Below are 142114 nucleotides of genomic sequence, written 5' to 3'. Positions count from 1 at the left end.
CTGTCCAGTGTGCCAGCCACGCACTTCGGGTTTTCTCTGAGTCACTCACAATTTAAGAGACTAGTTAAGAGAACGCACAAAAATGCCTTTTGTGTATTATTAGCTGTTTTCTTCGTAGTCTGAGAAGAGAAAGGTGGAATTGCCATGGCTCCGGAGCGCTCGGCTGGGCCCAGGAGTGGGGGAGGGTGGGTGGGAGACCCTTGTCCTCTCCCAAAGAGGGGGCATCCCCTTGATTTACAATTTAGTCCTCACTGACCTGCCAGTCATGCCTTATGGGTGACTGGGCCGTTTAGAGCTCTAAACTTCTCTGTCTGCTTGACCCATGCAATTCCCTCTGCCCGCAACTGTACCTCCATTTCTAGTTCTTTTTGCATTTCCGGCTTGTTCCCACTAGGTACTTCCTTGCTATGCTCATTGGGACATGTATCCAGTGTTTCATGTTTTAATTATTTATTATAACTTTTATCTTTGTGGAGTCTCTGTGTTACTCTATTAATTTCTTTTACTAAAAAGATTATTACATTGTTATAGCGCCTTTTTTTCTAGTGACTGTGTGCTTGAAAACCCATAGATTATTCTAACCTTTTTCTCTGGCTATGTCTTTTGGTTTTCTCTGTGTTTCTTATCCACAAGAGATGACTAGGTTTTCCCCTGGCTGGTTAGCTCAGTGGATTGAGTGCAGGCCTGTGAACCAGAGGGTCGTTGGTTCGGTTCCAGGTCAGGGCACATGCCTGGCTTGCAGGCCAGGTCCCCAGTTGGGGGCATGTGAGAAGCAACCACACATTGATGTTTCTCTCCCTTTCTTTCTCCTTCCTTTCCCCTCTCTCTAGAAATGAAATCTTAAAAAAAAAAGATGATTAGGTTTTGATTTTTAAAATAGATGTCCCTTTTTATAGGGAAGTATTATAATTGTTAGGGAATGTTACAATTACATTATAATGATTATATTTGTATAAACTCCATGTGGTTGCTCCTCTGCTTTCTATATTGAGACAGTGCCTTTTTTCATTTTCAGTTTCTATTATGAATTTTCTCTTCTTCTTGTCCCTTTAAAGTAGAGGTAATATAATGGGAATGTCCAATTTAGAACATGCATTTCTGCATTGTTTCTGTGAATAGCTCTCCAAACTTTGGGAAAATTATACTCAAATACCTTCCTGTCCCCTGCGCCCAGTCTTCATTGTTAACATGGCATTTTGCATCTCTTATGCACTGTTCTTTGCTCTCAACGTTAAGCATAGTTCTCATGGTGTAATACCTGGCCTGCGGTCAGACCATGGAGCGGGTGCTGAGGCCTTTCTCGTTTCTCAGGTGGCACCTGCTTTTGATGACTAGTTCCTTGCAAGTCTCTCTGTCACTCATGCTTTGTCCTCAGATGCTATACCTTGAAATGTTCACCTTTCACCTGCCAAGGTTCTGCCTCATCAGCTGAGCTAGTTAGTTTCAATCTTCTTTAAATTTTGTGTAAACCTTCCTCCTGCCCCTGCCTCAGACACACACCAAGACTTTTCTTCTTTTGTGGGAAAGTCAAAAGCTATTTTTTCTTCCTTTTCTTCAACATTTTAATACAAATTTTAATATAAATTAATACAATTTTTAATACAATTTTAAATTTTAAATTGTTTTCATATGTTAATTAATCAATTAAAATGCACACACATACACACACAAGGGAGAGAGAAAGATAAAAGGTTTAAAATTCACCCACAATTTTATTGTTAAAATGCAACCTGTGTTTGATGCATGGGAACTTTTTTCTAGGCTTTTTTTTCCTGAGCATGGGCTTTATTAATCATAGTTGAAATCATTCTCTGAATGTATAATTCTGTAATATTGTGGAATTTTTACTTGACATTGTGTCAACACAACAGAAAAATTTTTCATTGAACAGATTTACCAAAGTGAAAATAAACTCTCGTTGGCATGTAGATGTGTATGTGTGTATTTTTTGCTATCAGAAAAAATGTTAAAGTGAACATACTTCTGTACACCATTTTTCCTTCTTTTGCATAATTTACTTAAGGTAAATTTTCAGAATCACTGCAGGAAAGACTCATATGATTTCTGTGGCTGGTAGTGTTAGTGATCAGGACCCCAGGTGTATTCACAGGTGTGCTCACTCAGCACACAGGTGACAGTCTCGTGACACCCACACGGCCCTGTGCCTGTTTACCTGCTGTGGGTCTTGATATCATGCGTTTTTATACTCTTCTTCGAGAAAGAACATCACTTATCTAACATTTATAGCATTTTTTTCTTCCAGCATATTATTTGAGGTTACATTGTTTCAACATAAATATTTCTTTTTTTAAAAAAGATTTTATTTATTTATCTTTAGAGGGGAAGGAGAGAGGGAGAGAAACATCAATGTATGGTTGCCTTTGTGCGTCCCCTGCTGGGAACTGGCCTGCAGGGAACTGGCCTGCAACCCAGGCCTGTGCCCTGACTGGGAATCGAACTTTGATCCTCTGGTTCGCAGGCCTGTGCTCAATCCACTGAGCCACACCAGCCAGGGCAACAAAAATATTTCTAATGTCAGGCAGTCACACTTGTGTCTGTGTTCTGAGCCTTGGCTTTTTCATCACTCTGAGCTGACAAAGTTTTTCCCTTTACTCACTTTCGCTCATTGTTACATTTCCTACGGCTTGGATACTTCGTTCATTCACGAGCGTGGAGTTTCTTTTGCTGGACAGGCACAGCGAGGATCTAAGTTGGTTTTTACTGATAGTCGCAACCTCATTTGTATTATTTATTTTCATTTCGGTTCATCGTCTTGGTACACATTTGGAGCTTCTGGATGTCGGCAAGTGTCTTTCTTGGCTATTTCAACAAGAAGGCCTGTTTTTAATAAACCGTTGAATACAAAGTCGGCCAATGGCACAAACAGGCCACTCTTCATCATGTACAGGAAGCATCCTTCTGGTCCTTTGTGTAAACGATGTTTGTGGGATGTCCACCTGCCAACAGGAGCAGAGGGCTTCCAGCTTCTGCCCCAGTAGTGGGATGTGCAGTGTGAACAGACCCTCACACTGAAAAGGCAGCGCCCTTGGGAAGTGTGACTGGGTCCTCTGAGCGACAGCTTTCCCCTTTTGTGCTGCGTCTGTCAAACTTTGCTATTTGGGTAAGTTAGTTTCATAACACGAATTCACTCAAATTATCTCGTGTTCTGAAATTAGTTCTAGAGTCTGGGGATTATCTGTTTCTTGAAATTTCAGGCTGACTCATTCTTTGATAACAACCTCAGTGTTTTCATTGCTGTCCATCTGATCAACACTTCTGCCGACTTTCGTGTCGACCGTGGTAGTTTCACCCCCAAACCATCAGCTGCAGGAAGGTTTCTAAATGAATTAACACACAAGTGATAAGGTGGTTTCTTCCCGTTTTTTCTCTTCTCTCCATCTAACTTTAATACTTTCTTTCTTATTTCTAGTTATGGTCCTTCAAGTCTTTATTCTTGATCATAGTTGTTAGAGATACAGGCTTTGTTTAATTTACTCCCCGGCCCTGGGAACCAGCTCTTAAATTTATTAACTCTGGTATCTCCCTCTTCCTTAATTCATTTATTTCTGCTCTAATCTTTATAACTTTTTTCTCTAAGACTTTTTTGGGTTTTGTTCTAAAATGGTCAACTTGAGTGCTTACTTCATTTATTTGGTTTCCTTTTGTAAAAAAAGATTAAGCTTTTGCAGGGGTGGTGTGGCTTCTGTGATGGGTAAGAAGTGCTACTGAAAGACCAAGCACTATTTGCTGTATGAGTGAGTTTGCTTTGCTGGCCTGCGAGACAAGAAGCACTCACTTGTTCTTGGTGAGGCGTGAGGATGTGTAGGCAGCCAGCGCAGTTGGTCCCATTCACACTGCCGTGTTCTGTCTCACTTAGAGAGACAGTTTTAATTACCTGGTTTTACACAGGAAAGAAGGAAATATTAAGGCTCTAAGTCTGTAACAGTCAGTGACTCGTGATCATTAGAATATTTCCCACAAAAAGAAAAGAAAGCTGCTGGCACTGGGTTTCTCTCCGAATAATTTTGTCTGCATCCTGTGAAATTGTTTTGTTAAACAACCAACCCAGAAAGTTCTTGTCATTTCTGATTATGCGCCACATATTTTGTTTTGTGCTTCTGACTTGACCTATTTGTAAGTAGCCCATTCTATTGTTTTATTTCCTAAGTGTCTGTGTATTGTGGTCAGAGAATATAGCCAACATAATGTCTCCTTTTTTATTTTTTTAAATGGGAGGTTTTATACCTGCTAGACAGATAATTATTTCGATAACTGTTTATTCAATATTTGAGAAAAAGTGAATTCCCTGTTGCTTTAAAACCCAATCCAGCCCTGGCTGGTGTGGCTCAGTGGATTGAGTGCCAGCCTGTGAACCAAAAGGTGGCCAGTCCGATTCCCCAGTCAGGGCACATAGCTGGGTTGTGGGCTTGCTCCCCAGTTGGGGGTGTTTGAGAGGCAACCAATCAAGGTATCTCTCACACATCGATGTTTCTCTCTTTCTCTCTTCCTTCCCTCTCTCTAAAAATAAATAAAGAAAATCTTTTTTTAAAATTTAATTATTTTTCAAGTACAGTTTTCTATTTCTCCCATCCCAGCCCACCCCACCCCGTGCTCCCCACCTCCCTCCCATTTCCACCCCCTTAGTGGTTGTCCCTGTGTCCTTTATACTTGTTCCTCTAACTCTCTTCCCTATTTCCCCCAAATTCCCTCCCCGCTCCCCTCTGGTCACTGTCCCCCTGTTCTCTATTTCAGTTCTCTATTTTGCTTGCTTGTTTGTTTTTTTGTTTAGCTTCCTGTTAAAGGTGACATCATATGGTATTTGTCTTTCAACACCTGGCCTATTTCACTCAGCATAATGCTTTCCATTTCCATCCATGTTGTTGCAAAGGGTAGGAGCTCCTTCTTTCTTTCTGCAGCATAGAATTCCATTGTGTATATGTACCACAATTTTTTGATCCATTCATTTACTGATGGGCACCTAGGTTGCTTCCAGCTCTTGGCTATTGTAAATTGTGCTGGTATAATCCAAAATAGGTTCTTTGGGATTGGTGTTTAAAAAAACCCAAATCCAAGAGCTATGAATTAAATTGTATTCATTATACAGGGCCTGGCACAAATAACAGCCCCTTTTTATTACATAAAACTCTTTTATTACAAAATCATAAGCATGTGATTTGGTAACATGACAATGTCACACTCAAGCCCACCATTTGACATCTTAGGTGAAATGTTCAAGTTGCTGTCCATCCTGTGTGAGACATTCACATACCCCACCAACCACATTCAATGGCATCACTTCTGCCGGACTCTGTGTTACTTTTATAATTCTATATCCTAATTTGTATTTTGCCTACTTTGTGTGTTCAGACTGATACTATATTAAAGTCTGCCAGCACATTGTATCATTGCCAATGCCTCTGAATTCTATTTTACTTGAGGTACTTTTATACAATGTCACTCACTGCATACAATTGCTATGTTTGTTTTCAGTTTTTCTTTTAACATAAAACCACCTTCTTAATCCTGGTGTGTGGCTTTATTCTTTTTTTTTAATTTTTAGAAAGGATTTTACTTATTTTTAGAGAGAGGGGAAGGGAGGGAGAAAGAGAGGGAGAGAAATATCGATTGGTTGACTTCCAGCCAAGATGGAGGCATAGGTGGAAATACTGTACCTCCTTGCACAACCAGGCTTAAGGACAACAAAGATTTAGAAACAAAAACACAACCAAAACAGACAGAAAATTGAACTGGACCAAAGTCTGACAACAAGGAACCATTCATCCAGACCAGTAAGAGGGGTGGAGTCGGCGGCTGGAGGAGAGGGGTCCTGGCAGGAAGAGGTGGTGGTTAGGGGACCCCAGCCGGCACGGGGACAAAAACCCAGCAAGGCTCGAAAGGCGTGGCCGGCTGACCACGGATACACATTCACACACAGATAAACTAGGCAGGTTTAAAAACAGTCAGTGAGACAGACCATGCAACCCAGGGACCCAGTGACGGGAAATAAAGCCTAAAATCACCCATTAGAAAAACTTTCCGGGGTTGAGGTGCCAAGAGAGGCTCCCAGCCTCACAGGAGAGTTCATTGGAGACATCCACAGGGTCCTAGAACATACACAGTCCCACCTACCCAGGAACCAGAAGGCCCTAATTTGCTTGTGGGAAGCAGCAGCAGGGACCAAAATCCAAAAGACAGAGGAACAAGCGCCATTTCTCCCTCTGATCCTGCCCCCACATACAGCGTACCAACCCAGCAAATGGGTTGCCCTGCCTTGGTGAACACCTAGGCTCCACCCCTCATGCTCAACAGGCACAAACAGACCAAAACATAATGGTTCAAGCAGAAGAACAGCTCAAAGCCCCAGAGCCGATAACTCTAAGTGACCAAGAAATAGCCAACCTATCAGATGTACAGTTCAAAACACTGGTGATCAGGATGGTCACAGAATTGGTCGAATTTAGTCGCAAATTAGATGAAAAAATGAAGGCTACACTAAGTGAAATGAAGCAAAATGCACAGGGAACCAATAGTGATGAAAACCAAACTGGGACTAAAATCAATGGAGTGGATGAGAAGGAAGAAAGAAACAACCAAACAGAAAAGAATGAAGAAACAAGAATTCAAAAAAAATGAGAAGAGGCTTAGGAACTTCCAGGACATCTTTAAACATTCCAACATCCGAATCATAGGGATACGAGAAGGGGAAGAGGAAGAGCAACAAGTGGAAAACTTATTTGAACAAATAATAAAGGAGAACTCCCCCAATCTGGCAAAGGAAATAGACTCCCAGGAAGTTCAGGAAGCTCAGAGAGTCCCAAAGAAGGTGGACCCAAAGAGGAACACGTCAAGGCACATCATAATCATATTAGCCAAGATTAAAATGAAGGAGAGAATTCTAGAAGCAGCAAGAGATAAGGGGACAGTCACCTACAAAGGAGTTCCCAACAGACTGTCAGCTGATTTCTCAAAACAGACCTTACAGGCAAGAAGGGGCTGGAAAGAAATATTCCAAGTCATGAAATGCAAAGACCTACATCCAAGATTGCTCTATCCAGTAAAGCTTTCATTTAGAATGGAAGGGCAGATAAAGTGCTTCTCAGATAAGGTCACGTTGAAGGAGTTCATCATCACCAAGCCCCTATTATATGAAATGTTAAAGGGACTTACTTATCTAAGAAAAAGAAGATAAAAATATGAACAATGAAAGGACAGCAAACTCACAGTTATTAACAACCACACCTAAAACAAAAGCAACTAAGTGGACAGCTAGATCAGGAGTGGAGCCATAGAAATGGAGATCATATGGAGGGTTAGCAACAGGGGAGTGGGAGGAGGAGAAGGGGGGAGAAGGTACAGAGAATAAGTAGCATAGACGGTAGGTAGAAAATAGACACAGGGGAGGGCAAGAATAGTAGGGGAAATATAGAATCTAAAGAACTTGTGACACATGGACATGAAGTAAAGCAAGGCAATGTGGGGGGAATGAAGGGGAGAAATGGGACAACTCTAGTGGCAAAATCAATAAAATAAAAGAAAAAAAAGAAACATTGATTGGTTGCCTCTCCCACGCAAACCAAACCTACAACCCAGGCATGTTCTCTGACCAGGAATTGAGCCAGCGACCTTTTCTTTTGCAAGATGACATCAAATCCACTGAGCCACACTGGTCAGGGCATAGCTTTATTCTTAAATTCTCCATTGCTGGGTACAAACATGACCACTCTGATTTTCTGTTTGTTTCTGTATGTTGGCTGTATCATCGAGGGGCTCCTGCTGTCTGTCACAGGTGGGCGCAGGTAACCAGGTTCTTGGTGATTGGGACAAAGAATTGAACCGAACACACACCCAGAGTTTATAGCAGAGAACATGGGAGCAGGCCAACTCCAAGCAGAGACTGACCTCATGGGCTGCAGGAATTCTATTGTTATAGAGCAGATCCTTCCTGGCTAGTTTTGGCAGGCTTTTATTGCACATGTGGTCTCCCATGATTTTCCCTGACTGGCCACTGGAGAAGGGGTTGCACAATGTTACTGAATGGACCCCCCCTTCTCCTGGGGTCCCCCATACTAGATTTGCTTTGCCTGCTGCCAGAGAATTATAGCTCCTGATGTCAGAGATAGATAAAAAGAAAAGGAATTATTTTTTTAAAAGTTACACATAATGACTTAATGTCTTCATTAAAACCCCAAAGTCTCTTAAAACATCCACATCCACACACAATCCTTCCTTCCCTTCTTTTCCTGGTCTGGGGTACCATATCCCAGGAAAAGAAATAGAAGTCTGTGGCTCAGGCAGCCCCCAGTTCTTCCCAGTAATCCGTGCTGGGCTGGCAGGCCTCCCATGGTTCCCAGCACCATCAGCTGTGTCACGGGGATCTCCAGCTGATGGTGCTGGGATCTTAATTCAAAACCACATTGCACCTTCTCATGGCCCACCAGCAAGGGTTCTTTCACCCCTTTTCTTACCACAGTTTCTCTCCTGCATTCTTCCAAACTGCTCAGAGAGAGCTCTGCATCTTGCTTTCCGGCTTCCTAAGCTGCGTGGCAAAGGGAGACCCAAAGCCAAGTGGTTCCTCTTGTCCTGGCTGCTGCACCTGGGTTTAAATACCAGCACCAATCTTCCTCTGCAGCTTCATTTCCAACTCCTCCCATAATTGGCTACACCTGCCAGCATTCCGTATTTTTCTAGCTTTTCTGGGATGCCATAGTAAATCTGGGCAGGTGTGGCTCCATGGCTTGGGGCAAATCACCTCCAAGCTCTCATGCAGGCTCTGTAACCAGGGGGAGTTGCCTCCCACTTGCATCCTGGATGGAAGTCACTCCTATCTCTCTGTCTCAAAGCATGGCTACAGCTGTTTAACATATCTATGAAACCAGTTAAAGGTTATAGATACATTAAATGACAGTTCTAGAGGTTATTTGCAAAACTGTTGCTATTCAAAACAACTCTCAGTGGCCTTGCTCCATGTGTCCCATGCCCTAGTTCAGAATTGTGGGGGTCCCATATTTTTAATATTCCCTGGACACCCTGAGCTCTGGACCCCATTACAAATCCTTCTTTGTGGGGACCCCTGGCTGCACCCCCTTACACTGCTGTGAATATTTCTGTCACTAAGTGTGCTCTTCACAAGTAACAAAGGATTGAATGCTAGTTCATAACTGAGCTGCAAACATTAGTTAATAAAGGAAAGTTTGAATTTTTCTTATTTTTTGTTGCAATTTCTGTGCTTGGTTTCTGTTTCCATTCTATTTACTCCTTTGCTGGGTGGACCGATTTGTTTGTTGGTGTCACTTTATCTGCTCAGTGATTTTGAAGGTAGTTATCCTGTTTTCAATGGTCAGTAGTTAATTCAAGGTTGGAAAAAATCTTGAACTTTTTTTTAATTATCATAGATAAAAAACCAGAATGATAAATTTTAATTTTTTTATGGGATATTGGCCTCGCCCATGTCCCCTTAGTCTGCACCATTTCTGCCCCCTTTAACCCAAGGACATTCTTTTTCTTTGTTAACCTCTCTGAGGCATGACGTCTTACCTTTTCCAAAGGACACAGATGATTTCTTTCCCTGTTTTTTTTCTTCTAATTTTAATTTCAAACTATATTCATTATAACTAAAGCCTCTCTCCATGGCTTCCTGCTGTTAATGCTCCAGCATCAAGCCTTTCCACTTTGATGCTTTCATTCTTCATTGTCATTGCTTCTTGGGGGTCTACATTGTGTTGCCTCTTGGAGGAAATGCTTTCGTGGAAGCCACATGTACCTAAGGGTGGCTTTCTGCAAACTTCACACCTGACCAACAACCCGATCAGGTGTGAAATTCTGTGTTTAAATGCTCCTCCCTCTGACGTCTTCTGATGTTCATGATTGTTTTTCAGAGAGGTTCCCGAGGAGCTGGGTTTGTTATTCACGGATGTGTGTAAGGATCTCTGTTAATGACATTTAAAGATGTAAATGACACCCCAGGGAGTGGCTGGCTGTCTTTCCACTATTTTGCATGAAACATACTTCCTCTTATTCAAGTTCTTGTCTTCTCTGTGGTTGAATTCAGCCCCACCTCTCAGGCACTGAGCTGCTGCTGACTGACCAAGGTCATCTTGGTCAGTTCAGACCTGATTTGCTTGACCCATGACCTTTCCCCATTCAATCCTATTTCCTTACTGGTGTGAGGCTGGGACCAGGGTCCAGTCAAATCCTTCTATGAGGCCAAAGGACCCACCAACCTGCTGCAGAAAGATAATGCACCGCAGATGGTCCTGCTGGAGGCAGTTGCTGGGCACGGCACCCCTGTGGCCAGTGCCACACTAACCAGATTCCGACATCAACGGAAGCATTGGGATGGCCTCTACGGTGGCTGCCAGGCAGCTGCTCCAAGCCCAGCTCTGCCCCGCAGCACCACAGCGAAGCAGATGCTGAGGCCTTGCTCTTCCTGGGCTGCTTCAAGCCAGTGCCTGAGCCTGGTGGAGGTGCCTGTCCTGGGTGAGTTTTGCTGAACCTGGGACCCCTCCAATGGGCACCCCGTGCTTAGGGGCTCCCTGTAGTTGACCTGATGTTCTCAATCCCCAGTGTGAGGGTGTTGGGGAGTGGGAATTTGGGGAGGTGATTAAGTCAAGGGAGAGCCCTCATGGATGAGATTAGTGCCCTTCTACAAGAGTGCAGAGAACCCACTCACCCTTCCTGCCATGTGAGGACACAGTGAGAAGTGGGTAGTCTGCACCCTGGAAGAGGGCCCTCACCTGACCATGATGGCAGCTTGGTCTTGAACTTGCAGCCTCCAGGGCTGTGAGAAAGAAGTTTCTGTTGTTTATAAGCCTTCCATTGTGTGGTATTCCATCACAGCCACCCAAACTAAGATCGCTATCCACTTCGACAGAAAACTTCACAATGACATCCCAAAATTGGCCACACTTTTAAGGATGACCTGGCCAGGGCTTGCCTAGAACCCTTGTCTTTGGCCCAATCAGAAGCTCTGGCTTGCCAGCATTCAGCACCCCTATGCAGCGTGCCCCCCACACGGCCTTGGTCCTCTGGTCCCTGGGACCAGTTCTAGTTTCCTCACCTGTCTAGAGGCCTTTCTTTGCCCTGTGGAGACCTCAAGCCCTTACTTCATTCCCTCTGGGAAGGTCCTTCCTTCCATACTTCTCTCCGTTTTCTGCTTGGTTTTATCCTTGGGGTAGCAAGATTTACAACATCTCCACACCCTGTATCTTCCCAATTTCAAGTTGAAGGAAGAGCCCCATCCTCCTTCCTAGAAACCCATGCAACAACTTCACTGCTTTTCATTGCCTCTGGGTGAGTCAGATGTCCACCCTGGAACCAAAGAACCAGTCCGTCAGGCAGGGTCGACTCTGCTGAACCTTCAGGAGTGTGGGTAGAAGACAGCAGCGAGAAAGAGGGCTCCGGGCAGCCCTGCCTTGGTTTCCATGTCTTCAACTACGTTTAATTCTCTCTTTGCTTACGCCAGTTTGGGTCAGGGTTTATGTCATTGTTCCTACTTTCAACAGAAGGAGCTCTGCTAGAAAAAAGGACAGATGTTCATTCATAGTTTCATTTTCATAAAAGAGGTGCACACATGTATGCATGTGTGTGTGAGAGGGAAAAAGGTCTGGAAGGACATTCATGAAAGAGGAACAGTGGTTATATCTCAGCAGCAGAATTACAGGCAAGTTTGCTTTGCTCTCATTGTTATTTGATGAGCATGAATTGCTATGTGATACAAGGGAAATGTTTACTATTCTTGACAAAGTCGATGGAACCCATCCCTTGTAGAGAGTGAGAGGAACTTCATCTAACCCATTGTTGATGTTGCAGGGAAGAACATGAACTGGTCCAACGAAAGTGGAAACTGCTCCTCTGCTTCCATGGACGACCTGATGCAAACCGTGCAGGTGGTGGTCCACATCCCCACCTTTCTCCTGGGCCTAGTCCTCAACCTGCTGGCCATCCGGGGCTTCCATGCCTTCCTGAGGAAGAGGTTGCTGGAATATGTCGCCACTTGCATCTACATGATCAACCTGGCAGCCTTTGACCTGCTGATGGTGCTCTCCCTCCTGTTCAAGATTGTCCTGGTCTACGTGCAGGCTCCCTTTCCGTCCCTGTGTAGCTTGGTGGAGTGCCTCCACTTCATCAGCATGTACGGCAGCATCTTAACAATCTGCTTCATCAGCCTGGATAGATACTTGGCCATCCAGTACCCATTCCTGGCCAGCCACTGCCGGTCCCCCAGGAAGATCTTTGGGATCTGCTGTGCCATCTGGGTCCTGGTGTGGGCCGGGAGTATCCCCTTCTACAGCTTCAGTCAGGGAGAAGAAAGGTATAAGTGCTTCAACAATATGTCCATTAAGGTCTGGAGTGCCAACATTGTCTTTCCTGTCGAGGTGTTTGGCTTCCTTCTTCCCATGGGCATCATGGGCTTCTGCTCCTTCAAGAACATTCGCATTCTGGTCAGCCAGCAGGACACCACCCTGGACCTGGACCGGAAGGGGAGGGCCTGCATCTGGACTATCGCGTGCAATCTGGCTGTTTTCGTGCTCTCCTTTCTTCCAGTACACATAGGTTTCTTCTTGCAGTTCCTGGTAAGAAATGAGTTTATTGTGGAGTGTGGAGCTCAGCAGAACATCACCTTGTTTTTGAAATTGTCCATGTGTCTCTCCAATGTCAACTGCTGCCTGGATGTTTTCTGCTATTACTTTGCCATCAAAGAATTCCACATAGGCATCAGGGCCCAGCAGAACACCAGAGACCAGCTGGGGCTGGACTTCTTGCAGACCAGGACTACTGTGGCTGGGGAGAGAAAGCTCTCCGCAGAGAAAGGAAACTGCAGCCCTGGATCCTAGTGGCAGACATCCTGTTCCAGGACCTTGTCGGGGTGGGAAGATGCGTGGTGCGTGCCTAGTGTGCTCTCCATTTAGATGCTCAGTGAACGCTGTGTCTGCTCATTATGCCCCCAGAGCCCTCCCCGCACACCCAGACGGCTCAACATAAATCACCCAGTGTTTGGAGATTTCTGATGAATCTGAGAACCAGGTGAATTCTTGACCTCTAAGTCCATAAAGAGTGAGGCAGAAAAACGAGAAAGAAAATGGGACCATCTGAACAAGGCTACCTCTCCCCTATCTTCTGCTAGGCTGGAAGTTTCCAGAAAGGAAGAGAGAGAGGAGTTGGAAGAGAGAATTGAGGTTGGCCGTGGTGGCAGGTGCCCTGGGCTAAGACACAGTGCTGGGTGAAAGGGCAAAGCCAGCTCCATTTGCTGTTGTGGCACTATTTGCTTAGCAGCCTGAGACCTTGTTAAACAGGACGGCCAGTTCACTCTTCTGAGCTTGTCCCCAGGACTGGAGATGACTGGAAATGACTGGAGAGCAAGGACAGCATGACTGACCGCTCCCTGCAGCCATGGGCAGAGGATGACATTGGAACAAATGGCAGCCTCCTGTTACGACCCACAGCCCAGGGGCCACACAGCAGCAGCGCCCCTCCCGACCCTTTGTAATCTAATTATAATCCAGTAATAGCTCAGAGCCCCCCTCCTCAATGGCCCTCTCCCCTCTTGGAGAGTGAAAAAAAGCTCTTCTCCGCGCTTTCTTCTCCTCGTGAATTATTTCCCAGCCTGTGCCACCACCTGCCTGACAGTAGGGATGTAGCGAGCTCCTTTTGAGTTTGTGGGTCCTGGGGTGAGCATACTTGTATTTTCCAGTCCCTTCTAGGGCTCTGTTGGCCAATGACCTTGCAGAGATGACAGCAAGTGGTGGTGGTGGTGGGGTGATCATAGTGGAGCAAATACACACAAAGAACCCCAAGTTTCTTACAGGCTTTTAAAAGGCCGGGGAAACCCAGGAGAATGTTGCAGAAGAGAGAGGGGAGCTGGTGTGGCAAAGCCGCAGATACTTTGTGGAAGCAGTGGTGACAGAGTGGGTAGCTGTTGGTGACACCCGAGAGCCAGGAGGGTATAGAATACACCTGGGGAAGGACGGACACAGGCCAAGGGCAGCTCCTGCCCCACTGCTATGGGGTTGTCCACTGCCCAGAGTTTTAGCACTGGCCTGGGGGGGGAGAGGCAGGGTGACAAGCCTGGGGGAAAGGACCTCCCTGAACCTGACCAGCTTGCTCTCTTGAACGGGTTCATTACACTTAGTTTCCTTGAGAATGATGAGAAAGAATCAGGCTCGATTTGGTTCAGCCAGAGGAGGATAAGGAGCACATGTTCGTCTTGCCCACCTGCGTCCTGGCTGGGGACCTGGCCACAGTGGCACTGTCCGGGGCGCTGTCCTCTCCAGTGTCCAGGGAGGGGGAGACAACGAGTCAGCCAGGAATGGAGGGCCCAGCTTGCTGGCACGAGGCTCTTGGCAGTTTCTAGCTGGAAACTGGAAACCACTGAATCGTGGCCTGGCTGGGACCCTGTGGTGATCAGAAAGAGCAGCAGTGACAGCTGAGAGCCTTCGATGACCCAGTGGCTCCAGAGAGAAAAAACGATGACAAGGATTCATTAAACAAAACAGCCCGGTAGTTTTGCAAGATGGAGTGAGCAGGAGGAGAAGTGACAGAGAGAGACAAAGGGAAGGCCTTCTGGGAGAAGAGCAACAACCTCCTAACTGAGGGATAAGAGCTTCCACTGCCAAGCGCTGGACGGGAGGGAGGGGTGGCCGTGTGGGGGGAAGAGGCAGTTTGGAGAAAACTCTGACGGGAGGAAGAGGTGAGGCCCGCAACTGCCCAAGCCTCCATGATGTGGAGTTCTGTGCGGAGGTGGGGCGAGCAGGAAGGACAGAGGGCCCAGCCGCTCCCCACCGGACACTCCCCAGCTTGACGGAGAGCGCTGGAAGGGCAGGAGTCCTGCTGCCCCCCTGCAGCTGACTCACTGGTGAGGGGCCGCTCTGTGGGGCAGGAGGGAAGGGTGAGGAAGAAAGTATCAGTGCCCGGGTGTCGATGGGTGGGCAGGACTGATCCTGCCGAGGACCTCCTGCCCCTTAAACCAGACCTCCAGGGGCCAGCAGCCAGAGCCAGGGGCTCTACAGAGCTAGAAGTGAGTCTTGCACAGCTTCCCCAAGCCCTGGGCACTGCTGTCCCTCCTGGAGGCCGCACTGTCCGTGGCCGTCCTGGACAGAGACACACCTGTGCCACCCTGAGGAAGCCAGGCTGTGGTACCCGGCAGGACATGTGGGGCCAGGCTGGGCTCAGAGCCCAGGGGCGGGTGGGACTGGGGACCACCCCACCTCCGATTTCTCCTTTTGCATTGGGAACTGGGAGCTTACCAACGGGTGCCTTCCATGCTGCAGTTTGTACCCACCAGTGTGCTCGGGGCCAGACAGTCCTCCTAAGAGAAAGGGACGCCGGGCCCTGCACACCCTTCACCCCCAGTGTTGTTTGTACACATGAAATCTTGGACTGTGGGGGCAGCGTGGCCCTGCCCAAGCCAGGTGACGGGGAGGGGAGACTTGTCTCAAGAGGTGTGTGACTATGCAGAGAGAGAGAGAGAGAGCTGTGTAACCGGAAGGTCTAGGCCCTGGGAGGGGTGTAGCCGCCTTGAGTCGATACGACATGTTGGACTAGCGGGTGGTGCCTGGGGACCCCTTGACCGATCCCAATACACGGAGGGGAGGAGAAGGGCCCTTCGGTCTCCTCATGGGGACTCACCTTGGCCTGAGAGTCACAGAGGACTCATCAGGGTCCAGCCCTGTGTCAGCACTTGGACCCCTTGGGCAAAAGGAGGGGCAGAGGGTCAGGGTCAGGCTACAGATGCATCTGAAGGCCCTATCCTGCTGCAAGTGGTAGCCAGTGACTTGGAAAGCCTTGAACTTAGTTTTGGAAAAGGCTAAAGTTCCTGCTCCTAAAGCTAGTGGAACTTGGAGATGTTTGGCCATAAATGTGACCTTATTTGTACTCCTAGAAAACCTGAGCCATACTTCTTACTTGTATATGTGTGAAATTAGCACAATTAATTGGAAAAATTACTTGATTCATCTGATTTGCCAAATGAATAGATTCCCGTGGTGCCGTGTGACCTTGTCTTGGGCTGTACTTACTGGCTCCTGAGTGTCCTTGCCAGGTGTCCCAGCAGTCAGCGTTGGAGGGACAAGATCGAAGGGGCCACCTGGACACCAAGCATGCAAGCACAGAGAGTCACCTTCAGGCCTGGCCCGGGGGCAGAGTCGCTGGCCCCAAGTGGCCAGGAGCCAGAGCCTGCAGGGTCTAACAGCGACTCCCCAGGTCCTCTTGGGTCCTTGGTTCTCTGGGGTGGCGACGGCACCACACAGACCCCACAAGCCCTGCTGGGCTCCCTCCAGCACCAGACCCACCCCTGTCTCCTGCCGCCTCAGCCCATCAGCTCCAGGAGACAAAGCCGCTCTCCAAGGCCCGGGCTCCTCTGCTTACGCCGTGCAGCCCAGCCCAGCAGACCTGCTGGCACGGCCCTCTGGAAGCCCCCACTGCTCTGCTGCCCACGGAACCGGGCCACCTGTCCCCAGTCAGATCTGGATCTGCCTTCACGGCTCCTCACACACAAACCCTGCTAACCCTTCTAGACCTCCTGGAAAATGTATCTGCTGGACACTGGCCCCCCCGCCCTCCCTCCTGAGCTCCCCACACTCCTGAGCACCGCCAGTCACAGCGTGGGTGCCCAGGACCAGCTGCGCACGTCCTCATTCCCTCACAGTTGCTGTGGACTGAGCCGCTTCCCCCTCCCTCACGCATACGTGGAAGCCCTGATCCCCAATGTGGTGGGGACCTTGGGAGATACTTAGGTTTGCACAAGGTCCTAAGGGCGGAATCCTCACAATACTCCCCGTGTAAAAAGAAACACCAATTTAATTTAAAAAATAAAATAAAAAAAGCCCTGGCTGGTGTAGCTCAGTGGATTGAGCGCGGGCCTGCGAACCAGAGTGTTGTGGTTCGGTTCCCAGTCGGGGCACATGCCTGGGTTGCAGGCCAGTTCCCAACAGAGGATGCACAAGAGGCAACCATACATTGAGATTTCTCCCCCTCTCTCCTTTCCTTCCCCTCTGAAGATAAATAAATAAAGTCTTTAAAAAAGGGGGGGGGGTACTTAAGTTTAAAAAATAAAATAAAATAAAATAAAATAAAATAAAATAAAATAAAATAAAATAAAATAAAATAAAATAAAATAAAATAAAATAAAATAAAATAATATAAAAGCTCTGGCTGGGTGGCTCAGTTGGTTGGACCATTGTCCTCTACACCAAGAGGTTCTGGGTTCAATTTCTGGTCAGGGCACATACCGAGGTTGCAGGTTCGGTCCTCAGTCAGGGTGCATACAGGAGGCAATCAATCAACGTTTCTCTCTCACATTGATGTCTCTCTCTCTCTCTCTCTCCCTCTGAAAAATCAATAAATGGTCCTGGTCAGTGTGGCTCTGTTGGTTGGAGCATCGTCCCATAAACGGAAAGACAGCCGGTTTGATTCCTGGTCAGGGCACACGCCTGGGCTGCAGGTTCGGTCCCGGTCGGGGTGCGTGCGAAGGCAGCCTCTCCCACACACGTGTTTCTCCTTCTCTCTCCCTGCCTTCCCCCTTCTCTGAGATCAATGAGCATGTCCTCGGGTGCGGGTAAAGAAGAAAGGAAAATCAATGAACATAGTCTCTGGTGACGATTAAAAAAAGAGCAAGAGAAACCAGAGCACTTCCTTCCTCTCTGTCTCTACAGCTGCACTCAGGGGACAAAAGCCATGCAAGGACACGGGAACAAGGCGGCTGCCTGTGACCTGAGGAGACCGCCCCGAGCAGCTATCAGCGCTGCTGGCTCCTTGACCCTGGCCTTCCAGCCTCCAGGACCATGAGAAATACATTTGTGTTGTTAAAGCGCCCCCCGCCCCCCATCTGCAGCCCACTGTTTGGCAGCCCAGGAAGGCTCCTGCAGCAGTCAGAGACCCCTTCCAGCTGGGCCCCGAGCCCTGAGGGACAAGAACGGACCCTCCCTTGGGCTACTGCCCCCAGGGAGCATCTGGTGTGGCGATCGCTCATCTACAAGCTGCGTCTGCCAACCGTGTCCCTCCTGAGTCCCTCTCTGGGAACCCTACGAAGCTGGGCGTCACTATATTAATGCCGCACTAGTGTGACGGGGCACTGATGGCATTTCGATAGTTAAGACGCAGTCTGGTGGCGAGTTGCCACAAATAAACGGTAATTGCACCGAGGAGGGAAGTAGCTGAGACTTGGTGATCGACTGCAGAGACTAGAGGAGGAAAGGATTTTGTGAACAGGTCCTGGACGGAGGACAGAAACTGGGAAGAGCCACGGTGCAGGCGTGAGGCCAGCCTGGCGTGCAGAACAGTAACCAGGGGTGAACAGAAGTGTTCCCCCCATATGAACCGTGTGGATGTGTTGGAGAAGCCCACACCGCACGCCCCTCAGTCCCTCCTAGGGGTGGGCTGTGGACAGCAACCTTCCAGGGCCTTGGAGAGGCAGCTGAGGCCACTCTGAGTGCCCCACTGATGAGGGGACTCAAAGGCCCACAGGTGACGCTTTTGGGGGTGGCAGCCACCTCTCGCTTTTTTCCACCCAGAGCTGGCTCCGCCAGGGAGCCAGGGACACAGAGCTCTGAATGGGCATTTGAGGAGGTGTGTATGGCAGGCGAAGGTGGACTTTAGGACCTTCAAGTGGAAAACAGATGTCCCTCCTCCCCCACTCAGGCCTAAGCATCCCATCCCCCACCAGGAGCCTGTGAGGTTTGTCCCCTCACAAAGCCACTGTAGGAGGGGCCACATAGCATTTGAATTGCTGGCCGGCCAGCCGAGACCTAAACTTGGCTCTCAGCTATTCTAAGTTTTTCAGAGCTAGAATTCGAAGCACTGTCACTTCAAAGCCTGACATTAATTAGTTCTGCTTGGTGGAGGGCCGCTGAGTTCACACTGAGGTCTCTGGCAGCTTTTGTTCTGGGGCTGTTGCTGGAGCAGATGTAACCAAGACGCTGTCGGCGAGCAGGGCTGCTGAGACGGGCGCCCACAGTCACGAACCGGCGCCCGAGTGGGCGGCAAAGTGCGCTCCCTGTGGCCCTGTTTCCTAATGTAGCCCCACTGAGGGTTGGGGCTCCAACGCATGAATCTGGGGACACAATTCAGCCTGTGGCGTGTGGTTTTACTCTGTGACCCGGACTTAAAGAAGCCTTGAGCTTCTTTTGTTTCTCCAAATTGAATGCAAACCACTCTGAGCTCATCAGCTGCACTGTAGGACCCTCCAGCTCCTTCGTCTGGGGCCCCTCCCCCTCCCAGGACCCCAGACAAGGCCTAGGGGCCATGCCCCACCCCACCATGGCCGCACTCTTTGCAGAGGCCTCTGAGCCTCACTTGCACTGGGCACTGAGCAGGCCTGAGGCTCCCGTCAGCCGCCCTGCGGGGCTCTTCTTTGAACCTGGCTTGGGAAGCTGGCACTTGAACCTCTTCGAATCTGGCCACACTCCCCTATGCTCCCCGCCCCGCAACAATCCTGTAGGGATTTCTCCACATGCAGCCCAGACTCTGCAGCCCAGCTTCCTTTCCAGGCCCACTCTTCTTACCAGCAGTCGCCATGCCTGGCTGATCCTGATGGACAGTGCCCCCTGCTGTCCGTGCATGGAACCACTTTCTGCTTCAATTCTATTGAACTGACCTGGTATTTCCTGAGCACGTGTGCCCACTCATGTGGAACAGGAAGGACAAAATGGGGGGCTCCCAGCCCCTCTGAAAACCCAGTGAACTTTCAGGGAGCAGAGAACAGGGTGCTTCCTGGACCCTTACCAGCGGCAGGGCTTGTGCCTGGTGTGTGGTGTGATGTGTAAAAGGATGAATGAGGAGCCACTGTGGTGGGTGGGTCCCCCAGAGGCTCCACAGAAGCGCCCCCACCCCCACAAGCTGCACCTGTGAGCATGCAGCTGTGAGTACACAAGGCATCCTGACATCTTGGTGGGCGTGGCCGGGACTGCGGGTTTTCTGTGGTGCCCATGGGCTCTCCCGCCACCCGCACCTCCTCCCAACCCCATATTCTCCCCTCGAGAAGGCCTGGCTTTCACCCTGGCTGGGGCCACAGGGTGCCCTGCAAGCTGGGTTTCCTGGCCGACTCTGAGATGGAGCTCAGCATGTGGGAGGTTTATTGAGGAGCACCCTGGGGACCGACACCTGAGGAGGGAGCAGACAGAAGCAGGGAGGGCAGGTGGGGAATTGGAACTAAAATGCAGGCCCCACGACAGCCCCTGCTAACCCTGGGAGACCTCTGCAGCTAGGAGCCATCCTGAGTGGGAATGGGACCCCCGGCCAGTAGGCCCTAAGCAGCCCGATAAGGAGCATGACCTTGGATAGGCAGCTGCCTGGGCTCGGGGCCTGGGAGCAGCTGGACAGTAAGTCCTCCTGGAGGGGCCCTGGGCTGTGAGGGTCCACGTAGGGGTGAGCAGGTCGCTTGGCTGGATCTACCCTGGGGCTAGCTTGGCCCTGAGAGGTGGGGCGGCTGCCTGGGGCTGGTGAAAGCTCAGGCACTGAGTCAAAATGTCAAGGCTGCAGGTGGTGGAAAGCCACAGAGGACAGAGCAATACCCCTCGTTTGGGGAAGGAATTCGAAGTGAGCAACTGAACAGAGATGGTCCTGGGAGCAGAGGCAGCTGGAGGCGCTGGTGCCCCATGTGGGGTTTTTGCAGAAGCTAGACCCAGCATCTCGAAGTGCCTTTGAGACTCTCCAAGGGCACGGAATGTGTTCAGGGTGGAGCCCTATTTTGAGTGGGTAGGTTGATGGGGGTGGGGCGGGCTGGGGGGTGGCTTCCTCAGTGCCTAGCTGACGCTGCAGCCCCTCATAGCTGGATTCTCAGAGGATCAGCCAAGGAAGCCGCGGTACCCGTGATGTGAATGAGTGATATCCGATTCCAAGGACCGAGTGTGGGAACATCCCACCTTACCCAGGGCTCCTTCCCTCAGGTGAGGGGCCTGTTATGGATCGAAAGTTTGTGTTCCCCCATATTCGTGGTTTGAAATCCTAAACCCAAGGAGGTGGTGTTAGGAGGTGGGGCCTTTGGGAGGTGAGTGGGTCACGAGGGTGGAGCCCTATGAAGGGGATTAGTGCCCTCAGAAGAGGGAGCCCAGAGAGCCCCCTCGCGCCTTCCACCTGCTGGACGCAGCGAGGAGTCTGCAGCGTAGAGCAGGAAGAGGTGTTCTACGCTGAGCCTGACCACATTGCCACCCCGATCTCGGAGTTCTAGCCTCCAGAACGGTGAGAAATAGCTGTCTGTGGTTTAAGACAGGACCCAATTTAGTAATTAGATGTTCGCAAGATTGAGAAGATGTTATTTACCAAAATTCCCCTTCAGAAAGGGAAGCACTTCGGAAAGTCCTTGGAGGCAAAAGCGGGAGGGAGAAACTGGTCCCAGAGAAAAAGGGGCGGGGCTCCCGCATCCAAAAGGGGGGCTGGAGGAAAGCGCTCAGAGACATCCGGGAGCTGGAAGGAAATGGAGAGAGGGCAGAGGGCACGGTTGCCTTGGAGACTCTCCAGCAGACGATGGAAAACCATGCCTGTTGTGAGCAGAGTCAGAGGGGAGGCCCGGGGCCTGAGGCTGCACCAGCAAAGAAAGCCGAGGGAAGACATCAGCCCTGGAAGCGTGGTTGTCACGGGGAGGGCTCTGTTCCCCACTAAGACCATGACGTTGGGGTTCTGGTCAGGCTTATCCAAGCCTACAAGAGGCAGGGGGCCAGGGTGGCCCCAGGGAACTGACAGTCACTTGGTGCCTGTGGGCCACCCCCACCCCCTACTCTGCAGTGGGCTGAATGCGGGATTGTCTGAGACTGCCTCCCTGCCCCGGCCTGAGCCGGCCCTGGGAGCCCCCCCTCCCAGGGTGAGCTGCCCTCAAGTCAGGCTTCCCAGGGCCTCAGAGGCAGCTGCCTGAGGATGGTGCAAGCTGGGGCATTGGGTCGAAAGGGCAAGGCTGACTCCTGGCTCCAGCCCTGGCCCCGTACCCCATGCAGTGGACCGTGCCTCAGCTCTCCCGGGACCAGAGGCTCTATCTGCGACGCAGCAGCAGGGAGAACATCCCTGGCGTGTGGCCAGGGCTCCGTGAGGGTTAGTGCTTGGAATTGGGGTGAGCTTCCTTCAAAGAGGTTTGTTTGTTTGTTTGTTTTAACAAAACAATCAGCCAGTTGGTCTTTTTTAGGCCATGGGTCTTAATCATTTTTGTTCGTGGATTCCTTCTGCAGCCTGGAGAGGCTTGTGGATTTTCCCCAGGTAGCAGTTTTAAATACTTAAATAAAATGCATAGGGTTACAGAGGACGCCTAATATGTTAAGAATACAATGATCAAAATTTTGAAACTTGTGATATGAAAATACATGTGCCTCTTTAAAGAGTTAGGCCTTGGATAAGGTCTAGGGACACATTTACTAACCATCCCAGTTTTGCATTAGTGAGGAGCTGAGCCGACGTGGTGTTTTGGAATATCTGCGTGGTCTGCGGTGTGATACGAAAATGGCTGTGATTTCTGTTGGTGACAGAGTCCCGGGAACCATCCACACCACTGCAGCGTGACACCTACGCACACAGGGAAGAAATGCTAGTTTCAGTTAGCCATTAGTGAAAATAGTGCATAATGTTTTTTCCCCAACCAGTTCACGACCCCCCAAATTCCACTCCTGATCCCCGGGTTGGTAACTCCTGGTTTAGGTGGAGATGTAAGCAGACCCAGAACAAAGGTTCTTCCTCGACAGAAGGATCATATTATTTGGGTGTTTTCTTGGTTCGTGAACTACCATGTGGGCTACCAGGGTGCCAGGCTCTTCCTCTGGGCTGTGAGCTATGGGCCCTCTAAGACGCTGGCCAGCCCCCGCTGGACACAGCACTGCAGGGCCACACTCTCAGGGGCTCTCTGAAAGCAGGCACCCGGACCCCAACTCTGATCTCTGGGATGCAAAGTCAGGCTTTCCTGTCCAGGTGAGCTAGGGACGTCCAAGGGGCAGAAGCAGGGGAGTTCGGCGGACGTGCTGTCCTCATTTCAACAGGGGACGGCAGAGGCTGCTCGCTGGGCTGTGGCTGACGCCAGGAGCCCCCTCCCACCCAGCCACCCTGCTCCAGGGGCCATGTTTTGGGAAATAATGGCTGAGTGTGGGAAAGTGGATGAAAAAGAGCTGTTCAGCCTGAACCTAGACCACCAGTCGCATGCTAACCTCCGAGACAGCAGCTCCCTCTCCAGAGCAAACTGCAAGAGTGACACCTTGTGACAGCAAGGAGCAATGGTAGCAGTGGGTTGTGGGGACCCTGCTTCTCCTCCTGAATAAGGAGGCCACACTGGACTCTTCTTTCTTGTTTTTTTTTTTTAATAAAGGTTTTTGTTTTAATTTTTTAAAAGATTTTATTTATTTATTTATTTTTAGAGAGGAGGAAGGAGGGAGAAAGAGAAGGAGAGAAACATCAATGTGTGGTTGCCTCTTGAGTTGCCCCCACTGGGGACTTGGACTACAGCTCAGGCATGTGCCCTGACTGGGAATTGATCCTGTGACCCTTTGGTGCACACCCTGCCCTCAGTCAGAGCCACACCGGCCAGGGCTGGACTCTTCTAATGGGATGTGGAAGCCGAGCATTTCCACGGAGGCGACGTCTGAGCTAACGCCTAGTTCCTGACATGGCCCAGTGATCCCGGAGCCCAAGGCTAGAGAGTCTGGGAGCAAAATGCCATCAGCTCTCTGTCCTTGGCACACACTGGAAGAGAGACAACAGGACTCTCAGCCCCACTGCAAGGCTGCCCAGGCCCACGGACAGGCCCACACCAGGGCCGTGCCATGCGCTGGGCCCCACAGCCCCTGGGCCGAGTCTAGAGGCCTGGAAGGGCTAGTAGTTATGACAGAAGCTGTAGGGTCCACAAAGCCAGTGTTTCCGATTGGGTTCTTTGCAAAATAAGTTTCCTGACCTCTGCTCTGAGCTTTAGGCTCTTAAAGGCAGAGACTTGGTTTTGTTTATCCCTGGATCCCCAAAACTTAGCAGAGAACCCCACACATAGTAGGGGCTCCATACATTGTGTTAACTGCATAAGCAAGTGGCATCTGGGCTGAGTCACGCAGTCCGTGCCCCTTACTTCAGAAGGAGGCTTCGCCTGGAAAGCACCCTTCTTGCATTCCTGCCCGTTGGACAGGGTGACCCAGTGCCATCTTGCCCAGGACCCTGGGTTTCCTGGGACCCTGGACAATCTGTGCAAAAGCTGCGAAAGTCTTGGGCGAACCCAAACAATCTGCTCACATTGTATCGAGCAGCCTGGCCTCTTTCCATGCAGAAGCACCCACCTGCCCTGTGTGGGCCAGGTAAGTCCCCCACGGGTTGCCGGGCAGACCTGTGTGCACAGCAGAAGTGGGCACACAGAAACGGCTGCGTAACAGCCGCAGATCCACACAACCGTGTAAAAGAGCAAGGCGGTGCCCCTCGCAGCGCGGGGCCTGGAGAGGCTGTTGCCATGGGGATTCTGGATGCTTCAGAGCAAAGCCACCGAAATCTTGTTGAACAGAGATTGTGAAGAAAGCGAGGCTTCCTGGGGAGCGGGAGTCTAGCTGGGTCTGAACCAACGAGGAGGAATCCAGTGCCTGCTGAGAGAAAGACAGCAGTGACCTCACTGGTGTGTGACATCCCCAGTGTTCATTCGCCAGTTTCCAGGGAAAACAAAGATGGTCACTTGGCCGTTTCTGAGCCAGTTTTTGTGGCCCCGGGGGACTGAGGCACTGACCAGCCAGCCTGGCTCACGTGTCCATCTCAGGGGGGCAGTGGGGGGCACTGCCAACTGTGCCGCCAAGCGCGTCACCTGGAATGGATGAGGAGGTGCGGGAGAGAAATCGAGTTTGTGTGTCGAGCTTGATTCCTTGGGAAGCAGAGCGGGAAGCGAAGGCTCGGCTGCCACTCCTTTGTTAGGGAAAGGGGAGCCCGGGGAGCAGGAGGCAGGGAGAGGGGCGTGGCCTGCCGGGCAGGAGGGGAAGCCAGCTGACCACGGCTTGGTGGCAGATGTAACCGGCTGCTCGGTCTCACAGCATCATGCTCTGCGAAGCTGTATAAATAACTATTTATCGGCTGAGTCATTCGGAGGAAAAAGGGAGAAGAATTTGTCCACAGGCAAACATCCCCCATCCGTTCACTTATCGGGTGTTAACTGCCAGGACTTCCTGGTTGCCTCTGGGTAGGTGCGGTGTGTCTCACACCCTACGGTGCAGGGAAGCCCCAAAGGCAAGAAGTATGCAGCCTGAGGCCGGGGGCGGTGGGTTGTGCCTGCGTGAAGCCACCCGAGTCCATATAGAGGTGGTGGTCTCAGCGGAGGCTGGCACTGGTGGCCAATGGCCCTGAGATAAGTGAGAGGGTCCAAAGTGGCACCTGGAGGTGTCTGATACCCAGGCAACCTGAGAGTAAAGGGCGAGATAAAACTGGCCGGGCCACGGCCCTCCTCCAGGCCATCTGGTCGGTCTCCTGCCTCCTTCTGAAGCTGCAACCAGGGCTGACTGGTGTTGGCACAGAAGGATGACCGGGCTGGAGCAAAGTCTGGGTTCAGAGAAGGTCCGCTGTCTCCAGTGGGAACCAAGGAGTAATCCTCAAACCCCCGCCACCACCCCCAGAAAAGAAAAGGCAGAATGAGCTCCTCTCTGGAATCCAAAAAGGCCCTAAAAAGGGGCCTCAGCAAACATCTAATTAAACTCTAAGAAGTCGGAAACTCTCGGGACCCTTTTTTTCTTGCACATAGCACAGAAGTTCGGAAACAGAGGACTCGGGGGAATCGAAAGTTAAACCGCCAAGTCTGGAATTTTGCCTGAGGACCTGAGGGGTGGCAAGCAGGTGGCGGGCAGGGCATCCTGGAAGAGCCAGGGTCCATCCAACCCTGGCTCATGGCCAGAGAAGAGAGGGAGGATTTTGTGGCGAGTGTGCCCTGTGCTGGAGTCTGCTCACCTCACCCTGCCTTGGTCACACCCCCGCCCTCCTGGCAGGGCAGGGACTCCAAGGTCGTGGAGTCCAAAGAGCAGGAGTCCATCCCTTGGCCTCAGTCACCACCTACCTGTGCAGGAATGATCCAGGTTTCTTAGTCTGGTAGGAGCTTGGCCAAGGTCAAACAGGAAAGTGAAGACAGTGACACAGGGCATCACCAAACCACGAAACTCCTGGCCCTCATGACACAGGAAGGCATTTAATATGAATCTAACACATAGGTCCCCTGCCTCACTTGTCTGGTCCAGACACCATTCCCCACAGTGCCCCAGACTCTTCGTCACGACACTCAGCGCACTGTCCGGAAACTTCCTACCCACCCTAGCCCGCTGGGCTGCGCTCTGGGATGGGGGCCTGTTTCCTGTTCACGGACCCACACCACGCTGCAGGCACTCAGCCATGCTCCAAAAACCTGGGTTTTGTATCTTGGTCTAGAAAGTGGGTCTGTGAGTTCCTGGAGGATGGGGCCAGTGTCCTACCCATCTCTGTCCCCCTTCTCTGGACAGGGCCCAGCCATCGAATGAGTGACATCTCTGCACTCACTTCCTTTTTGGTTCCACCCCAGCCTGCCGCTGGGCAAGCCAAATCCTGTGCAAAGGGCCTTCTCTTAACAGCTTGGAAAACTGACATGGGCTCTGGCAGAGACTGGAGGGGGAGGGGGTGCGGGGCTTCCTCCTGGCCTCCCCAGGACAAGAGGTGGGTGGGCGGTGCTTTCCCGCTGGACGGAGCAGGGCTGCCCAGCCACACTGGAGGGAGATACCTCTTCTGAGCCCGGGCATCTGAGTCCCTGGGCTAGGAGCCAACCTTGCAGTGGGGCCACCAAAGCCCCGGGATTTGGTGCTCATCACTGAAATACTGTCCTTTCCCCCCAGTGTTTGTCCCAGTTCTGAAAAATGAGAGTTGTGTGACCAGCAACAGCACAAAGTCTGAGTCGGAGAAGATCCAACTGGAAACTCTCCTGGTCTTGGGGGCACAGTCCCTTCTCAGAAAAGTCTGGCCTGGGGAGCCTTGGCGACAGCAGTCTCCGCGGTAACGGTGGGCCAGAATGGGCACTCAGGTCCTGCTCGGGTCTCTGCGGCCAGCTGGGCGGCTCTGCTGTGAGGGGGACCCCCAGGGGAGTACCAACTGGGTGGGCACTGGGGCTCCATGTGCACCGTGGACCTGGGGGCGGGTGCACCTGGGGCGGTCAGGGGCTGGGAAGTCTCCCCGATGCCTGCGAGAAGAGGGTGCTCCCGAAGCAGGCTGCACCTAGCCCCGTACCCCATATTGCAAAACACCCAGTCACCACAGCCCAGGCCTGCACCCGGTGAACTGGGCATTTCCAAACATTTTAGTCTTTTGCCTCTTTTGAAATGAGAAGGAAGGTCTTTTGCTTCCCAGATTGGGTTAGAGCTGCCCCAGTTCCCAATGACACGGCGCTCCATCAGAGTGCTACGGACCGCATCCAACCACCTGAACACAGAGAGGAAACCCAGGACCGATCCGCTGCACACCTGCTTCCTGCAAAAATCCTACAGCCAGGGTCCCCGCAGAATGGGCCCCCAGACCTGCAGCAGCACCCGGGCAGAGGGTGGGGGCAGGGGCGGTCTTCTCTTCAGAGCCTGAACTCACCCCTTCTTTCTCTTCTCCCCTGTCACCCTTCCCCTACACTGCTGATAGCTTTACAGGAATAACCAGCTCCCAGTTTGGGGCCCAGTGGGGAGGGGCTTCTGGGGGGGGGCAGTGAGCAACGTCAGCATTGTTCTGCAGGGTCGGGGGCTGTGCTCCACATGGTGGCCTCAAAGTTGCTCTGCTGGTGCCTGGAAAAGGCCCCCCTGGGGCCAAGTCCAGATTCTGGGCATTTGGCTGCATCTCCGGGGGGGGGGTCTCAATGAGCAGAGCAGAGACAGGGGGCAAGACCAGAGGGGGGGTGGTTTCAGAGGCAGCCGCTGAGAGGACAAAGGGTGGGAGAAGTATCCACCACTGCCTGGCCACCCAGCCTCCTCGGAACTAACACTGATAGTGAACTCTTCGGAGCCGCGAGCTGAGTTTACGCATTCTTCCAACTACCACGAGCTCAGCCGAGAGCTTCTGGAGTCCCATCACCACCAGCGAGACAGATGCTAGCCCCACTTCACAGAAGGGGAAACTGAGACTTGGAGAGACTGCACACCTTGCTCCAATACACTGGGGGAGCTTGTATCCAATGGCTCCAAACAATTTCACCCTTCCCTGTACACATGACACTTATCCCCTCAAAAGGTGGCACTTATGTCCCCTCCTCTTGAGTCTGGGTTGAGTGCAGAACTGCTTTGACCGATAGAATAGAGAAGAAATGATGGGTTGGGACCTCCAAGCCTGGGCATTGAGAAGGCGTGGCCGCTTGGGCTTCCTGCGTTTTGGGGCCCAGCCTCCATAGCGTGGGGAACCCGAAGGGGTGGAGGAGAGGCCACATGTTCCCACTGAGCCCAGTCCAGACTGTGAAACCTTGAGCAGACACGGCAGTTTTAAGCCACAGGCTTGACAGGGTTTATCGTGCAGCAATAGATGATCCAAACAATCACAGCCCAGAAGTGGTGGAAATGGGACTCAAAGCCAGGTCCCAACCCAGGCCTGGTAGTCTAAAGTCCCCTCTCTTTCCACCCCCACCCCCCGGGATGACAGCTGCCACTGATCCGCAGGGTAGGACCTGAAGTTCTGACTCTTCCCCCTGAGACGCGGCTGGGCCAACTCCCTTTCATGTCCCGGATGCAGGGTGAGCTGCCCTCGGTTCCAAGGAGCGCTGAGCAGCAGGACTGTCCTCCTCACACAAGTCCCTGAGCCCCCAGCCCAGCCCGGGGAGCAAAGAGCTGGCCTCAGGGCCAGACCCAATGGCCCAGGACACTGGAGGGCAGCCTGGGAGGACTGGGGGATACGTGGACCTCATGAGGTTTGTGGACCCATTGTTCTCCCCACAGCTCCCCCTGAAGTGTGAAGTCCAACACGCTGGGAGGAACAGAGGCTGGTTGAAGTGGGTGGGTCTGGACCTGAGGAAAGACCGGGAATGTGCCCCCTAGTCAGACACTCCAAAATAAAGGACTTGCAAAGAGTGACCCTTCAAACCCACCCTGCAACTCTTACCCACCCCCCACTTCAGGGTCACTAACCTCAGAGGACGTTTCCGGAATAGTCGGCGTCCCACGAACTGCGTCTCTGCCTTTGGCTTCATGAGAGGGGCACCCGCGGGACTGCAGGGAGCTTGGAATGTGTGCCCTGCTGCTGGGAGGGGCTCCCTGAGGGCCTGGTGGCAGACAAGCTCCTGAGTGAGCGGGGAGCACCGTGGCTGGGGCTGGCTGCTTGGCGCACAGAGCAAGGGGAGGTGGCCGTGCCAGGCGCGCCCACGCCCGCGTGGCCTGCATCAGAGCAGGTGGGGTGGTCTCAAAAGCACTTCGGTCCAGCCCCAGGAGACTGGAGCCGGCAGACTGTTCCCCTGTGCTGAGGTGCAGTGAGCGGTGAGGATGGGGGAGGTGGGGACCAAACACCCCAATGAACTCCTGCCCCAGGGAGGGGAACGGTGCCAGACACCACCAGTGGCCCCTCCTGCCCCTCCCGGAGGGCAGGATCCCCCACCCGTGGTGCCGGAGGAGCCTGGGGAGGCCGAGCCCGGAGCAGGGGCTCCTTTGCCAGCCACAGGCTTCCCGTGAGGGGCGGGGTTTGGAGGGTGGAGGGCGGCCACGTCAGCGTCAAGTGGACCTCGGGGTCCCTGCTGCTTTTCATAACTAGACACTGTCATTCCTGAAACTGGGCTTTGTGCCTACAAGTGACCCCAGGAATGTTTGTGATCTTGGATGGACCCCTCCCCCGCCCAAAGCAAGACATCTACCTTCGATTTTATTCAAGGTTAGGTGAGAACCTACCCCACTGAGCAGGTTTGACAAGGAAGTGGGAAGAGAAAATGAAGTTGTTTTCTGATCACAAGGTTCTCCAGCTCAAGTAACTAGAGTCACAGGACGCACTCTGGCTAAGCGAGGTGGAAAGGAATTCCTTGGTAGGACACGGGGTAGCTCGGAGACGCGCCGCTGGGCTGGGGGGCAGCGCCAGCAGTCGGCCCGGCAAGGGAGCCCCAGGCCCGTGGAGGCCACGGAACCACTGAGACGACACCCCACCTCCTTCTGTCCCCAGGACACGGGGGACTCGGTCTTTGCTGTCCCCCATTCCGTGTATTCTAAAAATTATAATCGGAGGCAGCCGCCGTCTCCCATCTGTTGGTGGGGAAGACCCCCCAGCACAGCTGCAGGGTCCAGCCGCTGCACCCTGGGGAGGGAAGGAAAACGGACATTTCCTAAAAGGGTGGACCCTTCACCGGTTGACCTTAAAACTGCAGTCTACCTGAGAATGGCCAAGATTACGTTTTCTGCTACCAGGCTGACTGGGGATTTGGAAACTAGGTTGTTATACCAAACAGATCATTGCAGGGAAAAAAAAGACACCTTTTGCAGGTGTCTAGGAAATTCATACTTACCCCAGAGATAATGGAAGACGAGAACAAAGTGAATCAGTAAAATCACCTGGCAAATGCTCGAAAAGCGTGCCTCCCTCCCTGGGGGCGTGTTGGACAAAGCTCCTGGTCAAAGTCATCACCCTCCCTCCCCTCCCCCCACCCTCCCCTCCCCCCAGGGCACTGCTAGCTGCTCCCCCTTCTCGTCGTCCGGTTAGGTGCACGGGCCCGTGCTCCAGTGGGGCTGCAGGACCTGGGAGCTTCCCGAGCTGAGGCTTTTTGTCTCGCAGGTGGGAGGCTGGCACCCCAACCTCTGTCTGCTCTCACGTCTCCCGCTGTGCGCTCCAGCAGCTGCACCGCGTGAGACACACAGCGGGGACGAGGAGATGCCAGCCTGCAGGGTGTCAGGGTGCCACTGAGTGCGGCCCCCACCGTCTTGGGAAAGCACCGTGCATCCCTGCTGCCCCCAGCCCTGGACCCTAAGCATCCTTTCCAGCCCCCTAGCCCCTGCTCAGGGGTCTCAGACCCAGAGGGTCACAGGCTCTAACGTGCTGCCCCCACCCTCTGGCCTGCGGGGGGCGCTCTGCTCTTTCCCGCTGCTTCTGCCATTGCTCCACATCAGCCTCGGAAGCTCAGTAAATCCCCTCCCCTGAGCCCCATGCTGTTAGGCCACATGCAAACCACGTGCTCTGAGAGCTGGAAAAGACCTTGAGAAGGACTTAGCCCCCACGCGCTGGGGAGGGGCTGGTAGGAGCCCTGGCCCGGGGTTAGTCCACCCCCGCCACACAGCACATGGGAGGTCAGTGGCAGAATTCACGGCCCCCCGACCTCCAGGTGTGGGCCCTCTTCCCTCCGGGGACACTGAGTACAACGCTTCCCCTTAAGGGCCTGACCCCTGGGGATGACGGGCTCTTCCTCCTTCTCCAGCCAGAGCTGGGGGTGGGGCATGCCCAGCCCAGCAGGCATCCCTGGGGTGGACGGCAGGGGCCAGCCCCCCATTCCCTCCCTAAGCACTTATTGAAGCTCTGAGGTCCCTGATAAGTAAGACTCTAACACCCGTGGGTGGTAACTCCTTCAGGCAGAGGGCTGAGAACAGTTTCCATGGAGACCGCCCAGGCTCTGGTTTCCATAGCAACACTTGCAGGAGGTTACGGAGCTTCCAATTTATGTCAACTGAACATCAGCAACTGCTCTATCCTTCAGGCCAACCTGGGCCTAAGACAGGACTTCTTGTCTAGGATGGGGGACAGACCACGGGGGCCAGAGGGGACGACGGTGTCACTACCGTTAGCTGATGGTGAGGACATTTTCCCAGCCAGCAGGCCCTCCTTCATCCTGGCTGCAGGGTGTCTGTATCCAGAGATATGCACACACTTACACTGTGAGGAGCACGCATCTTCCTGACAGAAGAGGACACAGCCTCCCAGCGCCCTGCCCTTCAGGGATGACTGGGGACAGGGTCTGCAGTGTGCCTCCAGAAGCGGAATGCGCACACCCGCAGGCAGAGACCCCTTTAGACAAGTCAGAGGTGGGATGTGTGGTCTTGCTCTGCCAACTGTGTTACCCTAATTACAGATCTCGGAGAACTTGGCATCCCAGCACCAGTGACAGTGACCTCACTCCTTGTAATGGCAACAGAATATGGTGTGTGCAGTAAATAACCACCCAGTTGAGGGACTTTTGTTTTCAGTTTCTATCGCCATGATAAACGTCTCTGCCCGTGTATTTCTGTATACTTGTTTGAGTGTATCCGTAGGATACATTCCCAGCAGAGAAGTTGCTTGGTCCAACACATGGCATTTTAAAATTCGATTCATGTCAAACCGCCACACAGCCATCACTGGCACAGGCGGGCTCAAGCCTCCTTGAGGAAACCAAAGCAAACCACAGAACCAGCCTCCCCAGCTCATTTGATGAGGCCAGCAAAAGTAATACAAAACCTGAAAAAGAGTACAAGACAGGAAAGTCACAGACCAACCTTTCTAACAAACATATACCTAAAACTCCTAAAGAAAATGTTAGTAAGCAGAACCCAATAGCGTAGAGATGAGATATGCCTCATGGCCCAATGACTTACTTATTCACAACATCTACAAATTATGGGGTGGGGGGGGACATGTGATCAGAGCGATAAAGAATAAACAGTTGATAAAAGAATGAAACATCTATCTCTGATGAAAAATGAAAACTAGAAATAGAAGACATCGTCCTTAACCCCCAAAAGAGTATTTTTCCCATCTTTATAGCTAAAACTATACTCAGGGGCAATTATCTTTAAAACCAAGAATAAACCAAGATTTGCGCCCATCACCCCGGTACCGGAGCTCCTAGTCAGTGAGGTAAGAAAAAAAAGTTTTAGTTCTTTGAATGGGAGAAATAAAGTCTATTTATAATCAATACGATTGCTTAGGTAGAGAAACACTGAAAAGCCCTCAGATCACCTCTCGGAATAAGGAAGGCGGCTTGGCAAGAGCGCTGGAGCAGCACCCAAACGCGGATTACATTTACGCACACTCGCGACAAAGTCGTAAGTGTTCATTATAGTAATAAAAAGCACCAGAGACTTCAGCATCATCTAATGAAAGATCCGCAAAACCTCTATTAACAAAAGCATAAAACCGTATTGGGAGATGTTAATGATCCAAATACAATACGGCCGTGGATCAGGACACTGGATATCATAAGAGTTTCAGTTCTCTCCAAGTGAATCTGCAGACTGAATACAAGACCAGTAAAAATCTCCACAGAGCTCTGCAGAAAACTCGATAAATTGTTTCTGAAATGCACACGGAAACAATGGCCCAAGACCAGGGAGCTGCTGGGGAAAATCACGGTGCTTGGTTCACTGCCACTGCCAGATACTCAGACTGAGTCTAAGTGGGCTGCGGTTCAGAGGCTGGGCGACCCATTAGGATGGAATGGAAAACCCAGACACAGACCTGGTCCCTGGGGGAACGTGAGCGCCCCACTCAACGTGCGTGGAAGCAGACACAACGCAGCTCACTGGGGAAGGGAAAACGTAAACCCAAACCAAACAGACGGCTACCCCTACCTCACACCACACCTGGCATAGATTCTGGGAGATTTTAAAACCTAACACACGAAACTTTAAAAAGATTAGAAGGCAATATGCGATGATGTGTCTTTAATCTTAGAATAAGAAGGACTTCTGAAACAAGACGCAAAAGGCTCTGACCATAAAGGAAAAAAAAGGGTAAATTTGACTACAATGAAATCAATCATTTCTGCTCATCAGAGAAACCACAAGGAGAGAAGACAAGTCACAAACTTGGGTAAGATATTTGCCCCGCATCACTGACAAAACACATAAAGATCATACACAACATACACCTATAAAGAACTACAAGTCAGTAACAAGAAAACAAAGCATCCAACACACAAACAGGCCAAAGAGCACATACAGGCGTTTCACAGAAAAAGAAGTTTGAGGTAATAATCATAGGGAACTCGCCCCACTTTCCTCAGGAAAATGCAAATTAGACCCAAAACCAAACACCACTTTCCTCTCAATCTGCTGGCAAAGAAAAATCCCAAGCATTGTTAATATTCAACGTTGGCAAGGAGGTGCAGCGGGAACACCTAGGCAACGCAGGTGGAGGTGTGCACCGGCTCAGCTGCTTAGAGAGAACAGCCTAGTAGAATTTTCTATGTTGGACATTTGCATCCTGGGACCCGGCAGCTCCATTTCTGGGCGTGCGCAGCTGAGAAACCTCACACAGGTGCGCTGGAAGCCTCATAAAAGAAATGCTCACTGGGGCATTGTACCGGCTGAAATTAAAAAAAGAATCCCAGCATTCATTGTTAGGAGGCTAGATAATGAAGCTGTGTGTTCACGTGATGGACTAACTACACGGTAGTACAGATGAATTAAGTAATATCATAGGCAACAACACGAATTTTAGGAATATAAGATTAAGGGGGGAAGTTAGAGAAGAATGCATGAACTTCTGTTTCTATAACATTAAAACCCAAGCAAAACTACATTGGAGATCCGTGGACATGTGGGAGAATTATAAAGCAAAGCAGAAAAAGTCAGCATTGAATTAGCCTGGATTGGATAATATAAGGAGATTGGCTAATATATGGGGAATCGACATATCTTCGCTGGATCTAAGAATAGGTGATCTTTAATGACCGTCCTGGGTATAGATGTGGGGGGATGGGAGAGGCTAGGGTGATGTGGGAGTCTCTGAACTTGGGAGCCAAAACGTCTCACACCCCCGAGCACTGCATGCTTCTCCCCACATTTAAGTGAAACATCCCTTTCGCTTAAATCAGTGCTGTTTCTGTGACTTGCTCTGACCAAGGATGCAATGAAGTAACGTTCCAGAACTTTCATTTCAGGCCTTAAGAGGCCTGGCAGTTAGGGCTTCCCTCTCTCCGAGGTCGGCTGCCAAGCCCTTGGAAGTCCAGGCTGGGTTACTGATGGAGGCGGAGAGGGGAGGGACCGGCCTCAGCGCTCCAACCCAGCCATCTCCCCACTGAATGCAAAGCAGGAGGGAGCAGCTCGCCCGGGAGTGTCATGCCCACAACACTCACCCTGCAGAATCAGGAGAAATAATAAACTGCTGTTAGGCCATTAAGTTCTGGGGTGGTTTGTTACCTGGCAACAAAGGATGACATGCGTGCAAGGAATTCAGCGCTGCTGGCAGCCTTTTGCTTCCTGTTAGCAGGTGGGTTTCCAGACGCACATCTGCCATGGGGCTTCAACACTCACACACCAGTGACTCACATGTAGTACTGTGTACATTAAAGTACATATACCTTTCCTGCAAACATGCACTTCCCCCAATCTTTTGTATTTTCTATGTAACACGTTTTTGCAATGGTCCCTTTGTCATTTCTGTGAACTGCCTGCTTATATTTTTCCTCTCGATTGGGTTGTTCATTCTTCACAATTGTAAGAACTTTGCATATTACATTCTGTGTTTCAAAAACACCTCCCCCAGGTTGCAGCTTACACATTTTTGCCGTAGTGTTTTGCCATATATAAATTCTGTTCCTCGTAGTCCAAGTTACTGTTGGACGTCCTGCTTAGGAAGGTCTTTCCACCTCCAAGATTACCTTTTAAGTCCTCCCATGGCTTCATTTCACACTTACAACCTTTGATCCACCTCGAGTTTTGTTACAAGGACACAGGCCCCAGGTTAATGTTTAACGAACAGTTACCCAGTTGTTCCATTAAAAAGAATCCACACACTCTCCACTAAACTTCCTTGAAGTCAACTTGCAGGCTCCCCATCACGTCCCACTGACCTCTTCCTCCACTACGATGACCCCTTAACCATGACCTTTGTCCCGCCCGACACCTGAGCCAATGCCACTTTGTGACTGTAATGCATTTAGACTGATGTCTTTGCAAGACTGAGACCAAAGGTGTGGGCACCTGTCCTCACCCCAGGGGCAGGACCCAGGTCCCACCTCCAGCACGGAGTCGGCTGAGGCTCTGGGTGGCCCCCCTTCTTCCTTCTGCAGAACATGGACTTGCCTCGTATCAGACCTCAGTTCCGATCCACCAACACGGCTACTTAAAGCCCAGAAACTGGAGCTCGACACTGTCCTTGTGCTTAAGAATGAGCAGCAGTGATGTCATCTTCTGTGTATCACCCCTGGGGTGGTTTGTAGGTACCTAAAAGCCCCACAACCTTGGGCGTTGAGTAAGCTCCTGGAGCCCTTTCCTTCTCCCTCACCTGTAAACTGAGTCTGCCTGACTGCTGGGGGGACACCCCCAGTTCTCGGCTGAACCCGGGAGCAGGCGCGCCTCTGCCGAGGTCGGATGCCAAGGCCTGCTGGCTTCTGTCTGCTGCCCCACCCCGCACGGCTCAAAGAGTGCACAGGACGGGGCGCCCCCACCCTGCTTCCCACCCCCGCCTGCCACTGTTAAGTCAAAGCCAGAAGACAAAGATTTTTATTATTCTACAGATGCTTCTGAAAAGAGATCTAATTGAGAAAATATACAAAGCGTTTCAGAGTTTTGTCTCCAGAGCACCTGGGCCCACTGAAGGCATCAAAGCCTTCCTTCTCCTCCTCCTCCTCAGGGCTCAGAATGGGTAGCATATTGAATGATCAGTAAAAACATGCAAAAGTGAGGAGGAAAAGGAAAAAGGGTGCATTCCCCCAAAGCAGAGGAAGCTAAGAACAGAGAGGAGGCAGGGTGTGCAAGTACCAGGCGGCTCTCCTTCCCCCCACAGCATCCTCTAAAACAGCTCTCAGCTCGGAGGAAGCCAGGAGCCCCAGCCTGCTCAGCGGGACCTCCACCCCTCTCTGGGCAGTGCTGTGCTCAGCCCGACGGGGGACGGGGGGAATGGTCCTCCTGGGCGGGCCCTGTTCCACTGTGGCTGTGGGGCTCCACCTGTGCTCCTGGGGGGCCAGCGCTGGGGGCCCTGGCTCCTCCCTCTTTGGTTCCACTCAGAAAACGATTGTGCTTGACGAACTCATCCCCACCCCCACACTCCAGCTCCCTCTGGTGGGCTGAAGGCACTGTTGGGAGTCCTGGGAGACCCCCCAGGACAACCACCTTCCCTTGTGCTCTGGGTGGGTCCATCCCTAGGCACACCCCCCCACCCTCGGCCAGGCCTGGGAACGGGCATGCGGGAGGAAGTGTGCCATCCCGAGAAAAAGCCTACGGGACTTTCCCAGCTGTGCAGACGGTTCCCATCCCCACTCCACACCCCTCCCCACACCCTGTCCCCTAGCCCAGGACACCCATGTGCCTGGGCCCTGGAGGAGCCAACTTCAAGACAGCGGTCGCAGAAACCACCCTGGGGTGCCCTCCCTGTCCCCCAGGCCCGGATGTCAGCAGAGGTGAGGGCCTCGAGAGGTCTCGGCTCTGGTACAGGCAGGCGGGCAGGGCTGGACGGGACTGGGAGACATGTCACATCTATGGAACAGCATCCAAAGTACAAGCTACGAGGGGAAGGAGGCAGGGCAGAGAGTGGCGGGAAGAGGAAAGAGGAGAGGCTGGGTGGGACCCGGTGGGGGCGGAGCCTCACACGGCCCCGCAGATGAGCGTCTCCACCACGAAGGTGTTCTCGAAGTGGCGGATGGCGTTGCAGCTCTTGGCCCCACGCTTGTTGATCCCTGGAGGGGACAGAGAAATCCCAGTGAGGCCTGTGTCCTGGCCCAGAACTGGCTGAGCCACAAAAGCCAGCAGCCTCAGTGCCTGAGTGGAAACTCAGAGCTGGGGGCAGAAGGACGTCCAGGAAAACGAACCCAGATTCACCCAGAGGCAGCGAGCCCAGGAGCCGGAGCCGGAGGGCTGGGCTCGGCCTTCCTCCTGCTGGGGCTTCAGAACTGCTCACCCACCTCCCTGCACCCAGTTTCCTCACCTCGAAAAGGGGCAGCAATAACAATGATGATGATGGTAACTTACACTTTTTAAGGACATAAAGAGTATAAAATGGTGCCTGGCACGCAGTAAGTGCTCAGTGAACACTGGCTGTCATTGCCGCTAAGACCTGAGCTCTCTCAGATCTGAGTTCTCTGACCTCGGGTGCCCAGCTCTGGGCCAGGCACTGCTGGGGCGGCTGTGGTCTGGAGACCGGGGCGGGGGCCACTCACGCCTCCGGGTGGCCCGGCGCCGGAGCCGGTAGGTGTCCTTCCCGTTGCACAGGTGGTGGATGAAGGAGCCCAGGGCCTCCTTGTCGCTGACGTGCTCTGTGACCACCATCTCCTCCTGGATGATGTACGTCTGCGGCAGGTAGGTCCCTCTCTGCAAAGGGGGTGGCCACAGCACCGATCGGTGCCTGGGGCTCCCTACCCACGGTCTCCGAGAGCTCGCTGCCCACTGCCCTCGTCACCACCCTTCTGCTCACTTGAGCTGTGTCCCCCGACGCTGAGATGCACACATGCTCCCCTCCCTCCTGCGGAGGCCCTACAGCGTGGCCTCCTAATGTCCCCAGGCACATCCTGCTGTGCCAAGTAGAGACGCCCGCACTGCCCTGAATCCTGCATCCTGTGCGTGGGGGTCTGGCCTCTGACCCTTAGGGCAGGGCCCCCTCTCCCTGCACGGCCACAGGGGTGCAGGCTGGGGCGTGGAGAAGATGCGGCTGAGACCGCCGCTCACCTTCACGTTCATGAGGAGCTCCCAGAAGTTGCGAGGAGGCAGCACGATGGTGGTGTTGAGCTCAATGACGTAGCACTTGTCCAGGGAGATGTCGTGGTAGGCGGTCAGACCCTGGGAAGCAGGAAGGGTCACGTCAGGCTCTGAGGGTGAGCGCCTGGCCCAGGCGAGGCTGTGAGAGGCCTCTGGCTGGCAAAGGCAGGAGCCCCCACCACCCTGAACAGCCCCCCCTTTCTGCCCCCTGCTAGCCTGGGTTCCCAGGAGGTTCCACTTACTAGATGACAGACACCAACTGCTAAAGGCCTCGGGTGTCACAAGGGTCCTACTGGTGGGGTTACAGAGCCGAACATGGTAATGTCCTCACTGTGCACATCATCAAAGCCGTGAGGTCTCTCTCTGCGGCTCCCTCAGCGAGAAACGCCCAACCCAGGCCTCTCTGTGGTGCCTACACCCCCATAAAATGTTGACACGGGGGTGCTCCAATAGAAGGGGGCACGGGCCTGACTCAGGACAGCCAGCACCCGCAGTTGTCTGGTGGCAAGGAGAAATCCTGCGGGCAGTTCACGTTCAGTGACGGCCACGTACCCGCACAGGTAGGGCATAAGTTACTGATGTTTGCATGAAAAATAACACCGTAGTTAATGAGTAATAGTATAAGGACTGACTGTGCTTTGCGTTGTCATAACAGTAAAGTTACTTTTGCCCCACCCTGTATGACAAGAGCGATGTCTTTAAAACCTCGACCGAGCTAAACCCTGGCTGTGTTGTACACGCCATTGACAAAACTCTGTGTGTAGTCCGGGGTGTACAAGGGAGGGCACTCTCCCTTCGCACTGTTCCTTCTCCTGACTCAGGTGGGAGGTGGGCCCCGGGTCCCAGGGCCGCCCTCTCCCCGCCCCTGCCTGGCCCCCGGCCCCCGGTTGCCGGCCCGCCTCACCCGCTGGAAGTCATGGATGATGTCGGCAGGGTCGCCGCCGCCAAACTGGGGCACCGGCACGTTGATGCGCTCGTAGTTGTCTTCGAGGTAGATCTTCACGTCCTCCTCCAGCTCCATGCGAGTGTGCGCCTGGGAGGACAAGGAGTCCTCGTAGAAGACGCCGCAGTGGAAGAAGTTGTCTCGGGCCAGCTGAGCAAGGCGGGGGGAGAGAGACAGACGGGTCACACAGCGCCCTCCGCACAGTCACTGCCGCCTGCCCCACCTTGCTAGGCTCCTGGGGCCTGGGGGCGCAGGAAGGGTGGGGCTGGGAGACCCATTTCACAGGCGGAGAAAATGAGACGTGTGGGGAGTCGGGGAGGGTGAGCGGCACTGCCACTGCCCGGGGAGATGACCTCTGTGGGCCTCAGTCTCCCCATCTGTAAAACGAGGTGCTCCCTCAGGCTTCTTCTGACTTCCAAGTCCGTAAGTCTGTATTTGGGAAACGGGGGGGCAGCCACCTGAGAGGGAGCCTGAGGTGGTTGGGAGGGTCCTCAGCGGCAAACACAGGAGCTTGGACAGGACGAGCTGGGCCCTGGGGGTGGGTGGTGGCTTCCACCGCCACCACAGGGCACTCACCCCTCTCTCCTGCCCCTGCTGTGGGGCCCTGCAGGCCTTGGGGGAAAGGTGGGGGAGGAGCCGAGAGGCAGCCCCTCGTGATTCCAGCTGGTGTCCAACTTCACACAAGCCCCTCCCACTTTCCCCAGGCCTGGTGAGAAACCCTGACAAACCTATTTGAGGGGACAAACCTTGTGTCCCCTATCAGCGTGGCTCGTGTAATCACTCCATCAGTAAGGGAAGGGAGGCAGTTTGACTTGACTGAGGCCCAGAGAGTGGCCATGTGCACCAGCACACCCACTTTCAGGGGGCTCCTCCATCCGTGCCCACACTGCTGGCCTGAAATGGGCGGAACCCCCCTTTGTCTCTGCGCAAGTTCCCCGGATCACACGTGAATCCCACGGGCCCAGGGCCCAGACCCAGAGGCTGCTCGGAGGTGCCCCGGTCCCTGGGAGCTGTGGTGTGTGGGGCGCCCCGAGCTGAGAGTGGGGGCGGGGAACAGAGGGGACCAGAAGCCAGAGTGGGTCGAGGGAAGGGCTGTGGCCACAGGAGAGTAAAAAGCTGGAGCAAGTGGAGAGCAGGCCGTGGGGGAAGGGAGGGCAGGAAGGGCAAAGGAAAGGTCAGCAGGCTCCGAGGGGAAAGCCCCAGGGAGTAGAAACTCCTCAGTAGTTTCCACTGTGGGAAGACGGGGAGGACGACAAGGGAGAAGCCCAGTGAGGGACGGGGGAGGTCACTTGGGTCGTAGATGACTGGCAATTCTCAGCCTTTCGGCTCCTCCGAGATCCCCTGTTGCACTTACAGTTCTTCTTTTGAGCTACCTCTAATTTAACCACTTTCAGTTCTGAGAACATAGGGGCTCTGCCTCCCTCCCGCGTCTGGGCTGAGTGTGAGATCGCCGTGGCCACGAGCCGTTCTCTGGGCCCAGCTTGCTGCCCAGACTGGCTGTGTGAGCAGAGAGCTGGGGGTGTGGCCGCAGCCAGGCCCCCTCTCCCAGGAGGTGGGGGTGAGTCCGTCTGCAAACCCACCCTCCACCTGTCTCGTTTTATAACCCAACATCCAAACTCAAAATGGAATCCCTTAAGGCGTGGGCCACGGGCACCAGTTTCGGACTCTAATTGCAGAGCTCCGATTTCCGCTGGATCGTACGAGTTTCTGGTGGTCAAGGCCCACGGTGACACTGCGGGAAGGGGCTGTGGGCCACATAGGCCCAGCTTCCAATCTTCGCTCCCCCACGTGGACTGTGCTCCTAGGAGACTTTCCTGATGACCTCAGGTGTGTCTGCTGAAATGGGTGAGGACCCCCACCCAGGGTCTGTGCTCCTTAGGGATGTGCCTCGAGTCCTGAGCCCATGGAGGCCCCTGGGAGGAGGGGCACAGACCCAGGGCTTCCTGTGGCCCCTCTCCACAAACCCCAAGCCCCTGGCTCTGCCCCTGCTGCCCTCTCCTGCCAGCGCCCACGGCCCTCCACACCTCTCAGAGCCGCCCCCGCCCCCGGCCTCACCTGGGCGAGGAAGAAGTATCTGTAGATGTAGACGGAGGCGAACACCAGGCCCATGAGCAGCACAACCATGCCCATCGACAGGTAGCAGACGCTGCCCATGGAGCCCCCCTTCTTGTGGCGGTGGTAGGGGGGGCGCTCCTCCTGTGGAGAGCAGTGCAGGGTCAGTGGGGTGGGGGCCCTGCACCCTGGGACTCTCCCACCCCTTTTTCAAAGTGGGACCCCACGCTGCTGGCTGGGAGGGAGGGATGGGGACTCAGGGCACCCGGAGCGTCATCAGGAAGGGACGCCTCAGGCTCACCCCAGCTCCTCCACACGCAGAGCCCGAGACCCCCCCACGAAACCACATAAAATGACCCGCAGGGGCTCAGCAGGTGCAGCTGGAGTTCCCTGAGCCATGAGGCCCCTTCATGAGAGCAGCTGTGGCCACAGTCGGTATATTCTTTCAAACACAGAAAGAGGCCTAGATGTGGCCTTAGTGATTGGGCCAGGCCCAGTCATTCACAGGAACTGGGGTGCTCTGGGCAGTGGGGAGTCAAGACGGGGTGACAAGACCCACCTGAAGTCTGGAGCCCACAGGGTGCACTGGAATGGGGGCAGTGGGAGGGAGGGGTCACGGACCCATGGGGCAGGGCTGCAGGAGGCCCGCAGGGCCTGGGGCCCCAGACCCACGCTGCTCAGAGCACAGCATCCCAGGAGGGCAACGGCCTCGTACAGGCCCCACCGGCAGCGCAGGGCGGGCTGTCAGAAGCAGAGCCTGCCTGCAGGGTGAGGTTCGGAGGTTTCTGGAAGCCGGGGCTCTTGTGCCAGGAGGGAGACGTGGCTGTGGCATCAGCAGTGGCCGCAGGGAGGCCAGGGCAGGAGGCTCCTGGCGAACCCCTGTGTGGGGGCCGGGCTCGGAGCTGCAGGGCCGCCAAGAGGAGGCAAACCGACCAGACCCTAACCCTGCTCCAGGCCATGGGTGTGGGGGTGGGGGATGAAGGGACTCGGCTTCGGTGACTCATCCCTCAACCATCCCTCATCCCCCAGTCACCTCCTATCTTCACGCCTGTCCCCCTTACCACCCTGCCCGAACCCAGGCCCTCATTCACCCTGTGATGCCGCAAAGGAGCCAGGCACCATCCAACCCTCCTCCACGGGGTCCAGAGTCGGCCAGGGTGAGGCAGAGGAAGCGCCAAGGACCCCCACCCCTCACCCCCTTGGAACTGGGCCAGTGTGGGGGAGGGGTGGGAGCCGCAGCCCAGAGCCCAGGCCTTTCCTCCCTTCATCCTGTGCAGGAGGCTGGGGACATGGTTCAGGTCCAAGTTACCCAGGACAGACCCATCTCTCTCAGAACAGGAGATGCAGTGTGGCAGGGACGGGGCTCGCAGCCTGCCTGGGGATGGCAGTCAGGCCTGGAGGACCCTCCCACCCCCTGGGTACACCCATCACCAGGCCACCGCAGCCATGGGGTGAGCCACAGAGTGGAGAGGTGTCCCTGCGCTTCCTGCTCCCCACCACCCCGGCTGGTGCTGCAAGAAGCTCCCCTGGTCGGAGCCAGAGGTCAAACCCACTGCAGGCTTGGGGTGGTCCCCCCTCCCGACTGGCATCTTCTCGGCATGCTGGGGTTCCCGAAGGCACTGACCCTGGCCACAGCACCCTTGGTCGCTGCCCACATGGCCCAGAGCGAGGGCTCCCACTTGGCAGTGGACTCCCAGGAGCGGTGCAGGTGGGCGGCTCCAGAGCCAAGCCCTGCCAGCTGCTCACAAGGAACAAGCCAGCGCGGGGCTCCAGCGGCTGGGTGCGGGTGCCAAGGCAGGCCAATCCACCCGGACGGCAGGCCGGGCCGCTGGCACCAGCTGTGAGCCCTGCCCTTCTGGAACCACGTCTGTGTTCAGTGGGGCAGTGGGGCTGCGGGAACCAGTGTTGAGAGGGGCCCCAGGCCCCACAGGGGCTGGATCCAGCATCGGGCCAGCTGCAGCGGCCCCTCCCCCTCCAGGGCTCGGTCTCCCGTGAAATGTGAACAGACCAGGCCGCCTCCTCACAGGGTTTTGTCCTGAGGAGGATTTTGGGGGGATTATAGGAGACAAAAGAACCTGAAAACTCTTGGTAAAGCATAGAGGGCCAGATAAAAACAGCAGATCTTTATCGGCCAAATTCTTCCTTTTCAGGGCCACCAACCACGGGGGCAGCTGTTGTGGAGGCTACGTGTGTGCATGTGTGTGTGTGTGGGTCAGGCACGTGTTTCCCTGCAGGAAAACCGGAGAAGCAAGCTTGCTTAAGAAACCAGCAACACAGTCCCTGCCCTGGGCTATGAGGGCCTGGCCCACAAAGTGCACAGTCAAGGTGAGGCCCAACAGAGCCGCCTTTCTGCTCCTGGCTGGGTCAGGTGTTTCCAAGGGGAGAGGGAGGTGGGGAGCAGTGCTTGGAGAGGACAGAGGAGGGGGGCTTATGGGGCCTCACTGCCCCTGAGGGGTGGCTGAGGGGCATACAGCCTCCAGCCAGCACCCTTGACTCTGCCTTGTGCCCTCCATATCTCTGTGGGAGTCACTTTGAAGGTTGGGGATCCCTCACCTTCCCTAGATGTGCGGTGGACAAATACCTCTGTTGGCACCGGCCGGTACACACCCGGGGTTCATGCCCTGCTCTCCACCCCACCCCACCCCACCCTTCTGCAGCCTGCAGGGGCCAAACCCGTGGAAGTATCATGGCCGAGCAGCGGTTGGAAGAAAAAGAGGAACTGGAGGCTGTCACAAGGCAGAGGGGAAACCACTAGCATCCCCCATTCCCAACGAAAAGGGCCCACATGGGGGGAGGGGGGATGAGTCCTGCCCCAACCCTGTAACTGCTTCTCAGGCTCCACACAACACAGGCAAGACTGAGGCTCCAACTCCGGAGCCCTGGCCTGTTCTTTGCGGGCCCCTCACACTGCTCACTAGCAGCTGGACCGAGACCCTGGGGAGCGCCGTCAGCCTGGGCCACAACCTGGGGCCTCCCCTTTGGGATCCCTGGTTGCCCAGCTCATTCAGCAAGATGGCGCAGGGCCTGCTTCTGGAAGCCCCCCAAGCTGCTTCCTCTGTCACACTGGAGACCCAGGAAAACACAACCCCCCACACATGAAGCCATTACCCACAGCCAGGCATTTGGGGGCTTCTATTTAGAACGTAGGAAAATATTGCATACTGTTTCCATGGCAACTGGGCTTTCTGAGCAAAGTGCCTGGCTGTGTACTCTTGTGGGGCACGTGAGCCAGCCCTGTGGGGGCCCACGAGAGGGGCCTGGGCCTCCGCCCGATGGCTTCCCGCAGCCCCACAGTGGTGCTCATTAACTGACTTAGCAAAGCCAGGCTGAAATAGTCGGGGAACCCCGCCAAACGGAGCAGAAACTCAGCAGACCCTCACAGCGCCCCAGCTGCCCCCTCTCGGTGACAATGTCCAAATTAACAGCAAGTGGCTTGAGCTACAGTTGCGGCTGCAGAAAGGGGTATCGGGGTCCCAGACTGTACTCACTGTGGACCAGGACCCACGGCTGGCACGGAGAGGCCTGCCCTCTCCTCCCCAGCCTTTTTCTTTCCTAGACTGCAGATCACAGAGACAAGGGCACCATGTGTGTGTGTGTTGGTGTTCGAGTATGTGTGAGTGTGAGTGTGTGTGCGAGAGAGAGAAAGGCCTGAGAGGGTGTGGGGAGAAGAGGCAGCCACCCTCAGCCCCAACCCCCCCAACCCCCCGCAGCACACAGATCTCTGTTCAGATGTGCAGACATCGGCGGGGTGCATGTCCACAGGGGATCCTGACTTTGCCAGCACTGGAAGCTCATTTCGACTTTGCATTAGTGGAACCCCATTTCCTGTCATGTGGCCCCGCAGCACCCAGGTGCAGGCGGGCGAGGAGAAGGGTGCCCCCCCCCCGCCCCGCCAGACACTCCTGCACAGCCTTCTGCTCTGCTTGGCCGGGTCTGGGTGGATTCTCTCTTCCATTCCACTCCGTCAAGGGAGGCTCCAGGGATGCAGCTGCTGGGGGAGCTCTCCTGGGGCAGGGGCCCTGTGATTTCACCATAAACGTTTTTCTTTTTTGTCACTAAGAAAGACTCGTTCTCCCTGGCACTGTGCAGAGAGCCTGGAACACGCCAGGCTGGGAGGAATAGAAAAGAAAGCAGAAACGCCAAAGCTGACAAAGCCCCTCTGGAAAGGCCCCGGGCAGGCCAGGAGCAGGACAGCCCCAAGTTCCCACACTGCCGGGCGGCCAGCCCAGCTGAGGACGGCCTTGTCAAGAAGGTCCTTTCATCCCAGCCCTCAGGGCCTGTGGGTATTGGAGCAAGCAAGGGGCGGGAGGACTCTAAGTCTGGCCACATCCACCCTTCTGGCTGGCATGGACCCTCCCCCAACCTTGTGGGAGACCCAGCTCCCCCCTGCCAAGGGCCTGAGGCCAGGGTGCAGAAGGTGAAATCTGATTCTCAGGTATGCGGGCTGGCGAGGGAGTGACACAGGGGCCATTAATCAAAGGCAGAAGCCAAAGCGAAAATTACAGCACGGAGATGAAATGACGTACTGAACATGCTTCTTTCCTCTTGCAGCCCCCAAGCTGGGTCGAGTCCTCACAGGCCCACTCCTGAGCGTGTGTCTATGGGTGGACACAGGCAGACTGTGGGAGAGGGGACTGGGCTGAGAGGTGCAGGGCTGGCCAAGTTCACTAACATGCACATCTCTCCTGAAGGTGTCAGATTTCAATCCTCCTCCAGGGTCTCCACGGCTCCCTCCCACCAGTTAATAATAACGTGGCCAGAAGGTGCTAAGAGGGTGTGCTTCCTTCCCATCAGCGCAAGATTCTCATTATCTCAGAGGCAAACACCACGTGGGGAGAGTGGGCAGCTGGAGGCCCAGCTGGGCCCCCACCCCCACCCCTTCCCGGCCCACTGAGGTACTTCCTTCCAGTAGCAGGTCCAGGACAAAAGTCCTCCTTGTGCTTTGGTTTCCGCTCAGAGGCAGGGGGAGCCTGCTGTCAGGGGGGTGCTGCTGCTGCTGCTGCTGCTGCTGCTGCTGCTGCTGCTGCTGCTGCTGCTGCGGCCTCCGGGCCGGTGCCTGCACACAGGTCGGCATCTTCGCGCTGGCAGCCAGACGGTGGCTTGCTGCTGAGAGTCATTCGCAAACTCATCTGTTCCTCCTGTGGTCCCTTCTCAGCTCTGAATCTTACTGCTGAATCCAGCTCAGGAACCAGGAAGGGGTCTAGAGTCACCCCCAGCCGGGAGAGACCTCCTAACAGGCTTTCCTCTGCATTCCCACTGAAGTGGCACAAAACCCAAATGCCTTGTCTTGATGAAGCAGCTCCCAGGGCCTCCCAACTGGCCTGCCCATCCCACCGGCCTCTCCTTCAGGGCCCCCGTACATGGCTGATGCTCTGTCCTTGGCTGCATCTGTGAATGCTGGCGCCGGCTGTGCTCACTCGCTGGACACTGGACGTGGGAAATGTGCCCACTGGCCAGGCGAGGTCACAAGAGGCTCGCAGAAGTGAACTTCTCCCAAGACCCTGATTCCAGCAGAGCCAAGATGGAACACCCAAGGCCCTGGCGGGTCCTCAGCAGGTATAAAAGTTCACTAATACGCACATCTTAATCCCCCTCCTGGGCCCCCCTGAGGGGACCCTGCCCAGCAAGGGCTGGGGAGGAGGTTTGCTCAGCAGGCTCCAGGCCACTGCAAACAGCACCGGGAAGATGGGGATATTTCCATTTCACGCTGTCTGTGGAGGAAGAGAGGTGCTTGATTTTGGAGCCAGAGGCTGCTCCTGGAGAGTGTGCCACTCCTGCGAAATTTGCTGGGCCTACCCGTGGAGTGTGATCGCATCTTTCTGTTGCCCAGCTGGCCCTCCCTCCTGCCTGAATCCTGTAGCTGAGGCAGGGACCTGTTTTCCAGGCCAGGCAGCTGGGAACAGGGGCAAGAATGCTGTCTTGGGCCCCCCATCCCTGCCTCTCCAAGACTGAGCAGAGGGGGGAAGGAGGCTTGAGAAGCACCCCTTGGAAACTTTTAAAGCTGCAGACCAGTCTTTAAATATGGAGTGCCCCTCCCCATCCGAGTATCAGATAAAGATGGAGCCGCTCTGGTGGGAGCTCACAGCAACCCCACAACCCAGCCCAGGCGGTCCCTGATACTGCGGTGACCACAGCAGGGCAGGGGAGGTCACCCAGGCTCCTTGCATGACGCACTCAGGATGTGACACCAGTGTCTTAGGCCCCTCTCCAGAGCCCCCTCTTGCAAGGCACTGATATTCCCCTGCAGGTCCTGTCATGGGGGGGTGGGGCGAGGTGTATCTGAGCCATAACCTCCCCCGAAGGGTCTTGGCGCTGAGGAGTCCTCAGAAGACAGTCTCAGGGAGAGGGAGGAAGTGGACAAAGACTATTCTTCGAAGTCCTGTCTCAATGGCAGCCGGGGGACCTTGGTGCTCCCCAAGACCGTCGTGGGAGACACTGCGCAGACACGTTTGCGCGGACACTAGAAAGCCTGGCTGGCAGCTCTTCCCCCCACCGCCTCCCTGCCCGCGCCACGCGTCCTGTCCCCTCCGGGCCCTTCCCTGGTTAGACTCCACGCCGCTCAGTTTTCCACGGCGGAAATGCCTTCTCTCCCCAGGCGCCTGGCGGGGAGGGAGGGCGGGGGTGCCGGAGGGGCGGTGTGCACCCAGGCCGTCCCTTACAAAGCGCGCCCGGGGTGCCGGAGGGGCACCGGGGGAGTCTCCCCGCGGGTGGAGGGGGCAGCTGAGCGAGGGCCACGGAGAGGAAGGAAGAGGGAGGGGACACGGAGTGGGTGAAACCCAGGCGCCCAGCCTCGAAACCCCGAACCTGGAACCCCGAACCCCCCGGACGTGTGGCCAGGAGGGTTCTGGTTTATTTCCACTTTGTCTTTCACCACTTTCTGACGCTCCAGTGCAGGTACAGAGCAGCAGCGCGTCCTCGGCCCCAGGCAGCCCCCGTTTGGGATGAAATCAATAGTCCTTCTGCCAACGTTGGCACCAACCGCCCCCCCCCGTCCCCCGCCCGTCCCCGCCCATCACAACCCACCGCCCCACTTTGGAGAAACTACGTTCAACCTTCCTCCCATCCCCCACCTGGGACTCGACTCTCAGCCCCTCCCCCTTGATTGGAACCAGACGCAAACCCCCACCACCAATGTTCCTCCAACTTCTTCAGCCCAGCCTTCTCCCTTTATTTGGGGGCTAGGCTCCTAGGGACCCTATACTTTTGGAAAAGCCCTTGAGCGCTTCCCCACTTAAGGGCCAGCGACTCAGACCCCCCACCTCCCTCACTTTGGACTTCGGGGTTCGGCTGCCGCTTTAGGACCCAAGCCCCCTCTCCAGTTTGGGATGGATGACCATGCCCGACTCCGATCCCGGCTCTGCAGCCCCGGTGCATCTCCGCAGTCCGCGGAGCCCACAAGGCGTGCTCGGTCCCCCGCCTGAGTGCCCCCCCCCCTTCTCACCCGAGCCGGCGTCAGCAGGATCTCAGCGGCCGGGCCGGGGGCCGGGGACGCGGCCGCGGCCGCAGCCTTGTCGGCCTTGTCGCCCTTTATGCCGGCCACGGCGGGTTGGAAGCTGATCTTCACCATGGCTGCTCCGGGCCGCGGTCCGCCCTGCAGGCTCTGCCGGTGCAGCCTCGGCTGGTGCAGCCTCTCGGTGCAGCCGCGCTCCGCACTCTGCAGGCACCGGAAGTTTGGATCCCGCTCGCGTCCAATCTCTAACCCCACCTCCAGCCCCCACGCCACCGCCCCCAACGGGGGGGGGGGGCTGCCTTGGCGCCCGCTGCGCCTGCGCCCCCTTCCTGCCCGCTGGGTGAGCAGTGACCCCTGCTGGGCGTGGGGCTTCAACCTGGGGAGCCCTGAGGTTCACTCATTCACCCACTCCATCATCCATTCACCCAGGCATGGACTCAGCCCTCTTACAAGCTATATCCCTTTCAGCTCCCTCTCCAAGACCACAGTCCCCAGAACACAGTCTGTTAAAACTGTGTTTGGTAGGTAAACGCAGGTTCGAGACAAGTTCCCAGGCTGACTCCCCGCCCCATGCCACTTGGCACACTCCTCTTGGGACACTCAGAGCCTCCACTGTTCCCGCTCCCCGCTCCCTGCTCTGGTTTCTCCGGGCCCTGGGAGGAGGCTGCAAGGCCAGGCAACTGCTTGCTTGCATCCTGCATCTTGCATTCATTCACACCTCCAGTCCCTTTTCCTTCATCCTTCATCTCTGCAAAACCCGGCTGAGGGTCCCTGAGATGCATGCAGAGGATGCTGGGAGTTGAGGAATGAAAGCAGCCTGCAAAGTGTTCAGGGCAGCTGTCCTTAGGCTTGGTTTCCAGTTGACACTCTGCTCCTGCAAAGCGCCAGGAATATTGGGCCTTCTTAGGTATCTCTTGGCACCAAAGGCTGGGGGTGAGGTGAATCCCCTGGTTCAGGCTGGACTGGGGACATCGCCCAGCAAACCACACATAGCCCTGGGCTGAACACTTTGGCCGTGCGGTTGGAAAGGCAGAGAAGTCTGAGAGCTGTTTGAGGACAGTCCAGCCCTCCACTGACGGCTCCTTCCTGGGTGTCTTGGTTGGCTGCCTTGAGCCCCGGGTACAAACTCAAAGACCCGACATCCTAGCTCAGGTCTCAATGAACCTGAGGATGCAGCCTTGAGGAGAGACAAATTCAGAAGGAAGTAGTTTAACTGATATGAAGGCCACCAGTCTGGGGAATGGGGAGGAGCATGGGGGGATGGAAGAAGGTTTGGAGGCGGCCAAGAGGATTTGGTGTGGATGAGGACCAGAGAGGAGGTGCTGTTGACCTCTGGGGTGATCTCGATTGTGGAGAAGCAAAGCTCCCAGCCCTCGGCTACATTTCCACCTCCAACATTTAACCCTGGGCTCAGAATTGGTTTCCTGAGTGACCCCGTGTGCCAAGCATGTGGCACAAAGCCCAAGACCCAGCAACCAAGGGCCTGATTGCGTTTATCCCTCCATCTGCCAAATTCTCTCCCATGTGTTATCTCCTCCCATTTTCATTCCAGCCCCTGAGTCCTTCCGGTTCCCCGTTGCTGGTGCTAGAAACAAGGAGGACTAAACCCAGGTCCGTCACAGAACCATCAAGGGGCAGATCGCTGGCGGGCAAGGCAGGGCCATCTGCCTGAAGTGCCCGTGTTCCTGCGGTTGACACACAGACCCCCCTTCTGCGGGAGGCCTTCCCCGAACTCTCCGGCCTGAGTTAAGTCCCCCTTCCCCGCACACCCTAGGCACCGTGTGTGCCTTTCCTTAGCCTTGGCCTTGGGCCCCGCACCAGCCAAGCGCCAGGCCCACGTCCTGCTGCAGTGATCCCTAAACTTCCTGGTCGCAGGCCCTCACAGAGCTTTGATTTATGAGGGATGTCTAGCAACATTTACCAAGTAGAAATAAAACTCAGAAAAATTTAAAACACCAGAGAACACCTATTTCATTAGCTGTCAAAGGAATGCCACCATAGGTCATGCAGCTTCTAGAAAAGTCCACTAATGAGAGAAAAAGATTGAAGAAGGAAATAATATCTTAGTGTATTGCGAGAACGGGTCTGACCGTGCAGACTTCCGAGGCGAGCCTCGGGGACTCCTGGGCTTTCTGGCCCACACAGAACTGCTGCTCTGGTCGATGCCCGAGGGTCCACGGTGCGAAATTAGGAGTGATTTCCCCCCTTACACCTAAAGCAACCGTGTGCCTGACAAAACAGAGTCTTGGAGCTGGTGGAATGCATAATCGCCAGTCAGCAGCCCACGGGGTCCTGAGGCTGTGTGAGATTAACACCCACACTCAGTTTTGTGGGTTCAGGTAAGAACCGCAGAGTGAACTCGGGGGCTGGGAGGAGCAGCCAAGGCCCCATGGAAGATGCCAGGTCTAGGCAGGAGCTGGAAGGATAGGGTGTGGATGGGTGACAGGGACGTGGGAGGTATACTGGTGGGGGAGGAGCAAGCTGGGCTGGGTGCCCTTGTCCGGCATTTCAGCCACAGCCAGTCTGTGTCCTCTGTCCTTTTGCCCAAGTGATGAGCACCTCCTGCTCATCTCCCTGGTGCCAGGGCCTGCTCAGGTGCTGTTGGGGGAGGTGACACCATCATGCCCTTGGGAACCAGCGGGCCGCCTCCTCTTCTGGGCAGCCCATGCGAATGAATGGTGGCCTTAGGAGCTAAGCAACGAGTGAGTGTGGCTTCATCCTCAAAGTCATCCTCAAAGTGAGGACCCTGACCAGCAGCATGCCAGCCCCGGGGGACTCGGGAAGAAGACAGACGACCTTCTTGGTGAACTCAGGGAAGGCTCTACATTTTGACAAGCCCTCGGGGTTCTGCTGTGCACTCCAGTTCGAGGACTACTGCTCTCTCCACTGCACCCACACTCCCGCTGCCTTCCTGTCCTCTCCAGACTGCCCGCTCCTTGGCAGCAGAGTGCCCCACTTTCCTCACAGAGAGTCTGGAAGCCATCCTGTGAGAACGCCCTCATGCCGGAGGCAGAGTTACCCGCACCAGCGGCTGCCCTTGTGGCCGCGGTGGTCCCTCCAGGCCCCTCAGTTTGGAGGAGACATCTTTGGTCTTCGCTCTCCTCTCAAACCCATCCTACCTTCTTTGCGAAGATGCCACCCCTCCCATCATCTCGGATACCCGAAGGCCTGGGTCATCCCCCACCCCCAACCCAGCATGTCCCTCTGCTCCTGCATCAGGTCTCCTTCCTTCGAGTCAGCTGTAAAACATGCTTGTATTAACCTTGGAGGAAAACAAAACACTTTGGCCCCTTGTCCCCTGAACTTGTTACCCACCCGATTTCTCTCATTTTCTTCTTGGCCAAACTTCTAGAATATTCGGTCTCCATCTTCTCATTCCTACCCATAGTCGTTCTATCTGGATCTGGCTTCTGTCCTCACACTGCCACCTGGTTCTTGACCCTCATCTTGCTCGGGGTGCCTTTGGGCTGCTGGGCCACACCCTCGCCTGTGACTCCTCCATCGACTGAGCTGAGGAGGGGATTGGCCCCAGTGGGAAGGTCTCCTGGAACCCACCCTGCCCCCACAGCCATTCATTTTAACAGCCAAGCCCCAGATGTGACCTTTTGCATGTGTTCACCTCTTTCTCCAAACCGCATAGTGGAGGCCTGTTCTTAGAGGATGCCTGTCTATTACAACACACAGAACTGGTGGTTTGGGACTTGCAGTTACAACTGAGCCTTGGGGGATCTGTGGGGTGTCCTCCTGGAAACTCGATGACCTCAGCTGAGGGTGGAGCCACCACCCTCAGAGCCCTGTCCACTCCCCAGAACTCAGCTCGCCTTGTGCCTTCAGGTCTGCCCCGTTCGACCGGCCTCTCCTCGTTTTCCTCAGCCCACCAGCCTGTGGCCACCGCCATCCAACTCTGTTTCCATGAGTTTGACCACTTGGGATCCCACCTGGACACGGGGTGATACGGTATCTGTCTTTCTTTGTCTGGTCGCTTTCACTTGGGAGGATGTCCTCCAGGTTCATCCGCACTGTCACAAGTGGCAGGGTTTTGTCCTTTTTTACGACTAAGTAAGTGCGTGCCCCACTGTGCGCACATGCTCCACGTCTCTCCATCCAATCCTCCGTCAAAGGGCACAGGCTGCTCCCACAGCTTGGCCACTGCGGACAATGTCCCAGTGATCGTGGGACTGCGCCTGTCTTTTCAAGACACGGACTTCATTTGCTTTGTACACAGTGGGCCCAGGGGTGGGGTGGCTGGGCCCCGTGGGGGTTCTTTCTTTAAATGTTTGGGGAGCTCCCTTGCTGTGTGCCATGATGGCTGCCCCTGAACACTACAGTGAAGAGATCGAAGAGACAGTTCCTCTGAAAAATCAGGAGAAAGAGGCAAATCTCTGGAAAATCTAATCAATAAGAGAAAATATTCATAGGAGAAAGAAGATGCAAATGTACCTAAGGTGGATATTACAAATTATGATGTATTATATACAGTCATATCTTGTAAACATGAATATTCCAAAGTGGATGGTTTTATGGAAAAGTGTAAATGGCTGAAATGGACTCAAGAGACAGAAAATCATAATGCCCTGTAATCAAGGAAATTACTGGAAGGCGTTCTCACACAATTACCTCAAACAATGGCTCTAAATGGCTGGACCACTTAACTGGGTAGTTCTTTCAAACGAAAGGGACAGCTTGTCCTATTGATGATTCAGTTAACTTTAGGCGTAGGCTGTATATTCTGACACAAAAATCTGACAAATGAGAGAGACATAATAATGTTAGTCATGAACAGAGATACAAAAATTCAATGGTACATTAGAACGGTGGAGTGCCAGCAAGTAGAACTTCTAGGAATAAAGATATGATTTCAGGTTTGAAAATCTATTGGGGGAGAAGTTGCTTGGCAAAATAATACTTAAAAGTAATAGCTATTCAAACTTGAAAAGAATGAAGAAAATAGAATATTAGGAGAATGCCCACAAAACCACTATTAATACTTTGTTATATTTCCTCCAGTATTTTTTACTGTATATATGAATGTGTGTTGTGTCGTCCCCCCAACCCCCAGAACTGGAACAACAGTGTTTGCGTGTGTGTGCGAGTGCACATGTGTGTATTCCCAGCTAAGGGTGATCTTGACCTTTAGGCAACATTTTGCAACGTGTGCCGCGACTTGGGTTTGGGGGGTTGGTAGGTGCTACTGGCCTCTAGTGGTTGGAAGCCAGAGCTGCTGCTGCTGCTGCTGCTGCTGCTGAACACCCTCCAACGCCTAGGAGAGTGCCCATGACAAAGAACTGTCCAGTCTAAAATGTCTATTGTGTAGAGACTGAGAAACCCTGATTAATAGCCTGTTTTTTTCCTCTTTAATCTCAGCATTTTATGCTGTGCTAGGCGGGCAGAATGCCTCTTCCCGCCCCCCGCCCCCTCAGATATCCATGCCCTGATCTTTGGAACCTGTGAATTCGTAACCTTCTATGATGAAGGGAACTTTAGAGAAGTTATTGAGCTTATGAGCCTTAAAATCGGGGAGATTGTTCTGGATTGTCTGAGTGCTCCCATGATCCCTTAAAAGCAGAGAAGCTTCTCTGGCTAGAGGGAGAGAGATGTCGCAGAGAATTCAGAGAGCTCTAGTTTGCGGGCGTGTGGATGGGGGATGGGCACTGTGACAAGGCACCCCCTGCGCTGAGACGCTCCAGAGCCAACGCCAAGAAAACGGAGACCTCAGGCCTACCACCACACACCTGAATTCTGCCCAAAACTTGAGTGAGCCCGGAGTACACTCCCCCACGCCCCACCCGGAGCCTCCAGGTAAGGAGCTCACGCTGGCAGGCATCTTGTTTTTCACCTTGTGAGCCCAGCAGCAGGGACCACCTGCACTGTTGACTTACAGAACTCCGAGGTAAGGAACTCGTGTTGCCACTAAAACATTACGTTACTGCAGCAATATAAATAGAACACATCTGGCATAATTAAAAATTCTCTCGTATTCGTGGGCATCCTTGTCACCTCTCTTTGTCGCACACCCCACACCGAATCCGCCAGCGAGTCCCCTGAGCTCTGTCTCCGAAGTCTATTCAGACTGGACCACTTTCCCCACGTTGGTCCACCTCATCCTCTCACCTGGACCTTTGCAGGGGTCGTCTCTCCAAACCCCGCGAAGTCTGTGTTCCCTGCAGCCGCCAGGGGGCGCACTTGAAATGACAATCAGAACATGCCCTGCCTCTGCCTAAAACCTGATTTCCAAGTTCTTCAGAATAAACCCCGCATAAACCCCACAGGGGTGAAGTTCATTCACAGTAAGGCCTGGCCAGGGGCCTCCAGATCCTACCCCATCAGGCCTGCCTGTATCTTGTCCCAGTGTTTCTATTTGTGTGCCTATCTCCACAAAAACAAAAGAGCCTTTGTCCATTAAGATGATTAGCTTTGTGCATCAGAACTCACTGGTATTTTTCCATTTTGACACCTGACTTTTTTTTTTTTAATTGCATCCATGGACTGTTTTCATACATAAAGGCTTCAAATTTTCCACTATAATTTCTTCGGTGCCTGTACACTTAGACTCTCTCTTCTTTAAACTTACATACTCCCCAGTATTTTCTCCCAGCATTGTTACATATCCAGAACATCGAAATTGTTACGAGCTACTTTTAAAGTTCTCGGTAATTGTCATGCATGCCTTCTCAAGACAACTTTTAGAATGATTTTTCCATTTGTCTGCAAAAACCTATTGGGACTTTTATTGGATTCTCTTTAGTTTGGAGGAGAGTTGGTATTCCTGTCCGGGAATTTGGGTTCTCTCCATTTACTTTCACCTTTATGGTCCCGGGTAAAGTTTCGTGCCTTTCTTTACATAGGGCATGAAATCGATTCTAGGCATTCCATATTTCTTCCCGGGGACACCATTGCAGGCCGAGCCGCTCTTCCTGCAGCCAGGTACCTGGAAAGAGTGAGGGGCTCCTTTGGGGATGGAGAACCTGGAGGTGGCGGTGGGCAGTGGGAGGCCCCTCGTGCCTGTTGGAGACCAGCGGTGGCTACGCTCAGGGTCCACCTGCCCCTGGCCGCTCTGGGTGACTTGGGGTCGCCCCCTTGCAGCTGCGTCAATATCATATTATCAGGCCTGGCTGGTGTGGCTCAGTGGATTGAGAGCCAGACTGCAAAGCAAGGGGTTGCCGGTTTGATTCCCAGTCTGGGCACATGTGTGCATTGCGGGCCGGGTCCCCAGTTGGAGGTGCACGGGAGGCAACACGCATTGATGTTTCTCTCTCTCTCTTTCTCCCTCCCTTCCACTCTCTCTAAAAATAAATAAATAAAGTCTTTAAAAAATCATCTTATCACCTCCCTGAATTTTTCTTCCCTGATAGCTGTTGAAGTCACCACCTCTCCTGAAGGAAGGCAAAACATTTTCAACACTTTAGATTCAGCGAAATACAATTTGCTGGAAGATACATATGAAACCAACTCATAAAAATGTAGCAGCTACTTGTTCATCCAGTCAACACCTACCGATGGGGGAGGGTGTGTTACCAGCGGATTCTGTGAGGATTCAGAGGAGAACCAGGACAGGTGGAGCTCCACCGGTTCCTTGCATCTCATGCTCCAGTGAAAGGAGACAAAACCAATCAAGTAAATAAATGTGATGATTCCCGAGTGTTCAGTGCTATGAAGAGAATAGCACAGGAATAGAAAGGGACTGGTAGGGCTTCCTGGCAGAGGTGCCACGGGAGGGCCAATTGAGCAGGGCTCAGGGTATGAAGGTGGGTGTGCTAGAGATCGCCCCCTGCTGTGAAATCCAGCATCTTTACTTTTTCTAGAAGTAGAAATTCATTCAAGAAAAAAATGGACTCTTTGTGCCCGTGTTGCTTGTCTGTCCTTTCATATTTCTATTTGTCGACTCAGCTGTTTCACCCACGAGACCAGCGTGAAGGTCCTGTCTGTCCACAGGGAGAAGCGGGGGCTGCAGGCCGGGCAAACTGTACTTGTTTGGGGAACGTGGCTGCCAGGGCTTTGGCTTGTGTGTGGGAGGCACTTCTCTTTAGATCTTGAGCTGTCTTTCCGGCTGTGCTTAGGAACTTTTTTCCCTGCTGTAATTATCGTCAATATGGAAGAGCAAGTCTAGGAATTAATAGCACACAGTGCTAGGGCCAAACTGTGCCCCATCCCCATTCATATGTTAAAATTAGAACCCTTAGTACCTCGGAATTTGACTGTTGTGAAGACCGAGTCTTCAAAGAGTTAATTACGTTAAAATGAAGTCACTAGTGTGGCTTCCACTATGACTAGTGTCCTCATAAGAAGAGATTAAGACAGACTTCTGGCCAAGATGGAGGTGTAGATAGACACACACTGTGCTTCCCTGCACAGCCAAAAGAAAGACAAAACAAATTTGAAAACAAGAAACAACCAGAACTGACAGAAAATAGAATTATATGGAAGTCCAAAAACCAAGGAATTAAAGAAGACATTCATCTAGACTGGTAGGAGGGGTGGAGACAGAAAGCCAGGGTGGAGAGGACTCTCGGCAAGGCGGCTGGCAGAGCGGGCGGTCCCACATTCATGTGCAGGTAAACCGGGAGGAACGACTGGGGAACAGGACAGAATGCCCACCCTGGGTTCCAGCACAAATAATATAAAGCCTCAAAACCTCTGAATAAAAACACCTGTGGGGGCTCAGGCAGCGGGAGAGACTCTCAGCCTCACAGAAGAGTTTGTCGGAGAGGCCCACAGGGTCCTAGAATGGACACAAACCTACCCACCCAGCTGGGAATCAGCACCAGAAGGGCTCAGTTTGCTTGTGGGAAGCAGGAGAAGTGACTGAAAACTGGCAGAGAGCAGTGCAAGCACCATTGTTCCCTCTCTAACCCCTGCCCCAGATAGCGTCACAACGCAACAACTGGGGTTGCCCTGCCCTAGTGAACACCTAAGGCTCCTACACACAACAGGTTCAATGAGACAAAAAAAAAAAAAAAAAAAGGCCCAAATGAAAGAACAAATCAAAGCTATGGAAGAAATGCAGCTAAGCAATGAAGAGAGAGCCGACCTATCAGATACACAGTTCAAAGCAGTGGTGATCAGGATGCTCACAGAATTGGTTGAATATGGTTGCAAATTAGAGGCAAAAAATGAAGGCCATGCTAAGTGAAATAAAGGAAAATGTACAGGGAACCAACAGTGATGGGAAGGAAACCAAGACTCAAATCAACAGTGGGGACCAGAAGGAAGAAAGAAACATTCAGTTAGAATGAAGAAAAAGGAATTCAAAAAATGAGAAGAGGCTTAGGACCACCTGGGACAACTTTAAACCTTCCAACAACTGAATCATAGGGGTGCCAGAAGGAGAAGAGGAAGAATAAGAAATTGAAAACTTATTTGAAAAAATAATGAAGGAGAACTTCCCCAATCTAGCAAAGGGAGTAGACTTCCAGGAAGTCTAGAAGCTCAGAGAGTCCCAAAAAAGCTGGACCCAAAGCACACACCAAGGCACATCATCATTACGTTACCAAAGATTTCAGTTAAAGAGAGAATCTTAAAAGCAGCAAGAGAAAAGGAGACAGTTACCTACAAAGGAGTTCCCATAAGACTATCAGCTGACTTCTCAAAATAAAACTTGCAGGCAAGAAGGGGCTGGAGAGAAGCATTTAAAGTCATGAAAGGCAAGGACCTACATCCAAGATTAGTCTATCCAAGAAAGCTATAATTTAGAATGGAAGGGCAGACAAACTGCTTCCAATATGAGGTCAAGTTAAAGGAGTTCATCATCACCCAGTCCTTATTATATAAAAATGTTAAAATGAATTATCTAAGAAAAGACAAACAGTAAAATGGTAACAAACTCATAGCTATTAACAACTGAACCTAAAAAAATGAACAAGAACAGGAAGAGAATCACAGAAATGGAGATCACATGGAGGGTTATCAGTAGGGAGGGGGAGTGGGGAGAATGGGGGAAAAGGTACAGAGAATAAGTGGCATAAATGGTAGGTAGACAGACAGGGGGAGGTTGAGAATAGTATAGGAAACAGACAAGCCAAAGAATTGATATGCACAACCCATGGACATAAACTAAACGGGGGGAATGTGGGTGGGAGGGGGTGTGCAGGGTAGAGGGGAATAAAGGGGGGCAATGGGACAACTGTAATAGTATAATCAATAAAATAATTTTTAAAAAAGAGATTAAGACACAGACACGTACAGAGAGACCACATGAGGACACAGGGAGAAGTTGCCGCCTGTGAGCCCGGGTCTTCGGAGACACCAACGTTGCTGACTTGATCTTGGACTTGCAGCCCCCAGAACTGTGAGAAGATAAGGTTCTGTTCCAGTAAGCTCGTCTGTGAGACTTGTTACGGCAGCCCTGGCAACTAACATGCTTCGGTGAATGCTGTCTTTAGAATAAATCCCAGACATCCGAGTATCAGACTGAAGTAAATGACTTAGGGTAACAAGTTTTTGTCGGCATGGGCTCAGAAGGTTGAGGAGCACCCTGCTAGAGCCGGGGGGGGGGGGGTGGGGCACGAAATAGGAATGTGGTGAGACCACAGCAAGCTGGGACCTAAGTACTCCTGCTGCACCTGGTATTAGTGGGAAGGAGGCAGGCCAGCGAGGCAGACCACAGAGGTAAAACCCCATTTGATACCGAATATTGTCAGCCTGACCTATCCCTGTTGACGTTGACCTTGATCATCTGGCTGAGATAATGCTCATCAATGTACCTGGACAATCTGGGTTTGTATCCAGCAGCCCTCCCTAGCTGTCCTCTTGGCCCCTGCGGATGGCCTTCTGGGACGCCTGGCCTGTAAAGTGAATCTTCACAATATTGAAATCCTTCCTCAGTAATTTTTGTCTGCTGTAGAAATGTTTTTTTGAGTTCTCAAGGTCGCACCCAGCCCACAGAGCTCTCAAGCCCACTGTCACGAGATGCTTCTCACGGGAGAGGGCAGCTGGCTTCCGCCAGAGCTCACGATTCTTTGGGATTTTCCTGACAGAATTTTTGGCTTGTGCTCCACGGGTGTCCAGCCCAGCTGGTCCGGCCATCTGCTTCAAGAGTCTCCCCCGACTTAAAGGGCACACCCTCTCTAGATCCGACACTTGGCGAGTGCTCATTTATTTTTCATGCCGCTATTCTGGAAGGACTTGCGATCACGCTGGTGCTGTGGCCTCTCCCTTGGTGCGTTTTTTTCTAACTTCAGTGCAGCTTTCCTGGTTTGAAGACTTCAGACATGAACGTACTGATCAATTCATCTTCCTCAGCTAATGTAACGTGCATTAGATTTCTTATAAAGTGTTTTAAAGTAACCCTTTGAGTGACATCAGTCAGTGTATTCAAAAGTCCTGATTAAGCTAGAAAGTCTGTTTTCTGGTGCACGCATTACATCCAACCCCAAGTTCCCGTCACCTGTGTGGTCCCCTCCCAGGAAGACCAGCCAGTGGCTCCCCTTCAGCAAATGGCCACCTAGAGGCTTGAGCTGATTTTCTTCTGGGTTTCTCCCTTTTGGCTTCTTGAGCAAGCTGCTTCACGCAGATCACCCAAAGATCACCATTTTCATCCAGAGCATCTTCTGGTGTGTCTGGTGTTCCCCGCCCCCTCCTTTCCTGATGTATTCTGACAGCCGTTCCAGCGGCAGGTAGATATGGGATGTGTCTGACGTGTCTCATAGAAACGGGGTGTTTTCTGGTAACGTCAGCCTTCCACACAGCTCGTCCTGGGTGTTTAGGTTTCTTTTTGAAACGTCCTTTTCTAAAAGGCTCTATTTTAAGCCCAAGGAAAGAGCTGGTGGTTTCCAGCTTTTTATTAATAGCCTCCAGTTTTTAAGATTTAATTTTTTCCTTAGAGGTCGCTTTAGGCATTTCAATATGCTTCTTATCACAGTTTACTTCAGATTGATACTAACTCAATTCTGGTAAACCACAGAAATTTTTTCACTTTAGGTCACTTCTACCCTGTTGTTTTTTTTTACTGTTGTCATCATCTGTCATTTGTCTATATAACTATCAATTATCCAGTTATCTATCCATCCATCCTATTCTTTTTTTTTTTAAAGATTTTTTATTTATTTGCTTTTAGAAAAAGAGGGAAACATCAATGTGTGGTTGCCTCTTGTGCACCCCCAAGTGGGGACCTGGCCTGCAACCCAAGCATGTGCCCTAGACCGGGGATCGAACTGGCAACCCTTTCACAGACTGGCACTCAGTCCACTGAGCCATACCAGCCAGGGCCTATCTATCTCTTCTATTCATCTATCTATCCTATCGTTCTGTCATAAACATGATAGATACCTCAGGGTCATATGTATTACCTGCATTAAGTGCAGGACACGACAAGATTACTGCCACCATGTCGGCCACTGAAGCTTTCACCAGCCAGACTCAAAGTGGCGGCTTGCGAATGTCCTCCTCACATGCCTGGTCCCTCTGAGCAAGGATGGGCCCCCACTGCGCCGCCTACGAAGGCGGAACACTCTGGTTCCAGACTTGTCTGGTGCCGGGCCGCCTCTCCTTTCGGGTGTTCCATGCACACGTTGATTGTGGTGGGCGGGATTCTGGGACCCCCTTCACCACTGCTCACTGAGCCTCGAGGATCTGCTCTTGGCAATTTCGGAGGAAGGCAAGCAGGTGGAAGAGTGTGTGCAGACCACTGGATTGAAGGGAAGGGATGCTGCCTGCCGAGTCCGCTAATGGCTCTGCTCCCTGCTGCTGTGTGGCTTTCGGGGTGCCTTAACCTCTGTGCCCTCTTCGGTGGAACCAGACTACAGGACCGATCAGCGCCAGTCTCGTGAGGTCTGAGTCAGCTCTCGTAATGTGCTTGGTAATCACTGAGCCCACACTGAGGCTTCCTGGCAGTGAACGAAGAACCTTGAACAAAGGAGAATGCCCCGACACGGTGTTTGAGGTGGACTCGGAGGGAGAAGGTTAGCAAATATTCCCCTACCAGCTGCCACAAAAAATAAATGTAATCGATACTCATTCTGCGCTGCGTCATCATACAACGGAATTTCTAATTGCTTCCTAACAAGGGAAAAGAGCTTTCTTACAATTAAGAAAGCTTGCTGTAACCGCTCCAAGGAGATCTGCCCTGCAACCTTGAGACTAAAGGGTCATCCTGAGGTGGGACGAACGAGATTTGCCGTGGGCTGGATGGGAGGAGGTGGACGCCAAGGTGGGGACTCGAGGATGACCCTTGACGAAAGGAACTAGAGCCCTGAGCTTGGAGGGCTCGAAGGCAGGCGTGTGGTCAGTACCTGTTCAGACGTAGGGATTCTGGGGCTACTGGCCATCCCTGTGCAGGGGCTCCCCCCGGGCAGCCAGAGAGTGAATCCTGCAGAAGGGACTGGATGTGCCGCTCGGTCCCTGCCCCCAGCCTGAAAACCTTTCGCCTGGTACTCTGTGACCCGTGCTGGGTGCATATCCTCCCGCTCCCTGCTCCTGCAGCCATTTTTTAATCACTTATTTTGTTTCCACCATTTTATTACTGAACATTTTAAGCATACAGAAAATTGAACTTTACAGGGGAAAATGATATAATGGGGGAGAAGAGACAAACCTCTCATGTAGAAAAGTCCAAGTAATTGATGCAGATACTCGCTCTCAAGGAGGTGGAGTCTCCCCTTCCTACCCGCCCCCCCTGCCCCCCGCTTCTGGAGGGTGGGCACTTGTAGTGACACCTCTGTCAGCCAGAGGACAGTGGCCAACACCCACGGGGGTGTGGTGCTGGGCACCCTCGGTGGGATGTAATGACCGCGGCACTCGACCTGTGTGCTCAAAGCCCACCTCGTTCTACTCATGAACGAGACAAGTCCCAGCCTGACCAGTGCACCTCGAGCTGACACGGAAACCAAGGACAGTCGGAGAACGCACAGCCAGAGGAGCTGAAGGAGACACGGTGACTAGTGTCACATGGGGTCCTTGCACAGAAAGGGACACTAGGAGAACACTAGGAAAACTGAATACAGACTTTAATAATGGTAACTCACCAATAGGGGCCCACTGATTATGGCAAAAGTACCAAACTAACATGTCGATAATAGGAGAAACAGGTGTGGTTTATTGGAACACTCTCTACTATCTTTGCAATTTTTCTGTAAACCTAAAATTCTTCTAAAACACAAATAACCACCTCTCAACTATCTACTCCTTTTGCTCAAGAGGATTCTCAGGAAGCTGGGCAGCCGAGCCCACAGCCCCCTGAGCATCTCTGGTCTTTTCCTACTTGTCCCTGGGTTGTACTAGGAATGCTCAGGCCCCCAGGCTCAGCCACCCGGCTTCTTGACACAGGCTCTGCTGCCACCCAGTGGCCCTTTTAAATTAGAGTTGAGTGTATCTGAGCCCAGGCTGCCCTTGAACCCCGCCCCTCCCCCACAAGCCCCCCCCATCCAATGCTGGGCTTTTCCTAACTGCCCCAATTCCCAACTGTGGAGTCACGTCTGTGCAGCAGGCGTGGCCTGTCCAGTTGCCTTTGAAATATGAATATGAGCCGGGAGGCTTCAGCTGACTGGACCTTGGGGATGGGGGCCGGTGGGCCTGGGCCCGGGGCCTCCAGTGGCAGGACCGGTGGTCCCGAGCCGCCTTGCTGTGTGCTGGGCCACAGGGTGCCTGCGGTCAGTCGGGCTTTGATGCGCACACCGTGGCCACAGAGGTGAGAGGGACAGGAAGTGTGCTTCCCAAAGGGCAGTCACAGCGTTTTGCCTCCATGGCCTCATCCGTGTGGGCGGCTGGAGGTGTGGCTGTTTGTGCCTCTGGGTAGGAAGGCACCAAATGAGCTCGTCTAGTTTGGGTTTGCCCAGAAGCTGAGCCTGGGACAAGGGTTTGGTCCCAGGAAGCCCTGGCACAGAGTGAGACAGGAGGGAGTCAGATAAAAGCTATGTCAGTAAAACATTAATGGGGTGGCCTTGGACATCAGTCCTGCTGGGGAGCACCATTCCAGGTGGGGCACCGGGCCCTGGGGCTTGGGCTGCTTCTGGGGACATTAGCTGCACTTCTGGTGTCCTGAGCCACAAGAAGCAGCTTTCCAAGGCAGAAAAGGGTGCCAAGGGGTGGGCGGGGCACTGCCAGGTGCTCTCAGGGCATCGCTCACGTGATGCAGCTCCGCACCCAACCCTGTTCCACCCACCTCATCCCCAGTGGAGGGAGGCCCAGGGCGGGGAAGAGCGCAGGGCCCCGTGGAGATTCAGCCGAGCGCGGGGCGCTGTGTGGGTTAGGACCGGGCCCATGCCGCCTCCTACACGTGGGTGAGACTTTCTGAGGTGGGGAGCTGGCCTCTGGCACCACCCACTGCTCTGGTCAGACCCCCACCAAATGGAAGACCTGGCTCCTGTCCACTGGAGCAGGACCGCTTGTTTCCTCGGGTCGCTGAGTATGTGGGTGAGAAAAACGTATTACCAAGAACAGTTCTGACGAGCTGAAGCTCATGTTGTGAGGAATGTTGGAACTAGACCTTCCTCCTGAATCTCCACCGTGCCCCTGGAGCACCACCCCACCAAGGACACGCTCTCGCAGAGGAACCTGGGGTTGCCACGCTGGAAGACCTAGATCTCCGGGAGGGGCCAGCACCCTCAGCTGGAGGACCCCACAGGGAACCAAACATCCCAAGACCCCTGAGCAACAGCATGGAAACCTCAGGCCAGCTGTGGGGAGCCACAGCCTCCTGCAGCCATCACCGCCGTCTCCAGCCAGCATTCGCTCCGGGGTGGGGAGGGCTCGTGTCCGTTACCCATGTCTTGGTGGAGGAATGCAGGTGGACCGGGAGTGAAGGGTTGGCAGGCGAAGTCCCTGGTCCTCAGTGGAGAGCTGAGGGGCTGTGTTTAGCCTGCTCCTGGGGGAGGTCCCTCTGAAGGCTGGCTGTGGGAGCCAGCCAAGATCACGTTTAGCTTGTGGTGTGGGGGGAACTTACCTTGCCTTTCATGCCTTCTGGAAGCCAGATGGTCAGAGAGGCCACCAGGCTCTGGAAGATGTGGCAAGGACACAGACATGGCCGGGAATAGCCCCTATAAATCTGGAAGTAGCTGAAGGCGCAGTGTGTCCGGGCCCCTGTCCTCGGAGGGACATTCCCACAAATTCTCAGGTGGGGCTGCTCTGAGCCTCCAGAACACACAGCTGGGGAGCACTGCAGCCTCCGATGGCTGTCACGGCCACCATCTCCTTCCACCCTTATTCCTACAGCAGGCAGGGCAGTAACCACACTACAGGGAGCAGGCTGAGGCTCAATTTCCTTCCTTTTTTTTTTTTTTTTTTGGTGCGGGGGGGGGGGGGGGACGGGAACACCCGACTGGTAACTGGTAGGAAGTAGGACTTGTGCTAAAGCACAGTTCAGCCCCCCATGTGGCCACTTCCTGTCTGAGGTGTGACTCCTGGTTCCTACTCACAGAAGGGCAGAGCCACCAGTTCCGACCTTAGGGGACCCTGCTGTCTTAGAGAACTGTGACATACAAGTAGAGTGAACCACCTAGAAGAAATGGCAACAAATAAGATGTTATTCTGACAAAGTGTTCTTGGCAAGAGCACATCCGCTCCTGTCACCCAAGAACGGGGACCCTGCTCAAGGACAAGGGCTGAAACAGGAGCTGAGGATGGGCGGTGTGCCCCGGGGCCTCGGGCCACCGTGCCTGCGGTGCCCTCGCCCTCGCTGTTGTCCCACCCCCGTGACTTACCACACTGCTGCCGGGGGCTCTAGTTCCACTGCCTCTAGTTCCGCTGCGTGTGAATAATGGAGGGTCGGAGAGGCGGGAAGGCCTGGGCCCGAGTGCAAGCGCACTTGGCTGAGGAAGGAGGGGTGAGGCTGCAGCCAGCCCTGGAAGGTGAGTGAGAAGCACGTGCGACACCGAAGACAAAGCCCCGAATGAAACGGAAAGGCCTGGGAGGCGTGCGCGGGTGGGGTGTTCGCGGTGCGCTCTGCCAGACTTCTGACAACACGGGCCGTGGTGTTGCTCCAAAATTTTATTTGAATTTAAATTACAGGGCCAGACAGTCGGACGAGAAATTTACTTCCCCCCCGAGAAAGGAATGCCCTCGCGACACTGCCAACAGCTGCCTGCGCCTCAACCTTCGTTTTCTTCCGGGTCAACAACCACGGGAGTAACTGACTCGTGTGAAATTGAACCCCCTACACGGAGAGAAACCACTTCCGGTACAACAGTTTGGGTAACATGAATATATTAAATGGTCATAACTTCAAATGCAACTTTTCAACCTTGAATGTTTTCACATTTTTGTTAAAAACAAACAAACAAACAAACAAAGAACCCCCAAGCCGTACCTCCCTCCAGACTCCTGTGGGTGGGACCTCGCCGGCAGTCCCGGGCACGCTGCGCCCTCGCCCCACACCGAGCGCGGCGATGGCATCCCCCGCGTGGAGGCTGCAGCATCGTCTCAAGTTCTAAGAACCAGCCTGGCAGGGAGACCTTTCTTCCACTTGGTGTGATGTTCTCAACAGACCCTGACACCAGGCCTAGAGCACTGGGACCAAGGCATGCGTCACAGCCAAGCCTGCCGTCCCCGACACCTTGGTGTTTTCATTCAGAGAAGCTGAGGTCGCTTTCCCTACTGCCAACAGGACACATGAAAGATTTCACACAGACGGTGGTCAAGACAGCCTTGGAAAACCGATCTCAATGCAGGCTGCTGCGTAATTAAATAGAATGCAATACATCTGTGTTTTCCAGAGCTACTTTTTAAACTGGTGTTTTTACAACCTGCTGGAACATCACTTGGGAGTCTCATTTTACTGGCCGATAAATAATTCAATTAGTAAGAGAAGCTAGCAAAGAATAATCATATAAATTTCCTAGTCAGCCACAGCCATGCTGAGTTCGAACTGGCAAACTCTGATCTGTAAGTTGTTAGTTGTGGTCTTTGCATCACTAAGATGAACAGATACCATTCTAATAACTTTGGAGAGATATATTCTAGGAGACGCAGCTCTGCCGTGGTCACAGTAACAAAAAAGTGGTGCAAAATCAGTTATTTTATAAATACTGATCATTTGCAGCATTAAGGAAAAGGACATTAAGAAAAATACATTTCCCCACAGAACACCTATGACTAGAAACTCTTCCTAAGAGAAGCCGAGGTCTTGATCACTCAGTTTCACGACTATGGTGCTGGTTCCTTACGCTAAAGAAGAAGAGGTGCTGCACACGCTCCCTGCCCCCCCAAAGAACCAGCGCTGACTCAGCACAGTCGGCATCATTCACAGACCGAGCAAACTTACGACTCATTTTACATGGATAAGGCCAGTATGATGCAGGAGCTGAGTTCCGAGTCTGTACTGTACCCTATTGATGGCACCCCATTAGATAACTGAATACGAAGGACTGGTTTACTTTTTCCTTTTAATGCTGTGATACTTAAATGTTAAATCAGCATTTTCATGTGATCTGAAGTATTTCAATTACATATAAGCATTCATTTTTTGCAAAAACTCAACATTAGGTAATAGTTACATACTAATACAATAACATTCCTCTGCTGTACAAATTAAATCATTTAAAAGAAATGAGCATTCTAAGGATTATGTACAAAAGAAACCCACGAGCATCGTTGAAATGACACGCAAGGTGTCGCTGCTCTACCGTCTGAAGAGACCTTCCAACATATCCAGGTTTATAAGTCTTAAGAAAATCAAATGTCAAAAAATTCTAGAAAGCTGTCAAAAGCATATATACATTTTCCTCATGACCTTATGAAGCTTCACACTTTTAAGGAGTTGCTAAGTTTCAGTATCAAGTTATTCTCATGTCAATTTTATCCACCCAAAAGCTCACGTCGTGGGTGCGGACCCCCGATTCCAGACGCAGCACCGTCTTCCTCTGGTGAAGGCGACCTCCGCACCGAGAACCCACGCCCCGCTCTTACGAAGACCAACGCAAACCCGCAGGTCAGTCTGACCCCATCGACGCCTCCGCCCCTCCACCACACACCGCCCCTCCTCCTGCCCTCAGGAACCTAGCCGTGTCCACGGCTCCTACAGCAAACAGGGTCTCTGAATCCTGAAATGACACAAAGATCAAGAAAAGTCCACGTGTGCTCTAGTGTGCAAGAAAGCAGCAGCTACCTTCTCCAGGTTCGACTAAAAACAAAACAAAACAAAACAAAACAAGGTAAAATGAAAAACCGTTCACTTAACAGCAGATGAGCAGTATTGTTCCTCATGAATTGGAAAGAGTGCCTGATGCTGAAGAGCTAACAGCAAGTGCTGGGTTTGGGTTTACTAGTTTGGATGTTTACGGGGGCAGTTAGGCCTCTTGCTGAGCTGGTCTCTTCAAGTCCCTGATCTGTTTGACCAAGTAGGTCTTCTCGTCATTAAACTGCTCGTCCTCGGTCCTGTCGTTCTGAAACTTGCTGAGGAACTCGATGAGTTTGGTCTGGTTCTTGAGGAGGATGTCTAGGATGGGCTGAGTCTTGTTAGGGTTGGCAACGAACACCTGCAGGAGAGAGGCCACCATCAGCCGCGGGAAGGAACAAGAGGCGCACGCAGGACACACCCAGGGCTTCCCTCCTGGGGCACGAGGGGGAGTCTGGTCACTCTGTCAGAGGTTTGTGCTTTGGAAAATTGTATTTTGCAATTTGAAAATTTTAAAAAAGCTTGTGTTTTAGCACAATAAGCACTGGCATGTTCATTCATGCTCTGAAACTTGGTAGTTGGCATTAAATACAGTTGCTGATTTTAGGATAAAATGGGCAGAAATCATTTCTGGGCACAAGAGACCAGAATGATTTTGAGAATAAACCCCCCTGGGAAAGCATGAGACCCAGATTAAGCCCAATCTTGTGACTGACACCCTCAGGTAAAGACAAACGGCACCCTCTGCTAATAAACTTGTTGTCAAACCTAAATGGTCTGCCCTGTTTCTGGGTCCATTTTTGTTTAAACGTTTTACCTCATTTAGACAAAAACGCGAAAGTTACCTGAACCGAATCTCATTACTTAGACTGTCACAGTGAGGCCAGCGACGGTTTCAGTACTCTACCTTGAAAACGTGGAAGGCCTCAAACTGGATGTTGCGGCTTTTGTCTCGTAGGAGATTCATCATGAGTTTGAGGTTCTCGGGTTTACTGATGTATTTTGTCATAATTGTGAAGTTGTGTCGGTCTAGTAACAGCTCACCAAGAAGCTGAGAAGACAGGTAAAGAATTACTCTAAGATCCGAAGAAAAACCAAAGTTAAAAAAACTCACTTAACGACCATCACCCTAGGCACAGAGCACCACTAGCTGTTCTGCAGACACTCGGACTAGACCGTGACCTAGAAGCCGCCGAGTGCCCCCTTCCCGTGGGTGTTTGAACCTGCGGCGAGGCTGGCACTGCTCTCTGAAGGGAACATTCAGGCACATTTGGCCCCAGAATAAGACTGTCAGAACTTAACTAAAAATTAATTTTATTTATTTGAATTTCCCAGGACAAAAGGGTCATTTCCAAAGTTTTCCATACACTAACTTCTACACGGGTCAAAGTTATCATATCTGATTCAGAAAGGTTTATAAAAATGAAAACTTTTCTACTCCTTAAGCCAAGTCTCCCAGAGATACTCCCTTTCTTCCTTAGTGACTGACTCCTCATCACTAATATCGGCAATTAATTAACAACATCTATTAAGCTGGAAAGAATTGTGCATTCAGGGCTTCCTGAGTTCTGTAGGTGCATTACACTTTATCTAACTTACAAATCATCACTGCTCACTCTAAATTCTTCTTTTTTTGGAAACCAGCTGTCACCTCTCTGTGTGGTCAGCACCAAGGCCCAGTGGGGGTCTGGTGGTGTGTCCTGCAATGGGGTGGGGCTGAGCTGTGGCCCTTGTGGACAGAGGCAGAAGCAAAGTCAGGAGGGACTGCCCCTGGGCACCAGGCCGCTGGTGTTAGAATCCGGGCTCCTTCTGAACTACATGACCTTGAACACGCTATTTAACTTCCAGTGGAATTATTCATAACCTATTTCAACCCAAGCAGCCAAACCTGCCCACGACCCCCAGTTTCACTGCTCACACCATGTTCCCTCCCCGCCCCCAGCAAATAAGTCCCTGCCTTTGGGCAGCATCCTGGGGAGGTAACACCGGTCATGTCTTCATCTCGTTGGTTCAGTTCTAAGTTTTAAAAATATGCTTCAAAACCTAAAGTGCTGCATTACTAAGAGATAAAGTCCTCTTGGAAATTCTGTACATTGCACTTTGGTGTCTCTAAGTTACAAGGAGGTGGGCAGGCGTCTCGTGTGGGCCACTGATGCACCTGCTCCTTTCCACACCAACTGTGGCCACGCACAAATGTATCTCCCCCGAGGGTCCAAGACCCACACGCTAGTGGAGTTCCCTCTCCCCCAAATCAAACACAGGATCTGAAATGAAAGTACACAGAGAAATGAAGTACATCAAATAAATAATCTGTCATACCTTGAGTGACTGTCTTTTTGTCACATAGTTTTCTGAATGAAGCAACTTCTCATATTCACTGAAGAACTAAGACAAAAGATACGTATCAGAGTTAATTAGGTTTTTGAAGACTGGCAGACAATGCTATAAAACTTGAGCAGAAACCTCTAACCCCGTGGAGGCCCAACACTGCCCAAGCCTCCTCCCATCTGCCCCGCACTTCCTGCTCCTTCCTGGCTCAGGAGCTCTCGGGGGGCAGAGTGGGGGTGCCTGCTGAACACGTCTGTGCAGAGCGCTCCTGGACCGACCCCTCCCAGCCCTGCACAGGCCCATGTGCAGCTTGTCTGGTCTTCTGCTCCCGAACTCCACGTTCATGAAACAGAACTCCCACCCCCTGTTTCCTCACTATTGAGTCATTTCTTGGTGTTACACTAGAAAATTCATATTCTTTACAGATGAGAACTCAACAAGCCCAAAGCACAACCACAAAGAGAAAAAGCTACCTGTTCTTTCTATGCATCAAGCACAGACAGAAATAATTAAGAATAGGGGAGAGGAGACATTCAGCATTGTGCTGAATCTGCAGACATCCTAGAAAGCAGGAGTTCAGCTCACACTTGAATAATGAGAGGGATTTCATTTAGAAATGGGGTGGCGGGGTGGCAGGATTCTCGGGGGATACACGGGAAGGACCCGGCACGAGTAGAGGCCCGGAGAGTGCAAAACGCTACAGGTGTAAGGACTGACAAGCGTCTACCACCGGAATGGTGGGCAGGGAAACGAGGGCCCCCCGGGGCCAAGGCTACACTTTGAGAAAGTGAGGACAGAAGGCAGGCTAGCTTTAACACACACGCACACACACTTGCTTTAACTGTAGTAGGTTTTAAAAGCCCCACAGTTGTATACCACCAGCATGACTGTCGGAGAGCAACACCGTCCTGAGGCTATCCTGGTTGTGGTGGGTGGCGGAGGACGCTGCTTCAGGATGTGTCCCCCCTAAAACTACCTGTGCCTGTACTCTATGCTGGGTCTTTGGCGGCCCCTCATCTGTGGTTTAGAGGAGGGGTCGGCAAACTATGGCTTACAGGTCAAATCCTGCTCACTGCCCATTTCTATAAAGGAAGCTTTATTGGGGCATAGCCATGCCCACTCATTTATTGTAAACAGATTTGTTTATGCATTTTTATTTCTGTTTTTGCAGCATAACAGATAAGAGAGCTGACTGAGACCACAGGACCAAGAAGCTTCAACTGTTTACTGTCTGGCCCTTTTTAGAAGAGGTTTTCCGGCCTTGGTTTGGGGCTGCCTGTGTGTCATTTCTTTCAATGATGCACAGCCTCTAGGAGGGAGTGGGATGGCTCCCTACTTACTTAAATAAGCAAGCCAGACATGTATTTTCAGACAGGGCTGTTAACCCTACCTTCTCAAGTGATCATCACACTGATGGTCAAAACACTGGAACTGCCTTTAATCAGTAACATGGAACATGTATACCTCAAGTTCTTAGCAGAAAAACCAAGTCAAGATATTTCTGCTACCTCATGCTTAGTTGCAAGAAATCGTTCCCATGCACTGCCCCCCGATGTGTTAGGCTCCGTCCTGGATTCGGACAAGCCAAGGACAGGCACTGCTGGGCTCCTCAGAGACCTGGTCTGCTACGCGGCGCTGTCATTTAATCCCCCTCTAGGAGTGCCAACACTCGTTTCAGGTCTCAGTGCTAGAAAGAGCTGTTCTGAGCAACAGGCATCTCTTGCTTTACACAGACTGGGACCTTTTCATTGACTTTGGTTATTACAAAGCTCAGGGTCAAGATGTCTAGGATTTTAGAGCACGTATTTTGTGCAATAACCCACCTCTGGCTTCATGTAATTTACCCACATCCCCCCACCATCCTTCTCCCTCCGTCAGGCTCTGCCCGTGCTGCACACGCTTCTGTTAGCTGCATCACCTGAGTCTTTCTAAAATCCTGTTAACTAACGTCACACACTAATAACACATGCCACTGACTGTAGTCGAGTTCTTGGAACTGGTCACCATTAGCTTTGGTGGGCCTTAAGATACTGGCATGTTGAAATAAAACACCCGAGGCCACGTGGAAACATGCATGGTGCAGCGGCGTGCCTCGCACTTGACACACACACTCTCTTTCAGCCTCCCAACAGCTCCGCAGGCAAAGAGGGTGAATGAAGGCCATGCCCATGGGCTGGGGGCGCACACGATGGGGTTGCGACGTGAAGCCAGGCTCCTGGAAGTCTGGTGCCAAAGCCCACGCTTCTAACTACTTAAAGGCACCGATGAAATGACCATGCTGCCATTTTAGACCAACAAACAGAAGAAGAAACGCATTCCCATCCAAAAACACACAGGCAGAAGCAAAACCGAACGCCCCACCATGCTTGCACCACCTCTGGGGCTGCCCGAGGGGCTTCCTAGGTGCTGTGCATGGTGTTAGGACGGTACTGGGAGTGGGAGGGAAACACAGGGAAAGGGAACATGAAAGAATTAGCACAGATTTTGATTATTTTAAGATTTTTGTAAGACTTTATAAGAATCTTAATTTAGTTGAAGAACAAAGTGAACAATGAAGATGAACAATACCTAGAATTTCAAAAATGCAAACGACCAGTGGAAGGATGAGCCTAAGCCCGACCCTGCGAGATGGACGGAGACCGTCAGCGGACCGTGGTTACCGGGAGTCCTCCCGGAGCACCTGCGAGACCTTCAGCGTGGAGGCTGCACTCGGGCGGCACCTGCAGGTGCTTGTGGGTCTTGTGGAGAGCAGAGCCTCTCGGGAAGGGGGGAAGAACACCTGCACTGGGGCCTGAAGGCTGCTGTGACAGTCAAGGTCAGCTTATTAGCACACTCAGAACCATGGACACACCTTGGGGGCTCTATTACCAGGAAGTCTGACATGGATTCAACCTGGAAGGGACCTCACTGCTGGGCTAGTCCAGTGTCCTCGCTTTACAAACAAGGATGGACCTCTGAGTCCCCCAGCGCTAATGGCTTTGGTGGGGATGGGAGTCGGCCTCGGAGCAGGGCAGAAGCAGGCCCTGCCTCCTCGGGGCTGGGGCTTCTGCCGCTGTGCCTCCCTTTCTCTGCGTCAGCAGCACCAGTGTGAGCCCCTGACGGGAAGGAGTGTGAGGAGGTCAGAAGCTTTTCCTCTCATCTCAACTGGGTATCACATGCCATTCAGCACAAAGCGCTTTCTTCTCTTATTCTAAAGCAAGAAAAGATTCAAAGGGCGGTGTATAGATCAGAAAGACCAGTCTGCTTCTGACCAAATAAAGCTCCTTACCCCACTTTATGGAGAATGATTACGTCACCATCTTAAAACTTCACAGACACAAACCAAACATTCTGGTACAAAATATAACATAAGCCTTTTAATCCCGAGAACAAAACTTAAAATTTGCTATTTTAGAATAGTATTTCATATACTTACTCTATCATAATGCTGTTCCAAAAATTCTGCACTGAGCAATTTATGTCTCGTGAGCAAATCCTAGAAAAAGAAAACATAGTCAAAAAGTTGTTCTGCATTCAAGTTAATTTAGAAAAGAAAATCCCAAAACATTTCACACCATTTTACCAAATACAAACTGTTGTTAAAACTACTATACTTAAAAAACATTTGAACATGAATTGTACTGGAAATATTGATTTTGAATATGAGTATATAAAATCAGTACTTTGAAATTGCGATTTTAGTGATTATGATTAATCACACATCTATAGCTCATAGAAGGAAACATTTAAAAACAAATATATAAGACAATGAAAATATACACTCAAAGAGAATGAAGAACTGCTGTGGAATAAAAGTAAATAATTCTGATAAAATGTCAAATAGAATAATGCTCCTGGTGGAAAAAGAGGACATTTCTTTAATTAAAAAAAGTATCAGAGGCTCCATTTCCTTCCTCCTAAGTTCAACTGCATTCAGTTTCACACCGAATGAAGTCTTTGACAGAGGCAGAGTGTTTTCTAAAAGCCCTGTCATTTTATAAATATTAGCTCCTAAGTAAGCAGAATAATGCTGCACACATGTACGATAGGAAATTATTAAGACCCCGCATCTAATTCTGCATTACCACAAAATAGAGCCTATGCTTCACACCTCATGCATTTCCTTGGAAAAAAAGTCAAGGATCATTCATTCAGAAAATATCTACTATGTGCCAGGTAAAGCTCTAGGTGCTAGGGTTACAACGAAAGGAGATGTGGCCCATGCCTTCAAGGACCTGAAGTTGGCAATGACCAGCCAGGTGGGAAAAATGGGCACAGGTGATGGCAGAACTGGCCAGTCGCCGTTCGGGGAATGAAGGAATTAAGTTCCTGTGCAGCCCCTACTGCTGAGGTTGGTGCCAATAACCCCCCTTTCTCAGACAGACTTCCCTTAACTTGAGCTCTCTGCTGTTTACATTGGAGTTCCCTAGGTGACACCAAACTGGTGTCTCCTGAGGATGTCCAAGTCCCACGAACATGGGAAATGCTCTAAGAAATGTTCCATGGTCACACCAATGTGGAAGGCCCCGCGGCACCGGCACCGGCACCTCCGTGGGGTCCAGCGGCAGGGGGTTTGCAGGAGGCTGTCTGCCAGCCGAGTGCCAGAGCCCCGCCCTGCCCGGCCTCCAGCCTCCCAGGCACAGGCTTCCCGCCCTAGGAACCTACTGCCTTCGGCCCTCAACGTGAGCACCACTCCCACAGGGAACCCTTCCCGACTGGTCACCAGCACGAAAGCATGGTCACAGGTGACGCCATATCTGGGGGATTACTCAATGAATGTCTCATGTGAGACTGTACATTCTATAAACACAAGGGTCAAGTCTATTTTCACTAATCCCTGAATCCCCAGCACCTATGCAGTGCCCAGCACATAGTAAGAAATTAACATCTAATGAATGAATGAATGAACCAACCAAATCAGGGAATGTTTGAGAAAACGTCTCATTAGGCAAGGTTCAAAGTATGCTTTTAAGAAGGCTTCTAATTTCATCCCAAAGATTTACAGGTATTTAAACTGCTGGATAGGATATATATTATATGCCCATGAAAGACCTACCCAATTTATTCTGAATCCCCCTTAGGGATTCAAGAGGCCAAATTAAGAAAGCTGGAGTTCATTTTGAGTACTGGTACCTGAGGAGTCACATGAGAAATGCTAGGAGGCACCCAACCCCGTGTGGGGAGGAGGCAATGGAGGGGTGGGAGAACTGATACTGTCTCAGTGTTATCTCAGGGCCAGAGGTAAGGGAGAGAGAAACGAGAACTTAAGTTATGGGCATATATGCCAAACATGCTTGTTAAGAGCACTTCCCTCCTCCTCGCACGCGGCGGTGGCCTGTTCACGGCGGTCTCGCGTGCGCGGAGGCCGCACAGGCAGGGGTCTGTGGGCACAGGGTCTGTCTGCACAGGGCCTGTGGAGCCCCGCAGCTGGAGAACCGCGCCCAACACGGCAGGCACCGAGACCCTCAGAATGAACTGAATGAACAAACGAGTGAGTGAGTGAAGGGATTAACGAGCTGGGATCTGAGCTGAGTGCCACTTGTACTTTTTTGTGGTAAACCACTCTAGAGCCCAGTGCTCACTGCTCTGTCATAAGCTGACAACAGAGAAGGCCAGAGGGAGGCGTCTGAGAGACAGTGGCCCTCAGCTGGGGCAGGGTTCTTAGGAGCAGGCAGGTAGTAAGCACTGCTTTACAAAGCAAAGGTCCTAAGCGTGTTGTGCTGCAGATCTGACTGCAGGTCTGAGTAAGGGGCTGCTCTGCTGAGGCTCTATCTCAAGTAGGGGCAAGGGGCAAGAGACTCACAGTTGGGCCACTCACGTTTGGCCCAACAGGAAAAGAGGGATTGCCAGCATCTCCCCATCTAGGGGTGTCTACTTGTTATCACCTTGTTTACAGAGATCATTAAACTCAGAAGACCACTGACAATGTAGGAGTCAAGTCCCAAAAGCCTTGGGGTAGGAGAGACAGAGGGGTGCTCTGAGGTTACTAAAGTAGGAGCTGAGCCCTGGGGCCCCACTGGATGAAAGCCCTTAGTTTAAGAAGGGCCATGCCAGGGCAGGGCCTGGAGGGGACAGTCACACATTGGTAGAAAAGGAGCAACTGCTGAGAGCCAGCGCAGAGAAAAAGGGCTGATACTAAGCTGGGAAATGAGGAGATGGGATTTAGGCCGTGCCTCTGTCTCCTGAGAGATGAGAGGGAACTTCACCTTAGGACTGGAGCCCAGAGCTTTGGGCAGCTCGAACCAGGGTGTGAGGACAGAAGCCAACAGAACAGAGGATGACGGGAGACGGTTATGCAGTCGGTGCCCGGTCAGCACCCTGCAGTTTACAGAGCTGCTGGCCTGCCGGCAGGGGGAGAGCGGGATCGCTCGTCTCCCACCTGTCTAAATTCCAGTGCGCCCAAGGCCCTGGTATAACTTGGAGAAAGGTCAGGACTCATATCCCAAGTCCAGCAGATTAAGCAGCCCACTTTTAGGATGGGTTGAATTAAAAAAGATGTCTAAAAATTATGTAAGTTTGGTCCCCAAATTTCACACGATAAAGACAGCCATGGAATCCTAGGGAAAATGGTGCTAGGCCAGGGGCTGATTCTCATGGAACCCTGACGCTTGAGTGTGTATATCCAAGGACAAGAAACTGAACTCTGCTAACTGCACGGCTCCCCCTGGAGCTCTCAGAGTCTGCATGTTTTTCCTGTGCTAGAGCAGAGCCTACGCCCGATTATTTCTAGAAATAGGTTCGGTCCACTGTCTAGAGCCCCCCCACACACTACGCACAGCAGTGCTCTCATGGCAGGTCCCTGCTGAGTCTTCTCCAGGCTAAACACGTCCGGCTGCTGAACGCCCCTCACCATCTAATGACCCCTGAAAGCCATCCACTGGTCTGTGGGCCTCTTAAGGCATTGTGCCCGGAACGGAACACATGTATGTGCTGTTACCTGGCAAGCTTAGAGTGGGCCAAGACCACCGACAGCTCCTCGGGCCACACTACTGGGCCCTCAGGCGGAGAGACCCTGCTGTGTGTACTTAATTTCATCCCGAGACACCCTGGCCTCGCTGGATCTCAGGAACCTTATTTGAGGCTCCCAGTTACTATCTTTTCCATCATGGCTATCACCTACCCCTCTGGTAAGTGTGCCTTGTCCCCCTAAGTCATTAATAATGACTGACCTGGCTGGGTGCAGAGCCAGCGGAGGTCTCCCTCTAGGGTGACGGCAAACCCTTTTCCAGCACCTTCTGGATACAGCACCCAGTGAGCCTCAGACCACCACACTGAAACCCCACCTAGCTCTTCATCTTTTTGTTGTCTGCATGAAAACAGGCCTGTATCGTGATTCAATGCCAGGGGTACGCTCACTGTCAGGAACGACTCCTAACAGCTGCTGTTCACAGCACAAATGCTGTGTAGGGCCACGATAGGCTGACACACTAGTGTTACACCCACATTTCAGCAGATGAAGACACCCGTTAAATCAGCAGCAGAGCTGGGAACTGAACCCAGGCAGCCGTGCCCTGAAGCCCCCTGGTCTATTGGCAGCAATGAGATTAGTATGACTGAACTTACTCTTAGTGAATCCATGCTGGCTGTGGGTACTCGGTTTCCTTTCCAAAATGCTCTGATATCATCTCTTTAGAAATACTTTCTAGAACCTTACACAGGTATAACATCAAGCTCCAAGCTCCACCAGCCACTCTGGGGAATCTACCTTCTTTTATTCTGGAAAATTGGAAATATATTTGTTGGCCTTTTGATGCCCCTCCCAATCTTCTAATTCCTTAAAAAGATCACTAATGAATATTTGGTCACTGATTTAACTATCTCAGTACCGTTCATTCAACCTACAAAACTTGGACACATTTACAGCAGGTAGTTTTAATTTCCTCCTAAGACTTGGCCCCCTTCAAGGGGCCTCAACTCCAGGGTCAAGGATGAGTGGCATCTGTCTGAAAGTTTTTATGTGCAGACCGCCTTTTGGGGAAGCTGCTCTGATCACAGTCTCAAAGGACAGCATGAACCATGGGTTTGTTCTTTTCCTTATAAAAATACGCTCTGCCAAGAGGACACCAGTACAGCTGGAGGCAGGCCACCGCCCTCCCCGCTGCCGGCAACTGCTGGGTGCGGCAGACACGGCCACTGCTGGTCTTCCTGCTGCACCGACTCCGGGGGGTTTCCTCAGGTTGGGGTGGGAGGGGGTTTCAGTCTGTTTGCTAGGGTTTGGCCTCTCACCCATTTTACTTACAGGAGGGCTCCCTCTAAATCAGCTCGCCATTTTCCATGCTCCCAGGAGCAGCTGAGCTGCGGAATCCCCACCAGCTGCTCAGTGCTCACCCTTCTCGAGCTCGTCCCTAGACTCCTACGAGGTTCTGAAGTTCCCCCTCTTCAGGCAGAGACCACTGCCTGGCTGTGCCCAATTGTGCCCTCTGGGGCACCAAGACCTAGTAGGGTTGCTGTTCCCACAGTGATTCCATCACCTCAGTGTGAATTTAATTCACAGAAGCAATCCTAACTGAGGTGACATTATCAGCAACGCCAATCAGGACTTAGTCAGATACCGGGACTCACATTTCTGGCACACAGTCGGCACACCTGTCTCACCCATTGGTCACTTTTGCCACCTGTGCCGGGAGCATGGCAGCCGTGTTCTCCTCGGCTGGGCGGTCTGGCTGCATTCTCCCCCGCCTCTGCCGCCCCTCTCTGCCTCTCCCTCACCCTCCTGCTCCACAGAGTGGCCACTCTTGGGCTCATGGCTTTCTTTCTACATGGGAATATCTTCTCTTCTTGACACACGGTGCTGCTACGCCTCCTTTCGCAACGGGCCTGCGGCTGCTGAAAGGCACACACCCTCCCTCCTAAGCATGAGTCCTACCCACCAAGGGTGACAATACCTAACGCATCGTCACATGTACTGTTGTTATCATCCTAAATTCACTCCATCTGGCTTTGTACACTGACATGTAAACATCTGAGGTCTTACTTAAAGCTTCTGACATCCTCTTTAATGGTTTCAGGAACATGAATCCCTGGGCACCTCTCACGCTATTATTTTATTCTTATTCAACGTGAAACTCTAAGGCCAGATCCCCAGGCTTTCGTCCTATTTCAAGGGGGTTCGTTTGCTCTGAGGGACATATTTTACCCAGAAGCCGAGGCCTGTGCTCACCTCAGGGGCTCTTTATAATCATAAAACAGCCCTGATAAGAAACCTGGCCACTTCTCATTGTGACAGTGTTCATGGTTTCTAAGCACAGCAGCCTGCAGGTCAGCACACTGAATTCTGATTATGTGAAAACAGCAGTCTAAATATTCACTTACTAGGTCACATATTTATATAAGGGAATGCAACACGGAAAGACTTGCTCTCATTGTGAAAACCACTAATAAAGATTAGTTTTATTCTTACACCTTAACAGCATAGAACCTTCCAATCAAAACAAAAATGTGCATGCTGTACAGTGGTACCTACCACGCGTCTATTTCATTCAGACACACATATAACAGGGAGGAAGGTGGACGGGTGAGGGAGGCCACACGATAACCTGCACAGTGCAGGCGACTCCGTCTACCCCCACCCTCCGCACCGAATACACAAGCTCTGGCATGAGCGTCGGGTGGGAGGGGTAGGTCCACTTCTCTGGGGCCTGAACAGAAGTGAGCTCCTTCATCTGGTGCTTAACCAAAGACATTGCAACAGCATGTCCAACACAGGAGAAAACCCTGGTTGTTACAGCTACATACTGTGCTTGATGGGTAATTTAACAGAAAAAGATACTTCTGTCTTTTAGAAAGACAAAAAAGATAGAATCTAACTTTTCCACCCTCTTAAAGCTATGACTGTATTCATATACTTAAGTCACACAGACGTATATGGGGGAGGGGCAAAGTAATGTTTAAAGTTGTATTAAAATAATACAATAATTAGTAAATAATAATACAAGAATAAACTTTCATGGACTCACTAAAGGAAACCTACTTTTCCCCACGCTGTATATAAACTGTCTTCTCTCTTCCCACTAGGGGGCAGCAGTGTGTAGGCTGGGAGAGTAGAGGTTTAGGAATCGGCACCTGTAAATCTGACTTGTAAGTACATGTAAAATTCTCTGGTTTCTATATGTTACCTTGAATGTGGCAAACGCATCTGAAGCTATGTCAAATGTTGACATTTCAACATATCGGAAGAAATCATAAAACTGCTCTGACCACAGAATAATTTTTGCAAGTGGTTCATGTCTGATGCACTCTCGTAACATTATCCCGCAATTTAGAGCTATTTCCGGAGATTCATACCTGCAAAAAGAGAAAACAAACGTGACTGCTCTTTCACAACTCCAGCACCGAACAGTTCACAGTTTCAGAACGGGAAGTGTCGGATGCGTCCTAACCCTGGGAGGACAGCAGGTGACACGCGGCGCCTCTCCCAGAGCAGAGGGCTTGCTCAGGTGAATTTCCTCTTTCCATAGGGCGCACACACACCAGCCGCTGGCGACCACTTCGACCCAAAGAAAAACCACAGGCCGAGAGTGATCGTGTGACTAAAAATTCATTATTTAAGCTAAAAACTTTGAAGAGAAGTATTTAGGGACACACCTCCCAAGAAGGATTAGTTTTACATGTGGGATGCTCTCAACACTTTAGAAAACCCAAAAGCTGACTTAAAAAATTATATGAAATAAGTAAAGTTTCCTAAATCCATAGTATCTGAACAGCTCTATCCCACATACAACATTTACATTTCATTGTTTCAATTCAACACTCAGAACAGTCCTTTTAAGACTCTCAGCAACACCTAACCCTTCAGACCTGGAAGTGTGGTCCTGAGATGTCACGGTCAATGAGAGCCCTCAGGACACTCGAGTGGGCTCCCCAGGCAGCCCTCCTCTACCCCCTTCAGGGGCTCTTGTGTCTTCCTCCCCCAGGCTCAGAAAGATCAGCTCCTTTGCCCTCAGCCCAGCAGCCCTGTCCCTGCTGCTGTGCACCCAGCCCCTCGGACTGGCTCTGGCCTTCTGCCTGAACACAGTGCCCTCTTCCTCCACCTCCTTTCAAGCTGCACGCACAGATTTAATGTCTTTCCCACTCAGTCTCCTCCAGTCTCTCATAATCAAATCCCATTTCCCAACATTCTACTAGCAAAGACCTCTTGGACAATTCAGCCTTTTCTCCCAACAGATTCTCCCACCTCGCGTCCTGCCAGCGCTGGCCTTTGCATCTCTCTCTCAGAGAAAAAAACCCAGTTTTCCGTTCTACCTCCGACTCTTCTCATTTTCTGTCTGGTTGAGGTTTCTCCTTAATTTCTGCTGGCTGCTAGTGGACACCTGTACACTCTCCCAGCCACCGCGACCCCACCCTGTCTCCCGCTCAGGTTCACACCTGAGCTATGCTTGGGCACTTTCTGTGGTCTCTGGACAACTTCAGTTAAAGGTCTGCCAGAAACTCCACATGTCTAAAATCGAATCTCATCTCCCTTCACGATACCGGCCGCCACTCCAGCCTCCTCATCTCTGGGCTGGCACTGCTGTTCTGTTTCAGACACGCAAGCCTCTGACAGACGGTCCTGAGAGAATGCTCTGCGGTGACAGAACTGGTTTCCATCTGTGCGTCCATGATGGTAGCTGCTGCCAGAGTGGCCACCAACCACTTGCAATTTGGCTTAAAATAACTAAGGGATTAAATTTTAAATATTACCTAATTTAAATTAATTCGAAATTAAATAATCCCATGTAGGTACTCTATTGGATAACACAATCCCAAGCTCACCCTCTTTATCTGCTCCTAATCTCTCCATCTCCAAGGTACCACCAGTCCTCTCCGAGTGCTGCTTGGGGACACCTCAGTTTCAGTTCCTGCTCCTGCTCCCACCGCTGCACTAACTCACACCTAGAGCAGTGCAGTGCCCCTACCCAGCACCTGGGGTAAAGCTCCGTGTTACCACAACTACCTGACACACAAGTGTAACAACAGCACCTCCAGCCTGGGAGTTTACAATGATTTCTTCTTGCTAATCAAATAATGACAAGGGTAAGACAGTTTGGTTCAACAAGTTGGACAGGTTTTGATGGTGGCTAGTCAAGCTTATCTTACACCATTAAACCATAAACCAATGATTACAAGGCAAACAGTTATGCTGTACAACCTGTTAGCACTGGAGTGGCGAGCACATTGACATTTAAATCACCAGAGCAAACACTGTCTCCAGATGCAGTCTGGCACCAGCAACAAGAGTATTTGCAAATGCAAGCCAAAGGCAGCAGCATAATTCCCCGAATATCTGCCATCCAAGTACTTAGTAAGAGCGGAGCAGAGCAGACGGTCACAGGGTAGGAAAGTAGCCTCAGCTGATGACCCACAAAAGGACAGAAACCTTAAAAGGTGGTTCACAGGGTTCCTTGAAGAAATGGCTATTCGCAGGTCTGAGGAAGGAACCCATACAAAACAGCAAAGGGACATCTTGTGTCAGAAAGCACAGGACTGGTCAAAGAGGATGCGGTCTGGCCAGGAGGACAGAGGAGCTCCCAAGGGCCCAAGGTGGGGCAGTTGGGACATATAATTTGAACATGATAACTGGAATGGATTGAAACACATTAAATATATTTTTATTTTATGTATTTCTTTTTAGATAGAAGGGAAGGGAAGGAGAGAGTGGGAGAGAAACATCAGTGTGTGGTTGCCTATCATGTGTCCCCTACTGGGGACCTGGCCTGCAACCCAGGCATGTGCCCAACCGGGAATCGAACCAGAGACCCCTTGCTTCACAGGCCCGTGCTCAATCCACTGAGCTACACCAGCCAGGGCTAAATATATTTTTAAAAACCCGAATTCTTGAGTTGTTCATAGATGCCAGGGATGCATGTGCACAGAGTGAAGCCCACATGAGTCCACACAGCAGGAAGGTGGACACCTGCAAGCCCAGGAGAGCAGCCTCAGAAGAAACCAAACCTGCCAACACTGGGTCGTGGGCTCCCTGTGACCCAGGACTGAGGAAATCAATGTCTGTTTTTAAGCCACTCAGGCTGTGGTATGGTGTCATGGCTTCCCCACCAGCGATCGCTCCAAGTGCGTCGTGATCTGAGTAAGCGTGGGTCTCCTTACTGTCCGGAGTCCCCGCTTCCCCACGTGCAGAACGAGGCCGTTCACAGACTTAACCACAGATTTCAAGGATGGAATGGGACCGTCATTATCACAGAGTCCGCCTCATAGTAAGAGCTAAATGCTAGCTAGCTATTGTTACTATTGCTTTAATGATAATAATGATCATTGTTGCTATTAGTGTCTCCAGAGGGACAGTCATCTGGTCCCTTCTCTATATGTTGGAAAAGTCAGCAATATTGTTACATACTCAAAATGTTGTATCTTTCTGTAACCACAGGCCTGCTTTAATAAAAAATCCTCACTGCCTGCTTTTTTCCCCCCTTAAACCTTCACTTGAGAGCATTTTTTTCACTGCTTTTAGAGAAAGAGGAAGGGAAACAGGGGAACTCCAATGCAAGAGAGAAGCATCGCCCAGTTGCCTCCCCATCTCCTGCACCGGGCTGGGGAACGAACCCCTAACCCGGGTGTGTGTCCTCACTGGGAATGGAGCCCATGGCCCTTTGGTCGTGTGTTTCATCCGCTGAGCCCTGCTGGCCAGGGCCGCCAGTCTGTTTTTATAGATAAGAAACTCTTTAAAAGATTTTTGGGGTCTGGTAAGAAGGCTTGAATATAAAAAACCCCCAAAGAACTATGACTATAAAACATAAAAAACAAACAACCAACCCCTTGAATTCATAATGACCCGATCACCAATTTAAGAGAATAGAGGGAAAGAACATGTAAGTGAAATTATAGGGATGCATATCTAAAATACGTGATTTTTCCACACACACACACAAAATGATCCAGTTGCTTCAACAAATAAATGGCGTATTTTAAAAAGGGGGACCAGAACTACCACACGTTAAAAGAGAGTTAAGAACCATATCAACTGCCCTGGCCAGGTAGCTCGGTTGGTTAGAATGTCGACCCAACACACCACCGTTGCGGGTTTGACCCCAGTCAGGGCGCACACAGGAATCAACCGCTGACTGCAGGGAAAGTGGAATAACAAATCAGTGTTTCTCTCTCTCTCTCTCAAATCGATAAATAAAAATTAAAGAAAAAAAATCACATTAACCAAATTTAGTTTTTGGGCTTTGTTTGAAACCTGATTTAAACAAAAACAAACAAACAAAAAACGCAAACTTTTTTGGGGGTAAAAATAAAGGAAATCTGAACATAGAACACTGGATAGTGTTAGGTTTGCAAATGGTATTGTGATTACACAGCAACAGTCCTTAGGTGCATCACCTACTTACTAGGGATGCAAACCAAAGTGATGCTGCGCCAGGAGGAAAAAAGAAGGCAGAGTGTAGTGACAAGCAGTGAAGCTGGGGGATGGGTAGGAGAGGGTCTGTCGTATCACTCTCTCCGCTTTGACACACCTGTGCGCAGTAAAGGCCACAAGGGGGCGGGAGATGGGTTCTGTTGGGTCCCGACACCAATATCATTCTCCATGCATCTTCTCTCCCAGCTCAAGTTTTTCTGCTCTGGCTGGCTCAGATGGATGGACGAACAAGAGCTTTAAAGTTTTTCTTTAAATTGTATCTTCATATTCTTACTTACATGATGTTTAACATGGTTCCTATCATACCCCTGGCTACTCTAAAGTGAAAATGTAGGCAGAGGTAACTATTTTTTATATTTTAATAATGATGGCTTCCCATGGAAAAGGAATTATTGGATTTAAAAACACACAAAGACTCCTGTAAGTTGCCTGCAGAACACCCAAATTTCAGACTACTCCCTCATGCCACACACACAAGTCTTTCATTGACACAACAGCAAAAAACTAGATGCCAGCAGTTCTGTGTGGCGACAACTGAAGAAGCAACACAGACAGCGAACGACAGAGAAGAGGACACAGGACGCCGGTGCCCACAGGACGCCGGTGCCCACCGCACGCGCCGACTCACGCTCTGCCTGAGCAAGTCTGCACTCGGGGCGGTGTCACACCAGGGACGGGACTGGGGCACGCTGTGCAGTCAGGGGCAGCGGAGCAAGCTGACTCGTACCAACCGTCACGCCAGGGACAGGTCTGGCTGCCAATCTAACTGAACGCCACCACTGCTGGGACACACGACACACACCGCGGCCAGAGGGGACGGACAGCTCTGGGGCTGAACCACGGGAGGTGACCTTGCCAACCGGGGAGGCTCAACGATGAGGAAGAGGGTTTGTTCTGTTTTGTAGTTTAAGTATTTAGGCTTTTTAAAAAAACTGACAAACTATCCAAACATAAATGCCCACTCAGTCTAGCAGTAACTTTAGGAAGTTGCACTAAATCACCAAATTGAGTTGGCTAGAGAGTGGGTACACAGGTAAAAAAGCAAAGGGTACTACTTCACGGACAAGTTCTTTGTAGACTGACCTACCTTAAGCTATATAATAGCCATGCTCCACTTACTAGGCAGCTTTTACTGCCTGACAGTGTGCATGTCTATCCAAAGATGTCTTTAAATATGTGATTTAACCGACTTTCATACTCTTGAACTTTTTAAATCGTAGATAACAGAAATAAGGCCACAGAGGACTTTCTTCTTCAGTCATGTATGATTTAAAAATTTAACGGCTTATGATTCACCTACCTTTACACTTGCATGGGCATTTTCAAATTCAATTTAGCTTGCAGGCTGAATTTTAAGGAGGGAAATTTGTTCGAGAGCTACCAAAAAATGAGCCAAGTGAACCACAGAAAATGCTTCCCCATATTCAATATGCTGTTTTGCCCAAGACCATCTTTCCTTTTTATTTTTCAACTGAGAATATAAATTTTATTACATTGTACATACCCTTTCAATAACATGAACAAAATATTCTGTTGGGTGCAGATGTATTCAACAGTAGGAGTCCTTGTACCAATTTGTCTTCTGAGAATATTGTTGAAAATTTGAGCCACATCTTTTTTGCCCTATTAGGAATACAATCATTAAAATATTTACCTGACTAACCATCAAAAAGCCCATCCACCCTCCCCGTTAAACTTAAATCAAGGCATTGCATATTTATAATTATGACCAAATATATAACCTTAAAACATTCACAAGACATTGAATTTTCTTATTTCTTTATAATTTCACATTCTCAGTTTTAATACTATTTTTAACCCAAGCAGTGTGTTGACAAAGTGAAATCTCACTACATAAAATTTCAGCCATTTCCAACCCTCAGAATCATGCTGACTCAGATACGAAGAGCAAAACCTTGCTGTGTGTTTACAATGTTCAGAGATCCGATTCCCACTCGGATGGAACAGGCAGGCTACACAGGATGCCTGTGCTATACACACGGCACGTACTCTTCTTTCATAGTGATGGAAGGAGGAACTGTATGCTAGTAATGGCAACAATGAAAGAATTTCATCAGAAGCTGAGCTTCCGTGCTGGTAGACACGTGCCCCAATTAAACTAGGCCTACTTGGGGAAGACTTCATATACATTAATAATGAAGGTGTTAAGTATCTCGTGATGCAGTAGTTCAGACCAGAATTACGCCACTACACTTGACTAAACAAAATAGATGGACGTTGCCACTCTACAGTGAACTTTACAAATTTTCTAAGAAAGTAACAAATGCAGTGTTGGATGCCAAGAGAGGCTTCAGAATGGCTACTTATTCACAGGCTGACAGGCCTTCAGGAGACTGAGCGAACAATCACTTTCCATCACCAGAGACCTTCCCGGGGCCCGTGCTGGTCAGGAGTTGTAATAGCAATCTCTAAGAACCCATCTCAAGGGTATACACTTCTTTCGAATATATGTCTCTGAAGTGCCAAATGAATATTAACTTGAGTGACCAGGTTGGGGAACGGGATGGGCGGACAAAGGAGAAAGACCTGGATGTCCACCGTATTCCCAACACTGCAGAGAAAATAAAACTGCTGTTGTTGCCATCTGATACCCTATTAAAAATAGATGGAATAGGCTATATAAATGGGAAATGGTTCTACTTGTTCTATGGGGCAGAAGTCCATTTTTATTCTCTTCTCTCATCAATACTGTATTTGAGTAAACTATGAACCCCACCCTCAAATCCCTCTCCACAGCTGAACCTGGCACTATACCTGCTGTTTTCTCCCTGGTTTTTCAGGTGCCTGCACAGACGTCCAATTACCAAGGATGACAGACCCTGGGGCTTAAAGCAAAGCACACCCATAATAAAGAGTCAAAGGACCCTGACCATGCCGGAACCCCCATTAGTATACGTGTATTTATTTCTTAGACGGGTATCAAGGGCCATTATTCTCACTGTTACACTAAATAAATATTTAACACGACCTGATTTGGCTGCATAAGCTTGGGAAATGATCTCATCCACCTACCAGAGCTGGGTAGGAGATGCAAATGGGCAGAGTAGGCCTAAGGCAGAAAACCAGGCTGCGCTGGCTGCCATACACCCAACTGTGCTCTCCTGCGTCAGCTGGGAGACCACGTAGGACTACTGGCTGAATGTTACCAGAGTCAATATTTTCAAGAGAAGCCAGAAATTCAAAATTGTGTACGAAATATCCTACTGTTTGAAACGACATCCTAATTTCAACATTTATAAGCAGTGTCAAGAAGAACACATATTATCTCTGCTGTAACAAACTCTCAATAGGTAAAGACAAAAACTAAACAAACAAAAAAACCCCTGGATGTTCTTGGAGATATCATCTACCTCTACCACTCTAATGTTCTATGGGCATCTTTAGTGTTTATTCCTTGAGAACCAAAGACCAGTGAGTTATGTAAAGTAGCACCTGTTTACTAAACATAGCCTACATGGGAGGAGGACATGACGAATACCTAAGCAACTTCTGCACGATGTGGTGAAAGAAGGGGAGAAAACCTGGCCCACGCCTGGGACACTCTGAGCTCCTGCCCGGCTCTGCTAACAAGCAGGCAGTCTAGCCTGGGCATGCTTACAGGTCTGCCACCCCTGAGCCAAGAGCTGGGCAGAATTAAGAGCTGGGCAGAATCTTTAGCTGTTCCCAGGGAGAGAACACATGGAAAAGGACTAGGAACAGGGTGCTGTTGGAGAGAAATAAGAAACTGATTTGTTACCTCGAAGTCAATGAGCTGCAGGTCCGCCACCAGGGTGCTCAGGAGCCCGCTGTTGTACAGCTCTTGAGCCAGCTGTGCCACTGCTTCTGTCTGCGGCTCCTTCTCATTGGTGCCATAGAGAATTTCTTTCATGGCAACCAGATTTTTTGAAACTTCCTCTGTGGCCTGATTTTGGGGGAGGGGAAAATTCATTTTAACAAACATATATAATAAACACCTGTATCTGTTAAATAGCTTCACTGTGTATTATAAACCCATGGGCCCATGCACAAAACACAAAGGCGGACAAACCCCGAAGCTGCCCTTGGGAGCTAACAATGTGCGTGTGATGCACACACACACATGCACCAACGCAGGTGCCTGGCCAGGAAGACAGCACCTGGACCCTGAAAACAGTGTGATGACAGAAACAGAACAGGGAGAAAAGGTTCTATTCTGCCTCAAACGGGAGGAAAACAACATGGAAGAGGCACCTGAGCTGACCCACGGACTGGGACACTGAGAAGCGAGACGTGGGGGAAGGGGGATCGAGGAGCAAGAATTGGCAAGAGCCAGGAATGAGGGGCCAGGAGAAGTACAGGGTCTGTCAAGAAAAGGTGTGGAGGGAACGAGGCAGTGACGGCAGAAATGAAGCTGAAAGAGGCTCTGAATGCAAAGTGAAATGTCAGCAATAAATAAAATGTCACTAGAGAGCTTCCACTTCTGGCCAAGATATGGAGGAACAGGGGCCAGATTGTACCTTTCCCCATGAAAAAAAGGCTAAAGAATGGAAGAGCATGATGAAAACTTCAGGCAGCACAGGACAGTGGTCCCTGAGAGAAGCGGCACATGAAGTGAACCTCCCAGGCAGAAGAGGCGGCCTTCCTGAGCTGAGCTGAGCCGCCAGAGTGGGGCACCTGCGGAGGCAGCAGGGCGGAGCACAGGAGGACAGGGCTGCAGGCAGGTGAGCGGGAGATCTGCAAGGCAGCTCACTTCCTCAGCTGACCTGCCCTCGAGGCACGTGGGTGTGAGGGAAATGCCCGAGGCCAGCGAGCTGGGGCCCATACAGGCCGGACACAACTCCTGTCCCCGCCAAACTGAGAAAACGCTCGGTTCACAGGGTACGGGGGAGAGATTTCCAAGGGCTTTATCTCAGTCAATGAGGAGGAGAAAAAGCAATCAACTGAAACAGCCCTGCAAGTGACACAGGTGACAGAATTAATAAACAAGGACATTAGAAGTTACTGTAACTACAGTCAGTATGTTCAGGAAAAACCAACCAGGTTAAGTCATTTTTTCACCTAGAAATAAACTACACCTAGAAATAAATCATCACCTAGAAATAAAACTACGATGTCTGAAATAAAAATTACACTGGATAGGATTAAAAGCAGATTAGACACTGCAATAGAAATAGTAAATATAAAGACGGAGCAATAAAAAGCATCCACAGTGGAACCCAGAGAGGGGAACAGCAGCACACGCCAGTGAGTTAGAGGGTGACTGAAACCAGTGGACTGTGTGTTTGATGGTCCCCAAGGGGGGGGGGCAGGTGAGATAAATGAAGACATAACGAATGGCTAAAAATTTACCAAATTTGATGAAAACGATAATCCCATGGAGCCAATAAATTTAAAAAACTAAGAATAAAAAACAGAAAGAAAACTACGTCAAGGCATGGAATAATAAAATGGTTTTAATCCAGTGAAGAAAAAAATTTAAAAGCAACCAGAGGGTAAAAATATTGCCCCCCAAATCAAAGAATTACACAGACTTCTTGATAAAAATGAAGTAAAAAATAATAGAGGAACATCACTAATGTTATGGAAAAAGACAAGGTAACTGTCCTCTGAGAATTCTATACCTACTAGATCACTCCAAAAACAGAGCGGACTAAAGAGCTGTTGAGACACAGAAAAGCTGGAAGATTTTGTCACCAGGACACTTACACTATTGGAAATTGCTTAAGGAAGTCCTACAGGCAGAAGGAAAATAATTCAAGATGAAAATCTGCACGTACACAAAGGAATGAGGATCACTGAGACGGCAAAGTGGGTAAATATAAACGACTTCCCACTCATCATCAAAAAAAGTCTTTAAAAGACATTTGGTTATTTAAAGCATAAACAACACTGTATTCTGAGCTTATGATACATGCAGAAAATATGTGACAACCACAATTCAAAGGTGGGTGGGTAATGGAATGTAGTAAGGTTCTTACACAGGCAGCAGAATAGTATTTCTGAGACTGTGGTAAGTTAAAGTCATATACTATAAGTCCTAAAGGAACCACTAAAAAACAAAACAAGACTTAGAGCTAATAACAAAGGAGACTGAAGTAGGGCACCAAAGGTATGTGAAAACATAAAGGCTATAAAAAGCTATATAAACTCCCTGCTACAACCTCCTAGCCTCCTTACTACACAATTGCCTGCTTCACCTGAAGCAGTTCCAGCATCTGCAGGGTCTGCAGGGTTCAGAACCAAGAAGCTAGCTGTTAGTACACTTCAGGAGCCAGCCTTTCCTCGCTCTAGTGTCTGCCAGCCCTGGGGCTGCCCTGCGATCCGCAGCACCCTAGCTTCTCCTCCACAGAAAGGCTGCCCTTGAAGGCAGCCTGCTGTCTTCCCTGAACAGTCTTCCCCAGGAAACCTCTCGGCTGCTTCCCCATCCCTCCAAGGAAGACAGGGCTCACATTCCAACCCTATTCAAAGTGGAATGATGCGGAAGACAGCAGACCCCAATCTCCTACAGATGTCCCAAATGCCAGAGTAGCCCAAGGCTAGCTTTAAGAATTTTTGCCATTATAGCATACAACTCATTTAAAGCCCGATCTTTAAATGACAGTGCAACGAAGGCTTTAACTCATCCCACTGTTTAATCTAATCTCATCAGCAGCCCACCATTCCACACTGTGGAGGCATTTCTGGACTTGGAAGGACATCCGTTATACCAGCTGTCCCTCCTGTCTGTGCCACCTGAAAATCGGATAGGTGTGCTTCCAAAATGCTAAACAGGAAGTAACCCTGCAGGAAGTCCATTACCACGCCTCTGAATCACCATGTTCTTTTCAGTAACAATCTACTTACCGAACATCTCTGGGCATGGCTGCTCAATCACTTATACATTACACCTATTTTCAAATCACATTCAAGTGGCTTTTGGTTAAATACTTTGGTCAAATAATATCTATTTCCTCCACATTTCCTGATCATAAGAAAATGAAATAAAGCTAATTTGGGAAGACCTTTTTACGAAGCCTATGCTGAGTTCTACTGACTATTACTTTCTAGTCTAAGTGCTTACAAACCATTCTCCTAATATAATAACCCCATTATGAAAACGCACTCAGTATCAATGTTAAAGTGACCCTGATTGTGCTTTTTCTGGTCCAGTAAATGCTCTCTTAAAATCTAATTATATGGGTTGCCTTTTCAATTTCATTTTATTAATTTTCATTCTTCAGATGATTCTCTTCGACAGGGAAGCATCGACATCCAGTGGGTCTTCTGAGTCTGCTGCCTGTTGATTTTATGCCCAGGAGTCTCAACAGTGGGCCTCGGCCCCTTCTGCTTCTCTGGCTAGATCAAAGTTCTGAGGCTCACAGTAATCCTTCAATGCCCAGTTTATATTCTTCTTTGAAATCATGATATGATTTAAATCTGAACTGAGACCACTCTCTGCTCTCTTCTGATGGCAAAAGATGAGTAAGCAGGCGGGGAAGGTGACAGTGGCAGCTAAAAGGTGTGGGGTTTCTTTTTGAGGTGAGGAAATGTTCTAAAACTGACTGTGCTTATGGCTGCACATTACTTGCAAGTAAATGGGAAAACCACTGAATTACATGCATTTTAAATGGGTGAACTATATGAAGTATGTCTAAATAAAGCTGTTTTAAAAAGCAGGGAGGAGGGAAGTAATGAAATAAAAAGCTAATTATTGTAATTCTGAGAAGAAAAGCCACCTGGATTCACGTGTGAAGTCCTCTTCTTCCCTTCCTGAAGATGACGGTCACCTGTACTTGCAGGTGGGGGGGAAACCCGGGTAGGACTCCCTCATCCGCTACTGCCTTTATCGACCCATATCGACCCTCCCTGCTTCTGGCTTCCAGCCATCTCCTGGCTGCTCAGGAACTCACCCTGTTATCTCCTCTTCTAATATAGTCAACTCCTCTCCCCTTGATTTTTCCCCATCAGTTTTAAATATGATCAAGATTCCCATGAACAAAATTAAAAAAAAAACCTCTCCCTTGACTCCATAACTCTTTCCCAGCCACTGCCCACCATAATCAAACATCTCAAAACATCTGCCTGGGCCCTGGCTTGTGTGGCTCAGTGCATGGAGCATCGTCCTGCGAACTGAGAGGTCGCAGGTTCGATTCTCAGTCAGGGTACATGTCTGGGTTGTGGGTCAGGCCCAGTTAGGGGCATGTGAGAGGTAATCGATCACTGTATCTCTCACACACTGATGTTTCTCTCCAGCTTTCTCTCTCCCTTCCCCCTCTCTAAAAGTAAATAAATAAAAATCTTTTTAAAAAAGTGAGATCTCCATCAGCAAAACAAAATAATAACATCAAAAATACATCTGCTTGGGTTTGCTTTAGCCTCTGTCTCTTTCCCGGTCACTCTTCAGCCCAGTCACACGTGGCTTCTACACCTAGTCCTTCACAGTGTTCAGCCAATCACCAATGAAGTGCCTGTCATTAAACACAACTATCAGCCTCCAGTCCGTGTGAGCTCTTGGCAGCACTGCAGTTGTTGATTACACCCTTCTCTTAAAACTGCTCCTCCCTCATCTTCTGCTACTCATTACCACCCTAATTTTTTCCTTCCTGTTTTCCGGGTTGCTCCTCCTGTCTCCCTTTCGGCTCATCCTCCTGGATGAGGCCATTTAAATCTTGTATTCCTCAAGACAGGGCAAAGGCCCTCTTCTCAGTCCCTCAGCTGCCCCTAGGTGACCTCACCCACACCCACAGCTTTAATGAGCACCTCGGTGCCAATGCCTCACAGATCCTCTCTCCAATCCAGCTCTCACTAGTACGTTCAGCAGCCTACACACAATGCCTCCGCTTGGATGTCTCAAGGGACCTCGAACCTAACACATCTAAAACAACTCATGCTCTCGCTCCAGTGCCTGGTACTCTTCCCTTGTTCCCTATTTCAAGGAATGATACCACTACTGATGCTCATATACTGGGTTGGCCAAAAAGTCTGTATTTTCCAAAAGATGGCTCTAGTAGTGCTTAGTTGTCTTTAACTTCATTTGAAATAATTTTGTTAGACTGTACTGTGACAGCTGTCCTATCAATGTGCATTAAAAACAATAACAACACAAAACATCGCCCTGGTTGGTGTGACTCAGTGGATTGCGCACCAGCCTGTGAACTGAGAGGTCACCAGTTCGCTTCTTGATCAGGGCACACGCCTGGGCTGTGGGCCAGGTCCTCAGTTCTGGGTATAAGAGAGGCAACCAATCCAGGTTTCTCTTGCACATTCATGATGTTTCTCTCTCTTCCCCCCTCCCTTCCCCTCTTTCTAAAAGTAATAAAATCTTAAAAAAAAAAAAATTGGTGAATTTTTGTGTAGCCATTTTAATATTAAAAATGGAAGAAAATATGCAACATTTTCAGCATATTATGCTTTATCATTTCAAGAAAGGTAAAAATGCAACTGGAACACAAAAAAAGATGTGTACAGTGTATGGAGAAGATGCTGTGACTGATGGAACGTGTCAAAAGTGGTTTGCAAAGTTTCATGCTGGAGATTTCTCAATGGACGATGCTCCATTGGGTAGACCAGTTGAAGTCGATAGCAATCCAATCAAGACATTAATTGAGAACAATCAATGTTCTACTACCATGTGGGAGAAGCCGACATACTCAATATATCCAAGTCAATGAAGTTATTGGTAAAAATAAAATGTGTTTTATTTTACAGAAAAAAACACATGGACTTTTTGCCCAACCCAATACATGTCAGAAACTTGGAATTATCCTTAATTCTTTTTCACCCTGCCCCAATATCCAATTCGTTACCAAGTCTCTCTAATCCATCTATTTATCCCCTGCTGCCCCCACCATCACTACTCAAGTCGGAGTCGCCATAACTACTACTTACCTGGTCTACTAAGGAGCCTATTGACTGTCTCCTCGAATCCCCTACAAACCATTCTGCACACCAAACCTACAATGACCTTTTTATAACACAAATATGATTGTTATTCCCTCTGCTATAATGCTTCGATTACTGACTATTCTTAGGGTGGAAAAACTTCCTTCTTAATATGGCCCACTGAAGCACTCATGGTCTGACCCTATCTTTCTGCTCTTAGCCCGCACTACAATTTCTCCCCCTGAATCTATACACTAATGCCCTGGTCACACTGGTCTCCTTTCTAAATCTGTGCACATATGGTTTCCCACACTTGGAATATTCTTCGTGCCCATACCCTGTACCACCTACTGACCAAGTCCTGTTCTTCCTTCACTACTCAGCTCAATGATCACTTCCTTAGAGAAGTCTTTCTAGGTAAATTCTATCACACATTCTCCTACCACCATGTACTTCTTCATAGTGTTTGTCTGGTTTTGTATAATGCTGCTTTACCTTCTGATTTCCAATTAATGTCTGTTTCCTTGTGCACTGTGTTAGGAGCCCGGTGCTCCGTACATGCGGATGAATGGTTGAACGTCAGCATCCTTGATCACTGGGACATAAAATCCAGACAGAAACTGGATGTAAAGACATGTGCGACACCATAAGGTCGAGGATTCCCCCCAAAATGTAGTGCTGATACAGAGTCCTGAAGGAAGGACATCTTGCAATCTCTCGCCAAGAAAGTTAAGGGAGTCTACCTGAAAGAGTTAAATGATGAGCAAGGAACCTTTTTCTGCCTATGGGGAGGGTAAGAATACCTACATTTTTCACTTCCTATATTTCAGATTTATTTGAGTGTTAAGCAATTCACATTTTCCTTTTTTAAAAGGTAAAATAATAAAGAGAATGAGATAAACACATCCAAGTGTTCACTATGTTGTAGTAACTTTCCCATTTCTGCTTCTGTTTCATCCCTGCAACACACTTCCCCCTGCCAAATTTTAAGATTTCTAAGAAGTAACTAAGTATATGTCTATATACATAAGTTAAGTCTACCAACCACTCCTTAAAAGAGTGCCACAAACAATGCAAAATGAAAAGCTAAAGGCTGGAATGGGTCTTAACATAGGGAAAAGCCTGACCCCCAACTATTCAGAAGTAGCAGATGACAGCACTGGGGACAAGAGACTTCCAAACCTGGGCATCTCCATGGTCAGTTACTGTCTACATAGAGTAAGCAGCACAGCATAAAAGAAAAACTAAAACTCATCTACTTGATTTTTAGCAGTCTTGACAAGAGAGATTAAATCCGCATTTCAAACGACTTTCAGGTTGATGCATATTTCAATAATTTCTGAGATTTCTGTTGCCCATTACATGAACTTACAAGTTGATTAAACAAAGCTTTAAAAAACTGCCCAAATAGTACTAAAAGATGATTGGAAAAGCTGAATAAGTATTCCACCAGAGAAGGCAATGCAAAAGTACTCATGGACGGAGGACGCCACATACAGAACGAATAAACCTGACCTTCAGGTTCCAGACTGGATTTGGTTCCCCTTCACCAGCATTCACATTAGGGACCCTGCCCAGTCCCCTGGCTCTGGCCTGCTTACATCATGTCAGTATGTTCTCTGCCTCTCCGACCACATCCTCTTTATCTGTCACCTCCCTGTCTGTCCCCTCCCACCTACTGATTCAGCTATTCACGACTAGAGCTCCTCTAAACACTGTATTCAAGCTGCTGAGATCATCATGTCACCTAATCCATTGGGCTCCTAAGACCATGTTACCTGTCCTGCTAAGACTGCAGATTTCAGTGCTGCCTGTGCTCGCAGCTGCAGGTCCCCTGATCCCCGCCATCAATCCTGATGTCCTCTACTGATGTCCCTTCTCTACCTGGGCTCCCAGGGTTCTGAACACTGTAGACAAAGTGGCGTGCACAGGCACACCTGGTTGACTGAAATGCCTTCTGTTCGGGTGCCTTCAACCCAGTCAGAAACATTCCTTCACACTGGCTTGATTGAAAAGCAGTAGCTCCTAGTAGCAAGTATTTCAAAGTTGCTCCACCTTTCCTCAGGACACTTTAGATTCTCCCTCTTTCTCTCTGCCTTGCATCAGAACATCTGCCTTTACTCCTTCCGTATCGACACAGATGCTCTAACAAAGACATTCCAGCTTCCTCCATCCATCTTGATGTATTTCTGTCACTCTCAATCCTGGAGACTTTAAGAAGTGAACAGACACGGACTACTGACCTCACATGCCTCCTGACAGGGCATGGCATCACCTCCATGGTTTTCTTGCCAAGAAGGCGTCGCCTGCATTGAAACATCAGCCTAACGCGAATTAAGGGACACTCTACAAAATAACTGGCCAGTACTTTCCAAACATGTTAAGGGTATGAAAGGCAAAGACTGAGAAACTGTTCCAGATTAAAGGAGATTAAGAGGATGTTAAAACTAAATGCAATGTGCTGTCCTGAATTGATCCTGGTCCAGAAAAAGCACATTAGCAGGAAAACCGCTGAAATCTGAAAAAACATCTGTGGCTTAGTTAACTGTATTATGCCAATCTTTTTTTCTGATTTTGATCATTTCACTGTGATTATCAAAAAGGTAACATTTGGAGAGAATGGGTGCAGAGTACCCCTTTTGCAATCATTTAGTAAATCTACATAAAGTTAATCAACCCTCATATTTTTTTTTTTTCTTCATAGGGAGAAGCATCCCTCCTTAGTTGCAAGGATGATGACTCTATGCATGTGGGCTGGAGAAAGAGCCCCTCAAGTCGGAGGATCACTTTGCCTGGGTTCCCCCACCCCGGGTGCAATTTTGCCAGCTGTATGGCCTCATGGAAGGTTGCTGGGCCAGATGGCCGCTGAGACCCGTTCTAATTCTTAAGATCTCAAATTCTAAATGAAGGTTCTCCCGATTCTCTCTTGCCCTGGACATCTTCGTCTGTCCTCAAGCCACCCTGAAAGCCTGATGCTCCCCCTCCTCCCCCTCCACTCTCAGAGTCCCCGTGTCCACGAGCCCTCCCTTCCCTCCTAACCCTGCTCCTCAGACACCAGCCAGGCCGTGACCTTGTTTCAGCCCCTGGCCTTGTAGTTTTGCATCTTCCCATCTGCACCTCTCATTCTTCCAGGATGTATACTCAAGGGCTTTGCAAAGGGTTTGCTTACCCCTCCTTGTACCCCCTTCACTCCAGCGTCTAAGGTGGTGATTTACACATGGCCTGACTCCACGATCTCGCTAACTGAACTGTCCAGGACACTTCATCAGTCAAACGTGGAGTTCTGAGACACAGATGCTAGCTAGCCTCGTGTGGTTAGGCAGACTCACATTCCGTTTCACAGGCACAGGCTCCTAACAGCGCCCAACTGCTTTGTAACAAGACGGCCGTGGAGAGAAGCATGAGAGAGGAGCCCTCCTAACAAGCCAGCTCACGTGCCCGGAGAGTGGTGGGCAGCGCGCCTCGCCAACTGGCTCACCACTGAATCCCCACGGTGAGTGGCTTCTGAGATGTGGTTATGTTGTGTGGTCGCACTGAATGGCCAGACATAGTGGGAGTGTGGGGACACCAAATAGAGGACGGTCACAGAGAAGAGTCTGGGGCTTTGCAGAACTTCTGAGTCAAGGCTCCCCATGGAGAAGTCTCCTCTCTAAATGCCAGGGGGCGGGGTGTATTAATCCTATGCCACAAAGCCTCACTGACTTCCACATACCACCGACTGTTAACAACTTTGTTTTTATTTACTATCTTTTTTTTTTCAGTTTTTTTAAATTAAATTTAATTTTTTATTGATTATGCCATTACAGTTGTTGTACAGCTAGATCAGGAGTGGAAACATAGAAATGAAGATCTCAAGGAGGGTTAGCAACAGGGGAGTGGGAGGAGGAGAAGGGGGGAGAAGGCACAGAAAATATTTACTATCTTTTATCTTTAGAGGGGAAGGGAAGGAGAGAAGGAGAGAAACATCAATGTATGGTTGCCTCTCGTGCGTCCCCTACTGGGGACCGGCCTGCAACCCAGGCATGTGCCCTGACTGGGAATCAAACCGCGATCCTGTGGTTCACAGGCCTGAGCTCCACTGAGCTCCACCAGCCAGGGCTAATATCTTTTTAAACTACTTTTAAATTTAACCATTTAAGTTACAGGATCAACTTAAGCACTAACAAATATTCCAAAAGTCACACCTAATACTTACTGCACTATGATAACAATATCAGAACTATACTTCTTTTACTCCCAGGACAGGGAGACAAGTCATCACTTCCAGTTTTTAAGGGTGGTGTCCATAACAACTCCCTCAACTACAACTGAAGCTGTGAGGCGTTCTACTGCCTGCTTTCTCATTAAAAAATATGATGAGGTGGAAAAACAAGTAATTAGCAAGCCAAACACTGGTACAAATGGCCTATTTCAAGACTTCTAAAAATTCGGGTTTCATACTAAATCTCTCACCTTAAACCCAATGTCCTCACAGTACCCATCACTGTACTACTGTACCATTACCAGTGGCAACTGCTTGGATACAAAGTAGTGATACAACAATGACAGTTTCAGAAGACTAGAGGAGACTCACGCTTCTCCATTGGTGCTTCCAGACAGCGTCCCTGAAGGGCTCACTGCCCTTCTCACCCACTCCTCCTCTGGCCCCGACAAGGCCCAGCTGCTCAGTAGATCCCCAAGTGGCCTCGTGGTAGCATGTGACAGGTGACAAGGCAGCTACTCAGACACAGGTGCAGGGTGAAGTCTGGTGGGGCATAAGACTGGGCCTGCCCACTCCCTCACCCCTGATTTTTAATAGACAAAATTACTGGTAAAGCCTAACCTTAATATTATAAGGTTAAGGATAACTTAAAGATAAACAAGAGTAAAATGATTAAAGTGTAGATATGACTGATTCAGGATTTAAAAGGCAAATATATAACCTTAAAAATGATGTTCTTACTTCATAATAACAAACCTAAAATGATAGAACATTTTTTTCCCTTCTATCAGAGGCAAAGACTTCTAAAAGATACACACTGGTGGCAAAAAAATAAAGTGATATAATTTTACTGTAATTTGGCAAAATGTAAAAAACAAAAAAAGAGCTTTACAAAAGTGATCTCACTGACCTGGTTAAACCAAGGGGTACCCATAGAATGGAAGACAATAGCAAGGTTTAAAGAAACAATTAAGTAGATCTACGCTGACATGCAAAGACATTAACATTAAAATGAAAAGGCCCTGACTGGTGGCTCAGTGGGTTGGGTATTGTCCTGCAAACTGGAAGGTTGCTGCTTTGGTTCCTTGGTTCCTGGTCAGGGCACACGCCTGAGTTGTGGGCGAGGTTGGGGGGGGGGGGGGGCGGGCGTGAGAGGCAACTGACTGATCTTTCTCTCACGCATTGATGTTTCTCTCTCTTGCCTCCATTTCTCCCTCTAAATATAATTAAATAAAATATTTTTTAAAGTTTAGACACAAACCAGGTTGTCAAGCAGCATGACCCCATGTTCCTGCAGTTACCTGCCCCGAGGAGAAAGGAGGAGAGAGAGTAAATGAGGCCCCAGAAGGACGTCCCACCGTGGTAACAGTGGTCATCTCATGTGGTGGCAGAATTAAGACGAGCTGCGTATCTCCTTTATACTCAGTTGTGTTTCCTGAATTTTTTAGATGGATAAATACAGAAACCGACTACAGCTATTAGGCTTACAAAGGAAGCACAGCTCTCGCGTGCACACCACCGCCCTCCACACCGTCCCACGTTACCCAGAGTGCTTTGGAAGAGAGAGGCAGAAGTTGTAGATTTCAGCCTCCTCTCCCCACATCAAGCAATTTCAAATAAACAGAACTTTGACAAGCAGATGCTGAAGTAAGGGAGAAAGAATCTGATGACTCTTAGGTTTCAAGCCAGAGATATAAAGACAACATTTCTTAAACCAGTCAGTCAGGAAGAGAAAGACCAATTCTGGGGCAGAGAAAATAAATTTGGAATTGAAACGTTAAGTTAGAAGAGACGCCGCAGTATGGAATCACAGCGTCTTAAGTACTGAAAGAGGTGTCAGAGGTCATCTAGATCAGCAATTTTTAAATGCTTTTGGGGCCACTGATATCCTACACCTGCCCGCCCCCGTTTTTTAAAAGTAAAAATCTTATGCAGAATTCTAATATACAAATTAGAATAAAATAAAAATTAAAAAGTGACTGAAGGGAGGAAGAGCACCTGAAACCATGTTCTACCTGCTTCTCCAGTCTTTGCACAGAGGTGGAACATTAAGTTTAAAAGCAAAACACATACTTTCTCTGCTTCCCCTCCTCCCCATTTCAAAACAAAATAAGAATCCCTGCTTATCTATCTCATCAGAAGTATCAAGTTTCTCCAGATAAGCAGGTAGCAAGCTTTCTGTGGGTCATATGGTCTCTGCCACAACTACTCAACTCTGCCACTGCAGCAGGAAAGCAGCCATAGACCACGGGTCAATAAATGGGCATGGCTGTGTTCCAAAAAACTTTATTTACAAAGCCAGGTAATTGGCTGACCTGGGCCACAATTTATGGACTCATGCTCTGGGAAATATTTGATGGGTAGAGAAAACAGGCCACAGGGTGAACCTGGAGTTAACTGTAGACAGCCATCAAATCCTTTCAATTCTCCCTTAGAAATCCACTCTCTCTTATCTTGCTTCTCCTCCTTACCCTCAAGTTTCCTCGTCATCAGAGTTCTCTTAACAAGTTCATCTCCCGCCATTACATCCATCTTCCCAAACACACTTCCAATCTCATCCGGTCTCTGACGCTGAAAAACTGCTAGTGGGAATGTAAGATGGCACAGCAACTCTAGAAGAGTCTGGTGGTTTCTTATAAAACGGAACATTTGCTCACCATATGACTCGAGAACATTCTTGGGCATGTGTCCGAGAGAAAGGAAAACTCAAGTTTGCACAAAACTCACAGAAAAACATTCACAGCAGCTTCGTCTGCGACAGCTCCAAACTGGAAGTGGTCCGGATGTCCTTTGCCGGGAGAATGGCCGGACACACTGTGGTATGCCCAGGAGAGGGATGGAGCACTGCTCGGACCCCAGAGGAATTCGGACACACTGCTCGCAAGCATCTCAGGGGAATTAAGCCAAGTGAAAACAGCCAATCTCAAAAGGTTATCTACTCTATATGGTTCTATTTATAAAACATTCTTGAAATAACAAAATTTCAGATTTAGAGAGCAGATCGGTGGCTGCTGGCCAGGGTTAGGAGTGGGGCAGAGGAGACAGGCTTGGCTACGGGGGGCGGTGAGAGGGGGCCTGCGGTGACATGACAGCGTTGGATCTTGACTGTGGTGGTGGTTACAGAGAAGCCGCACAGCTACACATGTGTGAAACTGTGAAGAGCCACCACACACTCACACTCACACACAATAAAACTGGTAAAATGTGGCTAAGGCCTGAGGGCTGTGCCAACATCAACTCCCTGGTCTTGCTTCGTGTGTAGTCATGTGAGATGTTCCCACTGGGGGAGACTGGGGAGAAGGTGCTGCACAGGGTCTCCCCGTGCACTTTTGTCCATCTTCCCGTGAATTAATAACCACTTAAAAATAAAGATTTAAAGCAAAATGAAACAGCAACAGATTTCCCCAGCTATCTTTAAGAGCATCTGTAGGTTGTATGCAAGGCTCTTTTCATCCACCCCGACCTCCAGTTCTAGCCAGACTTCCTGCCACTCACTCACATCTAATCACCCCCAGATGCCACTCTGAACTTGTCATTTTTCTGAACACACCAGACTTGGTGCGGGGTCACATTCCATCTCCTCTCATTCTCTGCCTGCTAAACACCTTAAAAAACAGTTCAAGTGTCACTCCAAACTCAATACTAGCTCTGAAGAGGTACTAACTGCTTCATCTGTTTGGGCCCACAGAATTTAACTGATACTTCCGAGAACCTCTATACTACATTTTATCGTTTACATACTGATTTCATGTCCTAGATTATAAACTACTTAAAAACAGAAAAAAAAACCCTGATCCGTGTGCCTGCTTAGTTAGTGCCCAAATACGAGGGCACTAAAATGTCTGTGGATTTAATTAATCAAGTTGAAAATCTTTTGCAAAAGATGACAATGAACTTGCTTCCATAGTCATTTTTTGTAAAAACTACCCTGCTATGCGTGGCACACATGGAACTCGGCACAACGAGAGTCCCATAAATGAGACAGGCATCCGTCCTGTTTTTAAAGTTGCCCTTTTCAGAAACAATTTTGAAATGACCCATAAGCAGAATTTTTCATGTTTTTACTCAGTTTACATAACTGAATTTATCAGAATTTACATGTAAGTAGTTATTACTGAGAAATCTCTCAAAGGGCCCATATATTTTTTTGGGGGGGGTTTAAGTTCATTTATTATTTTGTTATATTTTACTTTTGAGTTTCTTCATACCTATGTTTTAGCAATAGACTCACTTTGAACAAGAGCTCTCTGAATATATACTAATCTGTATGTATTGTCTTAAATAGCAATTCTTCCTCAAAAAGCTATTAGATGACCTCAGTGAAACAAGTTCTTAAAGTAAATTAAGACAAAGAATGTGAGATGGAATCTAAAAGTAACCTGAGAAATATTATTGGCACCAAATGTTTCGTAATGAGAGCAATTCTGTTATCACTCTGGTTCCTGTGCTAATTTAAAAGGAAAACCCTTCATGCACACATGCACAACATCATCAAAGAAAATGTTGGAATATTCTCCTAAGCTGAAAGATCATGGATAAAGAAAAACTATTAATAACCTTCTGGTGTCAGAGATTACTCTAAACAAGTTTAGTAACCATGAGTCACTGTTAAATGGCCATGCTATGAAAAGACTCCTATCCTCCCCCCTCAAGTATGCCAGCAAACCTATTCCTCTCCTGAAGTGAGTGAATACAGACATTCAACACTGTGAACACACTCGTTCACAGTGATGAAGGGAACCAAGTGTATGCTGAGCCAGGCAGCCATACCTCTTTATATAGCATGTAGCGGGCAGAAAGTGTATAAATAGTCACTTCGTACACCAGACCTATGTGGCTTTCAGCAGTGAAAGAACAAATTCCAACCTCACCCTACTCCACTCCCATGCCCAGTTACCTAAAAATAAGAATGCTAAGATAAACCATTTTTTCCCCCTAAAGATGTAAGGGAAGTAGTTTTCAAATTCTTTTAAAAAGGTCTGGCATAGTTCTTAAGGATTAATCTCTTTGGATTGCATACAATTCTTAATATGGCAACTGTTCACCATATAAAACAAATAAAAGTACCAACATATTACAAATAAAGGAATAAGCTGTTTTATTTATCATTTGTCTATAACATCAAGGGAAATGAATGAGAAAATGACCATGGATATAATGAATAAAGCAGAAATAGGCATTATTTTTACTATGGGTTTGGCAGTTAGGAACGAATATCACCTCTGACTCTATTATGATTTACCTAGGGAAAGAAGCTTTCTTGATGTGGATTGAGAATAACAGGAAATTATTCTTCCTCAAAATAAGATGGAGGCACCTTGCAAAATACAGTGTTGTATCAATGTAAGGATGAATCAACTGAGCAAGCTTGAATTCCTTCTGCAAGACCTGAGTGGTGCCCTAGCCCAAAAGATACACACCCAGAGACAGGAAACTCGCTATCTACCAAGGAAGCCAACATCCACCTATTATTTTTCCTAATATTGGGATGAAATTGGACTCCCTGCTTTACTTCTGCTCACAGGTTTTAATTCCATCTCTCGTCACCATCTGCAACCTTTCCCTTTTCTTTTTAGATGATCCCCTAAAAACATTTCGCTAAGAGGTCTAAAGCTCAATTTTTATTCTTCTCTACTTCATATCTCCAGTTCTTTCAACTATTTCCCATGGCAGACCTTTGGATTTCTGTCGGCCTGGTCACACCCCTCTCAACCCACTCTAGTTTCTCCAAACCATCAGGTATGGACTTGTCGACACAGAGATGGCCACTTTGAATTTAAGTAGTGTATTTCGATTATATCCACCTAGGCTTTCAACAGTCTTTCCGGGGGCTTCGTTACATGATCTAGTCTCGGGACCAATACCTGTGCTTTCCAAGCCGCCATTATCTCAGTTATTAGTTCATGGGTAGTCTCTTCTTACTCTCTTCATTGAGTTATAATTCACATAAAACAAACCCCACATATTTAAAAAGTACGTTTTGATGGGTTGGGGCTTACTTACACACCCATGACCTATCAAGATAGTGAACATAGCCATCACCACCAGAGTCTTCCGTAGTCCACTTCTCCACCAAGTCTGCTCTAATACTCCACAGCCCTGCCAGACCCAAAGCAATTACTGATCTGCTTCTGTTATAGTGGTTTCCACCCAGTTTTGTACAAATGGAACCATACATTATATTCCCTTTAGAGTCTATAGCTTCTTTCACACAAGATTTCATTATCTGACGTCCATTCGTGCTGCTGTGTACAGCAGTAGTTGGTTCTTTTTTATTGCTGAGTAGTACTCTGAACTACCAGTGCACTCCAACTGATTTATTTACACACCTGGGCTCTTTCCTGTTCTGGACTATTGCAAATCATGTTGCTATGAACACTTATGCACCAGTCTCTGTATGGACATTATTGCTTGATCTGTTGGGTAAACACCTAGGAATGAAATGGCTAGATATAAGTTTAGCTTTTTAAGAAAGTGTCAAACTCTTCCCAAAGTGGCTGTATCATCTCATATCCGCACCAGCAGTTCCAGGTGCTCTGCACAATCACCAGCCAGTGACTTCATAATCGGTACAGTCAGTATGATCAATTTTAGCCATTCTACTGGTGTGTAGTGCTAACTCATCATATCTGTACTTGGAAGATAGCAGGGCCAACAGAGCAGACCTCTTCAGAAGGTCATTTAGGCCACTGCTTCTGTGGGTGGTGGGTGGCAGTACTAAAAGGGAATGTGACGCTTGGCCACCATCATAAAATAAGAATCCTGAGGTGACAGGTGATAGTGTTTCATTTGAACTCTGCTGTGTACTCCATTTTCAATAAATGCAAATAGTTATTGAGCCCTGTCTTTGGAAGGCTTCTATTCTAACACGTGGAGGAAATATGGAACAAATACTACTGAGTATATTTTAAATGTTAATTGCCACACAGGAAAACACCACAGAACAAGATGGGGGGGGTAGGAAAGCTGGGGGGCAGGGGTGCATTTCGAATAGGGGTGGTTGGGTCAAGAAAGACACTGAGCAAACACTTGAACACAATAAGGGAGTAAGCTAAGCAGCGAGCTGAGGGCATAACACTCTAGACAAAGGGAACTGTCAAATGCAAAAACTTAAAGATAAGGGTGTGAAAAAAGGAAGCCAATGTAAGGGGTGCACTAAGAGAAGGAACTATGGGGGCCATGGGTTGGCATTTATTTTTCAGAAAAAGGGCAGACAGTAAATAGTTTTACCCTTTTTAGGCCACATAAGGTTGCATATTCTTCTTTGCTTTTTAAACCAACCCTTTAAAAATGTAAAAACCATTCCTGGCTCATGAGCCTTACAAAAACCAGCATGGGCAGGAGTTGGCTGAAGGACTCAGTTCGAGGCCCTGTAAGGACTTTGCCTTTTACACGGAGGAAAGTAACATTTGATTTGTGTTTTAAAAGAACCACTATAGTTCCAGGGGGACAAGGGCGACAGACCCCCCAGAAGGTCACTGCAGTAATCCAGAGCAAAGATAACGAGAGCCCAGATCAGGCTGCTAACTAAGACAATGGAGAGAAATAGTTAGATCCTGGCTTTCTCCCCCCCCCCCCCCACCCCGAGACAAAGCGAATGGATTTGCTCATAACTGGGCTTGGGAAGTGTGGAAAGGGTCACAGATGACCTAAGACTTTGGCCTGAACAACAAGAGGGATGGAGTTACATTAACCATTATGGAGAGGGCGACAAGAAGCCGAATAAAGGGTGTGTTTCGCTTCAAAACAAAGCAGAAGTCATATTCCTTAGATCCCACTACAACTTTATGCTATTTTATTTACTCTCCCAGAACTTCAGAATCATTTTTTGTCAAGTTACAAAAAGATCCTGTGTGATTTGAATAAAATTGCTTTAAGCATAAAAATTAATTTGAGGAGCAATGGCATCTTAACTGTGTTCCATTTGCTAACACGCGCCAGGTGTCCACTGTGCCTCTGAGTAAAGTTTTACAGTTTTTTCATACACAACAGGTTCCTACATACTCCTGATAAAAGTATTCTCAGACATCTAATACTTTTTTGGCACTATTGTAAATGAAATACCTTTTAAAAAAATTACAATTTCTAGATGGCTTTGATTGGTATTTATAAAAGCTATGGATTCCCTATTTATTTAGCTGCCCTGGTGAACTCTTATTTTTGCACTGATTTTCTGTGTCTTGTAAAGAAATATGAATATCCCAACATTGTAATCTTCTCTTTATTTGCAATAGCTTTTATTTCTAAACCATTTTTATATACATTGGGTAGAATTTCAAGAGCAATGCCAAGAAACAAGTGTAAACACTCTGGTTTTCATGAAACTACCTTTGGCTTTTCAGTCTTTAGTGTGATATCAAAGTGGTTTTTTAATGGTTTTTAATTTAGTGATGAGATTTTTATCTTTCCGTTGTTTTCGGATCCCAGTTCCCTCTCATTACCATTTGAACTGGCTACTGCTTCCAGGGTCGTGGGCCAGGTCCCCAGCTGGGGGCGTGTGACCTTTCTGTTCTTCACTCTCCCTGCCTTCCCCCCTCTCTAAAAATACATAAAATTTAAAATAAGAAAATTTACTTTTAAAAAATTCTTTTCTTTTTCTTTGCTTCATTTATCCTAAGAGCAGAAGATATATGTGTGCTTCGGTTTACAGCAGGAGTTCCTGACATTCTGGGTCAGATCATTTGGGGGGTGGGGGGTGGAGGCGGACTGTCGCACGTTCAGTGGCTTGTCTGGCTTGTACTAACTGGATGCCGGGAGTAGCCTCCCCGTGTCATAAGCAACAATGTCTCCAAGCATTCTCAAATGTCCCCGTGGAGGGCAAAACTGCCCCTGGCTGAAAACCACTGATGTTATTAGCCAAGCAGATGCTACGAACGCCGTGAGAGATTAAGCTTCTTCTCATTACAGATTCATGCTCAGGGCCACTTCCTCGGTAAGACTTCCCCCATACAACCCATCTAAACAGAGATACTCCCCCTACCCAATTCCACCCCCCAACACCTTTCATTAACTATCACAGTAGACTTCAAAGTGTGGACTCCCTGGGGTCCCCAAGACCCTTTCAAAGGGTCTGTGGGGTCAAAACTGTTTTCATGTCAAAGCAACACATTATTTGCCCCTTTCCGCTACACCGTCATTTGTACTGATGGTAGGGACCACTTAGCCAGTCAAGGCAGTGACACCAAACTATACTAGCCATCACTGTAGTTTTTATCACCATACAGTTTATAAAAAAACAACAACAAAAACAAAATAAAAAGGCATGAAAAAGAGTAGAGCTGATTACTTGCTTTCAGTGAACAGGGGCAAGTTGAGATGCCAGAACACAAAGAACAAAGGGTGGAAATTCACCCAAAGAGGCAGAGATCAGGTCACAAAGGGTCTCAGGTGCCACTCAAGGTGCCTGTGCGGAAAGCTGAAGGCAAGGGAGAGATCTGAGAGACAGGAAAGGTCAAGAGAGCCTTCAGAAAGGAGGAATGGAAGTCGGAACCCAATTGCAAACCCCTCAGGAGGCAGGGTTCCTGCAGCGCAGTGGAAGACGGCACCTCGGGGAAGAGTGGGAGGCGGTGGGGACAAAGGCAGGTGTGGGGCTGTGCTGGGTGGAGAGGAAGGCGCCCAGCACAGGCCCCGAGACCCAGGGAGGTGCCTCCCCGGAGAGACTGCGGTGGAAACACTGACTTGAGGACTTGGGTAAATTATTGTAACAATGAAAAAACAAAGTTTAAACAAACTTGAGAACTTTAAATGAAAAATGGAGAAAAAAGTTAGAAATATGTTTGGTAGGCAGCAGTACAGGTGAAAATGTGGTGTTTAAGCAGAAGCAAACATCACTTTAGAACTATAAAAAACCAAATTGGGATTGATTAATTTTTAAAAATCACACCATAATGTTTTATATTTGCTCCTGCTCAAAAGACTGAAGAAAGTAAAACAGTGCCCAGCACACACCTTTTCTGCCTTCCTGTCGGAAATGTCCTGCTTTTCCAGGACGGCCATGCTCTCCTTCAGGTTCTTCACGATGTCCGCCGGGGACTTGTGGGACTTCCCGAAGGGGAACGGCATGACGGCCGCGGGACGCCTCGCTGCACTCGGCCTGCTTTACCTGGGGACACAGTGCGGGGTACAAGTGAGAAAAGAAAGCGGTGTCAACGGAAGACATACTTTTGAAATCCTAATCTGGGAAGAAAACCAGTGTTAAAGAAAGTAATTTTACATGACTTTCAAAATCAGTAGGAACTGGGAAACCTGGCGGTTTACGGGGGAAGTGATAACACGGAATGACACCTCAGAACTGTAGAACACCTTCACCTTTCAAAAGCCTTTCTACCACCTGCTCCTCCCACCGCCCAAGTGAGGAGGAACGTGCAGGTGCTGACAATGTAGGGGCTGCAGCTATCGCTCACAAGGCAGCTAGTTCTGCCAGGTCTGTTCTGAACCAGTGTCCTTCATCAACACACCGTCCCTCCAGTGAACAGATACCTCCAGTTTACAGTTGAGGAAACTGAGACACAAGGTAGATAAGGAGCTTATTATAATGCCAAACAGCACTAGCAATAGGTCCATTCTCTCTCTGGGTCTCTCCAGAAGCTTCTCTTCTAGTGTTCATGCTGCTCCCTCTAAGTGTGTGCACCCTGGGGAGCACACACTTCCAGGGCCCTTCCACCTTCTTCTTCATTCACTCACAGGGTCTCAGAGCTGGAGAGAACCTTGGGTAGTGCCTTGGCCACACCTCCCTCAGACCCTCCAATCCTTTAAGAGCCAGTTTCAATGGTACTCTTTCTATTTGGATATAACCATCTCCTGTGAAGGAACTCACTGCATAACACCCTGCAGATAATGAACTTCTAGAAGTTTGTAAATTTTTGTGGGCAGCAGACAACAAATTTCTACCACATAAACCACAATATTATATCATGCAAAAGAGGACCAACTCTTCCAAGAACTCACCATGAAAAACCAAAGTTAACAAGACAATGTAAGTAACTTGGGGAACATGTCAGAAGTTATGATTTCATTCACTAAATAAACTAAAATAAGTTATATTCATAGGCATTAAACCTTGTATAAGACGCCAAAATATAACACTTTCGAGAAGAACCGTACGGATCACTTATATCAGTGGTTTTCAAACTGAGTTCCAAACTCCTTTGTTTAACTGCCCCTGGCGCTGACTCCTACCTTTGCCAAATTAAAGAGGCAAATCTCAGGTACCTCAACCCTAACTTGTTTCCCCCATGTGAATATAAAATCTCTACTGCATAGCGTTATACTTCTTTTGAACTTTGCCTAAGACTGCATTTGAAGAAAGTATTTGAATGTTTTCTCTCAAGTTTGAGATACAAGTGACCTACATATCAGGTTACAAATAAACATGGGGGGGAGCATGCAAATAAATGCTAACGTTAAACCTACAACTGAATCATGAATAGCTTGTTCTGATGAGATCTGAGCACTCTCTACACTCAAGTATCACCTACTGCTCACCTGCTCTCAGCTTGTAAACCTTTTTTGGTTTAAATTAAACCACATCTTCATTAACCAAAGGGAAATGTCCTTAAACACAGGTTCTCAAAATCCAAAGATGCAAAAACTTAATTCTGTACATCTCTGCTTTGACAAGAAGTTGGGGTCTGTCACAGGTGAGTCACTCCCACGTGACTGTCACATTCTCTCTCCAATTACCTGGCTAAATACAAACCCTGGATCATTCTTTTCCACTACGTCTTTCTTTTTAACTTGTTTTTGAGGCAGCCGAGGGGCAATGCGGGTTGGTTCTCCATAAACACAGTGGATTCACACAACGAGCTCTCTGAAAAGACCTCCCTTTCTAGCTGCGCTCTGCGCCCCGGGGCAGTGCTGCACAGCCTATGCTGGGCGGAGGGTGGGAATGCAGTGGTATTTTGCAGGAAGTGTTATGGTGCTATGCAACGGAGATATTTTCAGCTCTGGCTCAATGGTGGAAGAAGTAACTTTCCAGGCCAAGGGGGTTTAAAAAAGTCCTACCACACACCAAATGCTGGTCACAGGAGAAAAAAACTGAGCTGCCAAAGAGAACACAGATAAGGAGATGCACGACACAATCATGCCTTGTAATTAGCACACCAGGCAGCCAAGATTCTGTAGAACATATAAGCTAGTAAGGCTGTACTTTCAGGAAATACAGTTAGTACATAAGTACCCAAAACAAGAAGTGGCCACCCCTTTGCAGGACCCAGTCGCAGTGGTGACACCATTCACGACACACTCATATTTGCTCTCTCCCCGCCCCCCCTCCTTCTCTCACAACCCCACACCTCTTACGTTCTTTTATGGTTTATTGTTTTAAAAGTATAGTTAAAGTACAAAGTATAATTATTAAGTAAAAGAGTAAATTAAAATCATATAAACAATTTTATTATAAAACTTGTAAATAAGAACTACAGAGGTCTTATTTTATGGTACGACTATATAATAAACAAATCCTTTACTTTCTTTTATTTAAAGTCTTCAATTCACCAATTCTTACACAACTCAACTGTAAAGATTGTGCAGGACAAAGGCAGGGAAATAACATTCCCTAAAACTTCTGCCTTAGAATCTGGTTCTTATGTCTAAGTTTGCTGTTGTAGTAAGCTTAAACATCTTATGCTAATGTACGCCACTCAGTGATACATACAACTTTAAAAATAACTGACAACACTGGGAAGTTCGAAATTAATGAGTGGCTACTAAGTGATGACCAAGCAGGCAACAATACAGGTGCCTAGAACTTAAAAGTGTAAGGGTAAAGCTTTAAGAAATAAAGCTCTTCATAAACATGTTAGATTAATATGCACAGAGCTACTGAGTGTTGACTGTTACTGAATTTACCGGTGTAATAAAGGAAAACAGAAGCAACCGGAAGCAAATGTTAGGTGTCACAAGGTGAAATGACGGGTGTGTCGTGAAAGTACACGCCTTAGAGCTGCAGAGACCGGTACCAAAAACAGTCCAGAGTTGAAAGTGTACACTTCTGGGGTGAAGAAAAAGGGCAAGCTGGTATTTTTTTTCTTACAAGCCATTTTTGTAACTATTTGTCTCCTTCAATTAATTATACACATGTATAACTTTGATGAACATAAAACCTAAATTTAAAGAAATCAGTGGTTAATATAAAACAATCCATCATTACTACATAAAAAGTACTCTCCATAAGACAACGGAACGATAGAGCTAATTTGTACTCAACCTTTCTGTATGTTCAAATATTTTCCATAATGGTGTTTGAAAACTGCCCAAACTATGTTTTGGACATAACTGAAGTTAATTTAGAAAATGGACAAAAATGCATTATTATAAATGAAAAAATTCATCTAGCTTTCAAATACAACTAATTTCCCCTCTCCTATCGACCCCCTACCCCAAATTGGTTCATAATACACCTCAGCAGGACTTCTTGGACCGATCCAAAATTATTAACGCAGCTGGGAGAAAGCCAGCCACTGTTAGGATTCTAAAGAGGGCTGGCTTGGAAACCCACACCTACGTTTTTCAAACTGGACATAAGCATGCTTGCTCCTTGAGATAATCAGTACTGTATGCTTGAATCCCAATGAAAAAGACGTCTTGTGGGGCAAATTTAACTTGAAAATCTGAGGGGTGCGTGGGGAGGCAGGGGCGGAGAGTAATTTAACATACTACTTTTACACTGAAATAGACATTTACAGAATTGCACGCTAAGTTGGCATGAAGGAATTTGCGTGACTATTCAGCACTGCACACCTCTTAGCTCTCATGCACTGCTCACCTCTAATTGTCTTCCTGACTCTCCAAATGCTCTCTCTGCATTTAATTCAATGACTCATCTTCATGTCCTTCAAGGTTCCACCCTTGGCTGCCTTTTTACCCTATATTCTCTGAGAGATCTCATCTACCTATGGTTTCAGCAGCTTGAAATCTATTTCCTGCCCCAGCCAATGAGCCTGCATTTCCAACTACTACTCCTTATAGATGCCCTCAAGGGAACTCAAACTTCACCCCCAAGCCCTGCTTCTATGTTCCCTTTCAGAATGAAGGGATCCAGTGCTCACCCCATCACAAATTTTTGGTCATTATACTAGACTCTTTATGTGTTAACTCTTCCATACATAATCAGTTCACAATCTTAGTCAACCCTATTTTCTGAATCTTTCTATCCCTACAAATACCAAGTGTGCAGTCCTTCACTATTCTCCACACAGGGCAGCGGTTGTTGTCAGGGGGGCCAGTATCATCTCTAAGGGGTGTTTGCAAAGTTTGGTTGTCAATGACTGTCGCATTCGCTGACCACTGAAATCATGACCTCCCCCTGCCCCCCCCAAAGCATTGCTTTTTGTGCTGTTGTTCACATAAACACAGTCTTCTGCTAACTTCTATATCCTTGGGGGCAGAGGGGTTGGGTTTGGGGTCAGAATAACCAAAGGCCATCTATTCCTGCACCTGTGTTTATAAATGAGAGTTGAACTTCTCACTTTTAAAAAAATGGTTATGTTGTTTATTGTGCAAAATTCAAACATTAAAGGTCTATGCAAGATAGAAAGTGAAAATCACCTGAAAGCCTATGGAGACAACTGGTATTAAGAGTTTGGGAGGTATTTTCCTTTTTATTACTTATACTCAGTATTTGTGGTCTTCTGCACTGCAAGTCTACTACTTTCTCAAAAGCAGATGAAGAGCAGATGGTATTAGAAATGGTCACTTCCATCTTGGAAAGCACAAAAATTTCAAGTCACTGCTCTGTTACGTTAATACTCCTAAGAGTACAAGTAGCTCCACCCAAGAAAGTGCTGAAGAACATTCAGAAAACCCACTGGGAAAAACAAAGTCCCACGCCATTAGAATTAGGACCGTAGGCACTGCCCTTCATAGCCAATTTAATTGCTCTTTGGCATGTGCAACATACTCCTAACTCTAAGTCTATTCAACTGTATGTTGACAAATACTGAAAAGTAGTCAAATGGTCAATAAGCCATTCGTTAGGATGTTCATTCAAATACCAACTGCGCCCTCACTCACTCTATGCTGCCAATCAAGGCACCGAGGAGTACCTGCTCTAAAGGAGAAACCTCCTGGTGTGTGTGGAGTGGATGCATTTAGAGACAATAGTGAAAAACTGCTGAATGAGAATACATTCCTGGACAGTTGAGTTCATAGGCCTCGACATTCACGTGTTAAATCTGACTCAAACCTGGTAGTCAAATGCAAAAATTGCAGACAAATGAAAAAAACCCACATAAAAAAAGAATGTTGCATACAAGGAGTACTAAGGTGCTTAATCAAGCAGTCACAGAAGGTGTGCAATTTCAAACGAATGTTGAGTGTCTATAACATGCCAGATGTGGTACCAGGCACACTAGACCAGCCACGCACAAAGCAGAGCGGCTGATTACCTGGGCTCGCATCCCGCCTCCCCCACGCCAGAGCTGACTTACATTCTTCAGAGGCCCCCCTTTGTCATCGCTAATGGGAACAATAGCTACCTTACAACTTAGTACAAGAATTATATGTTAATAGTGCATCTGCATAAATATATCTGAATAAGTAATAGTAAAGGATAAATACGTGGCATTTTTTCCCTTCTAAAATGTTTTTGTATGGTTAGGATACATGCTCTTCTGAGCTGCAAATAAGATGCAATGACTTAGCTCCATTAAAATAAACCATGAGTAGCTTTAAGAAGCAGCTGACTCTGGTTAATTACCAAAGCTGCCAGACACATAGCTCATCAACTATGTCAAAACCAAAATTAAGTGTTTGAGAGCATGCAAGACTTTGGGGTATGTTTCCAATTAATGTATCTTGACCAGACTTTCTGAGGCCCAAGATATTCAACACTGGGTGCTATGCAGGAATCGCACGAGTCTTACAGCCCTGGTGGCAGCAGCATTTAAAACGACGTGCGGTCTGGCACAGAGCACTCCCCTTCACGTAACGCTGCCCCTTCTCTGCTCGACTCCTCCCCCAATGACTCTCCTTTTCACTTAAAGAAATGGGCTTAGTAAGCCTAATGTTTAGAAATAATTTCATTTTGTGTTCTTCTAAAATAGGCTTTCTGTTCACCCTTAACTTTTTACTCACATTTACTGACATGGAAATGGCAAATTATGAATATTTATGAAATATGTTCTAGTGGTAAAATTCATTGTTTATCTGAGCAACAAACCAAGAGAAATACCTGTTTATAGGAGAGAAAAGGTTTTGTTTTTAGCAGCTGATTTCTAATTACTAAAATCACGTAAAGACATTTTATGTGATTCACATCAGTTCTTGTTTTAAAAAGCTGTGTATTAATTTCACAAACAGGAATCTAATGTTGAACATCAAACACTTATTGAAAAAATCATACTACAACTGTCAAATTACACTGTGGTAATTTCAGTACTCCATGTAGTTACTATGAATTTTGAAGACAAAAGTTATGCTAATTAAGTACAGTAGAATATTTCAAGCTGCCCCACAGTTAATCCTTCTGGTATAAACACCCACTTAAAGAGTTTTAGAAGTTAATTAAAGATATGATTAAAAGTATTAACCAAACTGAACATGGCTAAGTTTAACTCTTAGAAGAATGTACCCTATACCAGAGTTCTGTGACTTCATTCTTACAAGTTCAAACAACCTTTAAAAACTATTTCTTCATAGCTGAAATTATTGGATCAATACTCTTTTGAGGGAGCAGGGGGGTCGCTGGAGCACGTCAGACTGTTTTGTAACCATTTCAGCAAAAATACGCAGGTCACATTGGCTCTTTACTCATGTCCCTTTCCTTCTGCACAGTGCCTGCCCAACTTTACTATGTCTTAAGGAACCAGGCCCGCTGCCCTGAAGTCACGTAAAATGGGTAAAAGTAAAGAAACTCCTCATCTTTCCCTCCACTATCTGACTCAGGACGGTCACTGAGCAGATGTCAGTTCTTCATCTTTGTAAAAATCGAAGAAATGATGCTGGATCTGCCTACCTCGGAAAGCAGTTTTCATGAACAGTGACTACACAGAGGACTGCTCTGGCCACAAACACAGCCACAAACACAGCCACATGATGTTCTGTGCCGTTCTGTGTACCAGGTACCAGGGTAACAGACACCAAGAAGATTCCGAGTGACTCAGTCTGAGAGTCAAAACAAGAAGAGAAGCTTGTACCCAAGGCTTATGCCAATTCACACTGCCACCAACCACGCACGCACGCAGCCATTTCCTCATCAGCTAACAACACTAGCCACTGTCCATCCTTTCTTTTGATTTTTACCGATCTATTCGATTAATGAAAAAAAATGCTACTTTCTTCACCTTCACCTCTTCCCATCCTGCCATCGATTCTTTTGACATGAATTGGTCACTGATGACAAAACATAGCTTCATGCCTATTACTCATTTGTATTTCCTTAGTAAAATTACCTGCACATCTGTACTGTTAGTCTACCAGGTTTGGAGTCGTCTTCTTATAAAACTGGAGGTAGGATATTGTATAATTGTGAATATCATCCCTTTGGCTGTTATTTTTTTCAAATATGCTCGCCTGCCCTGGCTGGTGGCTCACTTGGTTGGAGTGTTGCCCCCTCACACCAACTGCAGGTTTGATTCCCAGTGTGGCACACACCCGGGCTGCAGGCTTGACCCCCATACAGTCGGGGCACATATGTGAGGCAACAGATTGACGCTGCTCACACTGATGTTTCTCTTTCCCTCCCTCGCCAAAATCCATACACGTATCCTCAGGTGAGGATTAAAAAAACGTGTGCGCCTAGCTTGTCACCTGCATTTCAACTATGTCGCTTAATATATAAAGTTTTCATTTTTTTACAGTTTTATTTGTAATCTTTATGAGTTTCGGATTTCCTATCAGGTTTTAATTGCATGTTATAGATATCAGACATTTATAATTAAATGATGGTATCCTTTTCTGAACCAAGTTTTAATAGAGTCTAATCTCACAAACCTCCCTATATTAATTATGCAGTCTGACTCGATTTCCACACCAGCACTGCTTAGTTGTGGGAGGAAGTCAATCCGGAAATCACTGTCACATGAATTTGTGAGCTTTCTCCAGTTAGCCAGCAAATAATTTAAGCTACTAGGTGGGTGCGGTATATATTCTTCATATGTGGTAGCTCTACTTAAATACATGTTAAATAAGTATAATGTTAAATAAACATCTGATGCATTTTTCAGAATCAGAGGTCTATACTTTGAGAACATTGAACAAACGAATTTATAGACAAGCCTTTTAGAAATGGATTCCAGCTGACAATGTGACCGAGTTCTCATTCCTAGGCCCCATCTCAGTCCAAGCCAAGCCAGAGGCGAACACCAGATTCGGAAGTTGACAGAATACCCCACCAGTCCTGGGCAGCGACTTCAGTGGGCAGCAGGTAGCAGTGCTGTGCAGTAGACCTGCAGCCTCATGTCCCAAGCACTGAGGCAACCAGGACTGGAGTGAACTGAAAGTGTGAGATGTGCGTAAAGAGAACTCGAAGCACTCTGAACAGTCTAATCAAATCTGTTAGTACAGACACTACCAGCACGCTGGCCTATGAGTTGTTTGGGGCAAGAGTCAGGTACTCATGCTCAATCTGTACTACACTCAGCACAGGTGGCAATCATAGGGCCCCGCTCAGGTATCCTACAGGCATGCCAGCTTGTCACCATCCCTCTTCAAATTGGACCCTGTACTCCGTATGTGGTCTGACCAGCCAAGACTACCTGTCCCTGTATTTCATAAATGCAGTCTTAAACTTTATCAATAATTTTGATAGCCACACTATGTGGCTGCTTTCCGGTCAACAATTTAATTGACCTAAATCTTCTCCACGTATTCCATAGTGAGCCACATCCTCACCCACTGTTCCCCACTGCATTTTGGGACATAGCTGCAGGACTGAACAATTATTTCTATTAAATTCCTTCTGGTTTAGGCTCAATATATAGTATGACACAATTGTTTTCTTGGATTCTGACTCTGTTGTCCGGTGTATTATTAGCTTTCCCTACCAGATTCCTGTCAACTACAAATCTGATCAGCAAGTACACAGGTCTTCCTTCGCTCCCTGTTAAAAGCACAAATACAGAAGCTTTCCAGCTAAAGTCCACTATGCCTCTCTGGGTGCACAGTCACGTGCACAACCACACCACCACTCAACTGCATTACCACAAGCAGTGACGGCTGACAGACATCTGACCTCATGATACACATATTCAGACAAAAAAAATAAGTATCCTCCCACACACAAAGGACCACCAAACTTATCCTTACTATGTAAAATTATACTGATGTTCCCTATTCTGTGCCATTCCATCCTGGGAAGGGTGCGAGGCCATCCCTCACACCCTTCCTTTAAAAATACAAGTCACAGCCCACTAGGCTGATTTCACAATCAACTGATAGGATGTCACCTGCAGTTTGTAAAACAGATTTAAAATTAATTTGAGTAGTTCTTTTATTATTGACAGTTATCTTATTCACAATGTGGAGCTTCTCAAAATATTATAAGGCAAAAAGATTTCAGCACATGACTTAAGACTTGAAATCGTAGTTACATATTACAAAGCAGTATTTGGAAACATCTGTGATACATAACTAATTAACTGGCTTCCATGAGTATTTTAAAGGTCTTTTACCTATATGGATCTGCCATCTTTGATTTTATCTACACTGATTCATTCAGATAATCTAACAAATTAACAGTTACATTATCATAGTTTAAGAATTAGTTTCAAAACATGTGAACTTACACTATTTCATAGTGTATTTTAACACTATGAAAGGTTCAACAGTGTCCATATTTTAAAATGTGAAAATGTCAATCTTCAAGGATGAAATTTTAAATCCATTTTTCTTTCTTATATTTACTACTCACTTTGCCACAAGGCTGTGTAAACAGAGCCCATATGGTAGCGAGTGAACATCACAGCCTTACCTGCGTTTCAGTAAATAGGAAAAGTAAATAGCCAATTCAGCTCTTTAAAAAAGATAATTCCTTAAGAATACATAGTCCACACCTGAATTGTAAACAAATAAAAAAATTTGAAACAAAGTTCAAACATGAATAAGGCCTTTTAGAAAATTATTTTTGGTGTCCAACAAGACAGATGCTGTGCTTCTACAAGTTATACCTGAGTGAGGTGAAATGATTTTTTCCCTTTTAGTGACTCTGATGAACTCTACAGTATTCTGAAAAACAGTTTTTTTTTTTCCAAGTTTACCACTGTGACACTTACTTCTAGAGGATCCGATGTAAACCTGGAAAATCACTCTCCTTCAAGGTCCAAGCACCGCTATTTTTGTTCTGGCCAAATGCCCACAAAAGCACCAACATGCCACAAAACCAGCCTGAGCTAAAGCACCATAGTTGGAGATTTGAAGGTTTGTTTTCTTTTTAAACGGCTCAAAGGCCACCTTGTGGTGGTATTTAGTGTAAACAGACTTTTTCCAGCAGAAGTGTTTAGAGTCACAGAATAAACAATTACACGGCCCTGTGGAGGATCACGTGGAACATCCTACCCAGGGATGATTTCCCTGAGACTTCTCTTGAACAGTCAGTACACCCTTTCCACCGCTCAATGTCCACACACTAACTGCCATATGCAGTCTTGGTGCTGGGGTTGAGAGAAAAGTTCTAGATGAAATAATGAGGCTATGAAACATCTCATTTCAGAGGAAGTAACTGAAGTTCATTTGTCAAATGGCTTGCATGATTAAACAGAAAAGCTCTTGCTTGAGCTTTTGGAGGAAAAAATTCCCAATTCTATAGCCAAAACTTAGCTTGTGGACCAAAAGAAGGGGCCATGCTCATCTGTGGAACACATTCACCAGGAGTTGCTCCAGGACTCAGGACGCAGCTGTGAGACAAGGCACACACACAGGAAGGGTGAAGTCTACAGAAGGCTAAAACATGCCACCAGGTTGTACGTCAGGAACAGAAAAAAAGTGGTCTGGGCAGCAAGTTCAGAGGACAGACCGAGCCCTCTGTACTGAAGGTCCCAGACTGCAATGAAGGAGATGCTTCTTGAACTTGTGTATTGTAAGAGTCAGAAAATGCATTACAACTGACTAGAGAGCTTTATGCAACAATCTAAACAATCACAAGGAAACAAAAATTATTTGTAGTTTCACGTCGGTGGGTAATGAAGCATTCAGCAAAAAGGCAAGCAGAAAGTGAAAAACTCACCATAAACCCAAGTTCTGTTTACAGAATAACCACATGCCTTCATTTATTGCTCAAAGAACATTCCACACTTTGTGGAGTGGTGCTTTCCAGGTGAGTGTTGACATCACAACACAGTCACAAGGAGAACTTGCCTTGTAATCTGAAAGCTGCATCTCAAACGTACAACAAACACACCCGACAGCTGAGGGAGCATGAAAAGTTTAAGTTTTAGGTGCAGGCCCTGAAATATTCAGAAGAGCTACAACAGATACACTCATTTACATTAAAAAGTTAATTCCTTCTACAAAAATTATGAACACCACGTTTCATTTTCCCCTTACTATTTCAGCAGAAGAAGGCTACTAACCCAAGTGAATACAATAACTGAACAAAATATTTGTGAAAGTGTTTTGTAATCTGGAAAAAAAAAAAAAAGCATACAAATAGGCATCATCTGTGCGCCAGCCTCAAAAACCTACCTTTTGGTTTTTAATTTGATCTCCCAAATGTTGAGGTGATTGCTAACCATATTGCCAACCTGTCAAAATCTCACTAGTTCAAACAGGAAGTTAATTAAAATTAGGTTTTCTATAGGTCTTTTTGGGAATGGTGGAGTACACATATTGTGCTTGTTCCTTAGAAGTGGGAGATTGGTGATTCTGAAATTTTCCTGAAGTAAATAGCCATGAATGGGATAGCGACTCCAAACCTTCTTCTATGGTCTGGGGCAGGCGACAGTTCCTCTCCTCTCCAGTCCAAACACTTCACTTCTATCAGCTTTTTATATTTGGGCTTCTGTGTCAGACATGTAACAAATTTTAAAAACTACTGCTTTATGATATGATACACTGCCCATTAAATATGTCTGCATGGTAAACACAGTAGTATTTTCTGAAGGACACACACTGACCAGACCTTCAAGTCAACTTACAACAACTAGATTAAAAATGAAGTCCATTTTTCAAAGGCAAATACTACCCACCAACTCAGCTAATTGTTAAAGCAGAGTGGTTACCTGGACTTCTCTGGTACCAATTTTATTTCACTTATTTATTTTCTAAAGACTGTATTTATTTACTTTTTAGCAAGGGGGAAGGGAGGGAGAGAGGGTAAGAGGAAAGAGAAACATCACTGGTTGCCTCTCGCACACCTCCTGCTGGGGACCAGGACCGAAACCCCGGCATGTGCCCTGACTGGGAATCAAACCAGAGACCCTTTGGTTCTCAGGCCCACACTCAACCACTGAGCCACAACAGCCAGGGCTCTGGTACCAATTTTAATAAAAAGCTCAGTGGTATGAATAATTACAAAGCATCAGAAAATAATGATTTAACTGCACTGTGGTCTCATATTATTCCTTATGTCTTGCACTAAAATGCCTTAAACCTGAACTCAGGTACTTCACACTCTTGCGGACCCTGCAGAGAACTGAGACACGTGTACTGTCAGCCCAGAGCCTGCATTACAAAGGATCTACAGGGTCCCAATTTCTGGAAAAATTATGCTTCTTCTAAGTGGCTGGTTTGTTTTTTAACTCATGAATAGAGTCTTGAAATTGATCTTGTTTTTTTCTCTGTCCTGGCTACTCAAACTCAAAGCCAAATGTGTGGTCCTCACCTAGCCAATGTAAAAGACATGCATTTATTTGTGTACTAATCCCACCCCAGGGTTAGTAGACAAATAAATTTTGCTCCTTATCTAATTCTTTGGAGTAAGGGGAAGAATGAGACAGAGAGGAGAGAAAACAGAAATCATACTCCTAATTCTTTCCACTTTCTAAAAATGGAAGGCAAGGAACATTAAAAAACAAGTAGCTAATTTTAGCATGAGAGTGTGGCTTTTAGCCTTACTCCCATGATAAATTTGTTACATACTCTAAGATCTAATGCGTCCGTTTTCTTGCTCAGGTGGAAACAGGTAACAGAGCTAAGGGGACACCCGGTCTGGGCAAAAGGTTACTAAAGTCAGTCCAACAGCAGAATGGTCAGGGCAGTGAACATGTACAGTGGACTGGAAGGTACAGTGCCTCCACGGATGGCTGGCAGTTAGTTAACTGTCAGAGTTAACTAACCGCTGTCTGTGGCTCCAGGGCCCAGGGCCCTTGTGATGGGAGGTGACTTGAGGCGGCAGCACAGCTCTCCATCTCCCAAAGAGCTCCTCCTACAGCTCAAAATGCCTCATCAGTGCCTTCCTTCTCCTTTCTGGTAAGTAAACATAAATGAAAATATTTCCAAGTTTACTCAAGCCCTTTTCACATGTGAAGCATTACAAATGTTAAGGTCTAAATGGCTGCCTTTATAGAAAAATTTTTTACCAGTTTTAGAAAATGTATTCTATTCAACTAGTGTAAAAAAAAATACCATTCAAAAATCAATAGCTGAGCTGCACGTTCAAACCTATTTTTTATATGCTGCTGAATTTCTCCGAGGAAATGAGGGAAAACAAGACTATGAGTGGGGGTGAGAGTGGCGGGGGGGGGGCAGGCAAAGGGCACGATGGAAACAGAGAAGAGAAGCTAAACCAGAATGCCGCCCCATCGACAAGCATTGGCAGTTTAGAATGCCAGCAGACCAACAAAGCAGAACAAGGTCCCAGCCTTGGGTAGCAAACGTTTCCACCCCTCCGTCTGGATTTCTGGGGTTGCTGAGTAAATGTAAGTGTGCTGGCGTTTTAGTTAGGGGTGAATTCCTTTGGGGTCCTGTGTCTTAGTCCTTTACGGAACCTTAAGAGCCTTGAGGACATCAGTGGCCAGAGAAGCTCAAGTGCGGGCCTGTTTTTAAGGCTAAAGTGACAGCTAAAGGACAAAATAAGGAGAGAGAGAAATATGTGTCCTCGAAGTTCATGAGACACACATCATGGGCACCTAAACAAACCAGGTAGGAGGATGAGAACCCCAACAAACCTCACAGGTGGGAGGTCATGGGGTCACTTTATATTGCTTCCAGAACCACCACCTTCTGGCGACTACCCCACCCCAACACCCACCGTTACCACAGCTCCAAAGGGAGGGGGGCCGTAGTCCTGGTAGAACCATACACCCCTGCTGGGTCCAGCAAAGTGACCGGGAGGGGCAGGCAGACCTCCCTTACTGAGGGGCTGACGCTCCATGAAAGAATGCTTATGAGATGCATTGGAGCCTAGCGGGCTGGCGAAAGCTGGTCTGCACAGGAGGATGCGGCGGGCAAGCAGACACAGCAGCAAATGGCTAGTCATAAAGGAGTTTGTGTTTCTGGTTCCATCTGTGGTGAGACCCAGGTGCGTTTCTGCCTTTTTCCACACCTTGAGAGTTTGACTTTTCCCTGAGGTAAACTTTCACTAAATCCCTGCGTTGTTGACAGAAACAAGAGAGTTCCAAGTAACACAGGGACCATCCCCTGCCTAGGCCCCAGAAGGGCAGCTGCGAAAGGGCAGGCCCAGTCCTCGTGACCTTTTAGTGACAGAGCTGGCCGCCTGGGTGTGGCTCCCTCCACTATTCTCCCGCCTACTCTGCACATCTACTGTGGGGGTTGGTGTGCAACGTTTCACTGTATGACCTTGGGAGACACACACACAAAAACACCCAAAACTATGAAAACAGAGATGTATGTTTATTCTCACAAATGGAGAATAAAGTTCAAGATCATATAAACAAATAAAAATTAAACGCAATTTTTTTCCCCAGACACCCTAAACTGAACTCTCAAGATGATCCCGTAAAACTCCTGATTGTTCTCTTGGACACAGTTGCTCTACAATTGGGAAGAAATAGGAAAATTAAGCATAAAGAATCAAAGATAACATAAATACGTAAGTGTGTGAATATAGGCATGTATACCATCTGCCCAAATGGTCCCTTCCGAGAGTTACATGGAATCTCATAACGACCATCTGGGAACTAGAACTCCCAACTCTTCCTCCTTCAGTGGTCCCTGAGAAGCTACCTGGGACTGGAGGAAGAGGGCACTCGGGTGAAAGTGAGGTGTTTCCATTCAGAATCTCTCCCTGTCTGACTTGAGGCGAAGCAGAACATTTCAGAGTTAGGATATCATAGTTCTCAGAGAGAAAAGTCAAAGCAATCTGCTGAAAACCCTTTTGGTTCCAAAGAAAGACAAGCTAGATATTCAAGTTGTGTAGTCGCCACCATAATTAATAACACAGCTAGATTTAGTTTTTAGAGATACTCAATATCACTCGCAAAGCATGAAAAATAAATAGACGTTATTTTCCCCTGCCTTACACGACAGGAACATCTTAAGACGCTCGATGTTCAATGGACCGAAAAAGTTCCCAGAAAGGCCCACTGGGCAGTATGTGATGAGACTGCCTTATCTCAAGCCTCAAAGCATCCCTACTAGCCTAGGCATTAGCACTTAAAAAAATATCTAACAGCCTCTACCCACTGTTTATTCGCATTTCTTTCGTTTGGCCAGGTCTGACTTATCCAGTGTTTCACCCTTGACTTTTTTGAAAAACAGCGTGCTTTTTGGGGTAAGAGCGGAAGCTGCCATCAGACTCCAGTCTGAACCCCGGTGCTGCGTTTTAGGAGAGGCGTGTGCCAAAACCCTGGGGCGAAACCTTTCCCTTCTGGGTCTCAATCATTTACAAAATGACTGGAATACTGATAAAATTTTAGCATAAATAAAATGCCCATGGCAGAATTTAAAACATAGGAAAAGCTTACTAATAAATGGCAGTCACCAGTTTTGTGAGCTGTTTCTGAGTGGATACTGACCCTTCATCTAGCACCATGTAAAATCTTCCCACATATTTATCTTAGCTTTTTTTCTTTCAGTCACTTGCTCTTTCATCCTAAGGTCTGAGAAATATTCATAAGTGTTCTTCTTTCTACTTTGTTTTTTTTAATGTCATTCTTGCACCAGATTTATTTTCATAAAGGGTAGCTTAATTACCAAAACTGATTTTCCCAAAGAATAACCAATTGTCTAAACATCTTTGGCTCAATAATCCTTCCTCCTTCCGAAGAAGGTCTACAGATGGTACAGAGGCACATGGAAAGATGTGCAGCCTCACTAAGGATTAGGGAAACGCAAATCAAAGCCATGAGAATGGATGGCTATCACCACAAAGAAAAACACATCCTGGAGAGGATGCAGAGAAAAAAAGGGAACCCCTGAATAATGTTGGCGGGAAAGTAAATTAAAACAGGCACTGTGGAAAACGGCAGAGAGTCCTCGAAAGTAACGGCCCAGCTATTCTGCTTCTGAGTACTGTCCAAAGAATACAAAAACACTAGTTTAAAAAGATAACTGCAAACCTATGTTCACTGCCATATTATTTACAACAGCCAAGACATGAAAACAGCCTAGATGTTCATTCCTTCCTCCCCCACAAGTTTTTAAGGTCTGTGAGGAAGGAATGCACTTTCCTACCATCTAGTCCTCTTCCCATCAACTTAGCTTCCAATCACTCACTACCTAGTCTTCAGGAACAAGAGCAAGACTAGTTCTTGAGTTGATAAATGGGTTATAACCAGTCTTAAAGAACAGGAGCAAATGATTTTTAACAATATAGGACAGGAAGTACTGACTGTGCTGTGTGCACATTCAGGAAGATGTTACCAGCTCTAGTTCCTTCTTGCCTGAGAAGGCAAGGCACCGGGCCGCGCCAGCGTCTGTGGCTGGGCCGGCTGGGCCATGAAGAATTTAGGAAAAGTCCCTCACAGAGCTATAAGCTAATACAACGTACATAAGTAAGATTACCTTGTAAAAACATTAAGATGACTTTTAAGTCCTGATAACAATCAACTTAAATTATACAATTTAACATTTTTCAGACAGTCTCACCTAAGAAAGAAACTATGAATCCCTGCAGGTATCCATTTGCCGCCTGACCCTGACCCGCTAGGAAAGGAAACAGTAACGGATGCAGTGTTCAGAAGTCAACACTGTGCTAAGGGCTGTTCCTTTCTGGCATCTGTCCGGTAATCAATACCAAGTCCAGTTTCTATGATTTATAGATTTCACTTTTTTTTTTTTTGAAAAACAGTACGTTAGCTTCTCTAACCTTACTGCATAGCTTCCTGTCTTCACAGCTCCACTCAGTAACATGAAAGTTCTCTGCGTCCCAGGATACCATACATTCTTACCAGAAGACTTGACCCCCTCTGTTCTGTAACAGAAATTTCCTATGTTCCAGGATGATTCTATATTCTTTTACCATGTGGTTGGAGGCAACAGAGTATGGTTAGTTACAAGTGTACACTCTGAGACCAGGGTTTTAAACCTCGGCCTTTGTCTAGGTGTATGTCACCTAGACAAAGGTGACATACACAAGTGGCAAACACAAGGCACTTGGGCCGAATCTGGCCCTCCACCTTGTTTCTACCCGGTGGCAGTGCCAGGCTCTCGCTTAAGTGTTAGGGAGCACTTACATTTACACAGTCCTAACACTACATTCGGCCCTTTGAAGGCAATGTGAGGCTGATGTGGCCCCCGGTGAAAATGAGGTTGATACCCCATTTTCTTACTTAGAAAGAAGAAAGAGAGATTACTTAGCTTCTTTCTCTCCGTTTACTCACTTGAATATATAGGGGTGAAAATTGGGTTACTATAAGATTCAATGAGGTAAATACAGAAGGAGATCTTAAATTTTATACCTGCTCATGCAGGTAGAGAACCTTTATGCCACTTTCATACTGAACGGTGGCACCTCAATGGTGCTGACTGGAAGCTCTCGTTTCAACAAGGTCAGGGCACACTGAGGACAAATGGGCAATAAAAGAAACAGAGAAACATTTAATCAGGGCTAGACAACAGGAAATGCCTCAGTAGGTGACATGAATGTATGAGGCAGCCAGTTTTGTTCAGGACAACAGAGAACAGTCTGCAGACTGGATGTGGCCCCTACCATGTTAATCTCCTCTAACTGTCCCTTTTCTACAAAATTAAAGCCCCAAAGGAATATAAAATGAGGGAAACAAATAACTGCAGAAACGAGCATAAAACATAAAATAGCGACTTTTACTTTGTTCTTTTAATGAATTAAAACTATAAGAATGCTAAATTAATCATTGGTATAGTTATGTACATATTTGTGTTTAATTACATGCTATAAAGGAAGGTTATTTTTTAAAAATAGGTTAAATTATATAAAATAATACAAGCATCAAGTTCAGCACCTATGAGGCAAATCACCATTAAGCAGGCACATTTGGCTGTCTTCAAACCTGCTACTGCAGGAGGCTGGTGTCACAGCCAACGACACAGGCAGCCACAGGGCAGAGTCCAGGCTCGCTGAAGTCCGCTTCGAAACTTTCAAAGTCTTCAAACTTTTTGAAAATGTGTATACCGTGCAGCAAAAAGAGCTTTGGAGCTTCAGGTATCACAAAGGCTACAATGTATTGGGCACTTAGAGCATATCAGACACATTGTGCAAAGCATTTCTTACTGAATCCTCACAACTACTTTATTAAGTTCTATTCTGGAGGCAAAACTGGCCAAGAAAATACAACCAGAAACTAAATCCAGGGATTCTAAGACAAGAGCCCCTTCTCTCATCTCTAGGCTGAGCCGTAGTTTTCTCACTCACTATAAAGGCCTGGGGACTGTTTCGTGAAACTTCAGTTTTGACAGCATGGTAACTGTGCCGGGTCTCTGGTCAAAAACGTAGTTTCTCCCTGTGGGATGAAGTTAAGGAAAAATAGGGGGGTTGAAAAGCTACTCACCTAAGGTGTTCATTCTTTTACTTAATGAAACTGAAAATAAACTATTCTAACCTTAGCTGGAGTCCAAACTTGAGAGATGTAATCATTCTAATCAAAAAGTAAATGCTTTGATTCCATACTAATAAGTATGCAAACAAGAAAGTTTCCCAAATCGTGTTCCAATAGAACCTTCCTTCAAGATGTTTGTGGGTATTTTCCAGGGGAGGGAGGTGTTTTCCTGATGAAATAAATTTGGCAAATTGGGAAACACTGTACATTGTATTGCCTTCCTGGACAGTCATATTGTACATTATTAAAAACCCTGCCCTGGCCAGTGTGGCTCAGTTGGTTGGAATGTTGTCCGATAAACTGAAAGATTGTGAGTTCAATTCCTGATCAGGCACCTGCCTAGGTTGTGGGTGTGGCCCCTGGTCGGGACAAGAGGCAACTAATTGGGGCTTCCTTCTCCCATCCCCCTCCCCCCCAAGCATGTCCTCAGGAGAGGATTAAAAAAATAAAGTAGCACACTTGCCTTAAAAAACAAAATAAAACAAACAAACAAAACCCTGACCAGCTCTGCAGAAAAACAATCAGGTAACTACTATCGAAATTAAAATTTGATTAACTGTTTTTAACTCAGTGTTTTCCCAAACAAAATTTCATTCTCTCCTACCAATAGCTACTTATCTCTCATAAGACTAGTATTCTACAAACACAAGTTGGGAAATACTGTTTTATGTAAACTTAATGGGAAAAGGGTCTTAATAAGCTTCAGCTATTAAATAGCAAGTAAGCCCAAATCTAGCAGAGATAGATAAAATTCACAGAAAATTGTAATTTGGCGAAGTAGTTCATCTCTGCTGAACAGTTTCATCAGAATATTACAAAGCTGTATCATTTAATAAATATGTACAGAAACAATGTATTATACTGATACTCTAAAAATGTGAATTGGGGAAGAAGAAAGCAAAAGATAAGAAAAAAAGCCCTGCAATTAAAATGTATTACAATCTATCATACAAAATTTACATACAGAGAAAATCCACGGAGATGAAACTTACATACAGAGGAACAAAGGCCGAACAGAGAATAAAAGCACTGTCTGCAAAAAGTCTGCAAAGCTCATATTTGTTTCTGTCTCCCTGCTGGAGGATTCAGGACTAAATGAACTGGCTGATAACACGCCATCAAAGACAAGAACAGTTGTTTACCTAGACTAGGAACACTTTGGGGCCAGCATATAAAACAGGAACCAGCATGATGAGCAATAAAAACTGCTTGTGGAACAAATTAATTCATAATAGATGTTTAAGGAGTTATGAATGCTCTGCAGTGGAGAACATCACCATTGTCTCTTATCGGTGACCGAACCCTGAGCTGAAACAATCCTATGATCAAGGCCAGCAGACCATATTTATGTTCGTAGAGGCTTAGTACCAATTGTAGCCAAAGAATACTATCTCATGCATGTTCTTCACATCCTCAAAATTGATTCTATCTTTTTGGTCCTTACTTTTCCATTCCCACTCTCCTAGTTAATGTTCTTCCTTTCCCAAAATAAAGAGCTTACAGAACTTCACAGCATATAGTACTAAAAAGTTGACAGGAAAATTTGATGTGAGACTTGAGGATTTTGTTAATTATTAACTTGACTTACTAAAAGCTTGTACTTTACAACTGTAACATTTAGTTGTTCACCACTTACTCATAACTGCAAAAATAAAAATGTAAAGATACACATTTCCATGTTACACGACCTGCAGCAGAGAGCCACCCCACAGAGACGTGCAACACCAGGCACCTGACCAGCCTGACTGGAAGGAAACATCGTTTCAGCACGGTCACGTGTTGGAAAGCTCTCCTGCAGAAACTGACTTCGAGACCACAGTGAAAAGAGTGCTGCCCGTACAGGTAGGAAAGGCAAGTCGGAAAGCCTACACACAGGATCACTGAAAATAAGAGCAAGAGACTTGGAGGGTTTTCAGTCTGGTCCTTCTATTACAATAATGGGATGACCGACGCCCAGAGAGGTGGAGTGACTTGCCCAGAGTGACATGATTAGTCATCCACTCAGGACCCAGGCCAGATCTTCCAAGTCCCAGGCTTCTCTGCATTTCCCGCTGTAACACCAGGCCTCCCATCTTCTCTACAAGACAAACATGGAAAAGAAACACTACCTACTGGCCTAACTCAAACTATAAACCACTGATCAAATTATGACTATACAACTAGAACATTTAGAATAAACCACCTTATTTTGTGAATCATGGTTACTGTCTAGAAACCCATTAAAACCCTCATCAGGCTCTACAAACTTTCATTCTAAAGTACTAAATAAAAAATAATCAGCAAGAGACCAAGAACCTATGAAGGGAAACAAAACTACTTCATGGGAGAGTCACCCCTATCTCAGATCTGCCCCACACATTCTGCAGTGAGGCAGATCTGGGTTCAAACCCTAGCTTGACTGGGCCATGTCTGCGCACCCTGGACAAGCCCCCACTTCGGCTTCCCCATCTGTAGTGATGCCGGGAGGCAACACCACCAACCCCAGAGGTCTGCCCTGCACTCGGTGGACCTGAAATGGTGGTTTTTCTCCCTCACTCTATTTTTGTCCGTCTCCCTTGATTTTTGTCTATTTCAACTTTTACTTCATACAACCACCCCCAAAACACTTGCCAGCTACACCCTGCATCATAATTAGACATTAGTATATTCAACATCTTAAAATAAGAATTACGTGACAAAGAGCATTTAGTATGTGAATATAATCTATGTAAATATTAGTGAAAAGGTTCAAAGAAGATATTACTACATAAAGTATAGAACAGTTTCTTTCAAGACAACTGGACGAAGAATGAGAACCAGGCTCTATTGAGATTAGTCCTGTGGCTAATAAGCTGCACAAGCCTAAGCGAGTGACTCCACAGAGAGCCCCACCGGTGAGTTACAGCTCAAAGCCACGCACTGCTCGAGTTACCACAGGCCTAGGTGTTCCCAACTGCAGAAAGAACCATTCTGACCCAGGGCTTCTAAGTGCTCAGGTTTCTTCCACCTGAACGGCCTAGCACCAGCACCATCACAGAACTCACTGTGTCCTGCGCTTGGTACGTGCCTGGCCCTGTTGTAAGCAGATAAAGTAACATGTTGTAAAGTAAACACGTTACTTTAGATGTAGTAAGCCATTTAAGCCCCCTACCACCTTTGCAGATGTGGTCTACTCCTATCCGAGGAATCTATGCTAGAGAGAAGTGAAGGACCTTGCCTGAAGTTCCAGAGCCCAAAGCAGGGTTGAGGGCTCAACAATCCCGGGGGGTCTGGCTGAACCGGTGCTTTTAACCACTGATTCTCAGAATTCTATAAATCCCAAAGTGGGCCTTAACTATGGACACGTGAACAAAACTCTGTTCATGCTAGTCCTTCCTTGTGATTACTAAATGCAGCTGATCTGTACTCTAAGGTGGAGGGAGAGAACAGTGACTAACACGTTAACAGCACCCTGTGAAAGAGCAAGCTACAGTTCATCAGACAAAGTTATACAGTAGCCACTTTAATCAAGATTAAGCTGCAACCCCTTGGCAATGAATGGGCAAGGGGATGTTGGTGGCGTTGCTCTCATATTAGTGCAGAGCAAAGCAAACATACAGTCTTTACTTCATGCCTGTGGTGGTGGCCAAAGCTGGTTCATAGCTGGGGCACATAATAAATCAATCAATAAATAAACAAATAAATAAATTTTTTAAAAGATCAAGCTACAAAATGTATATGTTGTTTCTCCGACAAACATTTTATCAAAAAAAAGCGTTGTGAGGTTACAACATTATATAACATTCTATTTCCTTGGTCATCAACAAGTTATCTGCTGGATAATGCTCCCAAGGAATAATTATCATAAACTCAGACTGTCACTAAACATTGGGTAACTAGATTTTGTCTTTGTAGCTATGCATATGAAAATGCACATATACATTAGACAAGCAAAAACAAACCAGCAACTAAAGACTGCGCTTGGAGCACCAAAATCTCAAGTTGGACACAATGTATTAAGGATTATGCAAATACGTACGTGCTAGACACTGCCAACATAAATGGCCAGGGAAGGAGCTACCTCCCTCCTTTGGGGCCACTTCACACCTGACTGACCTCTTGCAATTCTCTGCATGCCATTCCTTCTTCCTCTGCCAGCTTAACATCACAGTTGCCAACAAACCACAATTCTCCCTTCATCACACCTCTTCTATCTCTAGCAAAAGAAAGTTAAGAGCACAGTGGGGCCAGGAAGCTCAGGGACGCAGAAATGATACACTGGAGGACGATGCACACATATGCACACCCTAAAACACAACGCTGACACCATCAGTCTGTCACCTGGGTCTCGGTCCTCCAATGACTCTTCCCATAACCTTGGAAGGCCTGAGAAACAGAAGTGGAACATTTAGCATTTGCTCTCAGAATGGTCTACTTTACAAACGCTGGTGGTGGAGATATGCGCCCAGCCCCCAGACTGTGGACTGATAAAGGCAATGATTACAGCCCAGCTGGATGGTCATTAGAGTGGTGGGACACTCAGAGAAAGAACTCTCACAGAGCTCAATTCCTTCTTTAATTAGAGAAGGATCCAATACCAGCCCTCTTTCCAGTAAAACCCCAAACGTAGACTGATGACTAAATTGTCACGCAGTTTTCAGGCTCCTTGGCTTCATATGCATTCACACAAACACAAGGTCTTTACACCTGAACACAGCAAAAAACCTCACAAGCAATCTAAGTCAGAGGTTCAGAGATTTGATCGTCTTTCTCACAATCTTATCACATACCAAAGTTTAACCAACATTTTGCCATTATCCATACTAGTCCACCTACCACACTCCTATCTCTATGACACCAGACACCATTCATAAAATCCCTAATTACAAGAAGCCACAGAAAAAAAGAAAATGGGTTTTTAAAACAGAAACACCACCAGAAATGTAACCAGGACACACTACCTGAAATGAAATTCCACCCTGTATTGAATTTCATTTTTGCGTACTGTGGGGACAATTTGCATTTGTGTCTATTTTTATGACAGATGGTGAAACTAAATGATCAGTGATCAACCCCTCCTGGAAAAAATGGCTCTTGGAAAAGTACGGCAGTAATTAACAGAAGTCCATAACCTATCAAAGATGATGAAAAGAAAAAAATTTAGTAACTATTCAAAGTGATAAAGGATGTCTTGTGGCATATACATCTGCAATGTACAAATAAAAATTCAAATATAGCCAAATTATAAAACCAAACCCCACGCTTAAACTGAATGTTCTCACCTGTTCTTTTATATTGACTTTATGAGAATTTACGGGATCCGGCCGAGCACCTCACTAGATACGCCATTAGAAACAGAAACAGAGGCGCCACTAACACATTTTAGAAGGTAAAGCACAAGGGAAAACGTTTAAACAGGAATCTGCAGTCTGAGTGTTAATGAACTGAAGTGAACTGCCTTGAAATAAAACAAGTCCCTTTTGTTATATCGGCAAGTCATTCCACGACAAATTCTGTATTTCGTAAAGAAATGCCAGTAGAAAACTGAATGCATCTAGCCCGAATCTTTGTAATGTCATGATCAAAAGTAGTTAGCCTACATGGATGGCCCCAGTATAAATCCTGTGTGTGCGTGCGCGTGTGTGAGAAAGGCAGAAATGGGAGCTGCATTACACTCTATAGGAGGTATACCAGGTATGAAAGTAATCTTTTTATAAAGCCTTTAAAGATGTACTCTCTCTTATCGCAAAGATGTGTGATGTCTTCCATACCCGATGACAAGATGCAACCCAACTAAAATTTATTCAACAAACAAGAGGATCTAAATTGCAGAGAGGTTAATAAATATACTTCAAACAAGAATTTTTTTAAGAAAAATTTGTCCATAGTAGCAGTTATTGAATAAAACACATGACTACCACATTTTACCTGACATAAGTAAATGCAACCTTGTAAGGAAAAAAAAAATGTTTAAGAACACTTCCTTTACTTGGGTAAAACTATTTTTACATGAAGATATTTAACGACAAAAAAAGTTTCATGAAAGTGTTACATATATGCAGTTCATTATGTAAAGAAAAAAATAAACAGACAAAAAAAGACCAAAATGGGTATGCACTAAAATGTTAAAAGTAACCAAATCTAAAGGTAAGAGTACAGAACATAATTTTTAAAAAATTTCCAGTACTTCCTGCATCTTACAACTTTTTTAAAGTGAAAAAAGTTGACATTCGCTTGTCATATAAGCAAACAACAAATAAGTGCTTTCAAAATTAACACAGGGTTTAGCTGCTTCCGCAGATTCTAGACTTCAAATACAGCTAATTACTTGCTAGTAATTTTTTTAAACATACAAAATAAAGCTAATGACATTTGCTTCCGGCTCTCCTATAAAGATTTTCACACCCAAAGAAAATTTTACTTTTACATAAAAAGGTTCTGGGTCTAACTTTCTATCCCAGAATACAAGTGGTAATTTGATTTTTAAAAATCATCAATTTAGATTGCTTTACACAAATGTAATCTCAAAGAAGTTATATTCAGCTCAGTAATTCCAAAATGCAGACACCTAAAACACAACGCAAGTTTTGAGGCATTTAGTGAACTGCACCAACAGAAACGCCTTATGGAGATGAACTTATTTAAAACACATTATTTCCATTACCTCGTAAGAGCCTAACATCTAATGAAGCTTTTTGTGAGAGATACTTTGCTTAGCCTGGACCTTTTTATCTGAATATCTGGGAAGCTGACAAAGTCGATCTCAAACTGCATTATATTTAAGGTACAGAATGTCAACTCTTCACTGGGCCTCCTCGCCTTTCTTTCACAAGAGCGCCTTTAATATCTCTAACCCTAGCTTACATTTCCGGGCTCATGAGTCACTGAGCAGTAAGCTCCAAGTTTCCTTTAGAATGCCACTCAAACAGCTCTTCTTCAGCATTCAGGGATCTGGCCCCCAAGTACCTCATTATCCCACCCTCACTTCCCATTGTGGCCCTGAGCAACAAAATGAACTATCCACTACTTCTAGACTATGTCTTTATACCTTTGTCCTCTAGCTTTGCTGTCGCTCCACGTACTGTGCTGCAACCCTCCGCTCCCAAATCCTTTCAGGCCTTCCAGACCCCATAGGCACCGCCTCGCCCAGAAAGCCTTCCAGATTTTCGGCGAGGCGGAAGTCATCGATCGGTCCGGTCTTCCCTGGGTTCCTCCCTAGCACCTTGCAGTTCTTTCACAGGACTTTTATCTCCTCCTTCCTGGTATCGCGTTATCTGTGTACTGGTCTTATCACCCACACCAGAGCGCAAGCTGCTCGCGGGAGGAGACCGCGGATCGGGGTTCACCTTTGAATCCCGCCGGTGCGGACGCCCAGGGCGCCTGCCCGCAGTCAGCGCTCCAGCTGGTTCAACAGAAGCCGCGAACACTGCGGCCGCGCAATTCCTAACCAGAAATCAGTTAGGCATTTGCCGGACAGGGGCATCGTGAAGATGCCACCTGCCCCCGGATCACAGAAAGTTTACGGAGGGCCCGTGTTTGGTGGGAATGACAGTTGGCCCGGGCCGCACTTCCCTGCCCTCCGGACTACGGCCGGGGACGCCCCAACGCCGCCAGCCCGGCCAGGGAACCACGGAAGGGTGGCAGGCGAGCCCGGGGCTCCCAGACCCCGTCGCAGGCCCCTGGGCGCGGCGCCGGCGAGGGCCAGAAGGGAAGGCTCCGCGAGGGGGCCGCAGCCGCCCGAGAAAATGGAGGCAGCCCCGGGGCCGGTGACTGGCCGAGGCAGGGCAGGCGGAAGCCGGGCCGGCGTCCGCGTCGCGAGCGGGGCAGGGCCGGGGGGTCACTCACGGGGCTGGGCCGGGCGGCTTCCTCTCCGCCTCCGAGTCGTCGCCGTCCCCGTCCTCGGCCGCCTCCGCCGCCTCGGGCTGCTCGCTCGGTCCCCGCGGCGCGGCTCGGGCGCTCGGCCCCTCCGTTGTCTTCTGCCCGCTCCTGCTCCCGGCAACGAGCTACCCTGGCGGCGGCTGCGCGGGCTGACGACGGCCCAGGGGCTCCCGCGGCGGCCGCCGCACTGCTGCGCTCGGTCGTCTGGGCTGCGACTGCTGCTGCTGCGGGCCCGGCACCGCCTTTGCCTTCGCCTTCACCCGGCTCCCGGAGCTTCAGTCTCTCCCAGGCCGCGCCGCTCCCCGTTCCCGGCCCGAGCCCGGCTTTGACGTGCGCACTGCGCAGACGCCGAGGGAGGGACGTCGGGCGGCGCCGCAACGCCCCCTTCGGCCTCGGGCGCCCCCTGGCGGCCGGGCGGACTCGGCGCGGAGTCCCTCCCCACCCCCAGCCCCCGAGGCCGAAGAGAGAGGGGAAGCAGGAAAAGCAGAAGCTGAGAAGAGAGTTCCTCTTCTTTCATCAGCCACTTAAATCTTGGTGCTCAGCCCCTTCTTTTCTGTCTAAGCACGCTTCCTGAGGTAATCTCACGCTCACTTTCCAGGACCACTTCCCCGGCTCTTAACGAAGATTTATGTCTGCTGAGACTAAAAGCCGACTTCCTGTAGATTGAATCTGTCATCCTTGTGAGGAGCAGATCACTTCCATTTCAGCATCTTCAGAGAGAGCGCGGTGGAGTGACAGGGATGGAATGATCCAGATCGATAGGATTCAAGAGCCTGGATGTAAAGCCAGCTCCACCATTTAGTGTCCAGGGGCTGTTTCCTGCCCCTGTGCCTGGGTCCCTACGCACACGCGTGAATCCAGGACTGGGGGCTAATGAGGATGAATGAGAAAGTGCACCGCAAAGCCCAGGCAGCAGAATCTGAAACGTGAAAATGCCTACACGTACATTTTTGTTTCTTTCTGTTGCTTTGTTTTTTAAATTTGTAATTGGACAGGGATTTGTGAGCACTACAGGGCGCAGTCACTGTTTGGGGTGGTGGGGCTGGAAACAATACCGTCCCTGCTCTTGAGACAAACAATAAACAAATAAACCAGCACATATTTGACATTGGATGGTTTTCCGTGCTATGGAGAAAAACATCACAGGCCAAGGAAGGGAAAGAGGGCAGGGTATTGTTATTTATAGCTCTCCCGTGCAGGTAGCAGCTCCATGAAGAAAGAGCATGCTGTGACCTGTGTGCACGGAAAGGCACAGGGAACAGCAGGGACCAAGGCCCTGAGGTGGGGCGCCATGGACCCCAGCGAGGCCAGATCCGCGAGGGAGGGAGGAGGGCAGAGGTGAGCAGAGAACGGGCCCTATAGGCTAAAATGAGGCTTTTGGTTTTCACTCTGAATGAGGTGGGAAGGTATTTGGAGGGTTTTAAGCAGAGAAAGGATGTGGTCTGACATTTTAAAAGGATCACTCAGGTTCTGCTGTGAAGACCAGACTGAAGGGCAGGAGGCTTTCAGCTGGGAGACCAGTTAGAAAACTTCTGAAATAATCCGGTCAACGAAGACAGCCTCGGTCTAGGATGGTAGCAGGGAGGAGTAAAGTGGTTGGGTTCTAGACACATTTAAAAGGTAGAGCTGAGCCCTGGCCCAGTAGCTCAATTGCTTAGAACATTGTTCCCCTATGCCAAGGTTGCAGGTTTGCACTCTGGTCAGGGCACAATAAAAGAGTCAACCATAAAGAACTGGAACAACAAATCCTTGTCTTCTTTCTCTCTATTCCTCCCTCCCTCCCTCCTCTCTTTTGCTCCTTCCTTTCTCTCTCTAAAATCAATTTTTAAAAATTAAAAAAAAAAAAGGTAGAGCTGACAGGACTTTGATGACTTCTAAAGTTTTTCCCCTCAAGCAGCTAGAAAATACAGTTTGGTAAAATGGAGACAACTTAAACAGAAGCAGATATGAGGAGAGGAACTTGGGAATGCATGTGGGGGCATATTAACTCTGAAGTGCCTGTGTTAGACACCCAAGTAGGAAATGGATATAGAAGTCTGGAGTCTGGAGAACAGGTGTGGGCTGTGGAGAGAAGTCTGGGAGTCCGTCCTCAGAGTAAGTGAAATCTCAAGACCCAATGAGATCATTGGGGGAATGAGCATTAATAAAGGGCAAAGCCAAGGATGATCGGGAAGCCTCCAGCACTTGAGAGGTCGGGGAGATGACAAGGATCCAGCAAAAGATTTCTGTGGACAGGAGCCAGGTGGCAGGCAGAGACCCAGGAGAGCTTTGTGTGCTGGGAGACCAAGGGCTGGAGGATGGATCAATGCTACCGCTACTGGCTAATAGTTCAAGCAAGGTTGATGTTGGTGATTGGTCAATGGTGTCAGCACCACAGAAGTAACTAGTGGCCTTGGTAGGAGCTATGTCAGCAGAGGTGAATGGAAAAGCCTCAGTGGAGTGGTCTCTAGAAGGAATGAGACCTAGAATGAGCCCTAGAAAGCCTGGGGCTCCGGAAAGAGAGAGCATGAGTGCAGAGCACTGGTTCCTAACGGGTTGCTCTAAAGAGGTGGTAGTGGGGGGGGGGGGACACAACGTGGGCTCAAAGTGATTTTTTTTTTAATTTCTTTTTTGTTTTGTTTTTGTTTTTAGGATGGGAGCTATTACAGATAGCTTAAGTGCTGATGGAGATGATTCAGTGGTGAGGGAAAATTTGATAGGAGGTGTAGGGGCAGCATTTTCTAGAGAGCTGTCCTTGAGTGAGTGAGAAGAGAGTGTTCAGTGGACGGTCTGGCCTTGACACCAGTGCAATGACCTTCACTCACAGGGACAGAGGGCAGGGAGCTGGTGGACGAGATGCCAGAATCCATGGCTGCTCCCTTCTAAGGGCTTCGGTTTTCTCAGGAAAACTGGAAGCAAGGTCATTAGCAACAAGTGGGGAGGGGAGAGGAGGAGTAAAGCCAGACCAGTCAGCAAGGTTATCTGGTGTTTTTCACCGGCCACATGTGGCTGGGGAGGCGGGAAACTGGATTCAACCAGGGTTATTCTCGTTAGGGAACACCATGGAGAAAGAGCAAAGGAAGGGCGGGCTGTACACAAGGAACTAATAATAATAATAATGGCCAACTGTTGAATCCAAGACAGGTAGGAGGCCCTGAGGAAATGGGGGTGGAGGAGGGCGGTGGGAGGGGAGACACCCTATAGGAGTTGGGGACCCATGGAGCGGTGGGTGAAAGGTCCGGTGGGACCAGCACAGTCGGGGGAGTGAGCTGGAAGGAAGGAGGAGCTGGCTGGAGAGCCAGGCTGCTCACACTGAAATCAGGGAAGGAATAGTTGTCAGTGAATGATGGACGAGGCCTGGGGCAGCTTCTCAAACTCTAATGTCCATTAAATGACCGGGGGATCTTGTTGAAATGCAGGTAAGTGACTCCATTGGTCTGGGAACAGGGTGGGAGGGTGGCAATTATTCTTAATCTTGTTACAATCTCAATGGCAAAACCTCAACAAATGCAACCCCCCCCCCCAAAGAAAACAAAACGGAACGCTAGACTAATCTTGCTAGCTCATATATAGGAGAAACCTAAATAAAAACAAATTTGGAATGTAAGTAAAATAGCAACATGTTAAAGGCAAAGTTCGTCTCAACCATTTATGTCAAGCCCATTAGGGGCTACTGGAAAGGCAGGAGAGAAGTCAACTTGATGGCAAGTCCTGAGCAGGCCGGTTCCCAGGCTGCTCTGGGCTTCTCTCTGGCAGCTGTGGAAGAGGTGCCAGGCCCTCCTGGGTGAGCGGGACGCCAGTTTTATCTGATTTTGGAACTCTGTTCAGTAAGGACTTACCCCCCGCCGCTTTCTTTCCCTCCCCCCTCCCAACCACCCTTTTTAAAGATGAGAGTTCTTTTTATTTTAGTCCCAAAGGGAGGCCTTTGATTGTGCTGACATCCCACAAAAACAAGGAAAGACCCAATTTCCCACAGAATAAAAGACCGCACAGGGGTGGATAATCGCATATGCAAGTTTTTGATGCCTTTGCTGTCAGGGTCAGAGCAGGATTCCAGCAGGAGGGGCAGAAATTTCTGGAGCAGGAACAGGTTCTGAAGTCAGAGCAGAAACAGCCTTGTCCTTCGACCACTTGGATTTACAACTTCTCCATCCTTCCACGGGGCTGTCTGGGAAGCCCGTTCTGTTAATATATTTCTTCGTAGGCACAACCTCTTCTTGAGAAATTCCTCCCCCTTTTCCCTTTGAAACCCCCTTCACTGAGGCACCTCCCTCTCCAGGGCTGAGTTCATAGATCTCAGGGTCAGAAGGCACAGCCACCACTCTCCAAAGTCACCGTTGGTCTCGTGTCAATCTCCCATCAGTGTCATTCCCCTTCCGCTCCTCCGCTGCAGCTGGGACACGGGATGAAGGCACCTCCCCACCTTAGTGGCACCAGCTGAGAAAGGCCTTTGGAGCCTGACTCACAGCTTCCCTTCCCACCCCACCCCATGCCTGATTTCTCCTGGGTAACGTAAAGGCCACTCATGGAAGATGCTGGGTCTTTGTTCCCTCCCATTCTCAGTGACCTTCACTTCCACTCCACATCAACAGCCACTGTCTCTTAGCCCCACCCTGGTCTCTCAAGCACTACCACTCTACCTAGGAAACTTGACCTTTAGAACTCCCCTGCTTAATTGCTCCTTCCATCTACCCACCCTTCCCACAGCCCCAGACCCACCAAACCTGCTCTAAAGCTCATTGAAACTTTGTTTATTCAACAGATACTGAGAACTTGTGATGACTGAGCACTGGGCCCGGTAGTGGAACCTTGAGCCCTACAGGGTCCCTGCTCTCAAGGAGCTTGCAGTTCAGGAGAGACCCACAGGTCCGCAGGCAGTTACAGCCAAGTGAGACTTGAAGCAGGAGCAAGGTTTGGTCAGTTGGGGATGGGAGGAGATGCTCAAGGAAAATCACGCAAATAACACCAAAAGCCGGGAAGCACAGTGAATGTGGGGAAGTGCATATGAGTAGCTCAATCTATAGAATGTGGACCTTGAACTTGAAGAGGTGAATTTTTATTGCTATTCCTCTCCCTCCCCCAGCTTCATCAAGATGTTATTAACATGTAACACGTGTATGTTTAAGGTGTACAATATGATGATTAGATATACGTTTATATTGCAAAATGATTGTCACCGTGAGGCTGTGAGTCAATACCTTCATCTCCTGACGTAATCACAATCTTGTGTGTGTGTGTGTGTGTGTGCTGTGATATCATTTAAAACCTGCTCTCCTAATAATTTTCAGTCTATTATATAGTGTTAATTGTAGTGACCAGGCTGTACATTAGGTCCCCAGACCTTGTTTACCCTCTAGCTGGGAGTTTGTACCCTTTGACCAGACATCTCCCCATTGTTTCCACCTGCAGCCCCTGGCAACCACCATTCCACTCTCTGTTTGCAGGAGTTCAGCTCTTTTCGATTCTGCGTGTAAATGAGGACACACAGTATTTGCCTTTCTCCGTGGAATGCATTTCGCTCAGCAGAATACCCTGGAGGTCCACCCATGTTGCCACAAATGGCAGGCTGAGGAGGGGAGTTGGCACAGATAAGGCAGGAGAGCTTAGCAAAGGTCCAGCAGTGAAAGGCCATACCGTCCAGGGTAAGAAGCCTGAGTTCAGTGTGAAGGCAGCGGGGGTAGGCTGGATGAGGTGGGCACTGACACTTTAAGCCGTGGAGTGACATGCTCAGACGTGTGTTCTCTAGATTTAGAAACGTCATTTGATCCTGTGTGCGCGGCGGGTGAGGAGAAGGCCAGGTCAGATGCAGCGAGGTCGGTCAGCCAGAGGCATTGTCAATCCTGGCACGAGATAATGGGGCCTGAGCTAGACTGTGGCAGTGCGCGTGGGCAAGAGTGAATCAGGAAAAAAATGACATTTAGAAGGAGTGTGTGGTGATTTGATGGATACAGGTGGTAGGGGAGAAGGAGGAACAGGGGATGGCACCCCGGCTTTTGGATAGTAGGGCCAGTTAGTGAGATGGACACCATCTAGGAGCGACTGGGCGATAAGAGGAAAACTGGGACAGGCTCACGTCAAGAGAAAGAGTAGTTTAGTGCTGCAGGAGGGTCAAGTACTTCCAGGTTGGAGGTCACTGATGGGATGCGGCAGCGGGAGGATTTGGGGGACCTAGGAGAGAGCCGGACCAGTGGAGAGATGGGTGAAGAGGCGCTGGGACAGCCATGGGGGTAGGATGTGAATGAGAGATACGGAAATGGAACTAATGAACAGGAAAGAGAGGGGATCCCAGATTCCGGGAGTCCCTGGGGGGGAGGCGGCTTCGTGGGAACACAGGAGAAGGAAGAGGGCTCCTTCTTTGTCAGAGCAAAGAAAGAAAAGGACAAATATCTGCGGAGCTGGTTGGCTGGGCGAAGGGGTGTGGTGGGCGGGTGGGGCAGGGAGGGAGTTCCTGGGAGTTGAGGTATGCAGGGTGCATTTTGTTAGGAAAAAAGACAGTCGTTTGGCCCTAAAGTGAAATGGCTATTTGTTACAGAATGAGGAAGAGGAGGGTGGAGAGCACCACCAGAACGGACATACAGAGTTGTGAGTTTCAGCCTCCCTCACAGGAGCACGCTCCCGCCTCTCTTCCCTCCTGGGTGCGCATTTCCTAAATTCCAAGGGTCCCCGCGAGACTTGCAGCCAGGGGAGAAATGGGCAGCGGCAGCTCATCCCAGGCTCACCCCCTAAGCCCGTCTCCAAGGTCCCCCTCTCTCTGACTTTTCGGTGAGCCAGTAGCAGCTCTGCCCGGGCTCTCGCC

At 48.7% G+C, this 142114-nt stretch overlaps 4 protein-coding genes and 2 long non-coding RNA genes across 8 annotated transcripts in view; 2 read left to right on the top strand and 4 right to left on the bottom strand.

Moving 5' to 3' along the window:
• Positions 1–14636, top strand: part of GPR55 (G protein-coupled receptor 55) — a 17459-nt gene extending 2823 nt beyond the window's left edge. The window contains exons 1-2 of one of the 2 annotated variants that reach the window (XM_037152199.2): positions 10033–10476; positions 11809–14636. In XM_037152199.2, the coding sequence (XP_037008094.2) occupies positions 10248–10476; positions 11809–12833 (1254 nt within the window). In that variant the 5' untranslated portion in view covers positions 10033–10247 and the 3' untranslated portion in view covers positions 12834–14636. Of the gene's footprint in view, positions 1–10032; positions 10477–11808 lie in introns of those variants that run through there. The other variant, XM_037152200.2, reaches the window with a different exon arrangement.
• Positions 14637–14762: 126 nt separating this feature from the next.
• LOC119054324 (uncharacterized) lies at positions 14763–17581 on the bottom strand. Its single transcript, XR_008389684.1, has 3 exons — positions 17226–17581; positions 16014–16081; positions 14763–15304 (listed from the first exon to the last, which is right to left on the bottom strand). It is a non-coding gene; the product is annotated as an uncharacterized LOC119054324 (long non-coding RNA).
• A 3408-nt stretch (positions 17582–20989) lies between these two features.
• Positions 20990–29823, bottom strand: LOC119054309 (uncharacterized). Its single transcript, XM_053655186.1, has 5 exons — positions 29019–29823; positions 24222–24518; positions 22337–22479; positions 21253–21396; positions 20990–21005 (listed from the first exon to the last, which is right to left on the bottom strand). Exons 1-5 carry the CDS (start codon positions 29268–29270, stop codon positions 20990–20992), a joined length of 852 nt encoding a protein of 283 aa, XP_053511161.1. The 5' UTR covers positions 29271–29823.
• Positions 29824–36262: 6439 nt separating this feature from the next.
• ITM2C (integral membrane protein 2C) lies at positions 36263–49131 on the bottom strand. The gene is made up of 6 exons (XM_037152193.2): positions 48902–49131; positions 41464–41604; positions 39370–39558; positions 38436–38546; positions 37931–38081; positions 36263–37450 (listed from the first exon to the last, which is right to left on the bottom strand). The coding sequence occupies exons 1-6, from the start codon at positions 49025–49027 to the stop codon at positions 37359–37361; spliced, it is 810 nt and encodes a 269-aa protein (XP_037008088.1). The 5' UTR covers positions 49028–49131; the 3' UTR covers positions 36263–37358.
• A 16681-nt stretch (positions 49132–65812) lies between these two features.
• On the bottom strand, positions 65813–135681 carry CAB39 (calcium binding protein 39). Of its 2 annotated transcripts, none has more exons than XM_037152183.2 (9): positions 135307–135681; positions 108602–108755; positions 88370–88534; positions 86117–86235; positions 80375–80543; positions 73696–73755; positions 70272–70337; positions 68860–69003; positions 65813–68313 (listed from the first exon to the last, which is right to left on the bottom strand). In XM_037152183.2, exons 2-9 carry the CDS (start codon positions 108713–108715, stop codon positions 68125–68127), a joined length of 1026 nt encoding a protein of 341 aa, XP_037008078.1. In that variant the 5' UTR covers positions 108716–108755; positions 135307–135681; the 3' UTR covers positions 65813–68124. The 2 variants fall into 2 exon arrangements, with proteins under 2 accessions (XP_037008078.1, XP_037008079.1); XM_037152184.2 differs by lacking the exon at positions 135307–135681 and adding an exon at positions 134510–134624.
• A 2692-nt stretch (positions 135682–138373) lies between these two features.
• Positions 138374–141890, top strand: LOC128625848 (uncharacterized). Its single transcript, XR_008389683.1, has 3 exons — positions 138374–138462; positions 140763–140960; positions 141851–141890. It is a non-coding gene; the product is annotated as an uncharacterized LOC128625848 (long non-coding RNA).
• Positions 141891–142114: the final 224 nt, after the last annotated feature.

This window comes from Artibeus jamaicensis, unplaced genomic scaffold (genome assembly GCF_021234435.1).
Source record: "Artibeus jamaicensis isolate MK-2021 breed Jamaican fruit bat unplaced genomic scaffold, CSHL_Jam_final contig_944, whole genome shotgun sequence".
Classification (NCBI taxonomy): Eukaryota; Metazoa; Chordata; class Mammalia; order Chiroptera; family Phyllostomidae; genus Artibeus; species Artibeus jamaicensis.
This window is presented reverse-complemented; position numbering and strand designations above follow the sequence as displayed.

What these genes read in the sequence shown, in the direction of transcription:
- LOC119054309 (XM_053655186.1), bottom strand. Translation starts at nt 29,270, where the DNA reads ATGCAGGCCACGCGGGCGTGGGCGCGCCTGGCACGGCCACCTCCCCTT. An exon ending in ACCTGGCCCACACAGGGCAG is followed by an intron (nt 22,480 to 24,221) that starts GTGGGTGCTTCT and finishes CTGTGTGCGTAG; the next exon opens with GTGTCACGCTGCAGTGGTGT. An exon ending in ACTAATGCAAAACTGGGATG is followed by an intron (nt 21,397 to 22,336) that starts GTTAGTAAATGT and finishes ATTTCCTTCCAG; the next exon opens with CTCCCGGATGTCTCTGAGCG.
- ITM2C (XM_037152193.2), bottom strand. Translation starts at nt 49,027, where the DNA reads ATGGTGAAGATCAGCTTCCAACCCGCCGTGGCCGGCATAAAGGGCGAC. An exon ending in TCCTGCTGACGCCGGCTCGG is followed by an intron (nt 41,605 to 48,901) that starts GTGAGAAGGGGG and finishes TGCTCTCCACAG; the next exon opens with GAGGAGCGCCCCCCCTACCA. An exon ending in TCATCCATGACTTCCAGCGG is followed by an intron (nt 38,547 to 39,369) that starts GTGAGGCGGGCC and finishes CCTGCTTCCCAG; the next exon opens with GGTCTGACCGCCTACCACGA.
- CAB39 (XM_037152183.2), bottom strand. Translation starts at nt 108,715, where the DNA reads ATGCCGTTCCCCTTCGGGAAGTCCCACAAGTCCCCGGCGGACATCGTG. An exon ending in ATGCGTTTGCCACATTCAAG is followed by an intron (nt 73,756 to 80,374) that starts GTAACATATAGA and finishes TTCTTTTTCTAG; the next exon opens with GATTTGCTCACGAGACATAA. An exon ending in TGGAACAGCATTATGATAGA is followed by an intron (nt 70,338 to 73,695) that starts GTAAGTATATGA and finishes CTTTTGTCTTAG; the next exon opens with TTCTTCAGTGAATATGAGAA.